This window comes from Eutrigla gurnardus (genome assembly GCF_963514095.1).
Source record: "Eutrigla gurnardus genome assembly, chromosome: 2".
Lineage (NCBI taxonomy): Eukaryota > Metazoa > Chordata > Actinopteri > Perciformes > Triglidae > Eutrigla > Eutrigla gurnardus.
The window spans coordinates 22,323,834-22,468,012 of NC_139916.1; the positions used below are offsets into that span (position 1 = coordinate 22,323,834).

At 41.6% G+C, this 144,179-nt stretch overlaps 1 protein-coding gene across 4 annotated transcripts; it reads left to right on the forward strand.

The window, feature by feature from the left end:
- Positions 1 to 51,933: 51,933 nt before the first annotated feature.
- chl1b (cell adhesion molecule L1-like b) lies at positions 51,934 to 119,575 on the forward strand. 4 transcript variants are annotated; one of them, XM_084037582.1, is made up of 27 exons: positions 51,934 to 52,031; positions 87,962 to 88,155; positions 89,526 to 89,543; positions 90,759 to 90,867; positions 91,043 to 91,233; positions 91,826 to 91,948; positions 92,746 to 92,916; positions 93,212 to 93,238; positions 93,361 to 93,472; positions 93,594 to 93,775; positions 95,203 to 95,334; positions 96,556 to 96,696; positions 97,635 to 97,746; positions 98,015 to 98,181; positions 98,262 to 98,427; positions 98,544 to 98,668; positions 99,032 to 99,133; positions 99,451 to 99,648; positions 99,870 to 99,940; positions 100,741 to 100,963; positions 102,653 to 102,768; positions 102,958 to 103,162; positions 103,296 to 103,418; positions 107,022 to 107,201; positions 113,917 to 114,048; positions 114,974 to 115,046; positions 117,801 to 119,575. In XM_084037582.1, the coding sequence occupies exons 2-27, from the start codon at positions 88,056 to 88,058 to the stop codon at positions 117,991 to 117,993; spliced, it is 3,492 nt and encodes a 1,163-aa protein (XP_083893708.1). In that variant the 5' UTR covers positions 51,934 to 52,031; positions 87,962 to 88,055; the 3' UTR covers positions 117,994 to 119,575. The 4 variants fall into 4 exon arrangements, with proteins under 4 accessions (XP_083893708.1, XP_083893711.1, XP_083893709.1 ...); XM_084037584.1 differs by lacking the exon at positions 51,934 to 52,031 and adding an exon at positions 115,170 to 115,249 and having other exon boundaries at positions 88,041 to 88,155; positions 117,801 to 117,935; XM_084037585.1 differs by lacking the exon at positions 93,212 to 93,238.
- The last annotated feature ends 24,604 nt before the right edge of the window (positions 119,576 to 144,179 follow it).

Consider the following 144,179-nt stretch of genomic DNA (forward strand, 5'->3'; position numbering starts at 1 on the left):
CCCATCCGGGCTGCTGTGCTATAGGCCTTATAAAGAAGGTCGTCCGTAACGCGAAATTGCGGGCGAGGGCACCTGGCATCTGGCCTCAGGGCCTCGTCGGGGGAGACTATGAGGGAAGCAATTGTCGGCTCAACAGCCGGCATGTGGTCAAGGCCAAATTTGGCCGCATCCTGCATTGCAGCCAGAGTCCAGCCGTCTGCTGTAAGGTGGGAGAGAGCCTTAGAGTCTCTCCAGCATGCATGCAACTCCCTCAGATATTCCTCAGAGGGAGGGACGGTGAAGGTGGCAGGGGCCGAAGTGCGCCTGAAGAAAGCACTAGCCGCTTCAGCTTCGGCTCTGCTTGCTGAAGATCCAGCTGCAGGCGTGCCAGGGCTGCACGAATGATGGATCCCATGGAATCATCTGCCGTCCCCTCCACGGAGCTCTGAGCGGAGGAACGAGAGCCAGGCCCAGAGACCTGGGAGGACCTCTCATTAAAGAGAGTGGCAGAAGCTGCCACGGAAACAATGTCCTCCTCCGGAAACAGCTCAGGCATGGATGTTCGCTCGGGTGAAACAGCGGTTTCTGTACGAGCAACAGGGCGGAGGGACAGGAGGAGAGATTTCATCTGGGCCAGCTCTGTTGCAAGCAGATCCACTTTTGAGGACAGCTTGTCAGACTTGGACAACACCATAAACCAATCGACCTTACCGGCTGGTGGAGATAGTGATGAGTGATGATCGGAGGATCCGTCCGTCCCGGCCGAGGCCGAACGGCCTGTACTCACCGATCCTCCTCTAAGGACAGCTTGTCGCAGCCTCTGGAGGGCGAAGAATACGCAATTCCGATCTAGGACCACGAGGCTACAAGCGACGAGCCGAATAGTCTATAATATAGGGCTTTAGCTAAAGCTAATGATACCGCAGTAACAAGCAGTAACCTGCAAAGCGAGAAGATGAAAAGGAAGCGATCTCGCGGATGACACCGGAACTTATACCTGAGCCGGGGGTCATCCGAGGTCACAGGTGACTTTGTTGATATTATTACTCGACCTGCGCATGCGCGAGACAGAAGATATCCAGTGTTAAGCACTGCCTCTGGCGGTCAATAAGGATGAAATAGAACTCTATTACTCCTTTCAACATTCACAAAGGCAACACTCCTTAAATTCCTACCTTCTACAATAAGAGTTGAAAGACACAAGGCGTAACTGTTTACCAGAGGCAGATGAACTCAAAAGAAACTCAATATATATACAACAATTTACAATGCTGGGTCAACAAGATCCTGGTGGTTGGTCCTCTGCCTGTACAGTAAAGCACTTTAATTGTAGTGAAGTCTGGCAGTGTGAAATGTGCCTGACCTGGCAAACAGATCCCCACGCATTAGTTCCTGTTGTGAAAAATGATCATTACTCCTGCTAGTTCAACCCTGTCTCCTAGAAATTACCTTTATATACTGTACAATGATGCAGTGCTCCTCAGAGATCAATGCACTGCAAATTAAGAACGCATTTTAGCACACTTTCTAAAACCACTGACGAATAGCCGACTTTAACAGCTTCATGAGCCAAAAACCATGGCAACGATAAGTCCCAGCTGTGTGCATCACTTTTTACTGTCCCGTGGAAACAGGTTTTTTTTGTTTGCTGCTAAATGCAGCACTATGTGGTGGTGTTTTCTCTATACTAAATGCTGCGCATGTGTTGTAACATTTTTGAATATGTTTCTTAATTTGCTGTGTTGAGCTATTCTCATATACAGACGCTGAAGGGTGCCATGTGCATTGGTATCAGATGCCAGGGCTTATGACGCCCTGGTTGAGTTCTTAGGGCATGGCATTAACCAGATGAGAAAGGAAGCATTGACGCTCCTTTCCTTAGCATTGAGATAATTTGACCAGCTCTTAGATGGTCATTTAGCCACTTAGATAGTACTGGGTCATTTCCCTCAGTTAGGTAAAAAGAGACAATCCACCCAAAGCCATGATTTGCTCCGTTTCTGTTGCCTACTTGCATTTCAGTTTACTACTAGAACATGTTTACATGCTTTAATGCTCAAAGGCGTCCTGTGACAGACTAGTGACCTGTCCAGGATACACGCTGCCTTCACTCAATGTCAGCTGGATCAGCTCCATTCTTGGACTTAAGGCTTTGCAACCATTTGTGTTGCATCAGGGTCTTTTTAAAGATCCTAATCATCCAGAGGGACTTTGTTGTGTTCATTGGACATTTTGAGACAGAAGATAGAAGAACATCTATCTTTGGTATTCAGTAGTATTCTCTCGAGTTGGCTCATATGCTTGTCTGTAACCTTGCAGGCTCGTGGCCTAAGGCTTCTAAACTGGGAACAGGACTCACCTAGACAGCGGTTCTCCTCGAACATGACTGACACCTCGGAGATTTACGCACAGCACTGCTCTTTTCGTCATTGCACGGCTCATCATTGCTATTAGACGAATCAACACCTGCATGGCATGATATCTACAGAAAGTGGTGGCTTTGAAATCGCGTGGCTTCAGTTCAGGCATGAAAGTTATATATTCAGCAGAAACATAAAAAAAGAAAAAGACTAATTAGCCCGATTCAGGGGATGGACACAAATGACAATGAATTATGTTGTATTGAGAAGGCTTTGTACATGTCAGTGATATAGATACTGATTTTAAAAGTGCTCCAAAATCATTTTTATGCAGTGACGTTTTATTTAATTGTCAACTACTCTCACCATTTTAAATATTTGTTGTGCAAGTAGGCAGCACATTTTCTTCTTTAAATGTATTTTCTTTTAAAGAAAAAACTAAACCAATCCTAGGGAAACGCTTTTTGTCCCTCTATGCTTTCAAAAGCATTAGGGGCAGCGACCAAACATTCTCAAGAAAAATTGCCCAAAGGGAATCAACAACACTTTAAACAGGAAAAAGCTGAAAAGTAGCCATGTTCACTCGATTTATAAATAACCTTTTCACCATAACAGAAGGCTGATGGAGAATTACACCTGAAAGCAAACTCTCATAGTTCCCTTTTCACCAATGTCATACAATGAAGCCATTCAAGGAGTAATAACCTACTACTAAACAGAATGTATTGGGGAGGCTATTTCCTTGAGGAGGAAAATAAATGTTTGATACATTTAATTCAATTCTTAATTCTGAGTGATGGTTTAGCTGAAGTAAATAATGAGAGGTGGGAATTGGAGCTCTCTATTGCAATTAGTCATTTCAATGCTAAATATAATTTGGCTTCGTTGAAATGCCATGGCTGTGATTTCGCAGTGTCTGTCTCTAAAGGTTAATCTAAGGTTCTTCACCTCTCTCTTCTTTTTCCTCTCCTGCGCTCCATCTTCTCCCAGATTTTCACAATTTCAAGTAACACATTCTCATCCCTGAGAAATGCCACCATATTGCGGAGAATGATGGTACTCTATCTGCACAGGTATTGCAAGTGTATCTTTAAGGCAGCCTACACAGGAAAACACTGTCTTGCTTGAGTACAACATGCATGCAAAAATTCCCATATGGCACAGAGGGGAGGACATGACAGAGGCAGAGAGCTGACAGGTAATGATGAATGCCAGAGGGACTCTCAGTGTAGGATTGCAAATGTTCATTGTGCAAAAAAGAAAGTAAGCTGATTTTAAGTCCTGGATTTAAAAAAAAGAGGGTTTTGATCCATTTCAAGGTTCTATAGCAACAACAAGAGCTGACAGATACAATCCCTTCTTTCCACAGAAACACCGGGATCTGTGAAAGTTCACTATGAATAAAGTATTTGTAGAAGCAAATCTGAAAAAAGTTCCTTTTCCAACGAGCTCACAATGAGAGCCATAGAGTTTCTAGCAGCGTCCTGCTATTGTCGCGCCGTCAGAGCTGCTCTCAGGATTACATGGTTTTGCAGACTCAAATGGTTGCTCTGAGAAACAATTATCTGATTGCGAATTGAGGCGAACAGATAAAAGGGTGTTTAACCTCAACAGAGGCCTGTTGCAAGGCACTACCACCACCACAGTGGCAATGCACAATGCAAACCAGTGATATTGTTGCAGAGGAGAACTGATAGAGTGTCTGAAATTGACTGGTAATTTGTTATAAACAGCTAAAGACTGGATGCTGGCTCCAAAACACCCCCTAAAACTTTGTCTAGAGAGGTCTTTAAGAAAGCCTCTAAATCCTCTCTCAAAGTACACAGCCAATGATTTGTCCTCTATATGAAGAGAACATCTTTTCACCTCTTAATGTCCCCTTTGTTGGTGACTTTGAAGTTATTGTTCGATCACAGAACATTAAAGTGGCTCTCAGCGGCTGTATTCTTAAAGGATCTTATCTTCCCACTAAAAGTACTCCTGAACCACTCTAAAAGTCCCAAGCTAAGAATTTCCTCTTGAGGCCATTCACAAAGCTGCTGAAAGCAACTTTTAGTAAGGAAAGCAAGACAAATCAGCGGACATAAAAGGCAGGTTTGACCCTGTTGCTATAGAAGACATCGTGTTTATGAGTAAACCTCAGTGATAAGATGATAAGAGAAACAAATAAAAGAACACAAGCATTTAGATATCCTATAAACTGTATCACGGATACGAGGGCCAGTGAAGGAAAAAAAAAGAAAAACGGTTGACAATATTATGTTTGCTGTTACTGTGACAACAAGTGAAAGGTACCGCTAGCATTTACCTTAACTGCTTAGTTAATAAACACCCATAACATGACAATTTGGCCCATATAAAATTAACCAGCAATAACCATCAACAGCCATCACCATAAGGACCTTAGCAAGGTGATGTCACACATTTTGATGTATTAATTAGAAAAATAAATATGACATTCATGGGAAGTAAGCTAGCATAAATGCTGGTTGTTTCGTTGTTTTGATTTTTGACTCTTTTCTCTGAAAATTGCCAACTCTCGGCTCTGTTTTTTTTTCTACAGTGGCCCTTATACGCCGTCGTACACAGATTTTTTAATTTAATAACATTAGAGAAAAAGTTAACTACTGAGTTGATAATTTGGCATCAAACATCATCAGCATCAGTATTTTCTTCAGCTGACAAAACATATCATTCGACTTTGATGTGATCATTTGGCATATAATACCAGTTTCACTGGATAATGCAGCGATGAAATCACCTTTATTTATTTATATATTGCAGTTGGTGAAATGTGCAGTTAATGTTAATAAAGTAATTGGCATCTGAAAAGAGCATATTTGTTTTGATGAATAAGTCTGACAGACGGGGCTGAGATCATCAGCTCTGCATATAGTATTTTTTCTGTCGTTCAAGTCGCATTATGTTGTGCAAACCGTCATCCCCACTGTTAACAGAATGGACCAAATGCCACCATCGAAACATGTTTTTAGTTGCCTTTGCCTCGATAAGGTGCATGGCATGCAGTAGCCGAATGATTGTCATGGATCTTCTATTTGTGAATAACGTTTCAGGGGAAACATGTTTGTTGTGGATTACCTTTTTTTTTGATGAATCACTAAGTTTGAAGTTTGTGTTTCACCCTTCCATCATTCCCAGTCTATCCAGGAGATTGCGGTTTGTATTAACCAAGTACTTTTGAAGTGTTTTCTTTTTTTTTTTGCCTTAACCTAACGGAGGAGTTTTGTAGTTTAATATAGAAACTAGAAAATATCTGTCCTTCTAAACTTAATTGAGAATGCAGTTTAGTTGAATGGAAACAACTGCCTTGAAGTTTTATAGAACCCAAGATCTTCTTTTGAATCTAAAATGCTTTGTGAAATACTCTTAGACCAAAATTAGGACTGACACTTTCTCTATACTCCACCAACGCCAGTCAGGACCTTCTGTTAGAGTGGATGTTTTGGGAATTGAACCTCACTTTACATTTTCACAAGGAGAAGAATCTCTGTTAACATGAGGCCAGTGTAGACAAGAATTTCATATTGATTGTGTTTTGGTCTTCATTTCTATACTGTTTGTAGTCTTCGATTAGTCACCAAGTCCTCACGTATTCACCAATGTGTTTGAGCAGGCTTTGGCTGCATTCAGGTAAATAGTCCGTGTGGAGAGACAACACATTGGCTGATATGCAATCTGGGAACCATTTGGGTATCACCTGACGACGATTCAGTTTTTTATTAATCCCTACAAATACATATCTGCATATGAATGAAATCTGGTCATAACTCCAACTCCTTTGTTGCATCTCAAATTGGTAATCGGCAGTTAAGTATGACTGGCTGAAGAGAAATTCTTGGCCCAGAAATCCATATAGCATTATTGCTTGCAGCAGATTTAATAATAATAAATTCATATGAACATGTTGATTAATAAATTGAGTTTCTAAAAAATAATGTTATATACGTATTATTTATAAAAAACATATTTTTAAATTTTTTAAATTATATTTGATAACATTTCTGAACTGATTTTAGAAAAACAGTGGAGAAAAATGGATGTAAATGAGTTCTTGTCATGGTCTACAGTGACTTATTGTTGTAAAAGTATACACAAAAATAATTTTAAAGTTATAATGTTAATCATCCATGAAATATAACTACACTAGACTACTAAACAGACAAATGCATTATTAATGATGGTTGCTGTATGAATGAAAGAACTGCATGAGACCAGGTAGACTCAGTGATTCAAGTGTATCAGTTATATTTGTTATTTTGACGTTTATCGATCGAATTTGGTTCAAAAATGTTCAGCAGATGAGAGTTAAAGACACACCAGTAAATAAAATCAAGCAATTTCACATAATCTAATTTAAGATATCCGACTTAATTCTAAAGTGTATTGATTAATGTTTCTTAGTTTCTCAATTAGTCTAGCGTCTATTTGGGCTTAACTAATTATTTATCAATTATTGTATTAACAGTTTGTCTACCCTCAGACCATCTTCTTTGTGGAGGTTCTAATCCCCCCCTCCCTCTCTCTCTCTCTCTCTCTCCCTCTCTCCTCTCTCTCTCTCTCTCTCTCTCTCTCTCTCTCTCTCTCTCTCTCTCTCTGTCTGTCTTCCTCACTCTGTGTCAACAGGATCATATCACCCCCCTTTGTCTTTTCAATTTAAAGTCTTTATTTAGTCTCTTTCTCTTGATGGTTGCTTGAACAAGTTTTCAGCAAGTTGCTGCATCAGGTCGGAGCTTCAGACACCTCAGGCGGCACATGCCTCCATAGTGAACGGGTCAGGAACACAAGACCTGAACAAAAAGCAGGACCGGCAGAGCAGTGAGGGAAGATCTGGCATGCAGGATTTGAAGTTCTCTGTCCTCCAGCATGTTGACATGTTCCAGCCTTAGTCTGCAGATGGAAAGAGCTACAACAGGAAAACAATTGCAACAGATTTGATTATTATGAACTTATCTCAACATATATTTTTTTATAACATGAATGTTAATGTAGCGTCAACCTCAAGCTTGACAGTTAACCTATAAAAGTACTCTAAATGTACTATAGAGTAAGTTACCCAAGGTGAATTTTGTATGATAACAAAACAAATATTTTTAGAACAAAACAGTCAAACAATAAATCACAGTCAAGAGTCAATTTGTAAATCATTTAGAAAGAAAGTGAAAATGACACTTGAGTAGTATATAAAAAGTATATAAAAATATATATCCAAAATTTAAAGATAGCGTCCGTGTGCATTCAGATTTCTATGTAAGATCTGTTAAGAGGAGACGTCTAAGAATGCCATTGTCAGGACCTTACCAAGTTATTAATATTTAAGGATAGGCTTTATATATACATGATTAATTATTTATTAGGATGAGTATACAATGTGCTATATCTCAAATTCATGGGAGTGAGGTTAACAGAAGGGCTAAAACCATGTCAAAGCACTCTTCACAATCTATACACACAGACACACCCACACACACACACACACACACTGTTTTGTAAAAGTGAAGAGTGCTCTTTTAGTCTTTTTTCTTCACAAATGAAATTAACTGTGTCTCCGTGTCTTGTCTGCTACTCAGGCATCTAGATGGGGTCATGAAACCTTGGGTGTCCTACATCATAAATCGGTTCAACTGTCAAGATTGACCCTCAGTCGTGGTTTCTCTTCTCCGTGAGTCTATCCAGTCAAGTCGTAAATTGAGAGTCCAACCATTTAGTGACCTGGGGGACATGAAACCAGTTTCTTTAAGAAGTTTATCAGTAACAAATATAAGGTTATAAATCATTTATCATCACTACTATCATGTTCCAATGTACTTCATCTTACTGTGGTTATCCTTATTGTCATCCATTACATCCGTTATATGTTATCTGGATATACTGCATCAATGGAAAATCAGACCAATAATCGATGGGTTCTGAGATTACAAGGTTCTACCCTGTCTATGAAAACTCTGTGAAAGTTTTATAAAGTCTGTGTCAATCGGTGTGTGGAGATTTAAGGATGCAAGTGTTTACTAGTCAGGGAGTGTCTCATAGACGAAGTTCTCTACATTATGGGAAATGTCATTGTCTTTGTTTTTGTTTTTTTGTGTTCCTCTTGTTTTCTAGTTTTTGTCTCTTGTGTTTGGTGGTGTTGTTTCCTGTTATGTTACATCCTGTTAGTCCCGTTTCTGGCATCTTGATCCCCCCTTGTGTTGATTACCTATCTGCCCTCATGTGTCTCACCTGTGCAATTGTCTATCCGCTTCCTGCTGTGATTAGTCTCGTCAGCCTTCCCTTGTCTGTTCAGCTGCGTATTCCCCAATTAGTTCCTTGTGTAAATAGCCTGTTTCTCTTTTTCCCTGTCAGTTCGTTTTACTGTTCTTCAGCTGGCTATGTTACTTGTGTTCCAGCCTGGTTTTCCTGCTCTAATATTCCTGTGTTTTTATGGATTTTTGCCTGCTTTGATTTTTGGACTCTTCCCTTGTATTCCCTGCTTTTTGGACTGTTTTAAGTAGGTTTTGTTTACATCATTGAACCTTTGTTCTAATTGCCTTTTCTTTTTCTGTTTGTTTTTTTTGGACAGAATCTGCGTTTGGGTCCGATATCTGTTTTTCCCAAAACCTGGCAAAATGTAGTTCAGAGGGGTATTCCACCAAACTCGCTAATTAAGGCGGCGTTTACCTAGTTAAGCCTGGTTAGAACTAACGCCAACTTCCACTTGCTGCTAAACCCATTCCATTAACGCATTTCAGCCGCACCTTGTTGAGGCTAATTCAAGCCAGGTTAACAATGTCGTGTGTTATGCCGTTCACGGGATATGAAGCCAGACCAGAACCGTGAATGTCGAATCATCGAGAAAATGGCAGAAAAGACCAGAGCAAAAATTATTGATGGAACTGTACGAGGAGTACAAACCCATCATAACCGAAAAAGGGAATACTGTAGTGATAAATAAAAATCGCGAGGCTGCTTGGGCAAGAATTGCCGAGCGATTAAAAACGGAAGTACCGTTAAGAATAACATGTTCTAATATAATAATGACAAATGTTTCACAAATGTGAGGATAGTGTAGAGGTAGGGTGCCGGCTGTCCACGCAGCAGGCGACGGTTCAACTCCCGACTATGGAAGTTTGAGAAATTTCTTTCTTTAGCCGGAAATCACTCTCTCTCTTTCTCTATTTTTTTAGATAGGCCTAGTAGATGCATCTACATTGACCAACTCATTTACCTCAACAATTCAATGAACACATTCAATGAATCTATTAATGAACTCACCTGAAAGGAATTTATGTGGCTGAAAATTGCATGCAGCAATGCCTGTCATTGGGATCTATAACATGCTATTAATAATAGCATCTTTATGCCTATCACGTTTTTGCAAGTTATATTTGGGTTCTGTGGAAATTGTATGACATATTTATCATAGTTAAAGTAAAATGTTGGTCTAATTCTCTGATCTAAAGACAATTATACAAGCAAAAACAAAGAAAAAAAAAAACACATAAGACATCTTTGCCGGGATGTGAACCCATGTTGCCCGGATCTGGGGGCAGGTGCATCACCACTCACCCAACTGAGGGATGAGGGTGTTCAGGAAATAAACGATTTTTTCATATTTTTTTTAATTGCAAGCATGTATTTTTAGACACTTGCTGAAAATATAGTCTGTTTGTACTTAATATATGTAATTCTGGTAATTTTTGGTCTTTCACGTGACGAAATCACGAGGACTAGGCTTGGCGGAACCTTCTGCTTGTACAGTTGTTTCCGACAGACGGCCTTCTCTGAAACCCCCGCTAAAGTAAGCCTGATGGTTAGCCTGCCCCGGAGCAGGCTAGTTTGGTCGGATAAATTCCCATGGTTACTTAGCGGAGAGTGCCTCAAGTCACATTGATGGAATGCAACTCTCGCTAAAGGTAGCGAGGCTTATCGAAATTAGCCTGGCTTTGCGCTTAGCGAGTTTGATGGAATACCCCTCAGGTGTGTTGGAGCCAATTGGGTGTGTTTTGGTTTGTCTTTTGAAAGCTTAATAAAGATACTTTGGGTATTGGTGTATATGACATCAAAAGGGGGCGGTAACTTGATGGTGATGGGTCACGTCACGCAATTCATTGATAAATAGGAAATATGTGTGTAGTGGCAGCGTGTTTGTTGGAGTTATTTTTGCACGATTACTAACACATCAACAAGAAGCGGAAGACCAAAGAAGCAAGTTAAGCAAACAAACAAAGGACTGCGCATCAAGAACATTATCTTACGGTTCAACACACCAGCGTGACGATCAGCATAGGGCTAATTAGTCAATACGAGTGGTTTTGCATCTGTTAGAAGGGACTTAAGGCGGGCTCACACCGGACCGAAAATCGGCGTCTTTGAGAGAGTCGGCGTCCGTGACATGAGTCTCCTTGGTGTGGTCGCTCGAATCGGCCCACGTCGGCGTTCATTTCAGCCGATTCAAATGTGTAATCCGCCATTCGAGTCGGTCATTCTTTTACCATTCTGATTGGTGGAGGCTAGCAGCTTGACTAGCGAATCAGTGAAGCCCGGAAGTGACGATGGTAAACATACCAGATAACCAGTGGAATTGAAGAAGGTGGTCTAGAGAGGACCGGCTACTTCCGGTTTTCGTGTTTTTTGGCCCACAATCCAGATTAGCACCGCCTGTTGTTTTGGAGACATTACATCTCACGCAAGCGCGGAACGTATGGCGTCGGCTGTAATTCCGTAGGTGTGAACCGCCCATGTCGTTGTTCGAGTCGGCCATATTAAGTAGCCCGACTTCATTTACCGACGCGAGTCGGGCAGTTCTTCCGGTGTGTACACACCTTAAAAGTCACAATGTCTCAGCCTCAGTCCAACTTCATTGAAATGTAAATGTCCTGCGAACAACGATTTTCATTGAGCTCCTTATTATGACCTATTGGATATAATAAGAACTTGGGTGGTGAGTTCAAATGAGAAATGTTCTGTATTTGTTATTACTGTTTGTTTTAGGTGGTCCTCAGTTGGGAAAAGTGATCCATGCACCAATCAGAATTTAGCAACAGTTGAATCCAACGTTGATGATAGTCAGTTGTTTAGGGTTGTTTGCTTAAATTGTCAGCTGGTGTCAATCAAACCCCATCCACATTGCTGTGGAAAAGCAGTTTACTGAGTTTGGAGTGTTTAACTCTGAACAAGTCATTTCTAGGATGTTTTGTTTTCCAAACTTTAATTAAGTATTGTTTATTAAGTCATCCATATTTAATGTTACAGAAAAATACTGAAGTTTTGAAAACTTGTTTTTAGGGGCTGGAGTGTTTGTGTATTTGGAAGTTTTTATGCCTAAACAGCTTTGCATTTTTGATTCCAACAACAAGACAAGATTGCAGCAAAAATAAACTCAACTCCAAAATCAAAGAGTCCCCACTGTCCTTTAGGTTTGTATAGTGTATACAACAGAAACTCAAACAAGAAAAACATTTTCTGTAGGCCCTATATTTTAAAGTATTATGACAGTAAAAAATGCATCTAGCAAACCTGTTATTAGACACCTTATTAACCAGGCATGTAGTTCTGTTTTAAAATAGATTTAACATTTTGGCATTTGTCTTTACACGTGTTGTTGCAGCCCTTTAGCATTAAGATGAAGATCATGCTGCAAAGGAAACGTGGCTACAGGTTCCCATCGGATTAGTACTTTGACAGAGTATTGATACAAATGTCCAAAATTGAGTTCTCAATGTTCCAATGAACTGAGCCTAGATGTGAAAGTAGTCCCCCACAGCCTTCTATCCAAAAAAACATATAAAGTCTCACTCAATACCTACAGTATCTGACAAAATAACCCTATATCAAAACTTCGACACTCAAACAATTGCTGCTTTCCTTTTTGTGTTCAGATCTAGTAAAACATGTTTTTTATGGCTTTTGTCACATCCAACCACTGCAAGAGTTTAATGGGACTTGTGATTGGCCAGCACTGCCGCAGCACAACCCAGTTATTTACAGTGAGTTGACTGGGGCGAGGTCAAAGCCAATGGATGGCTGCAGGGATGACACATTTGGAGGCCAACCCCAGAATTAAGCATCACATTGGGATTTTTGTAGAACCTGAGGCACACACAAGTTTATAATACGTTTTGTTCAGTATGATAATCTTCACAAATGCCCAATTGGATTCATGCTTCAAAAATATAACACAAAAAAAAGAGTAAAAAAACGACATATAAACGAACAAGGCCACGCTTGTATGGGTGGTACACACACAAGGAGGCAGTGAAGGCAGACTAGTCAGTTAGATGACGTGTTCTTATCTCATTTAGACACAACTGCCCGTAACACGTAAAAGCTTCAGAATTCCTTTATAGAACAAAACATTAAGATCGCCTAAGCTTTTGTAAGACTTTATTTCAGGCACCTAACCCAAAACTAATTAAAAATACCCGTTGACTTGGAGACAAGGGAAACGGAAGTGGAAAAACGCTAACTTGTTTCCAGGTTTTAGGAATCAATCCTGCAGTACTCTTATGTTGGAGGCTGAAGTGACAATCCGCTCAACTTTCCTCTTTTTGTGAATATCTGAGCCTGCATACCAGACTGTGAAAGATGGTGTTAGATTGCTCTCTATGATGACTCTATAGGAGTGGACCAACATTATACTGACATTGTCATTATACTTGGCATATTTTCTTTAATCATAAACCAGCCCTGCTCATAACAATAAGACATAACATATTCTTATGTATTTTATTTGTACTACTGTAATGCTAACCTCAGCAACTGGTAAGACACATGCTGCAAATAGATCTATAAATAAATAACCAAGACAACATACATAGCTCCCGGCAAATACTAAAATCCAGCACAAGGGACAACGCAGGGAGTATGCATGTGTGTAATGTGCCATCTGGGACAAAACTGTGTAGGAGGTGCTGTGATCTTGTCTTGAGTCATCTCTTTTTTGGAGACATAATTCACCATTTGTCTGCTACCTGATATTCTTCAATCATTCCAATAACCATTTGAATTGAGTGTCTCATTTGGAGCCATGCGCATGTTTGGTTAAAAACAACGGATTACTAGGGAAAAAAAGACAAATCAATTGTAACAGTCCAGGGCCTCCAAAAGGTGTATGGCTTGAAAACAGTTGATATCCCGGCATGAGAGAGAACAAATAGCAATTACCAGGCTCACTGATTTGTGACAGACTTTAACAAGATTTAGGGCGAAAAAAGGACGGATCCAGCACTATTGTGATTTTCTTGTCTCTTCACAGGCCAAATAACTGTCAATAAAAGGTTATAGTATAGTTATACACACACAAAAGAGTGGATTTTGCAGTGAACTTTATTTTACCCTGCTGCTGTCAGTCTTAGTCATGTTGATATGTGGAAGCAACCAAACACTATAACCTTATCCTATTATTAATTAATGACTCTCCTGTAATTAATTAAGGTTTACATTTTTATTCATTGGACCCCCCTACCATTTTATAGTGCCATTAATCATGGAAGTCAGTGTACCAATCACCCTGCTGGCAGTGTTAATTGTTGAACAGTAATGAAGCTACAGTGGTCTTATGAGAATAGCAGTGAGCTGTGATTGATTAACAGTTAAAGGATCATTGATTTACTGGTCTCTGGGTGCTGAATAAGCATCGTCGACTCTGTCAGATGGCACTAGGATGTCCCAGGTTCAGCTCTGAGCGCATCAGCATGAAGAGAACTGCCCTAGAATTTTGACACCTCCTAGAAGTTCGAGTTAGATGCATATTACTAACATCTTGCAATGGAGCCTAGGGCTGTTTTTGCCGACAATAAAAAATCAATAAGAATTAATTTTACATGGGGATTCATGCTGTGAGAAATCCCTATTTTTGCATGGGGTGAAAGTGCTCACAACTCAAATTGAAATGTGATCAATTGCACCATCCATAGTAAACCAAACCATCACACAACACAGTATGTTAAATGAAGTGTAAGTTCAAATCAGCAGGACAATCTATATGCTTCGTTCACAGGCAGCGTCCTCTCTCTCACTTTTCCCGCTGATAAAGGGCAGCTATGGGCCAACGATCTTTATCAGCCAATTATGAAATCTTTTCTCTCCACTGCTGTCAGCTGATCTCTACATCAGAAGTCCTCTCCTCATCACATCCAGATCCTCAAAATTCTTTTCATCTCATCACCAGCGACAACACCTGTCTACACTCCATAGAGGGGATTCTTATTCTGCTTACGACTTCATCGCCTCCTTAAAAAAATTCTGATTCTGCAATGTCTAATACTGCAAAGACTTCACATTTCTCAACCTGTGCGCATAAAAGATTCAATTATTCTTTCACTCAAAAAGATGAAGCCTATCCTTATTGAAGTAATGTAAGAGATTATGGCAAAAAACATCTGTCATTCTTACCTGACTGGAAAAAAACCCCAAATATTTAAATAAAAATAATTTCAAAGTCTAACAACTCACATGTCTATAATATCCTGGCATGGTTGAAACAGCTATAATAAAATCAAGTGGATATCAACATTGAATTGAAGGATTGCAGGAATGTGAAAGGGATTCCCTTGTAGTGGAGAATTAGCCCTTGGCTCAGCAGCTCCCCTCAGCATTTCAGCGTCTTTCAATCTGTTGTTTTGGGTTTATGGCCTGCAACTTTAATGTTTCGCTTCACTCTCACCACTCTCGTCGGTTCCGTTTCCAGTCGGTGGAAAAGTGATAAAACCCATAGTACATTACCCGTTCAGCACCAAATGGCAAAGAAACTCAGCAACTAGCTATTTGAGACAGTGGTGCATTTTGCAGCTAGAAAGAGAGCAAAACCAGAGCTAAAAGAGAGCGACAAGTGGATAAACATTCAAGAACCCTAACTCCGAATGAATGCCAATGTTCCTCCATTCCGCTTGGATTTGCAACTAAGGTGAGGCAAGGAAAGGCAGGAAAGGTAAGTACATTAAAGTACCTCATTGACTTCATTAGCTGAAAGATTCTGTTAATGATAAAAATCAACAGGACGTTGACCTGCATTAGCACTGATGGTTGGTAATTATTTATAAATAATTTTCCATGGAAACATTCAATATGAGCGTAATTCCTCTGTAGACTGAGCTGCAGAAAATCTTAAAAGGAGTACTACATTTTGATAATATAAACTGATCTAATCATAATATTGGTTGTGATCGGCATTGTTGGCTAAAGAACAAGGCTTTTTAACCTTGCTGGTCGCGGCACAGTGCCTCAATCATTGAGCAAACGTGGTGGTGGGCGTTGTTGGATTGGGATTCTGAAACTCCATCGGAAGGAAAAGTTTGATCTCATGCTGGAAGTGCAATTTTGAAAGCAGAAGTCTGACAGAGTAATCATTTAGTCACTTGGTCATTTAGTCACTCATTGATCTGAAGGCCTGCGGAGTCAACTACTTTGAAAATCAATATTGCATATCCTGGTCAGTTTGTGCAGTGAAGCAGCATATAATTGTTTTAAAAGAAAGCCTCGACCTCCAACACAAGTTTAATTTCATTACGGAGAATTAACAAGACACCAAAACAGCTGCTTTCTGGCAGGATGTTGTGTTGGGAACTACTGTATTTCATGACACTGTGCATCTTCACAGTCATGGTAAGTGGGCCACAGTGTGCCAAGACATGGATAAAGCAAAGCTAATTAACAAAATAAAAAGTCCAGATGTACCACAGTGTGGCTCAGGGGTTTTTCACTGTTGCCTCCCAGCATGCAGGGCCTGCGTGGGCTCAACTCCCCGCCCAGTGGCCCTCTCTGGGTTTGTTACTTTTGTTTCCCCTGGATTCTCCTGTTTCCACACAAGGCATGAGAGCCTTGGGGAGAGCACCGTAGAACCCTGAAGAGGAATATGAAAATGGTTGGTAATAGCTGTCACAGTCTGCAATATACTGCATGCTGTACCTATGCAAGTCTGATTCTTAGATAAAACAGTAGCCATACAGTGCAGCACTCCACTGGCTCTTCTCTAAACGCGTGGATCGACCTGCTGTGGAAGTTATTGACAAGAAAATATGATACAGTAACACAACTCATTATGCATCATGCTGGAAGCATCAAGTGACACGTCAATAGCTGCATCTGATGCGTTTATACAAGCAGTCACACACACACACACACACGCACACACACACACACACACACACACACACGCACACACTCGCATTTCAGAAATTTTAAGGATGTGGACTCAAAGTCGATTTTAGAGTTCATATGGAAATGTGTTTGGAAGTTTGTGTTTCTTGACTTCTAGTCTCTCTGGGTTACCGTTCTTTTGACAGAAGGAGCCCCTCACATTCAGCCCTATGGCACACTGTCAGTTGAACACGCCGCCGTATCAATCAATATCATATTTCACTTTGAGACAAAGCATTTTGTTGTACACTGCCATGCATTGCTTCTGTGGAGCCCTTTGTATAATACATCAACCTTTCACTGGCAGCAGAAACCGAGAGCGAAACCAACAAAATAAATACTTTACCTGTTGTGTGACAGTATGCAGTGAATCAAATTCTCCCATGTGCTCAAAGGATAATAATTCAGGGGAGAATTATTAGTGAGCGGCCACGAGGTGGGGGAAGTGGAAGTGTGCCTGGGACTGCTGGGTAATGAGATTTCTCATGTGGCATTGCAGTCAGTGGCCAAGTGAGTTGATGGGGCGCTCGCTAAATCTTCGAATGCAACAACTTGGTCTTGCCTGCAACATTAAACTCTCTGCGTGTGCACACCTAATTGATGACCATAATAGACCTTCCTCACAGCAGACTGTTCGGTTCCATAAATGTCCCATTAGTCCACAGTGAGCCAGCATGGGCGACATAAGGACCATGCAACTGACCATTCGCTAACCCTCGCCCATTTTAGTTCCTGTTGCCTGTCATGCTTTCCGTTTTCGCAAGCCACATATGCAGTTTACAGTGACAACTGGGGGCAGTTTACCACTTGAAGTTCTTGGTCATTTCTTTTAAACATTGGCGTTCAGTTCTGGCAACTGTGCCTTTACTGTCATGGTCCAAGGTAAACGCTCCTACTGACAGCTACAGCCTTCTGAAGGTTACCAAATGCCTTTATAATATTGTTGTATGTTCAACGATAGACTCTGTGACCTTGTTTAAGACAGGGGGGCTTAGCCTCCAGGAGAAGCATACAAAATCTTTGCGCTTGCATCTTTTTAGTACTGTATTAGAACTACACAACCGGTGAAGAAGTCAGGCTAGTAACAAGTTAAAAGCAACAGATATTGTTTTCTTCATTTCTCTTCTGTTGAACAAGAGTGACTGTAATGTTAACTTTTAGACACATTAAAGCTGCATGCTGAGAATAGGCCCTGATTATGTAAATGTGTCTTAAAGTGATACCATATCTAATTCCTCTCTCCATTAGATAAGGTGCAGGTCTAAAGAATGTCATTTAATTACAACAATTACTGTCCTGTAGGTTCAATCAGAGTGTGATTCTGCTCAGTAATGTTTCTGTCATAAAGTATACAGTAGAGTAAACCAAGACTGATTTTAAAGATCACATAAATATTAACTTTAACCAAATAACTGTGTATTATAGGTATGTATTCTGTATTTATTCCAGCACATTGAGGATACAGTGCCCTTAAAAAAAAGTAGTAAGTAACTGAAATAGGTTTTACAGAAATACTCATCTTACCTATCTAAAGTATGTTCTTTCTACAGAATATGATGCTATAATCCTAAAACTCCATGTATAACCTGCATCAGTATGAAATTAATCTGAAAATAAAGACAGATTTGTTTTTATTAAATAAAAAATAAATTGGGGGGGTCGGACCCCAGGGCATAAACAAACCTCACGTCCATCTCTTTCCTGTTTTTTAGTAGTGATGCCTGACACATTTCTGTATTTGGTTGTGTATTCTAGGTCCACAGCATGTTCTGTCATGCTGCATTATGTGTTGGGAAATTTGTGAAGAGGTTTCCTTAATTAAAATTAATTCCTTAATAAAAATTAATTGCGTTTTGCACACACACATTCGCATGTTTCCTCTCGTTACAGTGTGCAGAGCTAACAAGGCCACCATTCTAATTGTTTTGGCCTTCTACCTTGTCCAATCCCACCTGGAATCACACCAGGAAAGTGGGACCATTTACACATTTTTCCTTATTAGGACATGGTTTTCGAGCCCCCCTGTAAGCAAAGCTCTGCCAAATTTGAACCTGCTAGGTGTTTTTTTTTTTTACTTATTCTGCCTGTGTGGGAATCCAAGACCTTTCATATTTAATGAAGCAGCATGACTACTGTACTATCATTCAATAGAACTGATATCTTAATATTAAAGGCTGACTCCCACATAACGTACTGGTCAGATGGTTCTTTGGCATATTATTGTCTTGAAAATGTAAATATATCATCTCCTCTTTTCTCTCTTTTTCCGTGTATGACAATCCCCAGTCGTGGGTGGTCTTTAATTGAGTTGAGATCCGGGCGCTCTGATCTGTGTGGTGTGATGACCCGCTGCTGACGTTCACATCGCACCTTGTATCACGCTGCTTGATGATGAATCATCCAGAATCAGTGTCGGTGCACAGGGAGACTACCTGGAATTTGCATCTATAACTGAATATCTGTGCTCAAAGAGAAGAGACACACATAGAACAGATATTTCGGGTAAGCAGCAAACAGGAAACATTGCTTGAGGAGCTGTAGGAATGTAGATGTCCTGCCACACAATTACTCAACAATCACACCTTCTCGACAATCCCAGCAGCCTTTCAAAAGCTTAGCAAACGTGAAGTTTGCACACTAATTTTTTCCCCTCCCACAAGCGCTGCAGGGAAGGTGGGAGAAAACATATTCACACCCAGATGCCCAGGTGGTTTGATGCAGATTGAAATTCCATCGGGGTCAGGGATAGTTTGTGACACAAAAACACCTTTAATCACCTTTTAATGGTGTTCCCGGGTGAATAATGTGGCATGGTTGGAATGTTACTCCTGCTACAATGTTTTTATAATACAACCTTCACTGTTACTATATTATACATCATCTCAGGTTTATGAAATTCCCCTTCTCAATAATCAAGGACAGACTCTCAGGTGCTATTTCATTCAATAGGTTGATAGAATTATTGCTTGTTTGTTACAGAAGCCCTCAAAGGCAAAATAGAAAACAACAACTTATGTTTAGTTATTCAAATCTTCGGATGAGTAGGTGTTAGGACAAATGTTTAATCTGATCCACGACTGGAGGATGGAGCTTTCTCTTTACGCTGCTTTCAAGGCTTCTGTACAAAGTGTAAATACCTGACAGTCTGGACATCTGCAGTGCAGCGGCCCTTCAAATCCGACCTACGAGCGTATTGCTGCTCGCCAGCTCCTCAAGACCCGCTCATCCAAACAACTTCACACTTGACACTGCGCTTCCTTTGATCCTCAGCGATACACATTGAACATGAATGGATGAATGGCTGCAGAGAACATTTTCAATTAATACGATCTCTGGTCTCTCCTCAGCAATACATCGGGGAGTGTCGGATCGGATGTTGATCAGGCAGACAGACAGGCAGACAGACAGACAGACAGACAGACAGACAGACAGACAGAGGATAAAGATAAGATAAGGCTGGTAGTATTTGTTTTTTATTGATGTCAATGAATCCCATGAAGAGAACAAATAGTGTTAGTGTTAGTTCATTGATCACTGGTTTTCATGTTCAGAAACCCATTTACTTACCCAAGTAAGTAAGTGGGTTTCTAAGCAATCAATTGCTTTTGTTTTTTTATTAATACATATTTGATTCTCCAGCGAGTATTTGCAGAAGCAGGACAGGGTGTTGGAAATGTCTCAACGGAAAATGACCTTAGTTCACGGTAATGAAGGAACACATAATCCAAAGCTGCTCTCTCTATCTGTATTTGTATTTATGTAAATTTGCATATTTATGTCTATGTGAAGCTGCCAATTACATATCCAAAATAAAATGTATTAACTATGTACAAATAATATAAATTGGATTTGAGAAAATTACAATAGTAATATAAAAAGCTCCACTTAGGAAACGGGGAGAAAGTGCTTTGTCCAATAACACCATCTGCCCACAAAAACTCACGATTCACTGAAGTCACACGCTCTATCTCATGTTTAATTCTACAAAATTGTGTGAACACATCAAGTTGTGATTTCACAAGAGTAGTGTGCCTTGTTGACCAGGAGCACTAACTTCCAGCACCGTGTAACAAACCTGATCTATCCACAAGGGACACTGACACCCGCCCAGCCACCCACCAGATGCTTTGGTGGGAGGAGAAAAAGTTTGCTTTGCGACAACTGTCTTTTTCCAATTTTCTTTCCCATTAAGACTTTAATTCCACATTTAACAAATCAGTGTGTTTACTGCTGAAACAATGAAGAACTCACTCTCTTGGTTTTGAAATAAATGTGAGATATCATACATAATGCAGCATTAACTGGATCTCTACAGCTGTTCGACATCACCCTGGACACTGAGACTGCCACCTAATTAATATGAAATCTGCCTTCCATTATGAATGAGGGCCAGGTGTGCCTCATTAAATCCGAGCCCTCGATCTCCAAAACACACACACACACGCACAAACACACACACACAGAGATACACAGTGTGTCAGGTATGGTGTGAAGTGCGTGCTGCCCTTGAATAGCAGTACTGATAGAAGGACTCTGTGGAATTCATAACATCGGGCCTGTCGCTGCGCTCACCATTAAAACGAAGGATTCATTTTGTGGACATTAATTATTGCTGTTCGCTAACTGCACTCTTTAAGGGGGCCAGTCTGATCCCGGTGTGACTGCAGCGAGATATTTGAGGAAACGCTGTCAAATAAATCAGGATGTACGCGCTGACACGTTACACTAAAAGTAATTACATCACATTTGATGCCAAGAAAGTAAAAAAAAAAAAAAGGAAGAAGCGCAGCATTCTGTATCTGCAGTCTTCTCCTGCAGCTTCATTTGTGGCAGGCGTGAGGTCTGTCACACGGAGTGCACCGGGACATATTGTGCATTGTCTGTCTCTCCATCTGGAAGAGCAAGTTTTGATTTCACTGGTGGGACCTGCGGAGACAGAAGCCAGATGATTCGGGATGATTCAAAGCCCAGCTGGTTGATTCCTCCAGAGTGGCTGACTGAGCCGTGGGAACGCCGCTCGAGCTCACATAGTCCTCCATCTGCCGTCCTGGAGGAACCACTTCAGAGAGCTGGCCGAGCCCCAGTGCACGGCCCAGCAGCCCTGCCCGACCCGTCCCGACCGCCCCGGGGGCCTCATCTGAAGTTGTCAGGCCGACCCCTCCGTGGCATGCCGCCAGCCGCGCTGCCGGGATCACGGCTGAAAATAGCTCAACCAATTCATCACGGTATCTTGCCAGCAGCGTTTGTGCTGCTCAGGCACTTCTCTTAATTTTGGGATCTGTTTCAGAGTGACCCAGAGAGAGCGCTGACAACTTCAGTAATACCATTATTCGATGCCATAGCCGTAGACCTCCATTAGGATGCTTAAAAGCCTCCGCAGCAGTAGATACTGGTGGTCTAAACTAACAGACATATCACTATGGAGCCATTAGTGTCTCGGGCCGGGAGGGCGACACCTGAGCAGGGTCACATCTTCGGTTCAAGGTCAGGACCACTGCAACCAGCCAGACTTTTCAGACATCTCCGTCTCCATCAGCTTGAACCCAGTTTGTGAGCTGCAGCTGTTGCTCCTCCTGCTCCACTTAGCCAGAGAGGCAGACTGCCAGGCCTCTCCTGCACCATCAGGAACTCATCAGGATTTTTTGGTACCCTGATTAAGCCCTACCCAGACTTCCCTTCCCCCCACTTTCAGTGCTCAAGGTAATCAAGCATCTCACATGGAAGGTACCAGACGGAAAATCTCAAAGAGGAAAGAAAAGAAAAAGATCAGTTTTTAAAAAGCATTGTTGGTTCCTGATGGTGCAGCTGACTATACTACACTGCCTCACTGTCATTATGGCATTTCATTATTTGGTTTTTATCTTTGGGTCCTTGGTGGCTTTATTTAAAAACTCTATTTAATACTTGACAAACCTGCACAAAGGGGCTACAAAACCTAATTTATCCAGCGTTACAATATTTTCAGACCATGCATTGTCATTCATTCAGTCATTGACACAATAAATGTACATCATTTTGTGGAGGATGATTGGAACTCAAAAGTAGCTCATGCAGGACCAAAGAAAATGCATTAAAAGCACTGCAAGTCTGTATATGTTGTGTTTACGTTATATATTCTCACAGACAGTTTTTTAAGACAGGAAGTGTGCTTCCCTCCTCCTCTTCTGCCTGTGAGTGGACAAGTTCCTGCCCCAGCGCTTCACTCATCTTGATAAGCTGTCTGCCTTGAAGCAGCAGCCGACCCACCGAGGTAACCTGTGTCTGGAAATAAGACGAACAGTTACAGGATATAGAACAGCTCTTCTGTTCATAGGTTGGTATTGTGTTATTATCCTTATGCTGAGGCATTAAAAGCTGCAGCAGATGATATACATACAAAATTAGCTTTAAAAGGGAACATTTTTTTTTTTTAAAGTGCCATTTATAAATCTATGGTGGTTCGAGTTTGAATATTGCAGATATCGACTGTGGAGATGACCTGCCTTCTCCAGAATATAATGGAACTATATGGCACTCGGCTTGAGGAGCTTGTGCCAAAAACAAAAAGTTAATGTCGGAACTATTTTATATCAACCAAATTACAACTGCCAACCATATCACTACTCATGCAGTTTGGCATCCATCCATTCACTAACTTGTCTGTCTGTGAGCCAGTACGTTAGCTCACCAAATTGGTGGTTCTTGAGATCATTTCTTTATGTTTTTAAATATCCAATAAACATGCAATTTGGACCTGTGTCTACCCCTTCTGGCAGTGAGAGCAATTACAAAAACCCTGTCAACATGGGTGAGTTTTGGTACACCGACCGGCTGGGCTCACACAGCTCCAAAAAACATTGGCTTGTAAACTGATCACATATTTGGAATCTAAACTATTACATTTGTGCCTTAAAAAATATAACATTTTCTAAAAGCTTTTTAAAAAAAGGCAAACATAGAATGATAAAGCTGTATTACAAAATGACACATGTTGAAGTGCCCTAGTTCAGGCAAATAATAAGGTCAATAGATCCATGCTTCTGTCTTCAATGTGATAAACTTGTAGTTTGGCACAAAGTATGAGTTTTCAAATCTTTTTTCCATCTTGTCCCATTATATTCAAGACCAGGTGGCATTTCTAAGGCTAATATCTCCAACACCCGGCAACTCACACCACAACAATCAAGATTGATAAATAGCTCTACAGGTAAACGGAAAATATATGCCCCTTCAATGTCATCATTTTGAAATACTGTCGATCCCGAAATTAGATTTGAATGAGACTGAAGCATCGATTGAAGTCAACTGATTTAAAGTTAGCCTAAAATAAATATGACATAGATCAAGGTGTGGGAGTGAAGAGATAACATTAGATTAATCATTTCTGACAGTTCCAGTTTATGGCCTTGCTGAGCCTGATTTTTGCAGCAACAAAAACAATAATTTTTAAAAAATGTAGTAGGTTCATTATATTGGTCATTTCTGTTTCTTTTGAATATTTTCTTTTAGTTTGTCAAAAATAACATACAGTTATTGCATACCTGTACATGGCTGAACCATGCGGCTGTATTAAGGACATATTTATAGACACATATATATGGATCACACAGTTAAGCCGCCTTACTTGATCTAGCACTTGAGTGTGGTAATGATGCATCGAGTGTAAAGGGTGGCCTAAAGTTTCGGCTGATTTGTAAGCAACAGAGTGGATATTCAGCTCTGAATAGATATTTTGTCATCACAATGTGTCAACTGGTGAAAAGAAGCAGCCATGGGAACACCAAGGAGCCCCCGGTCTGTCTGCAGCCTTTTCCAGGTAACCCAAGATTTAGAAATATTGGAGAAAAAAAGGGAACAAAGAATTGTATTTCGGAGGGAAATATTTGAAAGCAAATATAAATATTTAAACAATTCTTTTGTTAAGCCAGTGAAAAAGCAGTTCAATAATGGAAGATTATTGTTGGTACCAGCACACAAAAGAGGAAAAGAGAACAAAAAACAAAACAAACAAACCTGGAAAGCAGCAACAGCAAACAATGTTGAGGAAAGTTTTAAGGTGGGAAACTTTGAAGTGGAATAAAGGAGTTGGAAGTGATTCAGAAGTAGTCAGCCCAGTTTCTCTGCTCCGCGTTTAAGCGTTTCGGGAGGATACAATGTCGAATGCCAATAATCAGTGCCAAGGAAACAATGTGCCATTTATATAACATGGTGAAAAGAACGGATGTCAGATGTCAAATGCAACACTTGAGTGTGCTATTTTAAACCTTGGATATTTTAATAATGATATGATAATAATAATTTGACACATGAAATATAAAATTCATTTTATTTAATTTTACTTAAATGAACGAGAGCATACGGCACAAATGATCTTATTGCTGCTTTGGTGAATACATAACCCTGTAAGATATGGCATTTTAGTAAAAAAAAGATTAAGAAAATGAATTAAGATTATCAACAGAAGGCGAAGAAGTATCAATTTACATCCCCAATATTGTCAACAATGTATATAATGTTTGACTGCCCATATACTGTATGGTATAATACATCAGGATACAAATAGAAGGGTTCCCAATTATGAATTGAAAAGTATTGTTTGGGTTTATTATTCCCGCACTGGACATTATGCATGAGATTCAACACTTGGACTGGAAAGTGGTTTCTATTACAGTACAGGCAGTTGCACATTGGATACCATAAGTGCTTATGAAACGTACACTGTAATGTTATTTTTTATAGCTTGCACTTACATACACAGGCTATATGCTGTTGAATTTATTACATCAAGCACGACACGCCTTGTGTTGAAAACAGGCTCTGTGCATTTGCACCGAGGCTTTGTTTTCCCTCCCATCCAGTGGCAAATGAAGCGTCCTCGCAAAATTATACAGAGCACAGCATTGTTTGGTCCTCCACCAGACGTTCAGGTGTGTATATGATAGATTCCAGGCTGCAAGGGAAAGGTCATCTTGCCTTTATTAAGATGTCATCCAGACTTTATCAGGATGGAGAGCACTAAAGGCTGGCACACTGAAAATATTGAGTCGGATGGTGGAGGGGGGCCAGCAATATGCAAGTGAAAAATTTCAGAATAAACGCACCGTCCATTTGGTGTTTGGAATGAATACGACGGCGTAATGAAGATTTGATTGTATCCGCCGTGCAATGTGATAAGTTTGTTTCAGCCATTAATTTTCTGCGACTGAGCCGTTGCATCAGCGTATCTCTCTCTCGTCTCACTCAGTCAACCTTCGCTGTCTTGAGATGTGAAGTTGCTCTGCTGAAATGGCTCCGCTGAAAAGGATGACAGCTGTTATTATTCTCTGTAAATCTGAGAGAGAACAAAGAGAAACAGGTGCCAGATAATTTGTCATATTTGTGCCATGAAGTCGAGATAAAAAATAAAAAAAAGTAAAGAAAAAGGAAGGTAGAGACAACAGTCTCCAAAAACCATATAACCTCACATGAAATGCACACACTCCACTGCCTTAAATCTCCATGAAAGCTGAATTATATTGTAGAGCTGAATGAATTCAAATCAGTGCAGAGCTTCAAGCCCTTTTTTGCCCGACGACAAGTGATTATTGCTGCACTGTGGCTATCGCTCCCTTGTTAGCGAGCAATGGCTCAAGCCCTTGAGGTGACCGCAAATCCATAACAGCTTCTGCCTAAAATGGCACACTGTAATGAAATGCTTATAACCCAGATAGCATACACAGCATGTGCCTTTTCTTCTGTGTCTTGTGTTTGTTGCTCATGTGGGTGGTGTAAGTCTTATTCCTTGACATTTCCTCAAAATAGTGTTAGAAGACTTAACCTCTATAATGAAGAAGATATTGGTGTGTAAATATGTTTTTTCCCATCATAACATGATTCCAAACTTTCATATTGTAATGGCATTATATTTCATTATCGCGATAAACTGGAGGTTGTAGACATAAACCTTTCAGTGGCTCCATTTTCAACACGGATAGTTTTACATACTGTGATTTTCATTTTTGTGGATCTGCACCACAGCAGCCGTGGACAGGGGCATTCTGTTTTCCGGTTATCCGTCCTGACTTGAAAAAGATGTCTCGCTACCGTGGTAGACAATTGAAAAAAGGTTGATTTTAAAAATGCAGAATACAAAAATACATTTATTTTAATATATATATATGTCAAGATTCTTATAATGTTTTAAAAATATATATATGTGTCTCATATGTGATGCAATAAAATATAGACTTATACTAGTTATACAGTTTATAGTTTTGAGCATATTTTCATATTTCTCACAATAATATTTTGGCCAGGATAATCATGGCATGAAATTTTTATATCCTTCCATATCTACTGTGATGTTACGTCTGTATCATTCTTGTGAACATGATTTCTCAAGAATTCCTTCAAATTTGGCACACATTTAAACAGTGCACTCAAAGTTGAACTGGTCAGGATTTGGAGGTCAAATGTCACTGTGACCTCACAAAACATGCTTTGGGCCATATCACAAATGCCTATGCTAATTATTTTTACACGCATTTCGAAGAGGATAAAATGCTGACAATTTGGACACAAACTTAAACTGTAATATTGAGTTGGTTAGCGAAGGCATACAACCGCAACCCAGTAACTGGTAAATGGTCCTCATTTATTTCTAATCTGTATTCTAATCTAATCTAATTCTAATTGTAATTCTAATCTAATTCTAATCTGTATGTTCATGAATTGGAGTTTAAAAGCCTCCAATAAATTGGCCTCTATTTAAAAAAACAAAAACATTTTTTTTTCTTTTTTAAGTATCAAAGACAGACAGTCCTCCTGCTGGGAGCTGAGGTCGCAGTCGGCCCACTGGAATCTGTTCAAGTATTTTCAATAGGAAAATAAAGAACCTTTTCAACCATTTCTGTATTGTACCATACAGTGGAGGGGGGTTGCTTCTGCAATGATCCTGTGGGTCAGGGCGGTGTTATCAGATGTAAAGGCTGTATGAGAGTAGTGCAGAGCGGTGGTGAATAGCTAGCCAGTGGGGATCAACAGCGAGACTCACTTGCAGGAACATGCAAGCATGGTTGGACCGGCTACATAAACACAGCACAGAGAAGCTCAGAGTACAACACAGAGGAAGAGTGACTTCGTCCTCTGCTTTAAACATTACCCCACTATATCTTTACATAGGGGTTGCACGGTGGTGTAGTGGGTAGCACTGCCTCACAGCGAGAGGGTCCCGGGTTCGATTCTCGGGTGGGGTCCGGGTTCCTTCTGTGTGGAGTTTGCATGTTCTCTCCGTGTAAGCGTGGGTTCTCTCCGGGTTCTCCGGCTTCCTCCCACAGTCCAAAGACATGCAGGATGGGGATAGGTTCATTGGTGACTCTAAATTGCCCGTAGGTGTGAATGTGAGCGTGAATGGTTGTCTGTCTCTATATGTCAGCCCTGTGATAGACTGGCGTCCTGTCCAGGGTGTACCCTGCCTTCACCCAATGACAGCTGGGATCGGCTCCAGCCCCCCCGCGACCCTGAATACAGGATAAGCGGTAGACGATGGATGGATCTTTACATTGCGCTTAGTTCTTTGCTGCTATGTTAACGCATTGAATTTGAATTGTAGCACCTACATGTAAGTGCTTTCATTTGTAAAGTATGCATGTTAGTACTCCAATTAGTTTATCCAAAAGTGCATTAATTCTCTATAACCCAGTGTAAAATGTACTGGTGGGTGAGAGAGAAAGGTTTTATAAAACTAATTCATTGTGTAATTTACATGACATATTCAAGTTATTACTCAAATCATGAACTCAAAAAGTTAAGCAGCTGTGGCTGCCGCGGCGCGAGAACAGTGGGGACGCATGATAGATAATGACTCCTCTAACCTTTACATGATTAAAGTGTGCATTACCCATTAGAGCGTGTTAACCCTCATAAACCACATTATCTGCAAATGTCCGTTATATTAATGCCATTTGGTGATGAGGTGTACGCTGAGCAGTGTGTGTGCTATAAATGGAAATACAGTGTTGTGCTTTGTAAGCTCAGTTAGGGAGCGCAGAGCCACCATGAGGTTTGTGTTCAGCTCTTAAAGAGATGTGATCTGACCTCATGGCTCCGGATTGATCCGCGGTAAAAGGATTTTTTTTTTTATAGTGATCTCAAATTTGACTGAGTCAGGCCCCGGCGCGGTCTGTATCATATTTTCAAAATGACATTGCTGGACTTCTCTACATTAATACATATTCCGTGGCCGTTTCATTTCATTATTTAGACATCATATTGACTGGCTGATATTTAAAGCTTGTGAGTGACCCTGTCATCGGTATATGATGGAAGGACTCAGTCACACATTTCAGAAGAATATCGGGTTTGTCTTCAATCTTTTTCCCTTCACGATGCACTAATAATGTCGTCAATCTGTTTGTCTGCAGATGTCACCTGCTCTTCGGCGTTCATCTGATGCTCGGGTCACAAGAGACGGGGTTGAATTTGAATGGGCGGTGCCTTGGAATTTATTGAAATATTCTTTTAAACCTACCAGATTTATTATTAAATATTTATGCTGTAATATGAAGCCAGGCATTGTACCACCAAAAGGTATGTATGCGGGACGCTTTACTGAATCACACTCAGGCAGGCCTTGGGAGTATCTCATAACCATGCCGGGGGAATCTAGCTGGCTACAATAAATCAAATGTGTTGGCCAGTAATTATTGCCTCGGCTCTCTCTCTCTGTCTCTCTCTCTCTCTCTCTCTCTCTCTGACTCGGGAACTTCCTCTCGTTGGGTTTTGGAGTGCGAGCCCTCGTGCGTTCGGAGAGACGAGTGAGCAGAACGCTGAATGTCAGTTTAATTGGTGTGTTTGCGGCCCCCGTTGCACGCTCCTCACCAGCTGTAAATTAGTTCCAGGGTGCAACTCAAGGACAAAGGGCTTTGACACACTGATATGTGCACACAACCGCGATCAGTTGCTGTGCATGCCGCGTCAGAGGATCGTTGATGTGTGGGGGAGGAGACTGCTCTCTCGTGGTAATGTTAATTATCCTGAGGCGTTTGCATTTCACTGTGGCCTCTGCTGTACAGAAGGTACACTCACAGAGCCTCTCCATGCTTTACAAATAATAGATAGTAATTATGCTAGAAATGCATCAATAGTAAATCATGAGTCTTACACCGAGGGCATCGTATTTCTCCCGAGCAACATCCCTGGTTCAGTGTAGCATGTGCGGTACAGTCTCATACCTCAGTCTCTTTGTTCACTGTAGTGCAGTGCGATGATGTAGGTGCTTCACAATTTTGACAGCCACGACTGGAAAACCTGGGCTCCAACATCTTTGTGTATAGCACCAGGTCTCCGGAACCCCCTCCTCCACCTATGCCTATTCTCTTTGTGTTTCCTGGACTGGCGAAACACAGCGAGGTGGAAGAGGAGCGCCTCCAAACCAACACATCCACTGGAATAAAAATGATTCCTGTCCAACTGTGCTGCACTGAATCTGATATCACCCATCAGAATCCTCTCATTATTTTTTTTCATTCCAAATACTCACGTGTGTCCTCTCACTGTGACCAGTACAGCAGGAGTTCAAGTGTTGATTGCATTCAAGGGAAACGTGAGATGTGTGTGAGAACAGAATATGTGACTGACATGGTGATGGTAAATGAGCAGCTTGTTGGGGGGAATCCACACTGAGGTCAGTTTGCCAATATATTGGGCCAGTGTTGTCCTTTTATTAAATACCAGATGGAATATTATCGCTCGGACATATTGGCGGCTCCTCACTAACCACACTCAGTAAAGCCTGCAGTGCAATTTCATTTTCTTTGCATATTTTTACTGTTGAATACATTTGTTCATGTTTTCTGCATATGTATTCTTCATTTAAAAGTGAGTATGCATGTCCGCCACGGCTTCAACTATGGATTTCTTTGAAGAAGTGCTTCATGAGGTTCATAGTCATTGTGTTACCTTGTTACCTAGCAGATGGCGGCCGGCAGCTAAGCAACATACTGCTGTGGACAGAGATGGCAGCAAAATAAAAAATTACTTATAATATATTTCCACCACTTTAGCCTGACATTAAACAGCCCTTTCCGACGGGAACCAAAGTCCTTATGGATAAAAACGTTTTTTCTCCTAAATGTGATTCATATTTATACAGTATCTCCAATATCTACTTTGTTATATTAATGTAGTTTATATTCTATGTACGACGCCGTATTAGGGCCACTGTAGAAAAAAAGAGGTGGGCTATATACCGTGAAAAAAAGTCACAAATTTACTACTTTATTACGCTTCTTACAACCGGCATTTATGCTCGTCTAAAATCCCATGAACGTTGCATTTATTTTTCTGATAAATACATCACAATGTGTGACAACACTTTGCTAAGGTCCTTAGGGTGATGGCTGTTGGAGTAAAGCTTCTAGCAGTAGCTTTCACTTGTTGTCATAGCAACCTCAATCATCCGCCGGATCCAAGCAACTTGTTTATGTCGTCTATATGTACACGTGAATATATGCCAAAAGGAAACTCTTTATTGTAGCAAATAACTAGCAAATTTGCTAGTTGTAAAGTAGCAAATTTTCAACATTTTTTTTCCTACAGTGGCCCTAATACGCCGTTGTACTAATATGCCATACGTCGTCGTACTTATAGGCTGTTGTATCTATGAGATGAAAAACACAAAAATCATTATTTTGTGCAAGTGTGTTGTATTTTTTGGATATTATATACTTTTTCATGCTATGATACCAACAGGAGTTCAATGCGTTTACACACCTTTCCATCATTGCTATGATGTCGTATACACAGCAGCCAAGAGGCTGTGGATATACTGGAACTGCTGTGCTGCCTCTGCATGTCGCCCCGCTCTGATAATTGCACATTGCTTTGCAATCACTTTGGGCCGAGATCCCATCGGCGAGTGACACAGGTTGTTTTTCAAGCTGCTTCTTGGGATGGAGCAGAGTTGTAAATAGCGTAATGTTTCTCTCTCAAGGGAGCGATGAAGCATTGTTGTATTCACTCTCCAAATCTGGGAGCATCACAACACTATTTTTCCTCTTGGAAAAAGAAAAAACGCCCGGCTCTCTTCGTTTTACAGTACTTTTATGCTGCAACAGGTTATTCACCAGTGATGTGTCTCCTCTCAGGTAAAGCTGCATTAATTTGTTTTGCTGCAGTTAAACAGAGGATATGAGGTAGAAGCGGCTGACTCGAACCCATTTTATTGAAGTCTGCGATAAATAAGTACCCAAGTGCCGCTTTCACCGCCCCGTCTGCTCCTCTGGATATGCCTCCGCTCCCATCGCAGCCGTTTAGGGAGGGTAGAAATGTTATTGCTCTGTCAGTTTTATCTCACATTACCTGAGCTGCAGGATGTCCAGCAGTGCAGCGTCTCAACCCAGTTCTGGAAATAGGAGAACAAAAATTTGCAGGGATAGACAAAATTGCTAACATGGCTTCTTTGCAAAAACAAAAAGAAAAAAGAAAAAGGAAAAAAAAAGGAACATTTTAAAACTAACATCAGAAATTAAAGACACCGCTATAGAGCAAGTTCTCGATGGCTGGCTACGCGCTCCAGTCTGCAGGCTCTGGGAGGATAATTAATGTCAAAATAGTGCAGTGGTAAAAACAGATTTTAGCTCTGCTCTCGGCCTGACATGGCTACAAACGCACCAGCAGGCGTCATAGCCCTTCCAGTGTGTCAGTGGAGACACATTCCAGCACACTGCACTGCAAAGAGCGCCTCTGACTGGCACTCTAATGAGGTTGGGGACTGTCAACAGCCTTCCCAAGTGTTTCTCCAGCCAGCCGGGGTTGCTTGCTCCCAACCCGCTGCCCTGCTCCCTCCGGGCCTGCCACACACTTTACACTGGCTGCACCGATTAATCAAATAAGGCCTTCTGCTGCTCACTTTTGCAATTTTTTTTTCTCTTAAAAGATTGCAGCCCTTGAGAAGTGGTCTTGACGGTGGTAATAATTGGGAACTCTGCAGGCCTTGTTAGCAAGGCTAAAGTAGGGTGGTGAATGTGCTCCGATGCTATAATTGAATATTTTGCAGCAGCGGTGTTTGTGCACGTGCAGATTATGGACACATGTTGTTATTGCATCAAGTCACTCTTTTTTTTTACAAGGCCAACTGAACCGTCTTCATTACAGCAGCCTCCCAGTTGTGTGTGTGTGTGTGTGTGTGTGTGTGTGTGTGTGCGTGCTTAATACTCGGAGCCAGACTACTGTATGTGTATAAAATTCCAATACACATGTTCCAGGATGAAGACAAAACCTTTTTAAAAGTGCTATTATATCTACCATACCAAGGATATCCACCATGTATAAGCATAATGTCTTATAGCACTAATTGTGTAACACCTAATTCAATATTTCAAGCAATTTGAAGTATGAGGTTACAGGAAGCGTATTTTAGCTGCCAGTCACAGCTGACTGGACAGCGTTTCACAAATAACCTTCCAGCCAAAGAAGCTGTTTGTGATTAGTCCAAATGAACAGATGCTCTCGCTCTCACATGGCCTGGGTGCACAAGCAAGTTAAATCAATCTCATCAAGCCAGAATACAGTTACTACATGTCTAGTTTTACCACAACTACAATTCAGCCCAAGAAAAACTCTGTTTGCGTCTTTCTTCTTCTTTTTTTTTTTGCACCTAGTGTCTTTCCAGGCAAGTGTCCCCTGGGACCATAACATACTATTTTTTGTTTCCTGCAGCAGAAACAGTCGTTTATGTGTAAAAGCACCGACATCTAAAACTGCACCAACAGAAAATCCAAGGACGAAGACATCCCCGTGCTTACAATAGATCTCTGTAGGGGCAAAGCAAAACACAGCAGCATTAACATAGCATTTATAATGATACAGGATGTCACACATATGGGGGTCTCATAGGGTTGAATGGATCTATTAAATAACATTAAATGCCTAAACAAAAGTTTGGCACAGAAAAATGTGTTAAAATGGACATTTATTTAGCTTTGAGTGTTAAATAAAGTAATTCAACGTTTTCCATTGTGACATGAAAATCCACGGCACATTAAACCCAAATCACATGTCAGAAAGCAAAGTGAAGATCTGTATCACATTTAAGTGTTACCCAGCAGAGAGCAGCATCAACCTGCCAACACTAAACACAACACGCTGTCATTCATTTTCATGAAGAGGTGAAAGGTAGCAGGGTTTTTTTCCTACACATTGTCATCTCATCTCAAACGCTGAGCCTGGTTGATACAATTATTATTTATTTGTAAATGTGCTCAAGAATACACCAAAATAATTTATTTACACATGAAAAAATATCAATTACCAGATGTGTTTGATAATCACCAGGCTACTCACGACACATCGCCAGGGAGAGATTAACGGGTTTGACCACTGTTTTGTGTGTGTGCTGTGTTTCACTCAGAGGCAGTGACACAAAATTAATATTTTTTTTTAAACAAAAAAGTGATGTGGGAGACAACCCTGCACTGGTAAAAGCTCCAAAGGGTGAGAAAATATGACTCTGAATACATTAAATCTGGAAACACAATAGAAGGCAGTGATGTGTGAGGGTAAACAGAATATTTATTTTGGTCTTTACAGCCGACAGTGACATAACACATATTTACAGCCCAATTTATTTTTCACCTGTTTTTGTCGTGTGTTGTTTTTCTCATTATTTGAGAATGCAGCCCTTAAAAAGTTTTTAACAATGAGGTCCTTGAGTTACAAAAGACTGAGAACCTCTGGTCTACCATCCATGCCAAAACGAAAGAAGAAACTGTCCAATCAAGCTAATGGCAGCTGTGACCTACAGCGTTTCACATTAACTACAAGCTGAAATGAAAAATTCTCTTTTAATCTTTTTTTTTTAGATTACATCCACAGTCACATTGTGCACCTATTTAACATCGATGTCGAAAAAAAAAATTTGTTTTGTATTTTTATGTTAAAATCCAACATTTGATTTCTTCCTGGAAAAAAATATTTACGTGTGCTTTCATCAGCAAGTAGCTACCAACAAATGTCAATTATATCATCATATCATAACCATCCCTTAATCTATCTGCACAGACCTACAGAGTTGTGTGCTAATCGTTTGAACGATCAAATCAAATTCCTCTCAATGTTATGTCCCACCTGCCTGCCCTGTTTCACTGGGAAACATGTCAGGATTCGAAAGCTAGATAAAGATAGATAACAGTTTGTTCCACCTATGGCTCAGTCCCCAAGGTGACGGATGACTTTTTTAAATTTGTTTTCATGTTGGCATTTTATATCATCCGTATATTTGAAGTGAATTTTGAGTATTTTCATTGCATGCTACATGTTATTACTTTACTACTTACTTTGTAGCTCACACAAAACCTCTCATTATCATAGTTCAAACATGTAATAATAACTATAATAATAAAAATGACACAATGATATGCAAATTACTGAACTACTATAAAAACACAGTGTCAAAACTTCCCAAACATGCGGTGGATGTTTCAAAAACACAGTGTGAGGTTGAGGACGGCGCGGTGAGTCTGTTCAAAGCTTGGAAAGAGAGAGGGCAGCACAAGGACAACACAAGGATAGTGGCGGCTAGTGTGTTTCATAACTGTTAAAGTAACAAAAAAAGTCACGACTACAAACAGAGAAAAAGAGCAACAGATCAGCCAAAGCTGCCAACGGCATGCATTAGAAACAATGCAGCTGCCTTTTTAGTCAGAATGGACGCCTATAAGGTCATATGGGCTCACTGGATAGTACTGGATTGTGACATCACTCATTATGCGGACTACGATGATGATGCCTTGAATTTGGCGTTTTGGCCATCACCATCTTGGACTTTTTGCAACCAGTGAACAGAAGCGACCATATTTGGACTGCGGAGGAGCGACGGGTGGATCTGATGAACACAGGCGACGAAGCAGCAACCTGACTGCATCACAAGGTAGCCGCGCACTAAAGCATACCTTTACTGGAAATGGGACCAGAATTAACTAAATGGACATTGTGCAGTATTGAAAAAGACTTGAAGCCAGCGATTGAGACCATAAACTCATGTTTCCTGAGATAATAAATCATAGACTTCCATGCAATCGGACTTTGGCAGGAGGCTGTACTGGTGTGAAGTTGCTGTGGGTGGGAGGGGGGGGGGGGGGGGGGGGGGGGGGGGGGGGGATCTCCTCTGTTGGAAGCAGCGCCGCAGCGTTGAGAAGGAGCAGATTTCCATATGTCACGCGCTCAGCTTCAGACAGTTTCTGCAGCACCTCAGGGGAACAATGTTAAATGCAACATATTTTTTTTCTCTCTCTCTTTTAAAAGGAATCCAAACAGTGACTACTGTATGCTTTTTATGCTCCATTTCTCCCCCCGGACTGAACCGTGTGCCAGAAGTTTATATATAACAGGATGAATTACTAAGTAATCACTGACCAGCCCTACTTTGCATATGGCTGTGCAGGGAAAAATAGACTTCTTTATGTTATTGCTACCATAAAGCAGGATGATACTGCTGCAAGAGTTCATTAATAACAACCCCAGCCCATAACTCTTTAAGAATTATGATGTGTTTTATACATACTGGAGCACATTGAAACAACTGTATTTTTTACTGGGGCAATTAAGGACGAGAACCTTGCTCAAGGGCACAGATAGGAGTGGCTCTCCGGATTCATCTCCCCGGTGTTAAATCACTTGGCTATTGACCCTGTGCAATACACCCTGCTGACACAGAAGAAAAGGGACTTTAATTATATATTCAAGAGAAAATGGTGGTTTGGGGGGGGGGGGGGGGGATAATAGGATGTCCCAGTGGCAAGGAAAGCTCAAAGTCAAGAGGAGCCTGAAAAGAATATTGAATTAAAAAACATCACTTTTTTTATAGTGACAGAACCCTCAACCCCACTGTGGGCAAGTGTTAATAAATTATGATGCTTGATCATTTTCAGACATTTCACCAGACACTGTGATAACATTCTGCAACGTGACTTCTGGATGCTATAAAGAACTATTTAAAAAAAAAACCCTTTCAACTCTGAGTACATATTAAATCAAATGCCAAGAGGGGTTTCATCTGTAGGAAATATTACAGCCAGAGGAGGGCGACTGAGACTACATAAGTGAAAGGCAAATAGGTTTGGCTTGAAAATTGTAATACTTGATTAGACCAAGAGAGGGAAGCAGAGCACAGGTTTTTTTTTTACCAGCAAGCCTGTGTTTGAAGGAAGGGCCTCCACAAATCAATTTGTGTCATTCACTGCCCACCGAGGAGAAATCTGACATTATCGTTCTTCAACAATTCACCGATAAATTCCCATTATCTTCCAAGGATTCGAGAAAGTAGAGTTGCTGAACATTAATCCCTGAGGACATCGCTGATCTTGCTACTGATACAAGGTCGGACTAAGACACAAATTATTAACACGGGGCAAATACAAATCTCCTTGTTAAAAGACAGTTTCTCGTATCAACTATTCAACACACAGGAGCACATATCAAAGTGGAAAAAGGCAGCCCAAATATTTAACAAGAGGAAGGAAAAGGACCTGAAGCCCACAGCTGTGGAGCCCCAAAGTGTTCAATATGAAATGAAAGAAAAACACATTAGAAATAAATAATAACATGGATCAATTCTGTAAAATTCTGAATACATTAACAATATATGCCTCATGAACTTTTAAATGTTGAGTTTTATTTGATATAGACATTTTTACCTGTGGTGCTTCATGGCAGTGATCTCACCGTCTCCTTGGTTTCGCCAGCTTCCTCCTTTCAAATATAACAACCATGCCAAAGTCACTCTGAATCAGCCATGTTGCTGCTGCGGTAAGAACACAGAGATAACAGACCTCTCCCTTTATTTATCTGTGCAGGGCTGCACATGTGCACATAATGTAGTTAGGACGGGCCCCGGTACACACTAGTTATGAAGCCAAAACACAGAGGGCTGGCCAAGAAGCTAAAAGGAATCAAATTCAGGGAGCTTCCCTTTTCCTCCTGTTCCTTTTCCTCTCGTCTTTTCTCACTGCTGCTTTTATGTTTGAAAAGCATCACTGCTCACTTGGCTTGCTGATGTGCTCAGCTTGTCAATCGTGGACAGGTTTTGCACCTGAACTAGCCAGCCTGGGTCTATATGGTATCGTCTTGTCACAGGATCAAAGACAGACCTGACATTAAACAACAACATGCATATACATCAGCAATCATTATTATCTGTATGACAAAAATGCCGGAGATATTATTCAGTTCAGTGGGTTTTTTTTTTAAGTAATTTATTGATAGTTTTAAAAGCTTAGGTAAATGAAGCATATCATTATTGTATTGATTGCCACTGAGTGTTATTAATAACAAAACCAATTACATGATGGAGATAGGTTTGCTTTTTCAATTAGTCCTTGAATAGAGGTGTATTAATGAGTCATAGACTTAATGAAATAAATGGATGTTGTCACTGATGTCAGCCATTGGTTGGTGCTCTGCCATTTTGAAGTCTCAAGTTCAATATTTTGACCGTCAATATCTGAAAAACAGTGAAAAGTTAATGTTTGAATGACATGGCAGCCACACCCTAAAGCATACCCTTTTGTATAATCAACAATCTTTTTGCAAACTGGGGAGTTGCCCCCTGTTGGCCATTAGAAAGAACACACGTTTAGGGCTCTGACTCCCTTGGAAGGCCTATTCTTCAGCTGGCATGCCGTTGCATTGTTGGAGAACCTCTTCTGTCATTGGCCCCGAGACGGGCTCCAGTGTAACCGGGCTCCTGCTCCGTCTATATGTTCATGCCCTTTTCAGCATCATATTCACATACTGAAGATCAAATCAGAACTTTGACTGATTAAAACTTGTCGGTTGCCTAAACCATTAGTAAATTAATTAAACAAGTATGCTCCGGATCAATTATCATAAAACTAATGTGTTGTTTTTCTTTGAAAAACACTCCCACCAACATGGGAATTTTAACATTCTCACTGCTAAGTTTTTTATATCAATATTCATTATGTGTACTGAAGTGAGAAATAAGTAGACACAAACACATTGGAAAGGGGGGGATTCGACTTTGGGGGTGGGGTGGGGCTGGGAAGGGACTTCATCAGATCTTCACCTGAACACAAAGAAATGAAGAGAAACTCAATTACTGGGAAATGGAAGTCTCCTGTCGTGTGAGAGTGACAATGTGGGGGGGGGGGGCTATGACACTGAGATGATACCATCAAAGTCCTCCTTTATTTTGCTTGAAGACGGAGAGATACTGCACCACAGTGCTGCCAGAGGCCATGCTGATGTCATCTGCCTGTCACACACAATGACGGGAAGCGTCGCTGCTGTCGGGAGCCGTGCTTAAAATGTACCAATGGACTCTCGCCAGTGAATTCATCTGCAATGAAACTGGTCAAGACGGTGCTCATGGAAGGAGAAGGCCTTAGCATTTCCCCCCCGCACACGTGTGACCCGATATGTATTGTGGTACATCCGGCGCTCGTGATGAAGCTCTGTGCCGCCTTTTGGTGAATCCATATTGCATTTCATTAGTGCTGCTGTTTTGGAATTCAACATCAGAAGCCGCTCTTCAGTTCATCTGGGGGTTGGTTCTGTGCGGGGTGGGTGTTCGCTGCTCATGCTCCACCCTTGATCCTCAGAGACACAATGGAGCTGCGAGACAGAAAAGCAAAGCAACTTCTTCGGAGTGTTTTATAGGAGGCTCATGCAAATCACGGCAGGCTCATCGTGTGTGTGTGTGTGTGTGTGTGTGTGTGTGTGTGTGTGCGTCTGCTTTGAGGACATTGTTGCACAGACAGATTTATCAGCGGGACCTTTTTGTGTCCTGTCCCCAGCAAAAAGGGAGCGAAGACAAACATGTGGTCCATCCAGACCTCATTTGAGATCCACAATAGCTGCATTAGAGCATCTAAAAGGAGCTCCGAGTGGTCAACCTTCACACTGGTGACGGTCCGGGTTCACAGATGCAGAAATGGTTAACCGGCCGCTGCTCGCTGAAGCAAAGCGACATCCGTGAATGCTTATAAGAGTTATTCTCCCTGATAAGATCTCCACCGTTCACCGCTGCCAGACAGCATTTAATGAGATGCAGCCAGATTGCTAATTGACTTCCTGAATTCCACGTAGCCTTAATTTCCATGGCAACTAAACCAGCCATCTCCTTTCATACACGGCGGATGGGGAGAAAACTTTTTTGTAAGCCTCCATTCACTCATTCTCTTCCCCTGAATAATACACTGATGATTACATGTCAACCCTGCACTCATTCCATACTACCAACGGCTAATGTTACGAGAGGAATAATGAGGTTTAATCAATGCAACACATGATTACACAGATTCTATCTGTTTCGGGGAATGAGTATTAATGACTCAGAGATGTACAAGGCAGGGCCGTGAAAGCAAGAGACTGTGAGGTAAGGCCATAAAAAGAGAGATCGCAGTGGAGGGAGGGAGGCGGGAAGGGGGTGGGGGGGTTGCAGGGTCTGGTTCCCCGCTGACACCAACATGGCCCTCTCTGTTCTCTGTCAAAGTGACAACAACCAGTCCTGAATCACTGCTCAGCCTCCTGACGGTGCCTCTGTGAATCCCCCCCCCCCCCCCCCCCCATAGATCAGATCACGTCTCCACATCAGACGGGTAACAAGATCCAGGATGTTTCATCCAGCTCTTGCGACACAAGGAATATACCCTAAATTGGACGTGAACGCTCTGCAAAACGTTTGGGTCCTCGAAACAAAATCTTGATTTGTTTCCTGTTTGCCACACTTGGCTTCCTCTGCTCATGTTTGTTTTCACATTAGCATAAATGCGAAGTATTCAGCCCAGGGGTCAGGACCACATGTAAGGTTAAACTATACAAGCAGCTGGGATGAAAGATTTCAAAGATGTATATATTTTTTTAAAGGCAATGTTGCCAACTTAATATTTCACCTCCACATGGCTGACTGCTACGCTGAAACAGGAAACTTAAAGATATCCTGACTTTTAGTTCTTGGAAGTCAAGTTCCAAAAATGATTCCTCTTGTCTCTTGTCAGAGAGAGAGAGAGAGAGAGAGAGAGAGAGAGAGAGAGAGAGAGAGAGAGAGAGAGAGAGTGCCCCTCAGTTTACATCACTGTAATATACAGTCAATGTAGATGGAGCTCCCGCGATGCTCTACAAATGGAACACACAACATAATTCTAAAAATTAATTAACCTGCTGGGGTTGAAAGGTGAAGCAACACTGATGCAATGCGTCTAAAATGATTGTCTTCAGCCACTCCCTGAAAATGTCACCTGTCACACTTAATAACATCATGACTACTCAGTGATCATCAGGTTCAATATGTTATGCAAATGTCTTCAATCTCTTTGTGATTACAGTCTTTTTGTTCATTATCTTAGCACATAATAAGTAACTGTGTGAATTTTGCACTCTGACTAATGCTCCAGCTATTAAAGGAAAACTGTGAAGAAGAAAACGTTGCAGGATTATTTCTATCGATTTCCATTGTTCGTTTATAATTAGCCTCAGGTCTTAAGTCTTGATTAGATGGGGTTGTGGATCCAAAGTTATTGATTTGTTGGTCGACTCCTTTGCACCCGCTTTGCTGGTTATTACTAATCTCCCCCCTGTGGGTGGCGTTTGCCCCCTCTTCCAAAGATGTAGCCGTCCCTTTTGGATGGCTCCCGAAGACATTTAATTGAAAGAGACAGAATAACGCTCCTGTTATCCCGCGGGCCCAATTCTATTACCTTCTGATGGACCTCCCCTGAGGGCGGCGTGCAACCGCAAACCAAGTTTAACACTGGTGCGTCGTTTACACTTCCAAATCTCATCCCCCCCGAATGCTCGTACAGCCTGCAGGGCCGGTCAGGAGACATGCTTTCCTATTGTAATATGGCAGCTGTATGACATCTTCCTTATCAGTAACCTGATGATGATGTTTTTCCTCAACACCCGTTCAAACAATCAGGAATTAATATACAAACATCGCAGTGTGTAAATTTGAGCTCTGGCTTGCGTTCCTGCAGATCTGATACAACTGGATGTCGACCTATCTGCTCGAGTGCGAGCAGAAAGGCAATTATTTGCATGATCACACAGGCATTGTGTTGCATCCGACCACAGAGAAATTTAATTATCTAATGGTAAATTCTTTCACAAGAGAAGCGAGTCGGCTCCTTTTCTCGTGCAGCGCCTCATTTCTTTAAGCACATAACGGGACGTTGCGTTTTCGAGTCTTGTTGATGGACACTGAAATCTTAGCTCGCAGGTTGAAATTGTGTTAAAAAGGTGCGGTCAGCGATTCTAATCCGAGACCGAACCACACAATAGTCTCCCAGCCAATCAGCAACCAGGGGCGTACATGCTTGTGCTCCGAACCCGGGGGAAAGGCCGTGGATCTATAAAGAGAAAGGCAACAAGAGGGAGAGGGTGATGGTGAATCTGGAGCAGTGTGTGTGTTTGGGGTGTTGCCTAATGATAACAATCCATCTTTATCAAGTAGTCTGGCGGTTATATTACTGTAGGAAGAGAAGGGGAAGCTTATTCCCCATTTCCTCCTTTATTAAAAGATTGACGGCCGTTCAGCACTAGTCTCCCATCTTAGCTCAGATTTGATAGCGGCAATATTTGGATTGCTATGGAAACAGCTTTCACACTGTGAGCCCCCCCCCCCCCCCCCCCCCCCCCCCCCCCTCCTGCCTTCCATCGAGACACGCCGGTATCTCCCAGCCTTTATTGGGTGAGAGGATGCTCCGTGTCACTCTCATAAAGAGTAAATGATTCCACAAAGGCATATGATGAAGCAGAGCAATACGTTGTCTCATGGGGGGGTGGAGCGCCTACGCACAGAGCAATCTGCCACAGAAAAAAACGCCCTCTCCAAACCTGCTGCTGATATTAATTACAAATCGGAAGCCTCCAGCGCTTCCTGTGCGATGCTGGGAGGGGCTACGAGACGGGCTCGACAGGAGCCACGGGGAAGCGACAGATGTTGCTCACACATTCTTTTACCAAAGAGTGGGAGAGGCTCCGGCTTTATTCTGGTCTCTTTTCTGCAGGTGGGTTGGTAAGAGCCGAGCCGCTAGAAGACTGAACGGAAAGCCTTCGTGCAATAAATCACAGCTGCCCTCGATCATCGTACAGCATGTGCTCAGCCAAAGAATCTTTTGTGCCGACTCCCATTATGTATTCCTGCAATGTAGCTTCAGCATACCGTAAATAAAAAAAATGGCTCTGAACCTTATCGGTTGTACTCGCTCTTGAAGGAGGATCTTTATGGGCAATAGCACTATTTGACTCAGCGGGCTAGTGCCTACAAGGTTAAAAATTATGCATTCATAAATTACATTTCCAAGAGCATATGCCAAACCAATACAATCTGTATTCAGAGACATCTGCTATGCAGGGACTCATTATTGGATTTTAGGGTTCAGTGCCTCCTTATGACAACAATAATGTTTTGTACTACGAAACAGAGTTTAAATACAGTTCAATATTTGGGGAAATGCACTTTTCTTTCCTGAAAGCGAGAGGAGCTATATTTAGCCTAGCTTAGCATAAAGTAGGCATACAGGGGGGACAGCTACCCAAAGTTAGTTCCTAGAATCAGACTCTAAAGCAGATTTCGGAACAGGTTTTTGATTTTTTGATTAATTCAAACGTATGTTAAAACAAGTTGTGTAATCATCCCATCTGTGATCTGCTAGGAATTTGTACCCACATGTTCTCACTTCTCTTTAAAACACAAACTGGGACATGGGCTTGTCCTGGTATGAGGGTTGGGGGTCACACTGGTTTTGTTTCTGTATTTCTTTCTTTATTGTCTTCAGTTTGTAAAAGAAAACTCCATTTATATAGGATTAAAAAAGAACACAAACAAGAGTATTATATATAAACAAGCATGATATGTAAATTACGGAGCTTTAGCGAGGTTGTATCCAAATGGAATTCACCATTAATCTGATTATTTACACCTGTAATTTAATGTTAAAATGGAATTCTGTGGTATAAAGCATAGTGTCATGACAGATTATCAAATTACAGGCGGCTATACAGAATTGTAAGTCATACTTTACTGACTGCAGTATACTTTCATTTAGTGCAGCATGTAGTATATGTAGTAGGCCTATTTGTGGACCAGCAGCTGGAGGGAACAACTTGTGGCTCTGAGCACACACACATTGGAAAACACTCTTTCAAAAGGAGGAATCCACTCTGACGACTTATTGTTTGCATTTGTTCTGTGTTCTTGTTTGTAGTCGGTCCAACAGAGCAACTCATCTAATGTCGTATCTCTTTGCCTCGATAACATTCATGAATGTTGTATTTACTTTATGGCGGGTTCTTTTGTAAAAACAGATCTGTTTTGTTTTTTTCCCTAAATCATGTTGTTTCTGCTCTCAAGAGACTATCAATCCAACTGGTGATGATTTATTCATTTTATGAATGGCTTTTGAACGACTCTTCATATGTGTTTTCTGTTTAACTTTGCCTGTGTTTATCTTTTCATCATTTTAGAAACACTAAAAGATGTCTTCTGTAGAACGTGGTCAGCATCTATGTTATCAGAGGCCACTATTAATATTAAGAAGGACACAATGTTCTTCAGAAGGCTCCTCAGGAAGACTGCTTTTTGACTGACAAGACAGCGGTGTGGAAACAAATAAAACTAAAAGGAAATAAAGTTTAAAGTTGAGCTGAAATGAAAAAAATGCCTTTCAACCAGTCTTGATCACATCCCTGATAATAGTGGGCACCTATTTAACAACATATGCTGAAAAAAATTTACAAAAAATCTATTTCATATTTTTTTTACTTAAATCTAATATTTGTTTTCTTCCTGGAAAACGAATATTGAGTATGAGTACCAACCAATTTCAACCAATGATATCATGACACCCATCCATCAATCTGCAACTTCGGCTCTGCACAGAACTAGAGATGGTCATGAGTTAATCTGTTAAACAAATCAAATTCCTCCCAGGATTAGTCCCGCCTGCCTTTCCTGTTTCACTCGGAAATGTCTCACCATATGGAAGACAGATTTCTTAGTATTGCTATAAAATGTGAGGAAAAAACAATCTAACTGATTCATTTAAAAGTGCCTGTGTGGCTGCCTGTATTACAAATAATAATAATAATAATAATAATAATAATAATAATAATAATAATAATAATAATAATAATAATAATAATAATAATAATAATAATAATAAAGCCACCAACTGTGCTACAAGAGGCTGGGGTGGAGCAGCTGGAGGAGACGATGATTCATCAGCAGACCACCACAGCTACACTAGGTTCAATCCCCTTCCCTCCAATACAAAAACAAACAAATGTGTTAACTGTTTCTGTTAGTGTGACGTTACACTGCAAATGCAGTTCGTCATATTGAATCAGCGCAGTCAGACTTACTTCAAATAAATCTCAGCAAAAGGATAAAAGTATATCATATTCCAAATGGGAATGAATGGGCATGTTAAATCTTTTGAATTGTGCTTTAGATAAATAAAGCACTGTGCAGCCTTGTTATGGGCTTTTGGCAACACAATCCATCTTCATTTTTGGTGAAAGCCTATGGGCTGACTGGTATAGAGCGTCAAACAGCACACAGACTGCATATTTACTTCCAGCTCATTTATTCTCATTATGCAGCCCTGCAGACGTCAATGAGGAGGATTTCTGCCCCACAGTGATATTCCACCATACAGAGGGGGGGGGGTAGTTGGGGGATGGGGGGGCACAGCAGGAAAAACAAGACGGAAGCGGGGCGATGGGGGGTGCATTCATTCATGCTCTGCCCATGAACTTTGACACCTTTGACAACGTAGGGACTGTTTTCAGACCCTATACGTTGACGGCACCAGCTCATTCTTTCCCCCTCACTCAGTTTCACATTCGCTGTCACGTAATGAGGCCCTGCCCTGTCTAGCTGGGGGGGTGCCAGGGCTTCATATCTTGGGTTTACTTCCCCGCAGTAATTATGGTTTATATGGCCAACAACATGTCACCTGAGAAATGCATACTGAATATACTCCAGGGAGGAAATATTGGAGATAAAACCTGAATTACAGGAAGAATTACAAAAGTATTTGGCATCATAACAATACATTTAATTTAATTTATTTTATTATGAACAGATAGTGTCAAAGACAAAATCCTCCTGATCAGGACTGAAGTAACATTTTGTCCGTTGGCAACTTTGATAAACAATTTTCATTCAGTCACTTCCAGCTCCGGCGTTTCATTTGTGCTCGCCATATTGTGAAAAGATTCACACGCCAATCAGCCTGTTGTGCTAACTTTGGCAAATGTTGGAAGCAGGAAATATGAACGGCGGACTCCGCCGCTAACATTGAAAACAACTACACAGATAATTTATATACATTATTTATTCTATATATTGGATGGTTTTTCTGAAAAATGTTGCTGATTCAAGAATATCTTAAGGATTATAACTTTGTAAAACAAAAAAACCCTTCTTGACTTCTTTTTATTTAGAGGCCAAGCATTCCAAGCGCTCAGTTGACTTGTTCAATAAAGCTTGTGTAGGTTTGGTTTGTGGCCAGACCACAGTTGTCATCCAATTCTGATTCAAATTGAAGAATCCTGATTGACGCAAGAAGCAGCGTAACATTACCTTTTTTCCAACCAAGACCTCACCACTTTAAACATGTGAGCAGACAAAGATTAAAGACAAAAATGTACAAATCTCTCATGTGAAATACCAAAAATAACTAAAGTGCTTGTTTATGACGCTATTATAAACAGACCCAAATGGGTTTTCAGTGCTTTTAAGAATATTTTGGAAGTGCACCATCTGTAAAATGTAAACATTGTGAATCAAATTCCATATAATTCCACCTTTTCACCTGGGCCTCTGCAGGGTCCACTGAGAACTGGGCATTTACCACTTACAGAGGAGGCAGTTCCTGCCTAAAAAAGGAAGCAGATGTTCCATTAAAATCTAATGTGATTGGATAAAAGCACTCATTATAACACTGAGCACCTCACAAAAAGGTATCTTGTTACATTTATTGCTCAGTCAAACCATTGTGTAATCCATTCAGTGGGATTCTGATACCCTAAATCTGGTTATTTGGATTCAAGTCAATCTGCTCACTTCCCCTCCATGTAACAGAGAGGTCTTAGTCTTCCCTTTGTGGTGCCAGTTGGATGAAGATGAAATGCGCTGAGACAGGAGGAAGATGACTTGTCTCACAACTCTGAATTATGAGACTTTGTGACTTTAGCCATGTTCTGACCCCTTTCTGTTCAGGTGATATTTGCATTTTTTTTTTTTTTTTTTTTTTTTCTATGTTCATCCATAAACCATAGCTAATACCGAGGAAACTCAAGTAATATTCTTTGAAAAAGCAAACACACTGAGAATTACAATTCAGAGAAAGTATAATTAACTAAATAGATGAAATTTGAAATATACATGAGTGAAGATTTTAAGAGAGATTTATCTTGCTGTTGGTAAGGAGGCTAGAGGACATTGGAAGGCACTCATTACCTCAGTATTTCTACAGTCCTGCCCTGTGTGGACTATAGCAAAAATAGTGTGATTATAACAAGTGTTCCTAGAATAACAGATTCCAGGTCCACAATTAAACTCATCAGACTGTCACCTGACGCTTGCATCCAGTCAATCTTAAGCAGCTCGAGGAGATACCTTGTGCACGACAATTAAAGAATATATAATTTAATTCAAAATATTTTGACTGGTGGTGAAAGGCCTTAAATTCCCACCTTGCCAAATCCTCTCCATTCTGTGGGTCTAAGGTTATTGGTTAAATTGATTTATAACTGACCTTTACTGCCCGCTCCCTGACGCGGAGAGTTCTTAATGATCTTGTGCTGTCAGAGGTGGTGAAAACACACATCCCTACAGATACTATTAGTCCACAATACACAGGCTGGCATTATGATGAAAGGAGTGAACAGTGTTGATATGGAGCAGCTTGACACAACAATGTGGATACCTGTTAATGAGATGCAATCCAATACAACAGCCAGGCAGTGAATCTGCAACCTTTGTCAAGCAGGAAATGTTAATATATGTAGAGACCTCAGAGTGATGTTGATGAAATTGTATTTTTATTTTTTTAAGGGAAAAAAACTGGAGAAACTGCATCAACTAGAACCATGAAAATGTGTATTTATTAAGTAGGTTTAATGGCAGAGTTGACCAAAATACTATACAATAAAACATTAAAAAACCATCCCATATGCAAATAAAGGGACAGTTTGAAATTATAAGAGTAAAAAGTGAAATGTAAAAGCTTCAGGACTCTCAAAGGCCTGAGAAAAGAGGAGACACACTAAATTGAAAAGGATAAACCCCAAAGCTTTGGAGTGGTGAGGGCATGATCGACTTCACCCCTTCGCCTTGATCAAGGGACAGCCAGCATCAGTTGGTCTGAGGATCTTAGAGATTTTCTGGCATGGGCATGATCTTTAGGCGCCAGGGGCCCTTAGTGATTAGCTGTACCCTGATGGAGTTAGAGGGACTAAATAATACTTCTTTAGAGGTGCCAGTATGAACTCAGCTGACACAATACCTGCTTTGTGTATGTTGCCCTGCGAACCCCAGATATATACATGTTGTCATATCTTGCAGGCGTTTTATTCTAGAGTTCCGGTTTATATTACGTTATCAATTAGTCATCATTGTTTTTTGTTGTTGTCATCACAAACTGGCTCAGGGCAAGTGACAACAGAGGGAAGCCAGTCATGGTTACACTTCAAATCAAGCATACCTTATTTAATTATCTCAAATGAACAACAGAGTGTGCAGAGGGAAGAGTCAGTAATGAAAGCCATGCATGTTTGTGTGTCAAGTGTGCTGAAGACGTGTCGAAGGAGCAGAAACAAACAACAAGCATGCAAGGTGGATGTCTGCTGTAGAGAGACGATGAGCGTGTGGACCAGCTTTTATAGCCTGGGGTCCGTTTCACAAAGCAGGTTTAGTGAAAACCTTGAGTTAGTTAACCCTGAGATGAGGGAAACTCTGGTTTTTCGGTTTCACAAAGCCAGTTCAGCATAACTCTGAGTCAGTTACCCGGGTAACATACTCCGTGAACCTAACCTGCTTGCTAGCAGGTTTGCTTCAACAAACCCTGAGTTTCTCCCTACATGTCTCCGCCTTTTTCCGGAATCTGAACCAACTCTGAAAAAAACGTGCCGTCCCTTCATCGTCAACCTAATCGATACGGAAATAAAAGTGATTCTAGCAGCTTTGGGTTGGGAGACAATTTTAATTACCTTTCCTTCCAGTCACATTAGATATTATCTAAACAATATTCTCCGACATTTTCAACATTTCATATCGCGGACATAATCCGCAACCAGATTCTTTGCGGAGGTAGTGTTTTTGCGAACGGGAGATTTATGAAATGTTTAAGTACATTTCTGTGTTGAAATACCTGCTTATATTTACTGTTTAATATGTGAAATATGATTAAAATCATATGCCTTAGTCAACGTATTTGCGCAATATTCTTATGCTTAATTTTCAACTGACACCACTTTCTTTCTGTGCCTGGGGGGATTACACCCAATGAAAATGATAATTTATTTGATGCACTACTTTGTGAACTACGGGAGTTGAACCCCTGTCGCCTGCACCATAGGCAGCTACTAACCGTTACACCACAGTGTTGCTCTGCAAAGCTGAAAAATAAACACTTATTACCTTTAGATCAATAGACTGTTTCATTCAGTTATACACATTAGATCGGGCAGTAATTGTCTGCCACGCCAACTATCGCTACTTTGCTGCAGTTACGTTGCTCCGCTTTCTCAGGATGAGCTCATTTTCTACATAAACATTCGGTAATATCTTATGACGCTCTCCCCGTTGCCATGGTGAATCGTAGTATCGGAGCTCCATTGATGATGGCTTTGTAGAGTCGGCAGGCACGCGCGTAACTCAGAGTTTACATACTCAGAGTTGACTGAACTAATTCAAAACCGCTGTTCTGAAACCGAAAACTCAGAGTTGCCCATCTCAGAGTTGGTCAACTCAGAGTTCAGGGTTAGGTTCAGAGTTTGTTGAACCTGCTTTGTGAAACGGGCCCCTGGAAGGCTCAGGTGAGCTTAATCAACCTCAGGAGTCTCCCTCAGCAGCTGATTATCTGCTGAGGTTGGCCAGCAGCCTCCAAGACAGTGGCAGGGGTGTCACACTGTTTTAATTAGCTCTTTTTGAATAATACATTTTAATACCAATGTATTGGAGCTCCAAGGGGACACTGATTGCAGCCTATGCAGTTTAAATAAATACAATAGAAGGGATAGATAACATGTTTTCAGTGGGGCCTATCTGCCTTTTTCTTCAATTAACATTGTTTATATAACTAATCAGTTTTGAGATCATTTTGCTATGATTCTTGTTTCTAACAGTAGATCCCAGTTGGTAGTCCTTGTAGGGAATTTTAAATGTGTTGTTAAGGTTAGATTGGTAAAATGCTTTGTTTTGGGACCCAGAGTGAAGACTAGCATATTATGAATAATGCAATTATGAAATAGTACATAACTGCTATATTCGTAACTTTCCTTAGAGAACCAGACTTCATGGTGCCCTTGAGCAAGGCAGTAACAGCGTCATGTCCTTTCTATTATTAAATTGCCAATGTAGCACCGTAGCCAGAAAACATTAATTTCCTTTATCACAGGAGTCCATCCTTTAATAATGATTGGAAATGCCCATACAATACATCAGTATTGAGATAATGCTTACGAACAGATGTCTTCATAAAAATAAAAAAAACTTGGAGCAGTTACCCTGATGCATCTGGCTCCTGGTGGAACGCTGTTAACAAAGTTAGCTTCCATAATGCAAGGTCAACTTGACAGCTAAGTGCATAAATTAATCAGTAGCTGTTGGCATTGGTAGTGTGCAGCATGTTAATGTGCAGCATGTAGTGTGGCAACGTGCAGCATGGTAGTGTGGTAACATGCAGCATTGTGGTGTGGTAACGTGCAGCATGGTAGTGTGGTAATGTGCAGCATGGTAGTGTGGCAACGTGCAGCATGGTAGTGTGGTAACATACAGCATGGTAGTGTGGTAACGTGCAGCATGGTAGTGTGGTAACGTGCAGCATGGTAGTGTGGTAACGTGCAGCATGTAGTGTGTTAACGTGCAGCATGGTAGCGTGGTAACGTGCAGCATGTAGCGTGGTAACGTGCAGCATGGTAGAGTGGAAAGGTGCAGCATGGTAGGGTTGTAACATGCAGCATGTAGCGTGGTAACGTGCAGCATGGTAGTGTGGTAACGTGCAGCATGTAGTGTGTTAACGTGCAGCATGGTAGCGTGGTAACGTGCAGCATGTAGGGTGGTAACGTGCAGCATGGTAGAGTGGAAAGGTGCAGCATGGAAGGGTTGTGACATACAGCATGTAGCGTGGTAACGTGCAGCATGGTAGCGTGGTAACGTGCAGCATGGTAGCGTAGTAACGTGCAGCATGGTAGTGTGTTAACGTGCAGCATGGTAGTGTGGTTATGATGGTGGCGAGTATGTGGTTGCGACCTGTCAATCAAAAGGTAGCCACGCCCTAAAGCATACCCTGCTTTATTGTCCAACTCTAAATTATATTTATATCATGCTGTATTAAAGAAGACTTACATTAGCGACTGAGCCCATAAACTCATGTTTACAATGTTTACTGAGATAAGAAATCAAGTGAGAAATTCTGTCATTTTCTCAGACTTCTAAAAGATCTGACCTGTTTTTAGACCTGAGGAGTTGGCCCCTGGTGGCCAGTAGAGAGAATGTTTCAGGTTTGGCTTCACTTTTCAGGTTGCAACAAGGCATGGGTGGATTTGGGTGGATGCTCCCCCACCCCCAACACACACACACGTACACACACACACACACACACACACACACACACACACACACACACACACACACACACACACACTGAAATATAAACGAAAAAAAAAAGTCTTTCAATATTGACTTACACCAAAACTAATAAATAAATGAATTCACAATTATATAAATACACAGATAACCCCAATAGGAATAGCCTTCTACACAATATTAGGTGCTACACCATAGCAGATAATGAACATCGAACATCCAGTTGACTGAGAAAAGCTGAAACACTTGATTGCCTCGCCTATTATCTGCAGGAGCCACACTGAATTTAAGTGTTATTTGGTCTCATCCATATTTGAGCAGCTTCGTGGTCCCCTCTCCTCCAGCCCGCCTCCTCCCACTAAAACCTGCTCATGCTGAAGCTCGCTGGGAATAATGTCGCTGTCACCGTTTGAGGGGGGCTGGGGCGCGCTTTAACCCGGTCACAGCGAGGGGAAGTTGCTCGCGGTTTTTCTGCGTTGCCATGGGGTTTTGTAAAACCTATTGACCGCGATAGGGTCCCTTCTTTTCTTTGAGTCTGTCATTGTGGAGCAGTAAGAAGAAACCGCTATTACTTTTCCTTACAGAGGCGTGGAGGAGGAGGAGGAGGAGGAGGGAGCGACAGCAGCATCCGAGGGAGGAGGGACGTTCTCCGCTTCAGACCAACCGCGAGGCAAAGCGGCGTTACGCGAACAGTTCAACCTGCCTCTCTGCCCTCCTGCAGCGGGGACACAATTCAACTTTCTGAACGGCTGCCGCACCTGAAGGTGAGTTTTCGCAGTTCCTTGTGTTTTCATATCGCGGGAAGAAATACGAGCTTTCACGTGTTGAGTGTTGTTAGTTGTGGGACTTTAGTTGTGGCTGTGAACGCGGAGCTCTGGTTGGAGGAGATTAACGGGCACCTGTGCGGACTGTTCTGGTAGGTGTGCTCCTCACGGCAGGTGGTGGTCGCGTTGGAATAAAAAGGACAAGAAAAGAGGAATTCGTGATGGGAAATGTAGTCACGACTGCTGTTTGTTAATGTGTTCAGAGTGGAATAATAACTGGACTAACAGGTCAGATGTGGGAGATGAGCCAGGACATGGCTAACCTAGCTTGGCTTGCAGAGGCAGGATTATCACACTTTATTATTTTTTTTTAAGGAAAACATTATCATGTTGCCTTCAGACCGTTTTTAATTTAAATTAAACTACTCAATGTTGTACTGGAGTTGATAAATAGGACTTGTCATTCTGGAAAAATAGTAAAAAAAATTCCCCATATTTATACCCTTGCCTGTGATGCCTGGTGTTAATCACTGACTCTGCCGTCCTTGTAACACTACGCTGCCCATTTACACAGTAATGATCTCAGCCTGCTTGTCACTAACTATCCTGCTGAACACTCAACCGCAGAACTGAATCACACCTTGTCATCCGATGTGGCGTTATCTCATCCTCTGTTGGCTACAAATGCATACATTTCATCTTGCACGTGACAGTGACAGGCATGGGGATACTTCTGTTTAGTAGGGGAAAAACGCATGAACAGATACATCAGTGTAGCCATGCTGGTTGAGCTACAGTCATATTATGTGAGCAGATTTTAATATAGAAACTGCAAATGCCATTTCAGCAGATTTATTATTTTGCTGTGAAAAGGTAAGTGATGTCACGTGGCACTGGAAACAGCACCGAAACCTAATGATTTTTTTTTTACTCTAGAGAATAAGCTGACAGGTCTGACAAAGCACTAACCGTGTATTTTCAAGAAGAAAAAAAAACAAACTACATCCAATCTCTTAAATCCTTCTCCACACTTAAGGACATTACATTACTCCTCATTACATGCATTACTGTTGCACAAGTGTAAAGCGTGCCGGACACAAGATCAGAATGAGCGATGAGGCGTCGGTAAGTGTGATTAAAATCACATTAAAGTGAGCTTCCAATCAGAAGATTGGTGTTTTGGTGCTTGGCTATAGCTTTGGTAATTGAAGGGGATGCGTATGGGACGGTTGTGCATCAGGCTTTTGTGCTTGACGTGTTGCATTTCTGTACCAGATATATCTCGCATGCTTAACATAGTGATTCCCTCAATATGAATATTTACAAGGTATGCAAATGTTTTCCACACACTGAGTGGAAGTGCTGCAAATCCAAACGCTAGTTTCCTCAGTGTTGTTGTGTAGTGTCTCATTATAGATTGTGCCTTTGAGGGAATCCCAGGAAACAGAGACATGTTTCATAGTTTACCCATAATGTAATATTTGTATTCCTTTTGATGCTTTTCTTTTATTGTTTGCAACAAAATCAGCTTGGCCTATATTGTCTGTAGCACAGTTTTGTGGTACTGTTTGAGAAATAAATAAATGCATAAAATGAAGATTGTGGTAAACGCGCCCCCACTGCTCCTCCAGATAGAGTTAACAGTGCTGCTACTCCTCATCCTGCTGCTTAAAGACCTTCTGAAGGTCAGACTGCCATTAGTGAATGCAATCATCTCAAGCTGCTCTTCAAGAAGAGGACATCCTATTTGCGTTTTCACCCCATGTGCCAACCCACATGCGTTGTCCAGTGTTCACAGCCAGAATTATCCCACGTCAGGTAAGTTGGCCGAATTTCATTTCTGTGCCAAAGACAAGAGCCTCTCATGGCACTTGTCATCACACGTGGTCCCCAGCCGCTCTGTATTCAGGGCAGTGGTGCTTTGTGTCCAGAAGTAGGTCGAATGCTTCTCACCAAACAATTTGAGCGAGAGCCAGTAATTGGACAAGCAAAGTGTCGACCATCTCCCTGCCGGTTCGTGTCAGCCAGCCCTCTCACCACTTAATATGCAGCTCCGACCTGACGCATTTCATGGACCTTTTTCAGCCTTTTAATCATTGAGATTACAAAATGCAGGAAACAGAACGTCCTTTGTAGCTGCGGGCCGACTCATTCGCTGCCATGCTCTGCCGCTTAACACGTGTCAGCTCATATGTCGAGAAATGCAGTTAGAACAACTGTTAATATTTAATATAGAGAGTCAGGCTTATTCATATAGCACAATATCCCAAATTTGCCTCAAGGTTCTTTACAATCGTACAATAGTACGGTTGAGGAAAACTCCCCCACAAAACTTTTTAAAGGAGAAAAAACATGTAAGAATCCTGGAGAAGAGCAACAGCAGGAGCATGCGATGTTGTGTGTACAGAATAGATCAACATAGTGGACAAGAAGAATATGGAACTGGAAGAATCACATGATCTCCTCTCCACTATGGACAAGAGGAGAGGCTGAATGTTCTGAAGGGAAGGAGATCCAGATGTAAACATCTGGAGTGAGACACAGACAACAAAGAGAGAGAAGGAGAGAGAGAATGGCCGATGGTCCAACACAGATGAGATGAGTGAAAAGCGGGAAAAAGGAGGAGAGACTGTGAAGGGGGGGGGGGGGGAGAGAATGAGATACAGACACACAGCTTGGACACTTATGTGCTTGTGGAACACAAACAAACAGGGGTTTAGAGATCCTGTGGTTTTAATAAAGTTTACAGTTGGTATGTGGCAACTGCCATGGTAACAGGCCTGAAGTAGTCAAAGAATAAGCAAGTAACTGAAAGTTAGGGTGAGATGATTTAAGTTTGCATCTAAAGGAGTCAATGGAGTCAGAATTTCTGTCAGCAGGGAGTATATTCCAAAGGAAGGTGTCACAATAGGGAAAAGCCACGCAGCCTGCTGTCTTCTTTACCAGCCACAACAGCAACACTGGTTTTGTGTTCACCATGTGAGGGTGTGTGGGAATCATCATGGCAAGAAACCAAAGCTGGAGACACCCACTGTAGCAGGAACTACCTCAGAAGCACTGCTGAGTTGTGTTCATGGACATATTTTGTCAGTGTGATAGTATCACAAGCTTGCATGATGGAGTCAGGATCTTTACAGGTGTATTGTTGAAATCAAAATGAAGTGAAACTGAAATGAAGAAACTCAGTCACAGTGACGGGTGACGAAAAAACACTTGAGCTCACACTTGGCTGTGTTGTTTTCATCTTCTGCAGAAGTTACACAAACAGACAGTACGTTCGGAGGCAGGGAGTGCAATTAACATGCAAGTTGTTTTTGACATGTTCACATAGGTGTGTGTTTGTCTTGCAACAGACATGTTTGTATGTGTGTTGTCCTGTGCACATGAGCGAGGACGGGTTGAGAGTCAAAATGAGAACGGGGGAGACACTCTCTGTACAGCTGGTCTTTAACAGCCTCAGCAGTACCATACAGGTGCAAGTTGACCCGGGGGAGACAGAAAACCTGAGCTTTCCCTATTTGATTTAATGGTTTCTGATACATTCAGTCTGCGAATGCATGCGTGCATTTAAAACCACTCTAAAATGTCTGTCCGTGTCTTATCTGCACACAGACCGTAGAATACGCATCTCTGTTGAGCATCAGCAATGTAATTTCAAACTAATTCAGTCTGTCAGATGGAATCTGTACTATCAGATGCCTATTAGAGATTAGAAAAAGCAGTCGAACAACAGTGAGCGGCTGTTTCAGAATAATTGTTGTCCCAGTTGTCAGCCACACCTTCTATGGTGACACAAGAAAAAGCAATTTTTTAGTTCATCTCGTGTGATCAGGGACACTGATAAATGGATATGAAGAATAAACCTAAGATGTGATCATGACAAACATTTCACCGATACAAGGCACCGTTGAGATGTTAAGAGTGCGTTTCCCGGACTGGTTGGCAGACGTGGCAGGAAGGTGTGGAGCCTAGTAAGTACCCAGGCCCTAATTGAGGTTCAGCTCAGGCTTCAGCACTACAAGCAATTACAGTGATGCCTCATGCTCGCTCCGCTGCAGGCAGAGTTGAGAGTGCTGCAGCAACGTCGTACCTGAGCCCTCCTCTTTCATGTTTGTGACCGATGACAGCCGGAAAGGCAAATTCCAGCCAGGATGTTCTGGAAATGTGTTTGGCTACATGAAATATTCATTTCCTTACATGCTCTCCGGCAGTGTGCATATTTATGTACCAGATTTTTTTTTTTATGATACCTGTGACTTAGTTCAGAAGAGCCATAACAGGAGTGTGAGGAATTATTTCCCTCCATGCAGAGCCTCTGATGGGGGATGGGGGAGGAGATGCAAAGATAAGAGGCGCTTATCATCAGAATCAAGCTTTATTTCTTATTTAACACCCCGCTGCATCATCGGGGCAACCAGGCTGAACATGATCAATGGCTTCTTACGCCGCACGGACAATTAATCTGTAAAGCTAATACTGAAGGACAAACCCGAAGTGAGGTCAGTGTTATCTCATATGTTCAGTGCGTCGTTTCCCAGCAGGAGGGGATGAAAGGTCAGATTGGCCCAGTGTCGTCCTTTTTGTGGTGCCGGGGCTGTCTCACCCAGACGTTTTGTAATTCGTTGCCAGCTACATGATTTACAAGCTGTTCACGTCTTTCATAACGTGTGGGTTTACACGTCATCATTCAAGAAAAAGAAAAAGAAAATTGTTGTGTGACAACATTTACACCCATTCTCCACTTGTTGTGTTATTATCCCTTCCTCCAAGCTGACGGATTTTCCGTCCTCGACGGGATTCAGTGCAAAAACAGTGCTATTTTTCTGCCTCATTGTAATTTTGTTTAATGTTTAATTAATCAAATCAGATTATGCTGACATGAAAACCATAACCATTAAAGAGAACCGATATGGTGTTTTACGAGAATTCTAGTCCCCCCGCGCATTACTGTCAGCTTCAAACTCATTTTCCAATCATGTTGTCCCCATTCGTGGACACTCAGCACAGATTTATTAAGCTGTTTTGAATCGCAGCGTAGATTTCCTCTAGATTCAATGTTCATGTAAAAAGAAAAGAAAAAAGAGAATGCGGTGAAAAGGGCAACACAACCATGAGATTCTCCATGGAACAACAAACATGACATCTATGCCCCAAAGAGGAGGAAGTTATTGCCCTTAAGTCACTGGGACACAGGGATGATTTCCATTTCAATTGCAGGCTCAATTTGGGATAACTCATGCATACAGAGGTAAGGCGAACAAAGAACGTAGGAGTAAAAGTGACAAATGTGGAGAAAGGAACGGAGGAGCGCGGTATCATTGGCTTTGTGTCCCATGAAGGGTATTGTGTGTGGCTGCTTGGATAAGGTAGCAAGGGGACCCCTGGGACATGGAAGTGAAGGGCACTGAAGATGAGGGAGGACACATGTGACAGACAGGGGACACAAAGGACGTACCGGGGAGGAAGTGATTCTGTGGTGCTTGTACGTTTTTTCCAGTTAATATATTGGAATTGTCCATCATGGCTTCCTGCACCCCAAATTGCTTGTTTTGTCCAAATTGCAGCCCTAACCTCAGAAACTCATTCAATTTACATTCATGTGAAACAGCAGCAGTTGGTTATTAAAATTCTTTCATTTCTGTGCAAGTTTCTGAGAAATAGAATGGCCATCTAGTTGCCTCTAAAAATTGCCTTTCTTTGTTATGATTGTCATGCAACTCTAATACTCATCAAATCAATAGTTTGATAAGATATGTCCTGATAAAATAAATTATTTTGCTATTTTGACACTATATTTTACAGAAAGGTCCTAAATGGCTTGACTATGCATTTGAAAAATGTGGCTTCTTTGGTCAAATAGAAGTGTACGAAACAGGCATTGCTGAACGTGGCTTTTAGTACATATAGGTGCATGTTAGCGTGTCACCGTCTAGCTCACATCCGCAGCGCTGCACTTACGGCTGATAACACTGTGCTTCACACAACTTTTTGCACAGGTGGCGTTGTTAGCACCGTTGGCTGCAAACCGCCTTTAAGCTTACAGTGCTTATGTGCTGATGCAGGTCAATTATGTTCACCACGTTCACCACCAGCTTTTAACACCAGGGAGCATAGACAACTTGTTCCGTAAATAGTAAACGTTGCGCTGAGGCTCAACTTAAGGTTGTTCTGTATATATTTTTTGAATGAAAAATGAAAATAGCAACTTCTGATCAACCAATATCAATTTCAGGCAATAACTGTTTAAGACATGAAAACTTCTGGTTTAAACCTTGCCAGTTCGACGTACGGATACAGATCATTTAGTCGGTTGAACAAATATAGATAATGGTACTTGATCGGTTACTTAACAGACAGTCCATTTGAGACTGAAGGGCATGCTATTAGTTCTGCTAAGTATTAGGACAGGTGAAACTGTGGTGGATATAGGCCAATCCATCCAACATCTGAGAACTATGAATGTTTTTCTTATAACACCTGTGCTTTCTCTTCTATGACATGCTGTCATGTCTGCTGTAAAGAAGGTCAGTTAAAGTCAGGCTTGGCTATTCACACAACACCCTAAATTGTCTTTGCATGTGTAGAAAAAATGTAAAAAATGTGAGGTGGTACCGTACAAATGTGTACTTGATCATTTTCGTGAGAAATGTAGCAGCCTGTGGGGAAGAAATTGAGCAATATGTGACAGTGTGACGGGGTCTGCAGTGAGGGCAGCGCTGCTCTACGTCCAGAGGCTTCTCCTGGGACCTCATTACAACCATGTTGGGCTCCGGTGGGTGCTATAAGTGGACTTCTGGGAGCCCCAAGCCGGCACCGCTCCACGTGTGTTGATTGGGTGCAAACATGCGAGCCTGGTGTCTGCTCTGCATAGTAAGAGCCTGTTTACTGGCCCAGTGAGGCTCAGAGTCAAGCACAGCACTATGCTCTAAATGGAAGATTAGAGCTTGATTAGAATCATGAAAGCAAGTGGATGTGCTGCTGAGTGGTCAATTTGCTAAGTGGGCTAACACATGATCAAGGAACATAATCCTTTTTTTTCTCTTTTTTGGGGGGTTTTCTGTTGCAGCTGCTGAATTGATGTCATTGTCCCAAATTGTCATTTCAGTTAAATGATAGCTGGGAAATGTGCCGACAAACAAATTACCTCATCTTTTTTTTGTTTGTCCTAAATGTAGATACAAGATTTTATAAACCTTTATACACAGTATGAAACTTAAATAGAGAGAGTCTGATCTGAGAGCATTGTTCTGTTTGTGGGCCATTAGGTACACCATTGGAGTAATTTGCAAAGACACAGCATTCCTTTTTATGTCTCGGAACTTAATTAATTTCCGTAACTACAATTTTCAATAGTTTTTACTGTCGTGATAGTCTTTGAAAGTCTGTGAAAGTCTGTGAAAGTCTGTGCAGCCTTCCTTTGGGGTCTTGTGCCAGAACTCAGCATGTCTATTTCTTGATTTACTCACCCACAGATCAAGCAAATGTTGAGTGAAATAATCTTGCCAAGCTGGTACGTATCCAAGTTAATTCATCAGCTTGGGGGAGGCCCACTCTTCAGTTTTACAAGTGTGACCTGCAGACCATCAGCTATGAACCACAGACTTTCTTGACCTCATTACTTTTACAGCTCCAGCCTTTTTTGGGTCGGTAAAAAACAAAATTTCCTCCAAAGCACAATTTTACGGCCGCATATCAGATTGCAAACCATCTCACCTTGTAGCATTTTTCTGCAGTTTACAGTGTTCTAATGATTATGGGGGGATGGTTTTTCCCGGCAGAATGAGACAACTCACAGGGTTCTCATTGTGGTTTAGGAAAGCTGTTATGATGTTGATGCTGAAAGAAAATAGCTTGGTGCTGAATTATTAAGCATTTTAGTCACAAATTGACTCATCAGAACACATAAGAGGAAAGTGGTTGGGGTAAATACTGTTTAATTATATAAGCTAATCAGTGCAATGTAGGCTTTCCTCAACACAACTACGGGAGTAAAGCTTATTCTGAGTGTAGTGCTCATTGTGAAATGCAATCCGCTATAATTGGAATTATTTGTATTTAGGAAATGGAATGCACACACTGCAACGTAGCAGCAAACTCGTCTTTCAGAGGATATATTGAATAGCTAGATTACTTATATGCCTTTGTTTGTTTGAAACTAATTTCTCTTTTGTAGTATAGTAGAAACCGGATAGCAATAGTAAAATGGTTTCACTGTTAGACTGACCCAAAGTTGTTCCAGTCTTTAAAGGTTCTTCTTTAAATAGCATCCATGTCTTGTTGCTTTCCAGAAATACAGCTGCAGGGTTTTGCATGGACCCAAGAGTGAGAACACACTGTAGCTGTGTGTTTAATATGAACTTTGTGTTTCTTCAAAGCAAAGACTGACAAATGCAGAACAATAAACTACCAGTAAACTTATGAAATGCACAAGCTAAGAAGAAAATCTCTTAAAGGGAGAAGTGCAGGACCATGAATGATGACATTGTTCTATCGCAGACACAATCCATGATTAACAGCCAAATGCTAATTTGCTATGTTGGCGAATAGCAGATTTGTAGGGGGGAATAAAAGTAATGCAAATTGGTTTCAGATTAATCCTGTTGATATAAAGAGGAACAAATACTTAAAAAAAATAGTGCCCTGCAGCTCAGTAATATGTTATTTTGGCTTGTACATTCATCAATGCAGAAACCTCTTATCTGGGGTTGTGTTAATCATCCTTGTAGTTGTAGGCAGACATTACACATTGTTTTATTCTTAAGAAAAACGGATTTTTCCTCAGCAGAGAAAATGAAATGCTCATCTGCTTCCTGTACAGACATGTGTAGTCTATTGTCAGTATCTGGGTTAAATCTGGTTTGGGTTCACTACATTCTGCAGTTGTTCAGAACCACATCGGTCTGAGCCTGAGGTTTTTTTTAGCTCTATCAAAATTCTTAAGTGTGTGTATGAAAAGACCCAACACCATTTCATTTGGAGAGCCTTGCCAATTTAAAATGGCTTAAAAGGCCTGAGGCAATGGCTTCGAGAAACAAACAGATCAATGGAGGTGATCCGAGAGAAATCCTACTCTGATATCCTCTGCTTCAGCCTGGAAGTGCCCCCATCAGTCATCATGTGACATGTAACACAGGTTTTTTTGTCTGGATGGATTCTCACTTCTCTGTGGCTTTCTGCTGACCTTTCTGGTTTCCTGTGGCGTGTCACAAGCCGGAGGCCGTGTGTCATCTTCCCTGCGAGAGAGTCAGGGCGGTCGTCTGCACGATTCCGCTTCAGCACCGCAACTCCTTGAGATATGTAGGCAGCTTGTTGTCTTAAACATTGACATTTGCATTTAAATTGACTTTGTGCTGCCGTGATTTATTTTCTTGAGAGAGTGACAGAGTTTTGTTACCGGCTTTGCCTCTAATACTCTTGCATCTGCCACAAGTACGATAACAGGAGCGGGGTTATTATTCAGTGAAATTGTAGTACAACTTTGTTTCAGAGTGTGCTACAGACACACACCGGCTGCAGACTATGTGCGTCTCACAAATTCTCTCCAAAGTGCAGATTAAATTCAAGTCAGTCATGCATGGTGACTTTTCTCATGAATTAATTGAAGTTAAGAGGAAAAACGTTTCTTCACATTTGAGAGAAAATACAGAATGGTCATTTTTACATTTCTAGAACCAAGGGAAAGACCACACTACAACAGCTCTGCCACTATACAGTATGTGGCTATTTGTCACTGTATTGCAGATAAAATTGTAGTGCAGACTAACCCTCGACTTATGTTAATATGAAAATGAATCTTGTGGAAAAAAGCAGCATTTCATTAACTGAAAATGAAATGTAACGTTGGGTCAAGCTGAAGGACGAATAATTCACTGTAATGTAATGTTGGCAGGGGTGTCACGATACCAAAAATTCAGTAGTCGGTACCAATACCAGTAAAATTACACGATTCTCGATGCCAATTTCGATACCATGGTAAAAAAAAATGTTTTTCTAAGATTCCATGTACTTGAAACATGAACTTCTTTATTAAAAATATCAAAATGTCATAACAAGACATACAAAATGTAGTGCAAGAGCATAGAACAACACAATCAAGTGCCAGTAATGGTCATAGTGCAACAACAAGTGTTCCCAGACACATTCCAGACTTCCAGGGATCAAGGTACTGTGCAAAAACAAAATCGTGAATGTAGCACTGCAGCCATTCAGCTAACAAGATGCACAATTCTTCACAGTATTTTTCACCTTTTCTTAGCTAGGTCAAGGTTTTACAGAGGAAAACTAAGATATATAAAAAAAAGATTAAGATTAATTTTCTGAGATTAGATAATTTTCTATGGATTTTCAAAGATCCCATGATGTATTTAAAATGTAAACATGAATTTCATGAAAATATTTGAAAATTACAAAAATGTCATAACAACACATACAAAACGTAGTGCAAGAGCATAGAATTCTTTAAACAAATCCGGATGACGGTCTTTCAGGTGCTTTGCTAAATTGGAAGTATTACCTCCCGTGGTCTGAAGACCAATAAGGTGCTGGGCAGTGCTGCATCCAGATAGGACACAGTGGCATTTACAGAACACGCAAAAATCAGTTTTTAAAAAATATATATTTTGACAGCTCTAATGCAGACTGGAACGTGTTCTCACACATTTTTGTATATGTGTCTATGTGCTAAAATAGGCCTCAATACAGTGCTGCAGCAATGAGTCCTAAAACACAGCAGTTAGTTTCGTTTGCTCTTCCAGTTCACTTGTGTTGAAGCCAATGGGGTTTTGGTTAGATGCCTGAAATAAGGTCTGTGGTTATTCAAGATTTTAACATTATGTTCTACAAAATAAAATATGTTAGTAGTAAAAAGCCCACTTGAGCAGTTCGCAGCTTTTGTCTAAAAAAACGGCAGCTGCTAACAAGTGGCTTACTAAACATCATGATGGTGCCTTTAGCTTAGTGGTGGTAACATAAAGTCATGCAGCTCATTTATAGCCTAATGTGTCTTCGTTTTTTACTTCTGCTGATTCATCTTCATAAAATAAATCATAAAAGTGGTGTAAATTTGTGCAGATTATCTTGCTGAACAAAACATGTAAGTGTCATAAATTTTGTTTGGTGCGGAGCTTAATCAAATTGGCTTTTTGTCGAAAATCCGTCATCCGCGCTGCACTCTATAGCTCCAGTGGCACTAAAAGAGGAATAACACCTGTTTAGCGTATGTTTTCACTTGAGAAATAAATGTATTAATCTGAAGCCCTTTCAAGTGATGTTGATGTCACTCCTGTGATTTATCCACCTCGCTAAAATAGGGGAACAAGAGACTGCCAGCTCTGCAGGGGGTCATGGTAATTTAGGGGGGCATGGTGCTTGTGGGATGACAGTTTGACACAGGGTGTTTGTAGAGATCACCTCAGAAAGCACAAATAATTGACACTATTAGCCTTCAGGCCTGTCAGTTATCTGACAGCTGATGAATTCACGTGCGCCTTCCCTCCGCTACAGATAACAAATTCATACCTCCTGCTTTTAAACCATTTTACACCTCAGTAATCCCTCTCTAACAACCACTTGGCCCAGCTGAGACACTGTTTGCACCCTGTGTCATGGATTTGTGATTATCCTTTTCAGAGTGTGAAGTGGGTGAAGCACTGGCCAGCATGCCGTCATGGAAATCTGTCCACGAGTCTGATGTCCCCTCAGGGTGCGCCTTCCTGTTGAACTGGTGCCGTAAAGGCCTCTCGGCTCTGCAGCATGGTGTAAGTCACCTGCTGTTGAAACATTTGGATCATACCCCTGAGCAGCAAAAGCAATCCCTGGTTCACCATTTGTAGCCGAACCAACGTTACAGATGGCTTCGCCTCTTCCTGTGGTTCAGTGGAAGAGGTTTGGAGGGTTTGAAGGTTACGAGCAGGTCTTCAGAGTCGAATGTCATTATGAACCCACAGAGGCCTGTCTAAGACTCTACCCCCTCCCTTTTTCTACACCACCTGCAGTGTGATGGGATTTTAGCCGGGGTCGAAAGTGTGCCAGAAGCACTGCTATTAACCCTGCACATTGTGCCTTTCTATGAAGGGCAGTCCTCTGGCAGACACCTCCCCTGCTCATAATAGAACAGACCACATTCCTTCCAGTGAGCACCGACATACTTTGCTGGCTCTCAAAGACGCTTCTTGAAGATCTTGTAACAGTGGCCACTCTTTTCTTCCCATTTACACCAGTCTCATTTTTCAACTCTGTTTAGACCAACGCTGCTCCCCTTTTTTGGTTGGTTTCAGCCATCTCAGTGATGAAGTAAACGACATGCTTCCTCTCATCCGCTACTCGACCAAGTGTCGAGTGTAAAGAACTACTCAAAAAGAGTGAAAAACAAGAGTGTTCTCCAGTGCGTGTGGGAGTGTGTCTTAACTTCACAAAGAGAGACTGATGTTCAGTTTGTATCTTGACAAAAGGCATGTTTGCGTAACAGTGAAGAGAGGAGGGTTTTTACAGCAATCACAACAGTGGTATTTTGATTTGCATCTGGGATTTAACACACTGTGTTAAAGATAACAAGACTCTTGAAGGAAAACATATGTACATTATTCAAATATGTTGCTCAAACACGTTAAAAGTTTATTAGTTATTTCACAATGATAATAAAATCTGTTATTGATGCACAACTCATAATGGCCATTGCCATAAGATACAGTGGAAACCACTTTTAGTGATCAAGGTTTCAGTGATCAACCACTTGGGAGGTTTGGGACATAATTATTCCTATTCGTAAGCTGTTTGAATCATTCATAGTCTGTAGCTCTTAACAGTCTTCGTTTTGAGTCTTTTCATACGAATGTGGAAAAACATTTTAAAACTACAATTACAAATTATTATTGTTTTTTACTTTACTCCCTTAATACTTTTCCTCGTCGTAACCTGTCTGCTTTCCGGAAGGCTACCTGAGGCTTGCACTGCGTGTAACATTGAAATATTGGTGGGAAAAAAGAAAAGCATTTTATTAAAATAAGAAAACCAAAATACATGTGCATGGGGGAAGCACCACCCGTGTTATGCCCCAAAAGTGAAACTCTGAACAAAGGACCCTGGCAAAGCACTGAGACAGAGCCTGCAAAAACAGGCAAAGCCTCACTGCAAAAGAGTCCTTGGGGAGGGAAGACGCAGAAAAATGGCAGTGGACCAGTGGAGCGAAGCTAACTGTTTCATTAATTTATAGCCATGCAATAAATATACAAATGTCAACTAGATGGAAATACGCATGGGCAATAAAGAAAAATAATCTGTTATAATAATCATCAGCTGATAATGACCAATTTGACCCAGACAGACGTGATCACCGTAAGCAGTTTCTTTCCCCTGCAATTACGATGGGCCTCAGTGCATGCCAGTTAGTAGTTATGAAGCACACACAAACGCACACACACACACACACACACACCATAAGGCGTATGTATATTTTACCAACAAAGTGTTGTATTTTACAGTCGACTGAGTACCTTAGGCGTACACTGCTGATGCTGGCTGGTGTTGGAGCTGTAATCTAAATTTTCTTCACAGTTTTCTAAAGCAGATGGTAGAACAGCAGCTTTGACTGACAAATTAGTCAAAAATACATACTGCATACTGGACACCGAGTATGTGGTGCAAGTGTTGGATATTCATCTGCTGTTCAGAGATGGTGAGGTGATTCATATTGAAGCTGGAGGCGCACAGTGTTGCTGGAACAGTGCGTATTGCCAGTGATGTCGCGTCGTTCTGTCCGTCTCTTTCCTCTGAATTGTGAAATGGGGACCAATTCTGACGGGGCCGACCATAAGCATTCCTCTTGGTTCCATTATGATGCTCAGCCTGAAAAAAGACCCCCACACTGGCTCTATCGGTGAAAATGGTATCAAAATGGGTTTTCCCTCCAACACACAGTGGCTGATTTATAAGTCTGCATGTCTCCAGTTTCCTGCTGCAGGAGGTGGGGCCATAAGAAAGTGATGGCAGGGCTCTGTTTCTCCGTCACTGTCAGTAAACGGTACCCGGTTAGAAGGCTGGGGTCCGCCGATGCAGTCTGCCACTTTGATTTTGTGAATTTTTCATTGCCTGTTGCCGGTAGTTTTATAACAAGGTATGTGAGGCGAGGACTTAAACAGTGTAAAACATTTACATGAAAAGGGTGGGGGGGGGGGGGGAGGGGGTGGTTTGATCAAAGCTGTCTAGTTTCAGTGCATTATGAAATGGATAGTGTGTGACCCAGTAAATGGAGCAAGGCTGCGATCTACAGTAGAGCACATTGGAAAATCCTTCCCCCGTCTGACCAGAGCCGGGGAGTTCCCGAGCCCAGAATGCCGAGCGCAGCAAGTCCACAGCCATCATCATTAGAGCTGTGCCACTGTGTACACTAATGGCCGTCCCTGTTCTGCTGCCTCGGCACATTCAGAGGGCTCATCTGAGACTTTAGGCTGTGTGAACACATGAATTAATGCAAGAGAGATGAATTCACGGTTCTTGTTTCTCCACTTGTGAAGAAGGACGTAGAAAACCTTTCTAGTGATGAAGCACCGCATGTGCATTAGTAGCGACGCCCTCTTTCAGCCACCCTCGATTGATGAAAGGAGGCTAATTGAGGAGTTTGTCCTCATTTATCTTCATTTAAAGGCTGGAAAAGATGGCGTTGTTTACTCGTTTCAATATTGAGAAGGGGGGGAGCTAGGGGGAACAGACAAACAGTGGTGGCAGTGTTAAACTGGGGGATGGGGCTGGTATTGATGTGCTGTGGATGTGCTGCTCCTAATTGTGTTTAAGTTATTTCAAATAGCCATATTAGCACTTTTTTAAATAGAAATTATTCCAGCCTCAAAAGATGGGTTAGCAAATGTCTGCATGCATGTTTTAGTAGAATAAAGATTCATCACCTATTCCTCAAGAAAGTGTTCAATGCAAGGTTTGAAAATCAATACAGGGTCACGACAAGGCACATTCATCAAAATTGTTTATTTCTTCAGTCATGGCAAAAGGCTTTAAATGGCCATCTTTTTCCAATTACATGGCAAGGCGGAAAAAGTCTAACCCCCTTTTCTGTTGTGATTGTAGTGGAAGTATAGATTTTCAGCCGTACATTTGAACTCTTCACTAAAGAGCCTGCAGTCACTGTACTTCGCCCTCTCCCCGGTTTTAGGCACAATCATTCCCGCCTCCAAATGTACACTTTACAAATCAATAAGCTTTCACAGTAATTTAACTCTGTGTGCCCCTGAGAGCTTGAGGTAAATTCACTGTATATTATAGATGGAATTAAATCAGAGTGGTTCCCTGTTGTCTGTGCCGCTGAACACCGGTTAATTAATGTCATGGCAGGAACTGTACGTTTTGTTATGGCCTCTTCTATTTATTTCATTTTGTAAGCCACTTATAGGGTTAACAAAATAGGAAAGCAGGGATGTAGTGCTGCTGGATTTAGCCCACATAGTACAGGCTTTATTTTGACTTGGAAATGCAATGGGATTTTGGCAAATAGTGTGTCATTGATGATTAGGCCAATGGCTACGCTCTGTTCTACCTGATGCAGATCAATACTCATATTGCAGGAGATCAATCCCCCATATGGAGCGTGGGCTTGGACCCTTAGTGTTGCTTTTTGGCTGGGGTCTGACTAAAACTGGACTTCTTTGCGGTGCTGATAACAAAGAGTCTAATGGCAGTAATTCAGCTGATATTTCATTAGTTTTGATGATCAAAGAGTAGTGATAAGGAGCAGGGTATCTCACAGCTAAAGAATTAACTTGCTCTTCATGTTCTCATGTTATATGCTGCTTTGCCAGCTCGAATGTATTTTAATACCAATCTGTCTTCGTTAAGCCAATATACACCAATAATATCCGCCAGCTGCCATATGAGCCGAGCTCAAATTTTTGGTTTTAATCTTATTACCTTTGATTCCTGACGAATAAGGATAATCTTATTAGCCTCATGAAAATGGGAGGGGAAAAACCCACATAATTGGCCACAGTCACTTTTCAAAAGGTACTTTAATTGTGGTTTAATTGCTCTAAATGTGCTCTGATAAACTTGTCTATTTGATAACGTTGCTACTTACGAATGCAGCCCCGAAGCAGTTGCCAAGATACAGATGTGTTTTTAGTCATGCTCTGAATTGTTATTCGATAAAACGCAAAAGCATGTCTATATCTCTTCTATATCTCACTTAAAAACCTGGCTTAATCCCCCTGCTGTCTAGTGACCAGACAGTTTAATCTTTTTTCAGGAAAAGAGAAACGTATGACAGAAAACATCTTCAAAACTCTGTGTTGCCATGGGTGTACGCTTGCACATTAGGACTACTGTTTCTAGTTCACTTGCATTTTGATCAATTGTGTTGTGCAGTAACCTCATTCTGGATTAGCAGCTGAATGCTCAGCAGATAACTGGTGATAGACAATCAAAGCCGTCTATTGTGTGTGCATGTTGCTCAGATGCAGCGTACCATCTATTGTTCATCATTAGGCAGAGCTGAGGAATATGCATTATGGATGATGTAGTCATACCAAATGTAGCACATAAACTGTTGAAGGCTTTGAGATGAAAGCTAGGATGGCAGACAGCGACTGCCTCGGCTGACCACAGATCCTGCTGCGACCACAGCTTGAGATTAAATCAGAGATCAATCAAAGCCTCCATTAATGAAGCAACAACAGACAAATTCTACTTGGTCTATCACCAGCACCAAACAAATCAACAAGGCAAAATACATGTAGCTCTTCTGTCTGTGGGGGAAAATATCTATAAATATAAAAATATTTTCTTTTGGGTATGTGTTTGATTTTCACCCCTGTCACAGCTAGAAAAGGTCATAAATGAAGCACAGTCTGCTCCATATTGACTTGTTCTGTTTGATCTATATCCCCTTTAGTCAGACAGTAACCTTCTAGCCAACGATATTAAGCATGCAGTGTTTGTATCGTTAGTCCATGTTTCAAACTTTGACAGGCAGCAGAAACACATTGAGGCTGAACATTTGTGAAGATTTTTAACTCACAGGAAAATAATGGAAGCTTTTATTATACATTTTTTGTCTATTTACAAATACTTTAAAAAAAGAATAAACTCAATATGTTTACTACTGTCAAATGTTCTCTCCACGCTGCTCGAACTTCAACATGTCCAAAATAGAGCAATTCCTAAACCTCCCTTTAATAGTGTCTTTCAGGGAGGCACAGGAAGAGGAACAAATGCCTCTATTCAGTAGCGTCCAAAATGCTAATGCCTTCGGCTCTTAACACGTTTATAAGGGTTCCCATGTCACGACATGGCATAGTCCACCCTAATGGGGGCTGTGGCTGTGGACTGCATGAAAAAGCCAGACACAGAACAGAACATGAGAAATATGACAACGAAGACTGCTGGTTTCCTGGGGAACAGGTCTCCTGAATCCACTATTTTCCATCTGGAAAGATGCACGCAATCATGTTATCTTACACTGAACATTTCTTCTTCTTCTTTTCACTGAAACCTCTGCTTGGATCCAAACATGGACCCTGGCATTTAAACTATCCCTCAAAGTTACTGGCATTTTGTGGTTGTGTTACTCTGACAGCCCGCACATCAGTGTAGTTATAGACTTTGTGGATTTGTGGTTTAAAGGGGACACAAAAGAGGTGTTAGAGTGACCGATGGCACTGTCATTAGAACGGTTGGCCGTTCCGGTGGGTAATATTGAATTCCAGTAACTATGTGCTCCCATATGTAAATGATGGCAACACAAGGTTCTGCATCGGAGAAAACTTTCTGCATGCAAATAAATGAAGGGCAGGCAGGGTTTAGTGATTGCTTGGGAAAGTAATTACTCCTTATCTGTATGAGTGCTGGAAGGCAGTGTGCAGAGCCACACTCCAGCCTCAAGGATTGATATTACGTCAACTGCTCAAAAGTTATTTCTTCAGTGACATTCTGGTCAACCTGGGGAACACGTTCAATTTTGTATTGACCACTCTGAATGATTGGACAACAAAGTACATCAAACTTTTCTCTCAACTCTTAATTCCATTTCCAATATGTCACGTCATGATCCACCGAATCCAGCTGTTTCAAACAGACGAGTGTTGACATGACAACCGTGGGATTGGCATTTTTGAAGTACTCTGACATGAAAACCCTCATTAGTCTTATTGATAAAAGGTACATGATGAACATGAGTGTGTTGGACAACAGAATGACAAGCTGACGCCAATGCTACTTTATGGGAGGACTATAGTTGTGACTTTAGTTCAAACACCTTAATTACACATAGCTTTCAACATTTGTGCTCAGCTGTGTCAACTTCTGTTTCTACTATCAGTTACATTCATTCAGTCACGACTGGCTGCCCGCTTTGTTTCTTGTGCCACTGGCCTCGTGTTACCATACATGGACATGCCTCTAGTTACAGTAAGGTCAATCTTAGAACTCAGCAGCTATCAGTCTGATGACGATTTACAATATTCAGTGGTTCTGGTTTAGCCAGCGAACATCTGGGCTAAGACTTGCACCCCTGTGAAACTGTCATTGTTTGCAACTTGAGACATGAGTATGAAGTTGAAGTCAAATAGATATGTGCATATGAATGCAGATCGATTAAAATAAGCAAAATTGTCATCGGTCGATAGCTGATGGGTTCCCAGATTGCACTCTTTTGCACGCAAGCCCACTCGTGATTGGTCAATACTAATCACAAACAGAAAACCTGCACGCTCTACGACCAAGACCTTGTGTTTTGCCTACAGGTTCTGCATTCACATGCAGATATCTATTGATATGGAAACAGTAAGGTATACACATTTAACATTTGGTAAAACCTTCACCAATTATTGAATTGTTACACTGGGAGAGACCATGAGTTAGAGATTAGGCATGGGCCATCCTGGCCAAAATATTTACAATTCTTATTAACACGATAATTAGCAAACATATGCTTAAAACTATAAATAAAATGGCAGCAAAACATACTGGAATCATTTCATGTCACATTTTTTATTGCATAACAGATAGAACACTTATTTTTTTTATTATACTGTTTTTCATCCATTTTACACAGCTGTTGAAACAACTGATCCTCCTTACTGAAGCAGTCCGATGTGAAGTAGTTAGCACACACATACAAGCTAACAAGAATCGTAGCTGGCACATTGTCATTAAAGCGATGGTTCGAAGTAAAATGCACCCTAGGTCATTTCCACCATGACATCCAGCCAAATACCCCCTCAGAAGCATTTTTAGCGATGGTCAACATTGGTCAAGATAGGGCTATCAGCCAAATGGCTTAGTACTAGCGCGAACGGTACATTATGTATATCTCGTAAATTACCCCAATAATAATGCATGGAATGTTACCAAACTTCTGCAGTGGTACACATAGGGTCTGTACTCACAAAACGAGGCATTTGAAAGTTTAAGTACACCAGGAGTTTATTTAAAAGAACAGTTGCCTGATAGCTTCTATCCTCTGCTGCTAACGCTACCGCTGCGTCGATGCTACTTCCGTGTTTACCAAGCTGTTTCCGTGACACGAGTTTCATGCGAGAGTATGAAAAAGTTTCGCTGAATTTTTATAAATGCTTGTATTATCAGGTCAACACATTTTTATAAATGCTTGTATCATCAGGTCAACACTTGTCAACACTTGTTGACCTGATAATACAAGCAAAAAATGCTTCTGAGGGGGTATTTGGCTGGATGTCATGGTGGAAATGACCTAGGGTGCATTTTACTCTGAACAATAGCTTTAAAAATGAAACGCAAGAGACGAGACCCAACCTCTGTTGGACACTTTAAGTGACTATTGTAATCACCAAATAAAAAATACAGTATTAATACATTTTTAAAAATAGCAACAGTAAGTCTGTTCTTTCTGATTCATTTTTAAATCAGGCTGTATTTTTCACTTCTTTTTCCAGTTCACACTGCAATATTCTAAATGCTGATCAATTAAATAAACAATGATCATCTTAGATGTTTTTTTTATTGTGATAAACGATAAAATACTATATTGTCCAATTCCTAGTTGAGATATTGGAATCTTTATTGGGAGACAAAACATTTGAATCAAAGTTTTAACATGGTTTTGTATATACATGTCATATCTATTTTTAACATTCAAAATAAATACCAATGAATGTCACAATTCTGGTATAGTGTGTGCTGTAACTACTGTGAGTCAATGGAGTGTGTTTCCCAGACTGCTGTTCAAAGCAATCTAGTACAACAGGGTGGTTAAATATTTAAGCATTTTGACATAAACCAATAGACGGCTATTGTGCCGGGACAAAAATCCTCTACTCAATCAATGCTGCATCCTTTTTGATGGCCCACCTTTGTTGTTATTGTTCCACTGTTCCTTCCTGGAGTGTACACTGCATGTTCACCATGACATCACTGACATTGCTTTTAATCTGTTGACATGAGCATCAAAAGACGTAATTACATTGAGTCGTACAGGCCACTTTTGCGCTGTTTGCTTTTGGATGGTCCGTCGTGGCGCTCACAATGCTGTGTGTTCAATCATCAGTTAACCCATTTACTCAGCCACCGCACGGAGATACTGGGAGGTCAGTTGTGCGCCCAGGCTCGCCATTGGTCAACCCGTCACTGGGATGTGGTCCAAACCACAAAGAAAATCTATAGCAAGCCACTCTTTGAAGTAGCATGTATCAGTACAATACACCTTTCTCTCCAAGGCTCTGGATACTAATAGCAAGCTGACACGAATGATCTTCATCTCCATTTCCTTGCCTCACCTTGTCCTGTAGCAGATTAGATTTTATGATTACGCAAATTAGATTCTGTCCCACTCAGATGCAGATGCTAGACCACAGCTACAGTACTTGAACATCTACTCAGAACGCCGGCTCTTTTTTGCTCTCGCCACTCTATGCCTCTTGAGACATGAATTAACTCCCTCTTTGCTCATTTGAAAGGTAGAACTTTTTACGGCTCTTACCTCTCAACCTCCCACACCTTAGGCCTCTATGCAGCATGTAATGTTGGAAATTGGAAATGCATGTTTTGCTCGGCGTTGCCAGGGCTTTATCCTGTAGCTCATTCTAAATTCTCAAAAAAACGGCTTGAACAGAATGAATGTTTGATGACCAGAAATTTGAGACCTGCAGTCAAGGTTCCTCATGATGACTCATAATCTGGACACAAATTGTATTGATTGGTGTACAGAGGGGTGCTATAATCATCTCCTCCAGAGCTCCACTCACTGTGCTGTTAGTTATTGAGCTATGGCATGCAGTGTAGATACATCTGGAAAAGGTGATTTTATGTGCAAACAGTATGTTAATGAAAGCATCTTTGATATTGAGGGGAAATAAACTTTCTAAAATGTTCTCCTCACGGTGTCCTCGACAATGTGTGTTGAATAGAAAATGAGCAGTGAGTTCTCCTCTATGTGACTTTTAGTACAACAAACAGCAGACGTCCACCCACACACAGAAAACAAAGCTATATTCTGTCTTCAGGCAGCGCTTTTGATGTGAGCCCGACAAAGGCAACTCCAAAAAGCCCCTTTCACTGGATTTTTCTAATGCCCCATGTGTCCTTTCAAGCAGTGAAAAGATAACTTTCTGGGTGTGCCTCGTGTTTCTGTCTGAAGCGGGCGTTTGTTTCATTTGTTTGAGTGTGCTTTCAAGTGGTCTTCGTAACATTGAGAGCTTTAAGCTCTTGATTTGGCTTCGTAATGCTTTGGTGTTGGGTGGATATTTCCTCATAGCCACATTATCCATGGGGTTATATGTCCTGTTTTTCATGATTTCATTTCACTGAACACAGAAACTGTGAAATAATGATGGAATCTCACCATTTGCCGCGTGCCGTTCAATAGTTTACCAAATGAGAATCCTGTATGTTTTGTCACCAGGTGCTGCTTTATACTCATTTAGAAATGTCTCAGGTACACTTTAATTTATTAACCTGTCAGTGGCATTCATGAGACACTGAATCATTTATATTAACTTTTTTTTTATAAGCCACTGCTACCCTGAGCTCCATGTAGCCCATGCCGTGCTTGATTTTCCTGGAACATACGTAGCACAAAAATATAACTAGACACCGATCCGCACAATCCATTAAGTGAAGCCAGGAGGGATATTTGCATGTTGGTACGGTTCCTGGTGCACTTTATAGACACATGCCTGTGGGCTACTACACCTGACGTGGGCTAATTGGCTATCAAGAGAGGCTCTGAGAACAATTTGGCAACCCGTTTCCCACCACTGCATTCATGCTTCCCATTGTCAAAATGGAGACAACGAAGAAATGCGTGGCACCGTTGCATGGCAGGTTATTTTAAATGGACACACATTTCAAAGCAAATATTGGAGAATCAAGGACTTCCCAGTGTTGCTAAGGCAAAGTAAAGTCTAGACAATTTTGGCAGCCCACACACACGTTCTTTTCCTGTGCTCAGTGAATGGCCGTGAGGATGAAGCTTGAAAAGTTGTGCAGCCAACCTATTGATGAGCATGTCTGTGTAAAAGCACACACACACATACAGAGGAGGTCTCGCCTTCAACACCCCTAACCCTCTGCCCACACACACACACACATTCATCTTTAATTTGTCTCAAATATTGGTCTGCCTCCTCATCTCTCGCTGTGCGCCCATGTGAGACGGATCCCACCGACATTTTCCACCGCAGGATTAACTGTGTAGCGCGACGGGGCTGCCGCGCCTCAGTACACCTAAAGGGCTGACCTCCGAGATGTGTGTGTGAAGAGGTGGCCAGCAGGACGCTCCTTAAAAGGCTATTAGATCCTTACAGCTTATTATGAGTGGGCGTGCAACTAAAGCATCTGCCCTGCTTTTCCCTTGTCATAGGACTATAGGCGGAAAAATCTCTTTTTCCGGAAATAATTAATCCTGCTTGTTGGCATAATAATATTAACAAAACATAGCTAGTGCCTCGAGTGTTTCCTGATGAAGCGTCTTCCCTGACAGGTGGGCTGCTGCTGATGGAGATCATCCTCTCATTAAGCTTCCTGCCTGCAGGACCATCCAATCACCATTACAAGTGAGCCACCCTCTCTGGAGAAGGGGATTTGATTCAGACTAATGTGTGCGTTTGTGCAGGTCTGTGCCTGTGTGAGTGTATGTTTTGCGCACCATGCTGTGAGTCCAGGGTGTACCTCAAAAGCCTGGCCAAGCCCGGTTACCATGCCGACACATTTCACTAAGAGACACTGCGTTTATCTTAACAAGTTCATTTTCAAGTCCATGTTTGCTTCTGTGTTCTCGGTCAGCTGTGTACACACTAAGCTGCTATAGAGCAGAGGCACTTTCCATTGCGAAAATTGAAATGGCTTATTGATTCTAGGGGGGGAACATGATTAAATTGAGGTCTAAGTGGACCCTCCATCTGAACTTGTTGACAGCAGAGAATAAGAATGGATATGAGCCTGCTTTATTACCAGGTTCTGGTCTATTTTCTCTTTGATGTGGTTAAATTAATCGCTTCCTCTTTTTTTCCTTTAGAAATAGGTTGTTACGTTTGTTAACTTCAAGTTTAATAAAAAAAACAAAAAAACAAGGTGACAATTTTTGGTTCAAGACATAGTCTAATTACTAATTACGGTTCATTAGTCTTGAAGATTACACATCTAGGGTTTGAGGAAATACGAGTGGTTCCAATTAAAATAAATATTATTTTGCACATTGTTGTAAAAGTGGTGTTTGTTTGTTTACTGTGTAGGTGTCTGCCAGAGAAGGAACAGACGTTGTTGTGCACATTGTGTTCAGTAGGTGTGCTAATCAGGAGTAGAGATCCCCTGATCACTGCCATGATCACTGAGCGCACCATCTGTGACGCTCTGACGGCCGGCCGTCTGGCTGATGGCGCTGGAGAACGGTGTCTGTCCTGTGCTCCCCTCGTCCTCACAGGGCTGCTGCCCGCTCTGCCTTCACACACTTACATGAGCGTTCAGCTTGTCTTGAAAAACCTGGAGCCACTCAACGCTTGCTCGCCAACACTTCTTAAGCATTACCACCAATGCAAACAATTCACATAAACCACCCACCCCCCAGGGCATGTTTTTTGGATTAATCGGTTTTAAGATATGTGTTGTTTGATCAGTTCCTCTGTAGTGTGCCGCACTGGATAAATCAGCTGTCGACACGGATCTGGAAATAATTGAGGAGACTGTTAAAGTGCCACGGATAATGGAGAATTGCACATGCATGTGGGCAATTTCATTGCTGGAATCTAGCCTGTTTTTCATTTGCAGCCACAGGTCATAATCGGTACCAGGCGCATATCTGGCAAACGCTGCACAGGTTCTGAGTTCAAATGGAGTCGCAACTTGTTTGTGACGGACTTCCCAAACTGTGTGTTAACACGCCCCTGCAGGAAACAGCCGCACAATGCAACAGCCCAGGACAACTTTTCATCACTGCCTAAGTGATCATTTTTGAAGATAGGTTGGGCAGCTGTTACCATGGCAACTTATCAAATCATACAAAGAAATGTATTGGTTTTCTTATTGATTCAGAGCTCAGAGAATGAAGCACATGGTATCAGCCGAAGGCAGGTTGGCCTGCTTCTGTCAGCCGTGTGCCAGGTTAGAGGCTTATCGACCGTTTTTTGACAGACTGAGTAACAGACGTCTTTTTGGTGAAGTGGGCCATGCGCCCAAAGTTCAGTTAAAGGCGCCACACTGTGTAGTAAACACATATGCCCAATCAGTCTCTGCGTTAAATCAGCAATTTGGTTGTCATTCAGGGATAAATGACTCCACCTTAAATCACTTTTGTAAATTCCTTTTTGATTTAGCATTCCTCTTCATTTGACAGGCTGGAGGATACTTTTAGGTATCATGTGAAACAGTTACATTTTTAGTAGGGCCATGAACTGAGGTGGTATATCTACTTACAGCGGAGGGAGCAGCATGGCATGTTTCTAATTGGCCGAGGGCAGAAGGTCAAGAGAGCGTTATTTTAATTCCACCGGCACAATATGGCTTCACACCTCCATCTTGAAGTGGTCTGATAACATTCAGCGATTTCTGCTCGAGGGAGATAAGAGATGCGTCATAAATTAAATATGTCGTAAAAAACATGCTCTGTGAGAGCGCAGCGGCTTATCTCATTTTTAATTGAATGTGTTGTATGTAGAAAATAACACATCAGGTGGGCACGGTGACAGCAGGAAAAAGAAGTCCGTCAAAATTTAGGAGAGTTTATTGAGTTGTGCGACCTGCTTTAACTTTCTCACAGACTTCCTTCGTGGCATTTTAACAATTGGTTCAAAGTGTGAATAAATGTTTGCCTTCTTGCCTCTGTAAGTCATGTCAGAATCAGTGAATCAACTGGGCTCGATGTGTGAATGAGCCAGGGGAGTGGAGAGAAAGGGGAAGAGGCTTTTCCCCGGGGCAGTGCCCAGGACAATGTCAGGTTTGTCTGGCCCGAGTGCATGAACACTAAGCTTTTCGGAACTGGCAGCCCGCCCCGGTACCTACCCATCTCCCCCGGCTTCCAGAGCTGTCCAGCCCCGGAGCACTAAGCATTTGTACAAAGTTCATAAGGCTTCCCTCTGTTTGTGTGGCCATAATGGCAGCTCCATCCTGTTGTAGCTCAAAGAGTGCTTATGGGCTCTGAGGGCTTTGCGCTGGCGCTACAGAGGCGTGTGAGTGTTCTCAGTTACTGACTGCTCTCGTTTTGAAAAGACCAGAGTGTCCCCCTCCACCCACCCCCCATCTGACAGCTCCAAACCTCAGCCACCAGTATCTGCCTTTTTAACTCTATTTGCTAAATGGAAACCTCAGCAAAATGAAAAGTCAGTCGACTCATTTACTCAAATGGCTACATCTGATCGTTAAATCAAGATGATTTATATTCAACATAACAGAAATAGGCAGGCAGTGTACTACTAATTAGTCGGTTTGAATAGCTAGAAGATTTAAATTGCCCATAACAAGCTGCTTGGTGGCTAAATATATGTGTGCAGTCCTATAAAAAAGGTACACAATCTCACCTCCACCATTTCCCCAACTGTCAGCATTTGTGAGGCCCGATTTGATAATAACCTTGTTATTTGCGGCGGCAGGGAAAGGAACAGCCTCGCTTTCGGTTGGTTTTCTACCGCGGTTACAACCCACATCAGCATAATTCAAGCATGACCCTCCTCCCCCTTTTCATTTTCTGCCTTTCTCCCTCTTAAAACCCAAGTCTCCGGCTAGGGTCCACACCATACATCATCCAGACTGGGGGCGCTTCCTCCCTTCCCCCTCATGTGTCGTGGGAGAGAGAGACTGCATTTGTGTGTGTGTGTGTGTGTGTGTGTGTGTGTGTGTGTGTGTGTGTGTGTGTGTTTGTGTGTGTGTGTGTGTGTGTGTGTGTGTGTGTGTGGTTAGGCTGGTGGAAGGCTCTTATCGACAGTCTCAGAACTCGGTGCACTGAGCTTCCCCCTGACATGTCACCCTGCCTGCACTCAAGTCCATCTGTATAGTTGAGTCTCTGTTCACCGGTGTGGAACAATCAACGTCCACTTGAATCCAGGCGCGTACTGAAAAAAAAATCATTGGTTTTTCAATCCGATATTTACAGCAGGTATAGAGTTGCTTCTAAGATAGCGGACAAATGCTGAGCGACACTCTCCAGCAGTATTAGCAATTAAGGAGATTTGTCACTGGCTGACAGAAGAAGATTGCAGCAAACAGATTTTCACTCAGCAGGTGATCTGTGCTCCCGCCACGTACACTCCCCATATTCTTCCTTCAGTTGATAACAAACACTTGGCAGTGCGACTTCAGGTGCAGCAAACGTCTTTCATGACACTGGAGAGGAGGGGGAAGATGGAACTTGCATTCCTCCACTCTCCATTGTACACAGCCGGTGAATAGCCTTTAGATAGGTCTTTGTGGGAATGATTGTCAGTAGCTTAATGAACGTCTTTGCCAAGCTCGAGGCTTTGGCAACATATGTGAATACAGTGCCTCTCTTCCTCTCGGTGTCCGGCTCGTATGACTCAACAAGGAGCACACTCGGCACTCTCCGTGTTGCTGCAAATCTGATTTGACCTAACTCACGTTTTTTTTTTTTTTCTTGCGGATGGTATTACCTCGGAAGGAATAGTAGCTCCTCTCAAGGGGACCAAAGCTGAGAATGAAAGTGAAATCTTGTAAGTATCCCGTAGTATCTAGGGATGTCATCTGTGAAGCGGTTGCAGTAGATTTGGGTTAAGCATGTTTTGGTCTTTCCATGTGCAAGAGACACACTGGGAGGCGGTCAATAGTTGTTGTTTTGTTGTTTTTTTTACAAAAGAAAAAGCAATGGTTAACGAGTCACATGGGTTGTTTTCTTGCTTTTTATGAATGCAATATAATTTAATGTGAAAACTGAGCCTCGTAGGAAACGGTAGAAAAACTTTTTTACTATGAGTAAAAATACCTAAATTTCCCCCTTGTTTCCTTCTATCAGACCACACCAACCAGGGTCAATTTCAGAGAGTTTTAAATGGCCAAGCCAGAGTCAAATCAGTTCTATGATTGATCAAAGCCGTATCCAACACTCCAAATAACTGTCACAGAAAAAATCAACAGTTTATAACTATGATGGTTTTTACTTCATTAGACGTTCTTGTTTCTTTGGATGAATCAGGGTTTAGTCACATTCTAAAATAGTCTGCAGTCACATGTTCAGGATTCATAACCACAACTTCAAGAAGCCTGCAACTGGGTTAAAACTAGATGAGGTGCATTGGACTAGACTAAGCATAATATGATTATGATAATGCTAATTATGTAAATAATGCAATAAACTTTAATTTTTTTTTGGAACAATCACTAAACAAATACAGATCCATGTTCACTTACTGTATAGTCTGCCTCTTGCCAAAACAAATTTACATCAAACTGGCTCTGAACCATAACAGCTCACTCCAGGTGCACTAACCCTAAGATTAGTTGTATTTATATTTTTTTTATGGATTGAATATCCATAGTATGATATGTAAAATGATCAATTCAAATTATAATATCACTTGAATTAAAGGTTAAAAATTACTACATTGAACTATGTTTATCAGTTTGATTTTATAGAGGAAAACAGTGGACGAATGCTTCCCCTTCCTGCCTCTCCTGTCTTGTCTGAGCCGTTGCTTGGTAACAACATGTGGGCCTTAAGATCAGACAGTGAGTGAAACACAGTCAGTTTAGTAGGTGCATCCTCCAAAATGAATGTTATCATATATATGTTTTTTTTTAAACGAGACGTGTTGATTCAACTTTGTGTTAATTTTGGAGACTGTAGAGAATGTCAGTTTCAATGGGGTGGACAAAATAATACAAACACCTGTCAGTATAACACACTGCAAATTCACAGCACTACAAACTGCAGCCTCCAGATCGATCATGCGGTTGTACTAGGTCTAAAACAAATGCTGAATAGTAGAACCCTCATGAAGGTAGGATTACTGCAGGTGGATTAGACCGCATTAGTTTTAGTTTTTATCTGGCACCTTTTGATAAGCAACTTCAGCTCATCAGAGCATTATTTTAGAAATGTTCCGATGTTTTCTGTCGTGATATCATTACCTGAATTTATACAAAGTGCCAATCTGATTTCTTTCATAGATGATTTTTTTAATTTCATCGAAATAGTTTTCTCTAGACCTGATGATGAGAATAGTTTAAGAGTAAGCCATCTCGCCTCTCTCTCATCTCCTTGCTCAGTACCATCGGGTACGATGTGTGGATCGGATAGAGAGTGACACGTTCCTGTGTTGCGAACAGACTTGCAGGCGCGGAACAGCGCTACATAGTCTCAAGTCATTAACACTTGAGGAACCACTAAATATTTATTGGATTGGATTAAAATAGCTGCAATTGGCAGATTTATAAGTGAAACACAATAGTCCACAACAGTAGTTTGGATGACTTATTATGGTGAGTTAATTGTTGTTGATTCTGTAGAGCCTCCAATGTAAATAGTAAAATACTTCCTTGTCATATTTTAAAGTCTTACATCTTGAGTATCTGGTCTTGAGCTCGTGCCACTGGGTCTTTCTCAACACAGCCTCAGCTCGACCCTATGAAGTGATGGAGAGGCACAGGAACCAGACCACACATCCGACAGCTGTGTCAAACAGCTTACCCAGAGTAACACTGTCCAGATGCTCGCCTCTCGCACGGAACATGAAATTCAAATACTGAATTACAGTCGGCAGAGAACAAGCACAAGCTAAAATTATGATTTTGACTGTATGTATATTAGACACTTGAAGGGATTATAAAATGGATGAAGCAGCGGAGGTATTTCTGTAAAAAAATGAGTTTTTTGTCGCTACTCGCTACTCTGTGTGCGCTGCAGGGACATCAGACATTCCTGGTTGTTTGGCAGAAATAAATTCCTTCAGGGTCTGATGGAGTTAAGGATTTGGGATTTCTAGGAGCCATCGATCATGTCTTGCTGTGGCACAGTTTTCGTCTGGGGAAATTGCCAGCATCAGTCAGACGGAGTGAGTGAATGGGGAGTGGAACACGCTGTGTAAGCTCGCACAAAAATAATATTCCAGTCCCAGCAGTCCGACTTGTGAATTCATCTCTCTGCCGGCTACTCAGCGAGGATCACGCGCTAATGTGATTATTGTCCTGGGCAGGGGGCGCTCCTGTGGGACTTCAAAGCCAGCACATCAGAGGGAAAATGAGAAAAAGCTGTAAGCTGTGATGCACACAGGTGCAGTGCACTTTCTGAAACCTTTTTTTTCTTTGTCCACTTAAACTTATTATCAGGTTCAAAGTGAGGACTCTAGACAGCATCTGGCTTGTAGTTTTAGCCTACATACAGTAGCATACGGATACGTTCTGTGTGATTTATTATCCTGTCCTGTTATGTGTTCTGGTGATTGGTTTGGATTCAGCATATAAATCATGGACCGTTTTCACTCCCGGCTTGCTCCAATATTAAAGGTGCTATTGACAACATGGATAACAACTAGCTACTAGATGTCACACTCACACTCCCCCCTTCCATTGCATTCACGTGTCAACACAGCCGTTGAAGCGCATACACCCTCAATGGGTTGCCAGTGTTTGTGTTAGCAAAAAGCTAGCTTCAACGATATCTTAGCAGTCAAGAAGAAAAGTAGCCACCTCGGTGTGGCTTTTCAGTCCTTGAAACTCCTTCAGCTGACTCCGACGATGAAACGCTGAATCTGAACGCTGAACGAGTGAATGCAACGTTCACTCTGGTCTTGCTCCTCCTTTTGTCACTTAGCACTTGGGACTGGTACCGAAATGCCGTCCGCTTACCGTCAAACATTTTTCAGTTTTTTTCACACCGTCAACCCCAAAAACTCTTGACCCCTGACTATGCAGAGATACCACATGATACCAACGTCCTAACTAGGTATTTTTGCAATGTAAGTCAACAGAAAACGTAATTTAGTGTGTTTTTGAAGGCAGAAACTGATAATCCGTCCCCGACACGTCCAAAACCGAAGCTAAAGGGGTACGCGGTGCATTAAAATTTTGAAGCATAGTGCCCTCTGACCAAGCGTCTTGACTGAGAATGTGTTGAAATTATGCAAAGGACTCGAATTATAAGTCAGAATCCGTAGCAAGCACAATGGTTAGTGTCTGTACGGAGATAAAACTGTAGGTTTTATTCAGTACAGTTTCCATTGCTGGCTTGCCTGATTACCCTGAGCACAGCTTCATATTTTACAGAGGCAAACAGCTTTCAGACACAAAAGAGCAGTTAATTAGGCGCCGGGGAGCCTTCATGCTTTTGTTCATGAAAAAAATAAAAAAGCTTTAAGAAGAATGCCCATTACTGACAAGACAGAAACCTCTAGTGGTTGGAAACGTCTTCAGTTGTTTGTTCTCTCTGATTTCAAGTGCACTACATCATACATTCACTTGTACATGATCGTGCTGCAGTCGTACTGTAAGTAGTTCTGTGGGGCTCTGCGGGGTCACTGCAGGTTATATGTGGTGTATCCCACTCTCCCCTGGAGAGGAGAGTTCACACAGGGTCGCCCTTTATTAGTTCATATCGAGCTCAGAAGGTCACAAAGCCCACGCTTCATCACTGCAGCTGCTTCATATCTTCCCCCAACCGAGCCTCATTCCTCCACACCTGAGAGTCTCCTCATTCCTCCATCCTCCTCCTGTCAGCCCTCCACCCGCCTCTAGTCTCCAGTCCCCTCATCTGGCCAAATCCACAGACCCATGAAATATTAATGCTGCGATAATTGAACTGCCATGCTATCTGAAGTGCAGGAAAATTGAGCAAAATCTCAATTAGACAAGCATATTATCTAATATTGCTTTCACTTCCTGATCTCATTTAGCAGCTTGTTTCCGTGTTTTTTTTTCTCCTGCTGCAGATATTTTAATAACAGATGAATTGCATGGTCAAGCCAGATTGTGCAAGTGATTGCCAAAGGTCAGAATACGATCCATTTAAAGTTCGGAAGAGCAAATGCGGGGGAACTAAATCAAGAATGAACACAGGGAAATTAATTTCTCAAAAAAAAAAATCTGAAATCAAAACGTTATGCCACTTACACAGCTTTGTTTTCACTCAGACCTGCACAGTCCGATATGCAAGCAAAATGAGCTATTGATTGGACAAAAAGAACAAAACGAAGACCCAAGAAGCGGCGCTCATTACACACATCAGAAGCAATGCGAGTCAATTGGCGCTTAGTGTTAATCAGCTCGGCCTTTTGTGTTAATTGTTCACGAGTGATCAAATGGGAATCAGTGTGGAGGAATTATCAGAACTGTGAGAGGGGAGTGCGGAGCTGCCATCCTTCCCGTCTCATGTCTTTAACGAAGAGAATATTTTAATCCAGCCTGACAAGAGGAGGATCTGCTTAATCCTATTACAGGCTTGCCCATGAAACTACAGTAGGCAGCCACACTTCTGTTGTCTTTGTGTGAGAAAGAAGCAGATGGTGCCAGCCTAAGAGCCTACTGTAGTGAACTTTGAATGGTCGCACTCGGACCCCGCACCGTTACTAAACAACACATCCACAAGTGTGGAGAATGCTGGAGAAAAACAGCCTGTTGCCGTGGTACCCTCTTCCTTGAAATCCCATGCATGTGATCCATACAGTGTGTGGTCTGTTTTATATGTTTGTGAGTGTGTTCATGGCTCAAAGTTAAGGTGTGATGCCACACCAGATGGCTGAACGGCATGAGTCAAGAAACAGACAGAGCTTGCCAATTGTAGCGTAGAAGTGTGCCAAAGTCAGTGGAGGCTGCACCGCGATCAGAGAAACAGGAGACAATAGTTTGAGGCAAGAAAGCTGAGAGAATCAAACAAGAGAATGTTGTCTTTTGTCTTAAAGCCCAGTTTGTATGATTGGTGGACGAGACAGTTCTAAAGGGAATTGGATGCAAAAGTCTGATGAAATCAGGTGATGTTTAAGGTGAGATGATCCTTTAATCGTCCCATGGCAAAGGGAAATTGACAGTATTACAGCAGCAAAGGGGCAAGTGCAACAACAAATATACCAAAAAAATAACAGTAAACAGTAATAAACAGTAAAAAAAAATCTAAATAGTCATAGACAGACGTGAGTGGTTGAGTTCAGTTTATTGCACATTTGAAATAGGATATGTAATTTTGATATTACATAGACTATTGGTATTGTAATTTATTGATTGTACAGTGGTGTATATACTGTTAACTAAGGTGGGAAATTCCACAGGCTACATGTATCACCTGAGGGGTCACCATCCAAGAAATGAAGAGTAAACTCCTGCAGTCACAAAACACCAGCAAATAGACCCATCCCAGCGCACATGTTTTTGTTATTTTATTGGCAAATTGAATGGTGCTGACAGATGTGGTCCATGTGGAATATAGTGACAAATACAAAACTGACCCATAATACAAGCTTGCTGGCTGTGATGAAAATAATCATTAAGCTATAGACTGGTATTAAGAACATTATTTTGATAAATGTTGTTGCTATGCCACCCAGCTTTAAGGTTAAGACTGTATCAAGTTGGAACAGGCATCAAAGGGAATGTTGGCCTCAATTTAATACAGGACCAATTATCATCATTAGTTACTTAGACACATCAACACAGGAAAATAGGTTATAGGTTGATAAATAAAGTTTCTCTTTAATGAAGATTGAAAAATTAGGCTACTGAGCGTTGTACCAAATTGGTCTCCATTTGAAAATGATCTGGTAATGTCGTTGACAACGAAGAAGGTTCAAGTTGGAAGAAGTTTGTCGGAGAGTGCTCTACTTCTGTCACTCAGAGAGAGCTTTAAAGTATGGAGGCAGATTCCACTTGGCCCACAAGTCTTCAGTTCCCTCTCTGTGCCCCCTCCACCACCGAGCTTCTGTCCCCTCTGAGCCTCGGCTAAGTAAGGTTAGGGTTCATATTGGCCTTCCCACAGTGAGCTGCTTTTAACCTCCTGCCAGCTTCATCAATCTCAGGCTGGTGTGATCGCCGCTGAAAGGGGCGGGGATTAAGAAACGGCCTGCTGTCTGTAAATCAGGGGAGCTTGAGGGGGGGGGGGGGGGGGGGGGGGGCTCGTGTGTGCAACATATAGGCCCAATAGGCACCATACCCCATGAATGTAGACATCACTCGCAGCAGTTAAACCCCAAGAGCAGAGCTCCCTCAACCAGATGGCCGAGCTGGTTCCCAATAAATGTTTAACGAGGGGAGAACAAATTAAATCAGAAGGCAAATGCTCAAGCACAGTTTGAACAATGTAAACCATCGAAGGTGGTGTTAGGTTGGGAGAGGGTTTTGGCCCGGCAAAATACGACAATGGGAAAACATTGTCTTGTGGGGATTGTAAGTCCCCCCCTTCCCTCTCCTCTTAACCAGGCCAGTCTTACCAAAAAGCCCAAGGCAATTAGCACAAAGCCCTTACCCTTTGATTTCAATCTGTGTTTAGCAACATAAATCACCATGTCTGAGATAGACCTAAACAAAGGAAAGGCGAAGGCTTTTTTTCCTCGATAACTCTCAGACACCAATCTTCAGTTAGAAATAAAGTCAATAGGGCCGAATTGGGATTGAGTGGGGTGGATGTATATAATGTAGAGCGCACTCAGAGTCTCGAGCCGTTTGGTGATGTTGTGGGTGGGTGGGGCAGGGGTCACACTGGTTCAGAAAGCCAGTATTGAGTCACAGACAGAGTTAATACCATTAACATGAGGCATAGTCGAAAAGTTCAGAGTGCACGTTCATATGAAAACAGATCTGCAGCCAACGAATGAAATCGACTCTTTGTTATATGGTTATTTAATTACATCCCTTGAACTGCACTATGACCTCAGTATTTCCTATTGAATTTCTTTAAAATTGAGATTAAATAAAGAATGCCTTTTTAACCCTTTTAAATCAAATCTCTGGTCAAACATTCATTTATCAATATATGTAAAATACCTAAAAAAAAGGTTTTGGTATATATATATATATATATATATATATATACATACACCAATTTCAACCAATAATATCATGAAATCCATCCATCAATAGAACATCATAATAGATGCTATATAACAAGCAAAGGTAACGCATTACAAGCTTGACCAAGAGTCTGAAATGGTATACACTTCCTGTCTCCTAATTTACTTTAATAATGAGTCGGTGTTCACGTTCACTTCCCCCATTGGAGTTGATAGACTCAGGAGTCTCCTAAAGGGGCGTGGTAGTGGCAAAACCTACGTGACAGTGACACTGACTCAGTCAGACGTCTCCTTTCTGAGCCCACCCAGCTTTTAGTGGTCCAATCAAACTGCTAAAGAAAGCTCTAATTTCCGTTTAACTTGGACTTCAAGGCAGCAAGTAAAGAAGCCACAGTTGGAATCCAGCACTATTGTGTTGTACAGCTGGTTGAGCACACACTAGTTATACCACACATGACAGTGTGCCCTCGATGCCCCATCAACAATCATACACTAATTGGAACTGCTGGACTTTATCAGTGTGGTGCTCCTTGCATGTTAAACCCGTCTTGTATTACATGAATATCGGCTAAACTCCCTGTAGAACAATCCTTATGGTTCAACATTTCTCTAAAGCTTTCACGTTTTTACATTATTCCCCTTGATTTTTGTTATGTTGTTTTCTAGCTGTTGAGCTAATTACTCCAGCATGACCCAATGAGCTGGAGCCCGGCCAACGCGAGGAAGACTAATGAACTGACACCCTGGAGTGCAGCGCACCGCCACAGATACTAAAATTCTCATACATCGCTCTTCTCCGTCCTCCTCCAGCTCTGCACTCTGGTCCGATCATGTGCTAATTATTGTCCAGACTCCGGTCTGTTAGCTGGAAAATGATCCGGCGCTCTGTACTCTGCAGCCTGTCAGTGTGTGCGTGCAGACGGCTTACTCTCACTGACTGTTAACGAAGTTTGCTATTTATGCCTCACACGCCTCAGGCAGCAATATTTGCTGCAATAATAGGCAAATGCGTATAGCTGCAATGTTAATCTCATTGAGCCTTTGTTACCAGCAACATGCAGGAACAGATGAAAACAGAACCCGTGATTAAATCGGCTGAATAGTATCTTAACTTTTATGGCAATTTTGATTTCAATCTTGGCTTCTACCACCGATGCCGAGCATCTGCCACGCATTAATAAATCCACAGGCTCCTTCATTTGTTTATTTATTTGTTTCCATTGTTGGGTGGAAAACACACTTTCTGCTACACACTTCCATAGACATCAAACCGCCAAACAAGCCGAGTCCCAAGGGGGAGGAGATGATGGGATGCTTTAATGTGAATATTTCTTTGTCAAAGCAAAATGTTGAACTCGTGCAGAACTGTTGATGCAAATGAAAATGAGCGGTGTGCCTGGTTGTGCCTGGCTGAGCAGAGAGCAGTCGGGCTCCCAGTCACGGGGGATTTGTTGTGTTTGGGGTTTGCCTTTCCGCCCGCTAGTGCGTGGGAGGATTCATGGGGCCTTCTCCGTCTGTGCTTCACAGGTACCGCGTCTTCAGCGCGCCAGAGAAATGAACTGAGGACTGAGTAGGAGAGAGCACTCGTTTCTTGAGGACACACGAGATTTAAAGGGAAGCTATGAGGTCGCAGAGGAGCCCTGGATCGGTGGCCGTGCTGGGCTTGATGTCCTGTATTTGTGCCTTTCATACGACTGCAGCCATCGACATCCCACTGGAGGGTGAGTCCTGACTTGTGCTATGCAGGAGGGTTCACATTCGTCTCAATGACTGCTTTTGTTAAAAAGGGACAGTTTTTAACCATATTTTGCAGTTTCCTTTTTAGAACCAGAATAAATATCCAAAGAAATTTTTGATTGCTATTGGCACCACAAACACAATTCAATTAATTTACATTATGTTTAAGTGAAGGCACAAATCCCAGAGAGAGATATCTCAAAATCTAAAATCATAATGATCTGGGTAGATGCCTTAAAAAGGAGAATGGTGAAATGCCTCAAACTTGCATTATTTCTAATGGCCATCAGGGGGTGACTCCTCAGGTTGCAAAAATAAGTCAGATTTTATAGATGTTTATGAGAAAATGACCTTAGTTTTTACTTGATACATTATCCCAGTAAACTTAATATGGTCTCAATTGATAGTTTAAAAAAAAAATAGATTCATAATCCATAGATTATGATGTTCCTTTCCTAAATTATGGTCCCATTTAGAGTAAAATAGAGGAAGTATATCAAATTATAAAACAGGGTACATACTTCAGGGCGTGACTACCTTGTGATTGACAGGTTGCTAAGATTAAATCTGATGCCTTTACACTTAACAGTATTAATTGAAATCACAACACCTGGCGTCAAATTAGTGCTGAAATGGCTTAAAAAATCTTGTACATTTATATGATGTCAATGATAAAATATGTTTTCTGCCAAAAAATTACTGTTTGATGTTTCACTTTAACAACTCATGAATGAACGGACCTTTCCTCATTAAACACACATTAAAAGTCACTTCAAGACAGTCATTCATGGAGCAAGACGAAGCGGCAGATTATGAAGGATTATGTAAAAGGAGTCTCACAATTGTTAATGTTATTCGAGGAGAACAAGTCCTTGGTTTATCTTGAAGTGCTTTTAACGGAAATAAAAAGGTGTTGAATAATTTGGAGGCAGATAAATCACTCTGTAAAGAGCTCTAACAATCATAATGCATTCTGTGAATGGAATATATTTCCAGCTTTTATCTTGTCTGAATCAGGTTTTTTTTGTTTCTTTTTGTGTTGGATCCGTGTGTATCCCAGTTTCCTTGGAAACGCATATCAAACCACCTCTCCCTCTAAATTATTCAGAAAAATCTCTTAAGGGCTTGATAAAGAACAGTTCAAACAGGTTTTCTGAACGAGGCAAAAATGTATTTTTTTATGTCAGAATAACGTTTTAATTCATTCTTCTGTTTTGCATTACTCGCGTGTGTGTGTGTGTGTTTCTGTTTAAAGGGTTTATATAAAGAATGCTTGTGACATGAGGAGATTATTCCCAAACTGCTGACTGTTTTTGTTTTGTTTATTTCCCCCCTGCTGCCGTGGATTTTGTAGTTTTAGGTCATATAAACAGTAAGTTCACTCCGCCACACCGTAGCTGGTATTAGTGACATCCTCTGCTCTCGTGTGATAATCTCCTTGGCTCGCTGTTGAGCACAGCAGCAGCTTTACTTCCAGCCATATGTGTTGGATGTGATTCTCATGCGTCATCAGTCATGACTCCATAATACTGCTTTTTTTTAGCTTGTAGGACTCATGGCATGTGTTCATTTGCCTTTCCACTCGGTCACACAGTGAGATTAATACTCATCGTGTTGTGTCTGTTCCATGCTTCGCACATGTCATAACCACCATGAGATCACATGAGACCAAAGGAGAGTTTTATGCCAATCTAACAAAAAGACTTGACATTTAAATGCAAATCACCAACTCTATAGACAAAATACTGTAACTTTGCTTATTTTGATGAACATTATTGCAGGTCTTTTATGATTATTAATGTTTTTGGATATAACTCTTTATGTAGAGTCAGACGTATTATCATAAAGACCATAGGTCCCAACCTTAGGGTTTTTCCTAGATTTCCTAGAGGCATTTTGGTTTCAGGCTACTCCAGATTAACAAAATAATAGCTGGTGGCATCCACCTTTTTGATTTGTAGTCCGCCAACAAACGGCGTGAAATGCTTTGAAACAGGATGTGACCTCTGCAATTGACCGCCTCCCTTCTCCCAACTGTTTTCTTTTCTTTTTCTTCATAACCAGGTCATTTACTCAAGCATGATAGACATGTTTGGTCAGAAAATTCATAGATTTCTGTCAAATAAATTAACATAGACTCATTGCCTTTATCATCCGCGTATTGATTGTGCTTATTGTTGCACGTAGTTACCCCCCAAAGGCCCATTCATAGCCATCAAAAACCCTGAACCTGGGGGTCAAGACCCCCCAAGATGTCCCAAGAAGAATCTGAGTGGGTCACATGATGAAACAAGGAATAAGGGTATGGGTAAAATGTTCTGTTAAACAAACTTCTGTAGTTACTCCAGCTTCTTGAAAGTAAAAGTTACTCATCAGTTTCACTAATATGTCCTCACAAAGGCTTTTAATCTCCAGTTGGGGGGCATGTGTAGACTTTGCTTCGTTTTAAGGGGCCACAAACCAAAAAGGTTAGGAGCCGCTGCTCGTCACATCACATTCCATACGATCCTCCTTAATAGAGCTCACCTTTAAAGTCGATGTTGTGTTTCTCACATTTTCCACATTTGCTTGTTTGTTTGTTGCCCAGTTGAGCAGCTGCCCACCATCACAACTCAGTCGCCCAGCTCTCTCATCGCCCTCCCTTTTGATGAGAGCTTCCCCATGACGTGTGAAGCCAAAGGGAATCCCGAGCCAGAGTGAGTACCAAGCCTTGCCTCGCTTCAGGAGGACGGAGAGCAAGTCACGCACCAATAACAAAGAGCAACGGCAACAGTTTGCGGCCAACATGCTGCATTTGGGTGCTCTGGTTTAGATCTTTCTGTGGTCCTCGCTGAAGGACATGACCTTTCAATACTGGCTTTCTTTATGCAGATTCAGATGGACAAAGAATGGCCAGGAATTCGACCCCTTTCTAGACCCTCGGCTGATGAAAGAGGAGAATTCTGGGACCTTTGTGATACCCAATAATGGGAACCTTACAGAGTACCAGGGAACCTATCGCTGTTACGCCTCAAACAAACTGGGGACCGCCATATCGAAGGAGATCGAGTTCATTGTGCCCCGTGAGTAACATACATCTGTGTGTGTGTGTGTGTGTGTGTGTGTGGTGCTCTTGTTACAGTGCTTTCAGAGTGATTCAGGGCCAGGAGTCCTGCGTAATGACTGCACCTCTCCATTGTGAGCTTTTCATTGTATTGGACGTGGCAGAAAGTCATTGAGGCTCCCGAGCTCTCCGCCCCTTGCAGCATCTCATCTATAGCCTTGCATTGGAAAAAGCATCGGGTGTGATCCAGCCTCTCCATCATTTGCTTTGCAACATTTTTCATTTTGTTCCCAAACGGAGTACATCAATTCTCAAAGAAAACCCACTCCACGGGGGACTAAACTTGGCCGGGCTTCAACCACTCAGCAGCGGTGACAAGCCTCACACAATACTAGTGGTGATTTCTGTTTTGTTTCTGCAGGCCAAGAACTGAAAAGTCCCAGAGCATTCCCCTCGACTGAATGATGTGAAGCCCAGAATGCCTCTTGCTAAATAGAGGAATGATATTACTGCCATCTTCTGGATCAGAAGAGAACTGCATGGTGTGTTTTATTCATTCATGTCTAGCTGCGTTTGCTCACTCTTTTTTTTTCTTTCTTTTTTTCTTTTAGACGTTCCCAAGTTTCCTAAAGAAACACTTGATCCTGTCGTGGTGGAAGAAGGCCAGTCTTTTGTTTTACAATGTAATCCACCTCAAGGGATACCTCCCCTCCAGATCTACTGGATGACTATCAGTAAGTGATACCTCATATTTATGATACATTTATAGTGTTGCATGTGCAGTTAAGTTCAAAATTTAAATATATTGTAACTATGCACCTGCCAGTCATTCATGACACGCTGCATTTAGGAATTTAGACGGCAAAATATGTCAAGTTCCAGAAAGAAATCTGGAACTCCTGAACTGATTATTTATCTATTTTTTTTAATTTGCACACACAGAGAACTGCATTAAATCCAAATAAGAATGAAGTAAGAAATGTGTCACGTTAAGCAGTCGTGTGCATATACATTACAACGGACCTCCATATAGCTAAAGGAAAAGTACAAACAATAACAAAAAAGGGGAAAAAGAAGAAAACTAATCTAATGACACCTTGAAGCAAACAAAAAGTGAGGAAAAACTGACCAATGAGTCGACAATAAATCCAATAAAAACAAAGAAATACATGAAAAACAATAAACCAATATATGGATGATTGTCCAAGGATGAAAAACTCTAGATATGTCTTGATTAAACTTCACTGATCTGATGGTCCAACAAACGTGATGTGCAGACAAACATTGTTCAAACTGCAGAAATTAAATTGGAGATGCTGATGTTCACATAGGTAGGCCTACTAAAAATGTCAAACAGAATTATATGGATTGTGTATTAAAGTTATTTTTTAAATCCTTCATATAGCATATCACCGTAAAAAAAAAGTGTTTTTAAAAATCTCATCAACGTACGCAGTTACATTTTATTATTACTTAATTGGGTAAGAAATGGAAGTTGGGTAAATGCGTATCTGCCTCTTTCTGTGCTCAGATCTGCAGCACATAGAACAGGATAAGAGGGTGTCTATGGGCTTGAACGGAGACCTCTACTTCTCTCACGCCGTGGAGAAGGACAGCGGGAGAGACTACTGCTGCTTCGCCGCCTTCCCGAAAATACGAACCATCGTTCAGAAGCCTGCCATGTCTGTCAACGTGAAGACAAGTAGGTGTCACTTCAGCTCCTCTGTCATCACACGAGAGCCGTTTCTCTCAAAGTAGCACGACGCAAACTTTGATTTGTTTTCAGAGCGCTGATCGTTTCCAACATTCATTGACGTCCGTGTTCAAGACTTCAAAAGCCATCCACACTTCAAATGTCACGCTGTCTTGTTTATGTGCATCTGCTTGGTTTTCATGTCGTGGTTTTGATCTGTGGTGATGATTGGCTTGATGTATCCACGTCGTCCTCGTGTTCATTGTCTTCATTTTTTTTTTCGTCTCATCCATCTCCATTTCAGATAAAAGTGACATGAATCCTGAAACTGGTAAGTTTTAAGTTTTTAGACACTTGGCTGTGAGTCATCTAGAAACAGCTGTGTGTGTGTGTATGTAAATGTATGTAATATTAAACTGTTATAGTGTGTAATTCTCTGCTGTACTTCCACAGCTAATGCAATCATAGAGAGGAGACCCTCTCTTCTGACGCCCTCTGGTGTCAGGTCAGAGACACAGCTGGTCAAAGGAGAGGATTTGAAATTGGAGTGTATTGCTGAGGGATTGTAAGTAATGTTGCCTTTTTAATACCATTTTAGTCATATTCATCCACCATTTTTGCTTTTTCACTTTGTCATTTTCTGTCATGTGAAATCAATATCTCACTCTTTCTCCCCTTTCCGTTAGTCCGACCCCTCAGGTCGAGTGGGTGAAGATGGGTCATCAGCTTCCCACTAAAGCCAGAGAGGAGAACCACGGGAAGCTGCTGATTGTGCCGCGAGTGGACCAGGAAGACGGCGGGAAGTACATGTGCAAGGCGAAGAATGCACACGGAGAAGCTGTCCATTACTTCACAGTGACAGTAGAAGGTAAGTACAGTGTGATGTCACACATCATCTTTGATTAGAGCTCCTAATTCTGCTCTGTATGCAACGATATTGACTAAGTTCAATGGTGGAAGATGTTCTCACTGTGCTGTTGTAGGTGCTCAATGTGGAGCTAATTTTAAGTATTTTCCTGTATTTGTTGGCCCAGTGGTTCTAAACCTAAGGATCAGGTCCCTCAAAGGGTCACACAATACATCTGAGGGGTCATGATAGAACGGGGCAGCAAAGAAGACAAGAAAAAAAGATTTTCCTTGTGCTTGCTTTTACCACTTTTGGCAGATCCTGGGGAAAAAAAGCGAAATAAAAACCTTACCCACTGGTCAAGTTGGGGGTGCTGTCTGTGTGGATAAACAACAGGGATCAAGACCTCAAAGAAAGCCTCTATTAAACAACTTAGAATGCTGTAGTCTGCCTTCCCTATCGCCTATGCGTTTATCTGCCCATCATCAACTATTCACCTCTCCTTCCACAGGAACAGCAGGATAATCTCACCAGCATTAACAACTTCATCCACAACCATGTCCCGTTTCTCGAGCCGTTGTCTGATGATTACTTTAACACCCGAGTTGATAACATCCCCTGGACACGGACAACGGCCCGAGACACAGCTGGAACTAAACTTTACATTCATTCACAGCCCGAATGGGGAACCAGGGGAGAGGACGCGCGGACCAGGCTCCCTGTCGGACACAATAAATGACACCCTAATCCCCCTTCAACCTCCTCCTCCTCCTTCCACCTCCCCTCTTCTCCAAACATGACCTCTTTCACCCTCCTGTCCAGTAGGGAACCTACCTGGGAACATCTGGACAAGAGGGTGATAAACCTCATCGGTTCTGACTTGGCCTCCTTTAATACCTTTGCTCCTCCCTTGTTGAGCGGGGACCCGCTCCTCCTGCAGGATCAGCGACCATTCGGAGCTTGAAGGATCCTAGAATCCTAATATAATTATTAAACCTGCAGATAAAGGCTCTAATATTGTTATTATTGATAAGCATCAATATGCTCTAGAAGCCAACAGGCTTTTAAATAATCCACTGTATTGTAAATTAATTAAGGAGACTCTCCAATTAAGATCAGACCCATAATCCAAAATGTATATCACAAAAACATGATTAACGCCAAACAAAGGGACTTCCTATTCAGCCCGGATGATCCCAGACAGACAATTTGATCTTTTAACCAAAAATAAAGATACGTACAATTTACGTCACCACCTCTGCTGCTGCACTTTTCACAATAGATATGGATAGTCTGTACACGGACAGAAACACAAGTACCCAGATAGACTCTTACATTGAATAACATTTATCGTGCAGCTGTTCCTGTGATTGTGTCGACTCCCTAGAAACGCCCAGTGTCTTTCTTAAAACGGCCCTCACCAGTTTGATAATATTGTGTCTTCCCAGAGCCTCCCGAGTGGCTGGTCGAGCCCGAGAGTCAGCTCAGTATGATCGGCTCAGACGTGCTCATCAAGTGTTCTGCCAGCGGGACGCCTCAGCCAACTATAACATGGAGGGTGAACGGTGAACCCCTGCAGGGTCAGTCCCACCTCACTGTTTAATACCTTTCTACTGGGGGCTAGTCCCGATGACTCAATGAACAAACAAGGCTAACTGGTGATGTTTGTAGCTTTCCTGTTTTAATGCAACCTGTTACATACAGTAAGTTATAACACGTAGGTGGGAAATATAGCCCTTGCTTATTGGGATGGCCGATTAATCACATTTCTTTTTTTCCAATTATGATCTGACTTCCAATGATTATGGAAAAAAAAAATCAAGTTAAAACATATTATTGTGCTGCATTCCAGTTTGCAACGATTCTCTTTTTGTCTTGTTAGAAATTAAAGTCATGCTGAAATGCTATTTTAAGAGTATGTAGCTTCCATACCGTGACGTATTTCCCAGTGAAACGGGACATAACGTTGGAAGGAATTTGATTTGATTGTTCAAAAGATGAGCTCAGGATCTTCTCTGGCTCATGGATGGTCGCCATGACAATAATGGTTTAAATTGGCTGGTACTAGCTGATGTAAGCATACATCATATTGTTTTCCAGGAAGAAAGAGGTATTGAATTTTGATATAAAAGTACAAAGAAATAGATTTTTGTATTATTTTCAGCATATCTTGTTCAATAAGTGCACAATATGACCGGGGATGTGATCTAAAGGGATTAAAAGGACATTTTTCTTTTCATCTTGACTAAGTGCACCCCTTTCCTTTGTCCCTGCCCAGTGTTCCCATTAATTAATCACAGTTTCATGATGACCCCTAAATACTTTTACACTTCTCAACGAGTGGGGTCCACGCGGCCTCCCCAGGGGATTCAGCTTGGGTATCAGGAACGGCTGTTCGGCACATTTCGTTCGGCACAAGTCGGCAGGGTGAAGGTGGCTCGCTGCACCCACTCTGGCTGCGGGGAGGGATGGGGGCCTCCTTCCAAGCGTGACTGTCCTCCGTGTGTCAGGGGTCTGCAGCGATGTCAGCACCCGACCCGTCTTGAAACACGGAGCCTAACTCATTTACCAAAGAGATAAATAGATATAACCTGCAAAAAAAAGTCACATAGATCTAGCTTCTTAATTTTGCTGTGTGCCAGAATGGAGCATTTAACTTTAAAATGTACAAAGTGTCCTTTCTAAATGCATGATGTTTCCACAGTCACAGTGTTTAATAATCACGATTGTGAATTTTGCCATTATGGAGCAGTTTTCAGCATGAATGATGGCGATTTAATACTGTCTTTGGTTTATTACAGGGGCGCCTGCAGCCAACAGGAAGACGTTAGATGACACCATAGTTTTACACAACGCCAAAGCGTCCGACAGTGCCGTCTATCAGTGCGAGGCCTCCAACAAACACGGGACGCTTCTGTCAAACGCAAACATCATGATTATGAGTAAGTGCTTAAAGTTCCACGAGCCCGTCCTCGTTTCCGTTTCACCATCAGGTACATGAAAAATGCTCTTCTAAGCAGCATTTGTTCCACGGTGTTTGTGAGTAAGTGTCAGACTTGTGAGTAAGTGTCAGACTTCGCAGTGAGTCATTGGGAGACCGCCACTGACTGATGTGTCGAGCCAGAGAGCCGGCGCTGATGTTGGCATATGCCCATAAAGGAGCGAGGAGCCCAGGGAAGGAGCGCTGTCTGCAAGCTGTAACTCCTTCATCCAGCCTCGCGGTTCTCCCTGTGGAGCAACAAGCCCAGCTCCCTGCCATTTATATGCTAACAAGTTATCCCTCAATTCCTTACTGACTTCAGGGCCATAACACAAACATGTGCTGCTTTACAAGTGTAGATAAAAAAATGTAAAAACCCCAAAATGTTGCTTTTTGTCGCGCCGTACGCACAAAACGTGGGGAGTTTGTTCTCAGTGACACAGGAGTTAATAAAGCTAGACAGTCGCTGAATGCTAAGTCCCAGCGGCTGCCTTTGCAAACAATTAGCAGAGACAGACCATTTTAATAAGAGCCTTTGGCTACAACTGATAAGGTCCACGTGCTCGGGTAGCTTATTATTCCATTGTTTCCGTCTTTGATTTCGTTTTTTGCATTTACACATTTCTGACAACCTGACAGCCGAGTCGCTTTCTGACACAAAAAGGAGCCGACAGTTAGCACAGGGAAGGTGCGAGTGTCCTTGCTTCATTTAACCCCTGATTATCTCTCCGGTTTTGTCTGGTTTTAAGACCGCTTAATTGCACCCCTCATCTCGCTCAGAGTCCTGGAAGTAGTGCAGGCCACCCAGAGGTCCCTGCATGGGGGGATGTCCACATATGCACGTCTGCTGTTCCACCAACCTCAGATTGATGATTCGATTCTGCTGCGTGGTCTTTACAGATCTGGCCCCCATGATTTTGACAAAAGAGGGGGAGGATTACTCTGCCGTGCAGGGGAAGGGTGTGATGATGGACTGCAAGGTCTTCAGCTCTCCTCCTTCTACCATCACTTGGTAAGTGTGCAGTTCCTGTCTCTCATACACCAGCAGAGAGCAGTAGATCTCAACCGGTGGTTGCATACAGAATTATACACATGCATATATCTGTATTTGGGGACTTGCTGTTTTTTAAGTAAACCTGTCACTCAACACCAATGTTTTATTCACCAACCTTTAGTGTAGTGCTTATCCAGAGCGACTGCTGCTGTGTTCGCATTTCATTTGGAATTAAAAGTACTTGGAGACTTAGATTTAACTTTCATTTCCTCTGAATGTTTTCCAGGAGCAAAGACGACTCCTCGCAGTCCGTGGAGGGGCCGAGGTTTACCGTTCACGACAACGGGTCGCTGGAGATCTATAGCGTGGAGAAGGACGACACGGGACAGTACACGTGTTTAGCCAGAAACACAGAGGGATCATCTGCCGTCGACGCCATGCTCTATGTCAAAGGTAAACAGTTGTGCCTGTAAAAGTGTTTGCAGTCGCTTGCAGTCCTTGAGATGTTACTAATACCATGGTGCCTATGGTAGATCCCACTAGAATAGTGGCGCCCCAAGAGGACCTGCAGCTCTTAATAGGTACCACGGCCCAGCTCTCATGCCTGGTAGAGTACGACAAGTCCTTCAGCAACGACTTTGAGCTCCTGTGGGAAAAAGATGACATGGCAATACCCCTCAACTACACTGAGAATTCAAGGTAGGATACTGACTTTTTTTTTTTTTACAACATTGCAGACTTAATCCCAGCTGGAAAGGCGTTTTACTTTTCAGTTTTTTTCAATCAATATTGTGTCTCCATCTTTCTGTCAACAGATACTTTGTGGAGGATGGTATTCTTACGATTATCAATGTAAGCCACAGGGACCAGGGTGTGTACACATGTGTGGCAAGAACGCCGGTGGACCGAGACTCGGCCTCTGCACTGCTCATGGTGTTAGGTGAGCTAACATACGCACAATACGTCTGCCCCGGGCCAAAGGATCAGAGACCCCTAGCGCTACATTTATGTATGAGGTGTTCATAAAGGGATCAATATGTCAAGAGGAGCCGAGGCTGAGCATGGACATGCAGACCATGGCTTTATTAGCGCAGCGCGCTGTCTGACAATTGCCCTTTAGAGATATACTCGACATGTTAAAGTTTAAAAGAAAATAGTGGCAGCGATGCGGCTCGTTCCACATCCTCTGACTCTCGGGATGATTTCATTGAATATTTGTTCCCATGGCCTGAATTTCTTCTTTTTTTCTGCAAAGATTGATGTGTGTGATTTTCCAAAGCCATGTTGTTGTGATGGTTTCCAGACGTCCCCGATGCACCCGAGTACTTGGTACTGTCTGAACACAAGACCAAAAGTGTGAAACTGAAATGGATCCCCGGGGACGACCACAACAGCTCCACCACAGGTAAAAGGAGGAGCATCTGTGTGTGCAGGTGTCAGTACATGCAGTCTAGTACATACCCAGTAAGACTTCCTCTGAAGCATATTAATGACATACACATCTTTCTGCATGTTAATAGATTTCTTTGATACCATCTTGTACAATATGAGTCTATTATTGATTCATCCAAGCATGAATTGTGATTAGCCTCCCCGAGGGATATACAAGCCCAGAGCAGGGTTTGAGGATTTTTCTGCACAGCTGGTGGTTAGATAAGCAATCCTTTGGCACGAACCATAGCGGCGAGGGACCACTCTGATTGTCTTTCTGCCTGTCAACAGAGTTTATTATCGAGTATGAGGAAAGCCAGTGGGAGCCGGGAAACTGGAAGGAGCTGCTCCGCGTCCCCGGGAACCACAACTCGGCCGTGCCCAAACTCCACGGCCACGTCGACTACCGCTTCCGTGTGTCCGGCGTCAACACTGTGGGGGGGGGACCACCCAGCGAACCCACAGAGCGATACAAGCCCCCTCCGTCAGGTCCGGGCTTTTGTCCTTTCATTGTTTGTCATACTTTTTGATAAGGTCCTCCAGACCACTTGAGCCGCCAACACTGCGGCTCTGTGAACTCCAAAAGGACTGCTACCTGCTACATAATTGATTCCACTCTTGTTGAAAACCCGGCCTCTTGTGTGCCCGTTTCACCGGAGATTTCTTCCACTAACAAAAGCTGCAAAATCTATATTCCTTCTTCTCCACAGCTCCTGACAAGAACCCTGAAAATATCAAAATCGAAGGTCATTTGCCACATGAAATGGATATCAACTGGGAGGTAAGAAATAGAGTTTGGTCTTTTATTATCCTCTTACTGCATGTTCTGTAATGTCAGATACCTTTATACATTGAATTATTCACATCTGTCACAGTTTTCTGAAGCCAAAGAACAGAGATGAAGTTTTATCTAAGTTTCATGGGCAATTACAAATAGGAAAGTAATTGAATAGAAATGGTCCGATTTTGATATTTCATTCTGTGGTTCAGATCTTTAGAAAAGCCCTTTTCTGGGACTGTGAATGCATTTCCATTGAAAGCTGCTCCTTTTCTTTGATTGGAAAGAGAAAAGAGGGCTGTGAAAATATTTTTTTCCTCTCTTGACACATATGGTAATATATTCAGCTTTATTGTAAAAAGATAAATCTCTCCTTCACTTATTATCTGGTTGCCCTGTCACGGTAATGTAGTCCCCGAATCCTGGATTCATGAGCTCTCCCACTGTTAATGATTTGCTTTTATGGATAATGCTATCTCGTATTTCTCCCGGTCTGACTTCTGTGAGGAGATAAATCTTTTCATCTATAATGTCTTAGCAAAGCCTATATCAAAGAAAAGCCATGCTACTAGACCAGGTCAGTTATTCCATTATTACATTGTGGGATAAAACACTGCCAGTGTTCCAAGCAGAGTTCACCGGCTAGCTTGTCATTTTAATCCTGCAGAGACAGTGACATTGTGTAGTGAAATACGAGAATGCAATGAGTCTTATGCAACTGTGTATATCTCTATGAGACCCTTCACACCATTGTTCCTACTTTTTGTTTTTTATCTTTGCTTTCATTTCCCCCCATTCTTCAGCCCTTGTTACCCATTGAGCACAATGGTCCCGGTCTGGAGTATAAGGTGAGTTACAAGAGACAGGACGTGGAGGAGGACTGGAAGGAACACATGGTGAAGAGACACTCGTTCGTGGTGAAGAACACTCCCACCTTTGTGCCCTACGAGATCAAGATCCAAGCCAGGAACCATCAGGGCTGGGGCCCCGAGCCCAAGATAGTGACCGGCTACTCAGGAGAGGACTGTGAGTGGTGACCTTTGTTGACCTCATCTGATTGTTATCGAAGCCCTCAAAGGCAGGCAAGGGAAAAAATGGTGGTGATATTATAAGTTTGATGTAGATTGTTTCCTCTCCTGTAAATATGACTGAAGAACAGGTGGAAATTATGTGGAAAAATGTTTGTTGTTGGAATATTCATTTCAGCCTCAAGATGTTTAAACGCTCCACTACCTCCCATGTTCTATAGGACTAACAGTGTTTGTATTTTCTTCCAAATGAGATTTCAATGACAACGACTTGATTGACACAAAAATACATCACCTGCCAAACCTTTTTTCCCCCACACATAAAAAAACAAACTTGTGAAGATTAAACTGGCAAAATGTTTTGCCTTGTTCCCCACCCCAAATGAAGAACAAGGAACAAACAGAAAACGTATCCTGGCAAAACCGTTTTTTTTTCTTACCTGTTTTTTAAGTCCTAAACACAGGAAAGAAAACCATTTTGATCAAATTTTTTTCCTCTCACTTGTCTCTCAGGGCTTTCATAGATTTATTTAAAGCTGCACATGTATTTTTATATATATTTTCATGCATTTTAATACAAAGTGACAAACCCGAAAGGAAAAACAATTGTGCAACTCTAGAGAGCATTTTGGCACCTTTTAACTCATCGTTTTGTTTTCCCAGATACAACTCCGCTCTCATCAACCTCATAGCTTCAGCTGTAGCAGGCCGCTAGTCGACTAGCATAAATAGATAGTTACTATGAACATATTGGAGTGTTTATTTCCCTCCGGAGCTGGTGGAGACTAAAAAGGAGCTAAAAGAAAACACAACTATAGAACTTTGGAAATATAAATAATTTTTCTCTTAAAATTAAAAGTTTAATGCATAAACAATTAAACATTAAGTAGTTTTCTAGACTGAACTGAATTTTCATGAAGAAAATAATGGACTGTTAAGTAAATGTGAGGGGGAAAAAAACCCTGAAAACTTTATGGAATTTATGGTCTGCCCAAAAAGTCACCTGTCACTTTTGGGAGAAAGATGTAGCTGAATGAGTGTTAAAAGTAACCAAAAGACTAGTGTGTCAGTGAATGCAGCATTAAAAAAAACATGTCCTCTAAATGTGTGACTCTGAATCCAATATTATATTTAACATTACCATTATATAATGATGATGTGATGGTGATGATGATGTGCTTGGAGGTGTTTTCTGGGTATTGAAGTTCATGAACTTTCCACTTACTTCTTGCTGCCATTCGGAGCTGCCAGAGTGCAGAACCAAATGATTTATTTATCAGCTTTCAAAGTCGAGGTCAAACTCTCGAGTCTAAAACATTTCAGTTTCACGGTCGCGTACTGTAGCAGTTAGTTGCTCACCAGAATAGCACTGTACAGAAGTTGACTGTGTTTCGTGTGTTCAGCTCTCTTCTGGACTTGCCCCCAGGAAGTAACCTCAGGTCATGATTCTTCTCCTCAAACGTGGTGTTATTAAATGTAGTATTGACCCCCTGTAGCTCAATGGTTGTATCATTTACTTTAGCTTGTGTGACGAGCTTGTAGACTCCTTTAGTCCTTGATCGTAAATGTAGTTGTATGGTAATGAAATCATTAGTTGCTCTCAACTTAAACTGGTTTGTCATCGTTGCTACATTTCCCCTCACTGCTGTGTCATTGACCGTTTTCTTAACGTGCTTTGCCTTCACAGTTCCCTCTGCTGCACCCGACAACGTGGGTGTGGAGGTGATGAACAGCTCGGTGGTCAAGGTTAGCTGGACGCGTGTACACAAGGACAAGTTACATGGACATCTGGGAGGCTACAGGGTAATGCCTCAAAAACAGACCTTTGCTTTTAAGCTTAAAAGGAATGGCCCTGACTTTGCTCTAAACGTTTGCTCCTCTCACCCCACTCTGTCTCCTTTACTCGGCCAGCTCACTGTTTTCCCGTGCAGACGTTCTGTTCCATTCATAATCGTGACGGAGTTTGATGTCATGCTCTCTTTCCTGCCGCAGATAAACTGGTGGCGTCTGCGCAGCCTGGCTGACTCCAAGAAAAGCCACGGAGACAAACACACGCTGACGTTCCCCGGGGACCGCGACCACGGCACGGTCCCAGGGCTGAGGCCCTTCTCTGAGTACAGCCTCATCGTCATGACCTTCAACGGGCGGGGCAACGGCCCCGGCAGCCACCCCCTCAACTTCAAAAGCCCAGAGGGAGGTGGGTTTGTGGAAAACCAGCATGGAGTGTATCGATTCACAACTACTGAAGGGAAAATTCTAATAATAGCCAAGGAAACTGGGTTGCAGAATTCGACTGCTTACTGTGTGTATTACCTTCTTTGCCCCCACAGTGCCGGAGAAAATTCCTGTTTTCAGGGTCACAGATGTACAGAAGCACAGTGTCTCTCTGCTCTGGGCCCCGCCATCGGAGCCTAATGGGATTCTCACCGGGTACCTCCTCGAGTATCAGCTCAGTACGTATCCCTGTGCCTCATGCTTAACTAACTCAGATGTGATGGTGATGGCCCCTAGGATGTATCGCTTTTTCCTCTTGTGTTTAGCAGCGTTTATATCCCTGTGCTCCTTTACAGCGTGTACCCTCTGAAGAAAAGAGATATTGAGTATATACCAAAACAATTTGGGAGCAGTGGCCGCATATCAGATGCTTTAATAGCCTCACTATGTCAAATGCATTGCCCCTACCTCCATTGTTGCATTGATACAGAGAAGTGTGTGCACTACAGGAGTGTGTTGGAGGAAGAAAGGAGGACCTTGGCGATTGTCTAACCCATGATCGTCAGCAAGGGAAGGGAAATCACTGCTCTCATAGGTTCATAGTGGGATCAATGTGTGTGTAGCACACATGTCAGGGTGATCTGTGCTGGCCTGCATGTCACGATCATGGCTCAGCTTCTGCTGACCAAGGCCACCGTGTCACAGTCTGTTAAGGTCCAGCTGTACTGACCCCATCCTGTCCACAGGGGGACATCTTAAGCACAGCTCACCGTCCCCTCATGGGGATACCGCGGCTGAACGCTTGCCACATGTGCTCACACAGACACATTTCGCCGTCCTTAAACTAAAGTCACAATGAAGCCAATGACTAACTTGCAACAAACGTCTCGGTGCCGCATTTCCCGGCTAATTGAGTTTGATTTGGCGGCGTCACAAGAGGGGCCGAGTGTCACCCAGTATTTCAGGAGAGGACGTTTTCATTGTACCACAGCAATAAAGCTGATGGGCTCTTTGAAGTGTGTCTTTTTGGGGGTTTTTTTAAGTCCCCTTGAGGGAAGTCATGTGCGAAATGTTGAGGATAATGTAGCCAGCTGTCGTCGTATCATCAGCGACACAACTAGAAGCTCAAGCTGCAGCACAGCTGTTTTTAGGGCTACGCCCATCTTCACCGCAGCCTATAATAGCTTCACGTCTCACAGGTTTTCACAGGAAGGCCTGTTGGAACATCGTTTAACACAGTGAGCATGCAGTGACGACCGGGCGTTTCAACAGTTAAACTCACCTGCTTTGAAGAGGGACCTTTTCCGCATGAAACCCTTTAATCATTGCATCAAGTTTATGGTTAAAATAAAGTTGGTTACAGTGGAGATATTAAGCTCACATCCAAGTTCATACATTTTTACGTGTTTTGCATTTCTACTAAATCATGTTTTCATGCTTTTTTGTTGAATAACACTATATTAGTGAATATACCTGTTTTCCCCCCTTTGTAATTTTTAAGTTGCTAGGAAACAGCTAGGGTTTGCTGCATGTACAGCTGATGTTACTCACATGTACAGCCGCTGGAAATAAACAGACACATTTAGAATAATTACATAGCATATTCAATTTGCTTGGGTGAAAAATAGCTGAATCTATTGAATCTATGAATTTATTCAACAAGTAATTTGTTGTATTTTAGCAGTTTGCTGAAAGCAGCAGGGAGACAAAACTGAGTACAATTTAAGAATCCGTTTTTTTATCACACTTGGACTTGGTACAGGTTTTTCCTCTCCTCTTTGATGTAAACATAATGGCTGTCCACTGAACTCATACAGGAAGTTTATATCAGCCTGAATGCATCTCAGTTTCCCATCAGCATTGAGTGGGTGGCATGGTCAAAGATCTGCTAACCCACTCTAAAGCCCAGGGCAGAGCAGGCCAATACACACTAAACAACGAGCAGTCTGCCTCTCAGGAAGCTGGTCTCACCACTTGACAGCGCAAATCCAAGTGTCACAGAGGTGAACTCACACAACATCCATTCTGTCATTTCATTTGTTAAGAGAAACAATTGCATTATTGTCTGCTGTGTGGCAGAGTAGATCCGTTGCTCTTTATTAGTCGTATGGAGGTTAACGCAGAGTCAACGGTGGGATCAAATGTATCGGGACAGCAAGAGCACGAGTCATTTAAAAGAGCAGACAAGTGTCAAATGCGATGCCATAAGTTAAATATAGATGAAATATTATATAGCACTGCATACATAAGTATGATAAGTATTTCACACGTGTGATTGGAAAAAGGAACGAGTAGCTACAGTTTACATTTAAACTGCAAATGTTTTCTAAGGAAAATGATGAAGCACTGAAGAATTTATGAGAGGTTTTATTTATTTAGTTTTTTTTATTTGTGCAGGTTGCACATTTTTGATTCCATATTCAAGTTGCTGCAGAGCAACTTATCAAGAGTGGACCACGTTTGCACAGCACTGATCTTCACGAGTGGGAGTTCAATTTAATTCGTTTGATTTTCCTTCCCATTTCAGCTAAACTCTACCTGTGGGGTCATTCTCAGATTTGGTCTGTTTCACACTTCACAAGGCCAACAATATTGGGCCCAGGAGGTGCTAGAGATTATTTGGAAATGTTGTTGTCTGAGGTTGTGGAAGAGCCAAAGGCTGCAGTCTTCAGCCTGCTCGCTCTATAAGATCAAACACACCGGCTGTCAGGCGTGAGTGCTTCCAGATACGTGAGAAGTTGTTCATCCACAAGAGTGGAAACGTGACGCTTGCTTCTTCTCTGCAACAGCCTGGATTGCATAATTTACCAAGAGTGGACCAAATTTTGTCCCTTGAAACAAAAAGGAAAATAAAAGTCCGGATGTCTGATAACAGCGGGTGGCGTTCGGGCAAAAGGAGACACAGGCGATACATTCTTGTCATTGTTTCTGTTGCACTTCTTTCACAGCAAAGGTCACCTGAACACCTGCTGTGTTTGTTTTTGTTACAAAGAGCATAAATGCCACCTCCCTACCTACTGTGCTTCTCTAGGTGGAGAAAAATGAGATCCCATCACAACATAGACAACACTAATAAATCGTTGGGAATGTGCAGGACACATTTGGTTTGTTAAAAGCAAATAATATTTTCAAGCTTAAAGCCAAAAAAAAGCAGATGTGCATTTGTGGCATTTGCTTTCTTTGGCATCGCTGAAATGTCTTGTGATTGACATTTGAAAAATGCTTCCAACTGACAGAGTTTTGTGCTTCAAAACAGAACACAAGCCAAAAGTTAAACATCTCAGTGTGTGGCAACGTCCAGGAATCACACGGTCACTGGGAAAATAAATATTCACCACCTTTTGGTCGCTAATGGGTTATTAGTAGAATATGTACCAAGTAATAATAGCACACTGTGGAGAAAGCTCTGTTAGTTCAGTGGAAGTAAAGGGCACGTGGACGGTAAAATAAGCAGACACTTGTTCACCTCATTTCATGTGAGAAAGTTCCCTTATTAAAATGCCAGGATGGAATCTGTGGCGTATTAAACCAAACAGTCACTTCTTTACTGCTTTCTCAATGTATTTACAATCTGGTTCCAGGGTTTGTGCTTTGAGCTAATTTCTTCACATTTTGCAGAAACATTGACCCTTCCTCAGTGTTGCAGACATTAGGTCATCAAAGGTTACTCTAACCTCTCAGAACACATATTTAGCCGTAACTCAAGATATCACATGCGAACAATGACAACTTCACATAAATATGTAACGGGATAAAATGATGAAGTAATGACATTTTTGGAGGTTTGTAACATGACTGGTTGGCAGAGGATGCAGTGATTTTATTCTTGTTTTTACGTCTAGTCAACGACACAGAGGAAGTGGGGCCACTGCAGACGATGGACGTCAGCGACCCCGACACCACCAAGTGGATCCTGCGCGACCTGGAGCCTGTGAGCAAATACAAGTTGTACCTGCGCTCCTGCACCGCGGTGGGGTGCGGGCCCGCCGTCAGCGAGGAGTGCACCACTGCCCTGGAAACAAGTGAGTAATGGGGGGGCAGCAGTTGACCGGGTGGTGCATGTGTGGATGAACTTGTGGGTGAGTCGGGGGAGACAACGAAAAAGCAGACGAGCTTTGAAGTGAAGAATTGGCCGGGCAGCATTCGGGCCGAGTGAAATAAGGTGACGAAGCCGTTTCACCGGCATTGAACTAGCGGGATATGATATATGCCTGGGCAGCCGAGCTTTTCATATCTCCATGTAAGTAATTTTTGTGGATAAACAATTTCATACGGGTGTAGTGGAGGTTTTCATTTGTCACTGTCATAGGAGAGCAAGTGCTTATTGATTGGACGGAGAGGGAGAGCTGTGAAACAATCAGCTAAGAAAGAAAATTGCTTGGAGCAGGAGGGGAAACTGAAGGTTTTGATACTGAATCATATAATCATGAAAGAGTCGCCGGGTAAGTCATCATAATGAGGCGGCTCACATCATGTAATCTTTTCTTTTCAATTACATATCAGTGTATGAGGAGTGCACTCCACACTTCAGCTGGCCTCCACTCAAATAAGCTTGTGTGAGATCGCGGACGGTGCTACGACCAACTGGACAGGAAATGAATCGGGGAAACTGGAGGGGCGAATGGTGCTGGCACAAATAATTGTGGGGCGCTTTTAATACGAATGCACCCCATCGCGTCATTGAAGTAGCGTTGTGCAAAAAAAACACAAAAAAAGCAGAAATGCAGGTGCTGAATACACAAGCGATTACTTAGTGTTTACTGGAAGAATCCTTACAATCACAGAAAGCAACTTAATTGGCTCTTAGGGGGTTCTTTATTTGCATTCTGAAAAGCCAGCAAAAGAAAAAAAAATGATTACAGGGGAGAGGATTAATTTATTTGTGTATTGTATTTTGTTGAGCTGCTACATGTGCTTTCACTATGTGTGTGTGTTTATGTCAGTGCTGTTTCTGTTGATTGTCTTTCTCTTCTCTCGCCACTAAAACGTGCATTGCTTTGAGCATTACCTTTGATCATACAGTGAAAGTAAACATCTGCTTTGCATTGCTTGTCCCTTCTGTCCTTTTCTTTCTTTTTTGTTCCTGCAGCTCCAGCTTTCGCTTCCACAGTTGACATCAGTATGTAGATCTGTGTTCATGTAGAAACTGTGGCATGTCATACCGTACACATACAACTTCAAACTGCCCTGAAACGTGGCTTTAACACCAATACATGATTTTGAGATTCTCTATTTGCTGTATGATGGTATGACATGTTTCACAGCCATTATTGTTGTTTCAGGTAGCAGGGTGCATGTTTTTAGATTTAGATATGTGGACAGGTGTGGATGCTACAGGCCTGAATAAAATCAGGTCCAATATATTTATAATTTTTTCCTGCACAGAATTAAAAGGCTCCAAACACTCAGCTCCTCTGTGGATAATTGACCTTGTCTGCTGTTTGCCCTTGCCATCAGCAGAGAGCACTCCAATGCCTCCTTTCATTAGAAAATTGTCAACTTCTTAGATAAAGTTTGTGGCATCCTCTCTAATAGCAATGGTAATGAGTAACCTAATTATAAATTCATATTAATCTGAGCTCATTAGCGACGGTAAACGAATATTGACTTTTATCCTGACAACAGCAGACTCGGTGCAACATGTTTAACTTAAGCAGAGGAAATAAATGATGCTTTAAGAGCCGAACCCAGAAAGAGCAACAGACATTCATCCTTCTTCCTATTAATGATGTGCAAAAGTAAAAATTAATTCACGTTTAAAAAGGCAAGATCAAGTCGAATTAAAATAAAACATGCACAACATCTCACCCTGTCTATAAACAAATGCATTTTATTTTTATTCAAGATTATGTCTGACAGTAGACGTGACTAGTTACTAATTGAACTAGTTTAGCTAAAAATCAGCATGTGTGCTAACAGTAGAACCTAGCTCCTCAAGCTCTATCCCAATTGATAACCACAAGGTCTGTCTTTTTTTTCCAGGCAAGTCAGCTTCCCCCTCACCTCCAAGCACTCCAAAGTCCCCAGTGACCAAACCCACTCGCTCCACCATAGGTAGAGCTGCAGCGCATTCTGACACAAGAGAACGGCATCAACCCACAGAGACGAACAAAACCAGTGAAATACATATAAAACAATGGAAACCAAATACATGTTTGTTATGTCAGAACTAGCAGTTGCTAGGTAACGTGATGATCCCTGGGCTCATTAATTTGCAGTTGGTAAATTGATAACACAAAAATACCTCCATAGGCTAATTAGCTATTTCATTTCAATAGATGGTAATTTTTGCACAGGATACAAAAAAAAAAAAAAAAGATTGACTGGTATGGAAGCCCTGAGTGGCAAGGAAGAAAAACAATTCCAGTCAGTCTTATCTAATGTATTTTCCTGTTCATGACTAGAGAATCAGGTGATATGGTGCTCAGAAAATCTTTTTATGTTTTATTTATTTTTTTCATCTGTAAAACAGGTAGGAATTATTTTTTCTCTCTGCTGGCCAGCAGGGGGCGGTTGCTCTGGCTGTAAAGTAAATCGAATTGCGTGGAGGTCTGTGAGAAAATGACTTCTCACGTGATGTATTATGTCAGTAAACATTGTAAAAACGAGTTTATGGTCACAATCACTAGTTTAAGATCTTCAATACATCATAATGTTCATTTCATAAATTATGGTCCCATTAAAAGTAAAATAGATGATAAAGCACTGTACGCTTTAGGCTACCTTGTGATGAATGACAGGTTGCTACCGCGGACTCGCTACTGTCGCTACCATGCTACCCATGCAGTTAGCTACTAAGATTAAAATTCTAGAAGCTAACTTTGCTAATAGCTTCACACCAGAAGTCAGATGGAGCCAAGTCCAGTAAGGTTGCTGCTCGGCCACTTGTGTTTGTCAGATCCACCCATTACTTTGGCAACGGCCAAAATTCCGAACTTGAGGCCTCCAAACCATGACGTCGTGATGACTAAATCCACTTCTTATATTCAATCTATGGTTAAAACAGATGTAACAGAAAGTATTGGCATTTTACCAACTATTGTTGTAATACATATTTTGGCCACAAGAGGCAGAAGTACACTATGTTCTAAATAGGACTCAAAGCATTTGTTTTATTCCAAGTGAGTTTTCATTTCTCCATGCCTTTTAAACACAAGGTTCATATTGTGTTTATGTATTGTGTGTTTATGCACTGAAAGCAGAGACCACACAGACAGCAATATTTTAGGGAAAGGTTACTATTGAGGCAACACTTTTGGTGTTTTACAGGAACGCCTCAACACCTAATCTTTAAATTATTGGTTTGAATGAAAGTTGAACTAGATAATAAACTCTGTTGGAGTTCTTGAGACTACAAATACACTCGCTGCTGTAAAGTGCTGACCAACAACGTGTCTCATTTTAAACGGCGAAAGAAAAAGTAGTAGCATTATTACTATTAAGATTATTTATTTAATAAAGTAACATCCTCTGGGGAAAATCATTAGCTTTTTATTTACTTTTAGCTCACAGGTAATGTGGCGGCAGAAAAAAAAATATCCTTAAAAAGTTAATAATAGGTTTCTGAGATTTAGATTAATAAACCAAGAGATAAATATACCTAAAGATTATCCTGGCAAAACATTGTTTTGTTTACTGTTCTAAAGTTATAACCAACAACAAAAAGAAAAGAAAATGGATCACCAGATGTTGTTTTTTTCTTTTCTGACTTGCCTCTCAGGGCTTCCGTAGCATTCTGATGAGAAAGCTGGTTTTAATTTCTCTGCTGCACCACGGGGAAACCTTAGATACCAGATCTATATCCCGACCCCACAGTGAAGCTGTAGAGTGCAGTCACTTGAAGGGGACAGATATGTCTAATTGTCAGTGATTGATTTGTTGGGTCTCACCCCTCCCCGTACACATCAGCGTATTGACCCGACAGTCACCTGACATTTCCATGTAATCTTCAACTGGGTAAACAGCAGCACCGCTCAGGGACAGAAGTTGTCCGGGGCAGAGTCTGAGCCGAGAGGAAACAGGAAGGATGAATGTCCTCCTGGGCCGGGGAGGTGTGAGCTCATACTGGGAGGGTGATATTTACGGGACGCTGAGATAAGTGGATAAGTGGAAGCTGTTGAAAGCTCCCATATCAGAATGAGTTTCTGGCCTCTCCTTCTAAAATAAAAGTCTGACTTTGAAGGTGCGCGTCTTCCAGGGCATCAGCTCCCTGCTGGGTGAGCAGCTGCTTTCTACAGCATTTAATAGCAAGCCGCGGAGCGCAGCGACAAAACACAGCAACCAGCCGTGGGATATTTTTAGTTTAGGGGCCCATGGCAGTGGAAGCCATTGCGAAGTTCCAATAGCTGGAATTACCATAGTTTGCAGACTAATCCATCAACATTAGTCAGAGTGTGTCATTCGCAGTGGTTGGGACGGGGAGTGGAGACACAGGTGTCTTTGCATGCAGAATTATCACCTGAGCAAATAATGCACCTGAGCTGGAAACACGGCAGAAGATTTGCATGTTTGCCATGGGGGAATGAAGCGGATTGTGCTTTGTTGACTGGCTCAGACAGCTGCTGTCAAAGCATACTTTCCCCATACTAATGACGCACATCATTCACTACATTATTAGATTGTTTGTCTTCCCAGTTGGGTATCAAAGACTATATCGCATGATACGACTGAGGCAGATAAAACTTAGAACTGAAGGAATTTGATCTTGCTTTCAGAGCAAATAACACATTATAATTATTAAAGCTCATTAATTATTGGATACCTCAAAGAAAAAGTAAAACCAAGGCTCTAGCTACCACTGAGGACTCAGAGCTCAGGAAGTCACTGTTGCTTATGGGAATTCAATTACATGCGGTCGGCTTCAAAGGCTGATTCAGATTTATATTTTTGACTAAACATTAGAGCTGAAACTATTATGCGCTTGGTCAGTCGCAAGGAAACAACTTTGATAAATGACTGAACAAATAATCCATGATCAAAGATACATCAAAAGGCAACGCTTCTCTGGTTTCAGCTCCTCATCTGATTATTTGTTGCGTTTATCAATTTTGTATCACAATGTTCTTGTTTTTTGGGCCGTGTCGACATTTGTTGCCATGACGATGGGGTCTGGGAACAGCTACTGGGCATTTTTCATTATTTTCAGACTTTTCAAAGACTATGAGTAATCAGTTAATTTAAAAAATAATCAGTAGATTAATAAAATGAAAATAATAAGCTGTCGCCATACTAAACATCATTTAATTTGACTGTTTAAGGCCAAAAATGTTAAACCCAACGGAATAATAAAGGTATATGGTACTTCCCCACCAGACGTTGGGAAATATAAATGAATAGTCCATTAAAATAAAAAATGTTTAGGTAATTTTCTAAGTATCTTTTCTGGCTATTAAATCCTTTTCAGCCACGGTCCCCGTACCAGATAGAGAATATATACTTTGAATTATTTGACAGAGCATATTTTTCACATAAGTATCAGTTATGTGAAAAAACTCAAACTCAATATATTAGAATATGAGACATGTATTACACATGCAGATTCCAGGAGTTATTGATTTATTAGTGTGTTATATAACTTATCATTTATTAGAGTTAGCTGTGTGATATGGCAATAACGTCAAATAAGAAACTATATAGAACATCTAAAAATAACCACATAGTCTCGATGGCAAATCTCCCTGAAGATCTTTTGTACATCTCCATTTATCTTCATCTCCTTGTCCATGTTTCTCTCATCCCGTTTGCCGTTAAGGGGTTCACCCGATGCCTCCTTCTGTCAGACATAATTGAGGCGTCCTCACAATACTGTTAGGAAACAAAAGAGCACGGCCGCTTCTTTCACAGAGGGTGAAGAGCAAACACCCTTTGCTAACCATTCTCTCTCTCACTTCTCCTCCAGTCCCGGCCTTGCTGAACTTTAGCTTCGCTGTGAGCCACAGCTTCGCAAATATCAGCTGGATACCTGGAGGGGAGCACACAGAGTTTTTTATTGCATATATGAACAACCGTAAGCTCATATTACTCCATTTGTTCCTCCTCCTGTTAGTTTCTGGACGTGGTTGCAGTGGTTCTTAGTGACCTTGTGTTGTGTCTCATATGGTCCTTTTGTGTTCTTTCATTCACTAGATTCACTAGTTGTGTGTTGTCATGACTACTAACCTCATCATGATCATTCACCCTCTGCACAGGTGAAGGTCTCTGGAAGATATCAGAGGCCTTAAACACCTCTCAGACTTTCCACGTCATTGACGGCCTTGACCCTGGGACCGAGTACACTGTGCGCCTTATTCCCAACGGCTGGGTTGATAATTCTAGTATATTTGAAGACATTATCACGACCAAGTTAACAGGTGAGGAGGGAAACCAAAACAACCACACAAAAAAAAGAGCAAAAGAAAGAAAAGCAGGCAAAACTAATTGACCTCTTGCGGTGAACCCAGCGCGTCCTTGAGCAGCGACTCGAGCCGCGCGGCGTGTGGTGCTTCGTGGTGTCACGAGGATTTAATTTAGACTCGCCGAGAGGAATTACGTTTGTACAGCGTCCCCCACTTGATTAATTAGACAAGCAGGATTAGCTGTTTAATATTAATATTGCACCGTTTTCCAATCAACGGGCGCGAACCCGCCACCTCCTGCCTCTTTGCATCAAGATGGGAGTCGTTCGATGTAAACATTCAATCAAGTGTCCTGATGAAAAGGCCAAGGCGTGTCAAAGTCACCGGGTGTTGTTCTCCGCAGGTCTGGCCAGCGTCCACGGAGGAATATCCACCCAGGGCTGGTTTATCGGCCTGATGTGTGCCATCGCTCTCCTCACACTCATTGTGTTGATTGCCTGCTTTGTCAACAGAAATAAAGGGGGGAAGTATTCCGGTAGGTGCTCGCTTACAAGTGCACATACACACATCACACACACCTTGCTTGAATAGTAATTGCTGCTTGGGACGTCATTATATTTCCATTTGACTGTTTTTGCGATGAATGAAATTATCAATCACACTGGAAACCATTATACAAGGCCGATCTTTTTTTCTTTTCTTTTTTCCAGCCACAAAATGATTTTTTAATGCAAATTCATACAAAAAATAGCCCCGTGTATTGATAGGAAAATGAGCCTTTCTACTGTATGTTCATTATTTGAATTTAGCATTATTTAGACACACAGATTTTTCTTTTTTTTTTTCCAGCAGCAATCTAAACAAAGTGCAGCCCACAGCGAGACAAAATGCAAATGCAGCACACAGGGTGGCTGAGCAGGGAATGATGACATACGCTCTGTGGTATCTCAATGTTATTCTTCCTATTGGGGACACCAGAGTCCTTATCGGCTTTTATTATTCACAGCTAATGGCCATCAGGTTGTCGTCTGGGCAGCAATCGCTTCACTCGTCAGCAGAAAAAAGAGCGAGAGGCAGCTCTGTCCTTTGTTTTCTCATTAAGTTCTCATTATCACCGTGGCTCCAACAGCCTTTTCTCTCATTCCCTTCTGGGTCTTTTCTTACCCGTTACATCACATATAGAATGATACTTCATATTGTGGGGAATTGTGTGACATTTATATAAAAAGAAAGAGATAATGCTTGATTTTGCGCCTCAAATAAGAATTATTATTACAGACATTAGATGTTCTTTTTATGTATTTGCTATATTTATTGAAATGCTGCATCATTTCTCAGGCTTGCGCTGATCTTTCATTCCGTGAATAAGTGCCTGGGATTCAGGGGACACGCCGATGATGTGCTTTGGCAGCCATCTCTTGAGGAAATTGCTCATATCTCCTTTTCATTTTTGTGAGCAGTGAAAGAAAAAGAGGACCTTCACCCGGACGTGGAGTCCCAGGGCATGAATGACGACACGTTTTGTGAATACAGGTAAGCGTAACCCTCGGAGCACTTATTTCACCACCTCGCTGCAATTCACGTGCAACAGTGTGTGAAATCCCCTTCTGCTGTCCTCTTCTCTCCACTATTTTCTCTCTCTCCTTCCGCTGAAAGACCTTCCAGCGTGCACGGGGTTCACGTGGAGCCTCACTCTTCTTCTGTCCGAGACATTTGACGGCCTGAGTAACTGGAAAGTATGTGATAAACAGCAGTAGCATCCCTGAGCTGTTTACACGCCCGTGTTTGTAGAGTGCTAGCGTTCCTTTCTAGGCGCATTGTGACCTTAGATACGGTGTCGTGTTGTCGTTGGTGATAGACGTCCGCATCATAAAGGGGAGCCGCGGCGCTGCTCAGACACTGCCATATTGTGTCCGGAAGGAGCTAAACGCAGGCTGCTCAGCAAAACAGCAGGAGGCTCAAACCAATCAGTGTAATTGAAAGCAGCTCATCTCCGGGGCAGCGATATCTGGGTCCCTGTGTAATTCTGCAGACAGTGGGATGTGCGCAGCACAACAAATGCTGATGCGGTGAAGTCAAAAGTGGCTCAGTGTGACAGGATTTATACTCCCGTCATGGTGACTACAGGAGCTGGTTGCACAAGCGATTCATAAATCCAGCACGTCGCTTTGTGTGTGAAGTCCCTCCGAAGTTATATGAGCTGACTTTCAAACTAGTGATTTACTACGACGGGTGGCAAACGGCACACTCGAGTCAAAGGAACGGCTCATCATTTTGGAAAATACACTTATATGCTATCTGGCGAGAGTGATGAGAAGATGTTTATCACTCTTGTGTGTGTACACTAATGGGCTAGAAGAGAACGTTATCGTTATCTATAACATACGATCATGTATGGAAGCAAAATCCTGTTCCCGAAAGTCAGAACATAAATAGGTCATTTATGGAAACAAAAACAAATTATCTAGTGAACATATCTAAAAAAAAAACTACTTTAAAGGAAGGTCTGGTGCTTTGTGTCTAATGCATTACAAGCACCGATACTGATAGAGATTTAAAAACAATTTGCATAAAGTGAAGGCGAGTGTTTTTGCATTTTCCTGACATCCATTTGTCACGGTCCTGGTGTATAGACCTTTAGACTGAAAAAACAATGTGAGAGTAAGAGATAAAACTACAGACAGTAAAGGATTTAAAGGAGCTTGGAAGTGTTTTGGCCTCTCCCCTAAGGTTTGACAAACGCATATAGTTATGTAGAACTGTTAGGGCTATTCCTTAATCCTTGATATTTAATATAGCTCTAACATTTATGAATTGAATTATTTTTTCCCTCATCTCTCATACTGCATAACCTCTTGGTCTCAGGTATCAGCCATCAGCCTGCACCATTAAACCACTGACATCGCTTTACAACTAAGCTATCAAAGTTCTGGACAAGAAGAATTTCCTCATTGTAAAATCTTTAAGAAGTATAATTGTCTCAGTTTTTTATTTATTTCCACCTCCTACTCTAACCTTACATTACACACACTTTCATTGCTTCACTAATACTGCCACTTAACTTAAATTGTAAAACCTCCGTATTTACACTTGGCTATGGATTTTAAAAAGCTAGACATGTGTTACTATAACGACAGTAAGTAAATGCACTCTTTCCAGAGTCAGAAAGATGTGTGTCTGTGTCCAGCTTTATGCTAAGCTACTGTTCTGGCTGCTGATGGTAGCTTCATATTTACCGTACAGATCATCAGTGTATTTTATACTATTTATAATATAAGTATGGCTTTGTTTTATTTATTTACTGCGTGGAAACTTGTGTGTTTAGTAGTATCATTTATTCGGATAGTTATGTTCTTCAGTAAGAAGGTTTGTGAGCTAATAGTACACAGGCCGCTGTGGCTCGTAGCCAACTGCAAACCAATGCACGCTCAAGACCAACTCCCCGAACGACCAGGAAAGACAACAAACTGTTTCTACCGACACCATGGAAATCATAGTTAGTCTTTTTGTCCTTAGCTCTCTAAATTAGCTCACTTTAGGCAATCTTAATCATTTATTTATAATTGTTTTTGGGAAAGTGTGTGTGTGTGTGTGTGTGTGTGTGTGTGTGTGTGTGTGTGTGTGTGTGTGTGTGTGTGTGTGTGTGGGTTATGGCATTAATAGCATTTTGGTCTATAATTAAAATGTCATGACTTATTTTAGTCTTTTACCATGAAATCTTAGCAAGTTTACGTTAGTTTTGTCAGGTCGGCATGTAACTACTACACTCTGCAATTAAATATCTCGGGAAGTACTGATTTGTCTTGTGCGACCGGTTTGATCTCCACCTGGCGAACACTTGAACCATGCTAGGTTTGACCTTATGACCAGCTGGTGCAAGCAGCTCCAAGGTGACATGAAGTCAACGGCATTTATGTCACCAGGAAAGTTACCTATTTATAAACCTCATCCTATAAAAGCATGTTTACCCGTTTGGCAATGAAGACATGTCACAGGACCAAAGCATGTGCAGCATCAGTCAGCAGCAAAGTCTCCTCAACATCTCACTTCTCCTCCAGTCATCATTTTCCCAAAAGCACTGATGCACATACAAAGTAATGATCGACATCGTCTCGACATGTGGGTCTCTGTGATTATTTCCCATTGATCAGCCAGTGGTAAGCGCCCGCGTCAGTCGCAGAGGCGGCCATAGCTCGAGCCCCGCGACCCCCTCCATCCTCCCCAATAAGCCGTAGAGTGAAGCCACGGGTGAAATGATTGTAAATCCGCTGTGCCTCTCTCTCGTAGTGACGACGAGAAGCCACTTAAGGGCAGCCAACGCTCGCTGAGCAGAGAGATCAAAGCCGGGGACAGCCTGGTGGACTACGGCGACGAGGACGTCCAGTTCAACGAGGACGGCTCCTTCATCGGCGAGTACGGGGGGCGGAAGGAGAAGAGGGCGTCCGCCGAGATCAAAGCCAGCATTCAGACCCCGGCGTGAGGAGCAGAACCGCCGTCCATCCTCTCCCAGACAACGTTTTCATTAAACCTGCAGGGAGGAACAAATGAAAGAGTGAACAGACATTATCCACACCGAGCACACGTTTTGTGTCAAATGTAATGCGTCATCGCCAACTGCACACTGCCACCCTCATTTTATAAAGCTCTGTTTTTGTCAAGTTGCAACAGAATGACCATTACTAAATACTGTGTATATATAGTGTATATTGTATGTGCGGAATGTCTTTTTTTTATAATTATTATTGCGTAAAAAAAAAAAGATAAGTAGTGGGTTTGGATTTTCTTTTCTTTTTTTATCTCCCTTACTTCAGCTGCAGTATTTGTACAAATGTTACATTTCACTCTCTAGGTCGTATCATTTTATGACGCTTTGCCTCCGATGTCATCTTGTAGCGGACCACAGACACGTGGGAGCATCAAGTTAATATTTTTCAAGTGGAGCAAATATTACTGACCTTTTTATATTTGAAAATTATTCATTAAATATGATGGAAGATGTGTATAAAGGTTGCTTATTAACTTATTTTATCCAGTGGTTTTATACCTGACAAAATAACACTGATATTTACATATCATAAACAGTGATTCTTGAGTCATGAATCTCCTGGTGACGTTAGAAGAAAATAAAATGTAGCTATTATGTGTCTTGTTTAGCATTTAGATCCATTGGACAATATAAATGACTTTTCTTCACTTCAATGACTTTCTATAGCAGAGCCATGCTATACCAGATATGGAATTTTAAAAACATGTAATCCATTATACATTATTATTTATCTGATTATTAGAAATTGTTGTGTAATAGTCACTTTTTTAAATCAGAATTTTGTATTGAAAATACAATACAGTTGAATCCACTTTATTGACATGATATTGGTGGTTGCCAGTAGCTGGTATTTCAAATGAAGTTGCTCTGAAAACACAATTCAGTCATAGAAGTCGCCACGCAGTGTTTAGAGAAACACTGACATTTTGGCAAATATGCATACTCCCATGATGGTGGAGGACTTGTGCTTGGACATGTAAGAAGGGGAAAAAATGGAAGATTGTCTCAAGCTCCAAAAGTGCTCAATCCTACACTTCCCATAATTCATCTTCAAAGTGATTTTAAATTCCATGCCCCCCATTTGTAACGTAGTCATTTTCAGTCTCAAAGTCCAAGCAGACATCACTGTGACATCACTTATTTTTTTCCTCACACCTTAAGAGCCACAGAACATTTTACATCTGTCCTCCGAGCAGCGCTCCCTGATACATAAACAGATGCTCACGTGTGAATAAGTGGGGTGTCTTTAAAATAGGATTGAATCAGATTCCTGAAATCTGGTTGCATACAATATACTAGTCAAAGTTACATCAGTCTTAACAAGCCTTACTCTGTTACTTTCAATATACTGCCGTTCAAAATACAATCGTTATGTTGCTCTGCATTAACATTAGCACCATGATCAGAGGAAAAAAAAAAGAAAATTGCAATGTTTTTGTAAAAATTCAGCCATTGCATGTTAAGAATGTTAATTGGTGTTTAGTTGATGTCATTAAATTGCTTTACTTTCTTACAACCTGGTAATGGTCTGACTGCCTGTCTGGTCACTGATGAAACATTATTCACGTGTTTGTTTCTGCCCCGACAGGACTCGACAAATCGCCTCCAGTCGGCAGGAAAAAAAAAGGTGCAATGTCCTCATTCCCTCTGAATAAAATAGATGTTTGACAAACTGTTCCCGTTTCTAGTGCGATCTTAACAAATGTCACGCCAGGGTCAAGTCTCCGTCTGAGTTGAGCTTCCCGTTTGATTGCTTTGGTTGCAGGAGAGAATCATGGGAGAGCGAAGGAGTGGGCTCAGACAGGCACTGGATCACGGAGCGAGAGCCGTAATCATGTCTGATGGTCGGTTGTAGGGAGTGGAGAGTCTCGCTGTGAGGGTTCTCACCGCCAGGGTCACATCTGTCTCGCGTACGCCGCTTGCCTTCGCCGCAGCAGTCGGAGGCTTCGGCTTTCACACACACGTACGACCTTCAGGTGTTGATAACGGACCCTCTGGCTGCCATTTTGAAGGTCCTCAGCTCTTTGGCAACAATGCAAACAGCTGGAGGTGTCTGTGCACATGCCATCAGCGTCGGCGGAAGCTGCTTACAGGGCTTAACTCTGCAACATACCAACAACTGCTCTCCGGGGCCATGTTGCATTACATCACAGCTAGGGGGGAGCAGTTTAGACAAAGCCTCTCAGAGAAGACTTTGAAAAAGACTAAATGGTACAAGGAATCGTCTACAGTAACACTCACATGTACATTAGAGATAATTCACTCCGTCCATGCTGGCTGTAACATGCTTACATGAGGTGTGTGTGTGTGTGTGTGTGTGTGTGTGGGGGGGGGGGGGGGGGGGGGTCCACTGTGCAATGTGAAGCTTCAGCTCTCTGAGTCGACTAAATGAAGTCTAAGGAAAAGAAATCCTGCTGTATGGGCAGATGAGTATTGTTTTTTCTTTTATTAAAAGAACAATTAACAACAACAACAACAATTATCACTGTGTGTTACAGTCTTGGTGTCCTGACCATTTTTGGACCGTTTTTGACTTCATAAACCCGAGGGGTTAAAGGAAAACACCACCGCATTTCAATACTGAATTATGTTCTGCTCTGATCTTAGACGAGGTGATACATATCTCCCTCTCCTCTGTTCGTGCACTCAATGGCTCTTGCGCGCACTCCGCGCAGCGCTAATTTGCTAGCATGTAGCTTGTCCCAGTATATTCCTTAGGATCCAAAGGGGGGTGAAGTTAGAAGCGACCAAGCACTTCCACGTTGTCCCTATTTAAATACGGTTACGTGAGTAGTTACACGACCCAAGTTTGGTTACACAAAATGAAACATGCCAATTTTTCTAAGCGGATAACAAGGATAACTATATAGTATGGTGGAATAACAACTGGAAGCACTTCGACGTCGGCGCAGTAATATCATCACTCAAAACATGACGGGACTATATACCTTCTGCTTGTTTTCACAACCCTGTACGATGCACGTTATAACCATGATGTTTGATTGTTCACAAACTATCTTACTACAACCTGATGCTTCCTCAACTGTGCACAAACTACTACAGGTAGTGCAGGCGACGGCGTGCAGGTCACGTATCTTCTATTGACGGAAGTAAGAGGGGGAGGGGAGTGATGATATTACTGCGCCGACGTTGAAGTGCTTCCAGTTGTTATTCCGCCATACTATATAGTTATCCTTGTTATTGTGTAACCAAACTTGGATCGTGTAACTACTCACGTAACCGTATTTAAATAGGGACAACGTGGAAGTGCTTGGACGCTTCTAACTTCACCCCCCTTTGGATCCTAAGGAATATACTGGGACAAGCTACATGCTAGCAAATTAGCGCTGCGCGGAGTGCGCGCAAGAGCCATTGAGTGCACGCACAGAGGAGAGGGAGGTATGTATCACCTCGTCTAAGATCAGAGCAGAACATAGTTCAGTATGGAAATGCGGTGGTGTTTTCCTTTAATAAATCTGCTCCATAAAGCATTGCAGGAATGACACAGCAGTTAGCTCCACACTGGTTCACTTGAGCAAAAGCATATGGGAATTTTTTCTGATTTGGGATTTTTGAAATCAACATTTTTGATGTTCAGCACGATATTCTTCACAAATGAACACCACTCTGAGGATATTTGGAGCACGATTGCAGTCGCCAGAAGTAGAAAGCTAACATTAAGCCATAAACAAACTACGCCACGGTCACATGAGCACAAGTTAACACAACGAGGCTGTAAATGCAGACTAGTGTTGAGTGTGATGGCCTTTAGTTGTCTCATTTAGCCACCTGTTAGCAAACACCTTTTTTAAGATGTACATTTACTGACATATTTAATTTTGTTGAACAAAAACATTAAAACCCTTCAGCTTGTGAAATTCATAGACCTTATTTCAGGAATTTCAAAACTTTGAGGGAAGCAGAAGTGCAATACTGCTCACTTATTACCTGCTTGTAAGACAGCACGAGCAAATAATCTCTTTGTACTGGCTTTGTCGTCATCGTGTCTCTCTGTGGTCATGTTGACTAGCTCCCTGGTTGGTACAAGTCGCTGAGTAGACCATCTTGCTCTTATTACTACGTCATCAGCTCTGAGTCTGTGATACTGATGCCCCGGGCTTTCAACTAATGCCAATGAAAACCCAACCGCATCATTAGTTGCTGAGGGGCATTTTTCAAGAGCAGGCTGCATTGAGGTAATGTTGAAACTAGAGCTCAGGTCCACTTGGATATCAGACATCTGGCTTATAGGTGAACCTCCATCTGTAAAATGATCTTTAAATATATTTAGCATTCAACCCAGAGGCCTCCTGTTAAAATAGGGGACAGCTAGATGTTGCTAGAAAGCAGTGGTTCTTGACATAGCATAGTGAATTATGTTATGTGATGCTCAGTCTACGCCATGTTTTCACATTGGCAAAAACACTGACATTTTTTTTAAGCTTCCAGAGTGTTCCTTGCTGCTTCTCTCTTAATTATTTAGACATGTAGGTCCATGCAAACATGGAAGCAGCAGCTCTAAATATGTGATGTAAAGCTGCTCTGAGCTGAGCGACAGAGTGGAGAAGGCCTCCACCAATCTCACTTTGCTTCAGCATTAGGAGGAGTTAATAATCTGTGCATAGGGAAAAAAGAAAATGACACAGCCCCATCCATGCATGCAGTAATGGCTCTTTGATGCTCATAACTAACCTATGTGTGTGTGAGTGCACATGTGCCATCAGGTTTTTCCTTTTGAATTAACACACTGCTAGCAACTTATTACACAATGAAATATTGATTATGGAGAACGGTGCCACTGTAACCCAACACGAAACTGGTGAGAAGGCGGCGGCTGGTGTAATGGAGAGTGGTGAGTGGGCAGGCGGACAGACGAACGGAGCAGAGGTAAGAATTAATACAGAGGTAGAAGCAACAAGCAAAGCAAAGTCAAGAAAGCACAACGGAGGCAGAGAAGTGGACGGAACAATCCAGGGAGGAGTGACAGCAGGAACCGGGGTACAAATGCTGCGATTGATTGAAGGGAGGGAGGAAACAAAGAACAGGCAAAAACTGACAGCTGTCATAACAAACATGACATATTTAATTAAAAGAAGAAAAAAAACATTCTGCAAAATAGCTAGGCCTATTACCTTTCATGGTGTGACATGTATGATAGTGGCAGTTGCATTCAATTTATGTTCATACAGAACAAACATGTCTGGCAAGTACCACAATAAACATTGATTACAATGTACACATGAGGAGAATAAATGACTAAGAAAGTGCCTTTTGAAAGGATTTTAGCAATTAAAAAAGGAAAAGCGTATATATCTGGCGCAGAAGGGATACCACCTAGAATAACTGTTCTCTGCATGCAAGCTATCCTACATTATTGCTGTACTACTGCATGTGGAACACAATCAAACATTTATATGGTGTTATGTTGTGTTAGGCTATCTGACATTGTCTTGCAGTGTCTGGCTACACACTATTGTGCAGCCGCGAGACGATAACCTTGATCCAGTGAGTATTATTCATTAAAAAGCATAGGCTTGGCACCTGTCAACACCAGGTCAACACTAAGTTCTATTGAATGTGGCAGGGTGAAGGCACTTCTGCAGCGGACGATGAGGAGACTGTGCAGGTGGACTCCAGGAGGCTGGAGGCAGCATGTCAAGCTTGTGGAAATACTTGTTTAGTCGACAATGGATAAGCAGTCAGTGATGTGCTGCTCGTAGAAAATATTGTATTTGGAACAGAACGCGGATGTTGTACGGCCTGAGAGACAAGTCTGGCAACGCAGTGAGTATGACCTGAAGGACGTCCCCGGCATGCACAATTCCTGCTTTACAGAATCCGCACACTGTCAGATGTCTGTACAACACACCCACACACACAAAAACTGAATTGGCAAAGGTGAAAATCAAATATCACAATAAAACTGCAGAACTTTGACTTGGACATGGAGATAAATAGAGATACTGAGGGGGAAACGAAAAAGCGATTATTTCGATGCATACTGTGGCTGTTTTTTTTTTCTCTCCCAAGCTCCCAGCAGACAACTGTCAAAAGGCCAAAACATTGTAAAATGTAAAAATACCTCAAATGGCAACTGGAAATAATTAAATTCGTATTGCCCTCTGATCAGTCTGCCATCAATGGCGGTAACAATGATGTCACAGGCCACGTCTGTGGTGACCCTCTGGTGGTGCACTGGGAATGGCTGTATGTGTGCCGTATGTGGCTGAGGATCTGCAAAGGGAGGAAGTATAAATGGCTGACAGGCATTACCCTCGTCTCCCAGCAACACTGCAGGAAATTCACCCGGACACAAAATGGAGTTGGTACAACTGCATAAATAACATGAAAAGTTGACACCATCATGATGTGCAAGGTGCTCATCAACACAATTCTGGTGGCCTTACTTGTGACAGTCACTGGTAAATAACACAGGCACAAATGATCAGGAGTCATGGACCAAACCAGGAAACGTCTACTGAAGATACAGTCAGCATCACGGATGCTCTCAAACAATGAGATGCGATGGGCAAAATCAAAATGTATTATTTTTTTATCAGTCAACATTGTGTTTTTGGTGTCAATCGCTAGTTTCAAGTCTTCTTCAACACAAGATGTTCATTTAGTAAATTAGGGTTCCATTTAGAGTCAAAGCGATGATAAAGCAACATCCAGCCCACCACAGACTGTCTATGGGATGGTCAGGGCATGGATCCATGGTGTGTGGTGCTGAATGGGAGCCAGCAGACTGCAAAGGTAGTGTTTGCCATCCCCAGAAAATCTGCAGTGCTCATGCAGGTAGTAGGTGGTAAAAAGCCCATAGATCCGAGCTGTCCTGAAACACTCTTTCTGATTTTATGGAGTGCTCTTCTTTCTAGCTGTAGCATATTATTGCAGGCTAATTCAAATAAAGCAGAATACATTCATGGAACAATTAGATAAAAAATATTGTTTTCCTTTTTTTCGGATTGAATGCTGACTGAACAGATAAATCACCAGGATTAATGTAGTCTGGTCTGGAGTGGGCTAGCTGCACAGAATACATCTCTAAGGTAACCACCACTTTCACGTATGAAACTGAGTCACGGCTAAATTCAGCTAACTGATAACTGTCGGCTTACTGTGCTACCTTGGTTTTGTGTATGATTATATGAATGCCACTATCCAAGCAACACACACATTGTGGTCATGAGGGCCACGTGATTCAGTTTGACGATGATGTATTCGGGTGAAGTCTGACGTGACAATTCCTGGAACAGGATAGAGGTGAAAGCATTAGCCTATAATGCGAAAGCCATAACGTACATATATTTAACCAGCCTTTCATGCACCACACCTTACATATCATTCCATGACCTCCGTCCATTACGATGGCAATGTCAAAGGCTTAAAAATGCTCTATTGTGTGTCCGTGCCGCTAATGGAATTCACAGCGGGGTAATAGAAGCGTGTGTCTCTACGGGTATCGCCATTTGTTCGGTGATGAATAGAGGAGAGGGTGGGTCAATGACTTAAAGCACAAGGTGGACTTTTAAGAGCTCCAATGACATGCTTCTTTTCCAGGCAAAGCGCTCCAGCAGCGTTTCATCAAAATCAGAGTTATAAATAATACAAGACTCAAATGAATGTCAGAATTGCCTCGGAGGTCTTGCACTGAAAAGAAATCGCTGCATTAAGTAAAGAGGAATAATGGACTCCATCCCCTGCCATATAAATTTCTTCCCATGTTGCCAAAAAAACGCCGCAAGGCCAACATCACAAAAGCAAAGGAAACAGTAGATCCAATTATCATTTCACAGTGTAGGCGTGATAAAAAAACGCCTTCATGCTGTTGCCTCATACCAGATGACTTTCTATTCCTTGATGAAGCAAGACACATTGCAATCAGTTCCTTCAATAGATAAGACGTGTTAAGCCACTTACACTTTTCTGATGTAGACTACAATAGGCCAGTAAGTGCAAATCAAACCAGCGGATGTCTGATTCATACAGTCAGGTAATGACAAAATCCTCCATTAAAGCGGCAGCGAGGACTCAGCGCTCTAAAAGCACAGAGTCCAAGGATTTCCAGTGCCAGCGTGGTGCTGTGACTCTTTCAGTGCTCAGGCATCTGGGACATCTGAGGGACTGATCTTAACATATTGCGCTCGTGCTGCAAATGAATTGGTCCCCCTGGTCCCCAGAGCTGTCAGCAACTCACTTTGTATGAGAGCTTCATTCATCAACACATTTTCCCTGTGAGCAGCAACTTTTGAAAAAAAAAAGGAGGAAAGAAATGAAAAAAACTTTTTTTTTATAAAAGACTTTTTCTGGCATGCAGAGCATCTATATGGAATTGGGGAACATTTGTGCAACTAAATCATGAAGTGCTTCCTGTCAAGTTGCTATATTTCTCACATGAGGTGTAATACCAATGTTCTCACCTCGAGAGAAATATGCATGTTTTGTGCCAGTTTGAACATTTTGCAGCGAGGGAGTCTAAGTTTGAGAAGAAAGATGCATATCGGCTTTATTTATTTCTCCTTAAAAAAAAAACTCAAATGCTCCAGCTGTATATGGTTACTAAGTAGTGATGATGGATTCATGTCTTTATCACAAAGCACTTGAATTCAACGTTATAAATTTACATATCTACTGCCCCCTAAAGGTTGCAACTCAGCCATTGCAATTCAAATTTGCAGATCTTGAGACAGCCGATGTACAATATATCGAGCCAGCTTTCATACCACCTGAAGAGAGGAGAGTAGCGGTTACGCTTTCAATTTGTGGATGCTAATTGCTAGCATTCATAGAGATAGCACTAATGCTAATCGCTAGCTTATACACATATCCTAGCTTTACATTTCAACTCAAATTATCACAAAAGGTTTACACGAGTTGCAATGTATTTTGTCACTATAAACAGAGCTTCACAGAGAGAGGGGAAGTTTAGCTCAGCAGGTAGAGCGGGTTGGTTGGCAACCGCAAGATTGCCGGTTCGATCCCTGGCTCCTCCTATCTGAGTACCTCACCCTAATTGCTCCTGACGAGCTGGCTGTCGCCTTGAGTGGTTGACTGTCGGTGTGTGAATGGGTCAGTCATTACTGTAGAGCTCTTTGGATAAAAAGTGCTATATAAATGAGGAGCCGCACCCACTAACATTGGTCCCCTTTTTTTGTGGAATACTTGATGCAGCCCAGTCTCACCCAGACCCTAACTCCAGCGGCCCACAGGTAAGTTGAGTTTGAGGCCCCTGGGCTAGAGAATTAAAAAACGGTACAGTCTGGCTACGTTCAAGTAGTCCAGCAGTTCACGTGGTGCTTTTTATGTTCTGTAAGTGGAGCATCATGTTGGAATTATCGAGCTTATTAAACTGAACTTTTCATCAACACACTGGTCAGTGTGGAAAAGCACATTACCATCACCAGGTAGTCAAGTTCACAGAAAAGAGAAGGTTTGTGATTTTTTTTATTTTACTGTACATAGTTAAAGAAAAGTCTATAGATGTGATTTGGCAGAAGGCAGTTCCCTGTGTAATTTAGTCATTATGAATCACGCTGAAGGGCACACACTGGATAAAGCCAAGTGAATATTTAATTTTCATAAGTTGAATAAGCCATTCAAAAGAACCAAACTGCATTGTTCTTGTTCTTCTCAGAAAACACAATTTTCCTCATACTGTCTCTGTCTTGTGATAAAATATGGCTCACCTTTGCAAAGGTGGTTCTCAAGGTGTGAGTGGAGATACCCAGATGGGGGCCGATATTTTCTAATGTGATATAGGAAGTCGAGCGAAATCTGATCATCTTAAATCACAAGACAAAACAAAAAAATTCAGGGTTGGCTTATTTAAGTTTGTGCTTTGGTCAGCACTCCACATACTCAAATGTACTGTGTGCAAAAGCACTGAAAAAATAACAAAAAGAAAAGTATGTTTTTCAAGATAGGTCCCCTTTAAACAATGTTGACTGGCTCGCCAACCCGAGAGGTTGGCGAGCCAGTCAGTTACAGATTTTTTTTTTATGTTTTAAATACTGTCAATATTTATTTCATATGTTAAACAAAAGTACTCAACAGTTGCCAGTTTTCATTTTCAATCAAAATGTTACCTGTACCATAATTTTACTTCCATTTTCCCTCTCAATCTCCAAAAATATAAAAAAAATAATTGACATATTTTTCACATAGAGTATTAATTTAAACCTTAAATATTTCCCAAAGCATAAGCAAACAGTTTTGTTGACTAAACCCAACCAAGTTTTTTTTAAGATTAAAGTCTACAAAGGCTGAAAATGTCTATGAAACAAACAAGGGGTGAAATCCACTAGTAGAGGAATAGATTATTTTCAAAACAAATCATCTCATTTGAAGGATTTCTTGAAAGGCTCCTGTATAACAAGGCAAATTGCTCCACAAGAAAAAATACACTTGATTATAGAAAATGGTTTACATTTTTCATGAATGGATAGATATGGAGACTTTCGAACTGCAGGGTAAGTCTCAAACAAAGCATTGTAAGTATAGGTAGAGAGTACATGCCATTGGTCAAACAACAAATCTCAGCCTGCTGCATAGCTTTGGTCGAGATCAAACCATAGAAATAAATAAATAAAAAGATTATACACAGACTGTATTTTCTCCAACTCTCTAGAGCGCAGCTAAACAGACACTTAAACATACACTTCTTCAGACGAGGGGCAGTTTGAATGTCGAAGCACACAGACATTATATTTCACGATTCTCGAGCGCCGACTTCCTTGTGACCCTACTTGAGAAGCAGTTGTGAAGGTAATGATGATTACCCAGCAATGTCAACTGTCTGGGCCCAGACCCACTTGATGATGCACAATCCCAACTCTCAGTCAACACATCGCCTTCTTCCTGGGGAGGTGATAATTTACTGGAGAGGTGTGGGGAAGCCTGGAGTGCAAGAATATTCTTTTTAGGGTTTGTGGAGGGGATGTGAGCAGGGCGAGCATGCTGACGTATCTAGCACAGACAGATGCTGAATGTGGGCTGCCACCAATTTGGGAATGTAGGCTATGGGGGAACACATGGTGGGGCAAAGGTAGCAGGGGACCCGAGGGAGCATGGCAGATGGGCCTGTATTAGACATCTCAGAAAGCTCTGCCTCTCCCTGGACAAAGCCCAACGCTGTCAGGTCAGAGAGTGAAGCATCGGCCTCTGCAGATCCAGGTGGCTCCGTGTTTGACCTCACTTCTCCGTTCCTCCAGCAACGTGCTCACGCCTCCTTCTGCACCGCTTTGGAGGAACAAAAAGAAGAGACACCTGCTCTCCAATAGAGGAGGAGGAGTTTATTTTTCTTACTTGGGAATTCAACTTTTTATTTGTGAAAAATAATTCAAATCTGTATTAAGTGACATTATCAGGCTGTTCTTGTTCAAACATTTGCCAATTTACACAAACAGCAGATTTGAATGGTGTAATGCAAGTCTGATGTTCCCTCTCGTTTCGTCTCTATCAACTCCTTGGGGAAAGATCTGGGCCTCTAGCTGCTAAATGGTCCACTATGGTATGTTCACCATCTAGACGCTAGACATGTTTTTTAGCAAAGAGCAAAGTAGCTGCCTGCTGCAGCTGGAAACGAGGTTGATGAGAGTCATTTTGAAGCTGCAAAACAATGCTAAAAAAATAAATAAATAGAAGAAACACTGTAAAGAGCTGCAGAGGTAGGAGGTGATTCTCTGTGGATTACAAGCGACAACCTTCACATTTCCCTCCCACGGTTCATATCAGAATATCGATTGATGCAGGTTTAAAGTGATACTTTGACATTTCATTTGAACACAGACTGTTTGCTATCCCATCTCTCATAGTCTGCTTCAATACTCTCTGGTAGTTTCTCTACAAAACAAACCAACAACAAAAAACACTACTAAAACAGGAGGTGCCTCATTTAAATACAATCTGGATTCTTTCTGTTGATGATGGTGGCAAATGTGTCAATATTGGCAATATTCCAATCAAAAAGAACCCCAAAGCCATACGCTAGCAGTATAAGTTAGCATGCTGACAAATAATACATACATATATTACAGTGGCTATAGGTCTAATTGATATTTTTATAATAACAAACTCAAAAGACAATGTAAAAACAATGGGACAATTGCAACATATCCTCATAGACTAGTTTGTATCATGAAGTTTTTTTAATTTTTTGGGTGTTGTCCTACAAATATCCAGCAACACGAGTGACCAGTGCACCTGCCCGACACCCTGCAGGGCAGAAACGTAACCTACTTACGTTTAAGAAAAGCTTGGTGTTTTAAGTTCAGTATGTTATGTAAAATAATTACACTTATAGGTTACTTTCATAGCTGCCTTTAGATAAGTAACTTACTTAACAAAGTAATGGAAAATAAATCTTCTGGTTTAACACAGGACACGAACATGGGTCTCCTGGGTTAAAGTCGGTGTTTGTTTGTCGCGTGCATCCATCCCGACCTCCTCCCTACATGGGCCGTGTTGCACTTTATACTACGTCACCTGACTTCCTTAGTGGCAGCCCTGCACTTGCCCTGCTCATGATTGGTGAGATTATATGTGAGAATTAAATGAAAAACAGCATGGGCAATGTGAAAGAGGTCACTCGTACTGATGAGCCAAGGGATTATCTCCAGCTCCTTTCAGCTTTAGAGCAAGTTGCAGCTCACAATTTTACCCACCGTCCACTACCCGCTCAGCACCAATCCATCATCAGAGAGACATGGTTGGTGGCATAGATGATGATATGTCAGGTCTGTGTTCCCAACTTGTTTCAGCTGCCCCAAAATCATCCAATAAAATAATTGCAGGTGTAATTATCAGCATGGTCTCTATACTTGAGGAGATTAGCCCCAGAAATGTGGTGGATCCACATGAAATCATAAAAAACACTGTCATAGCATGTATTACATGTAATAGCTGCATTAGTGGATAATTAGAAAAGTCAAAAGTTCAAACGATGATTAAATCCCATAAAGTTCCTCCACAGTAAATACTCCACCATCTCTGGGTAATGTGAACTGATACACAAGGAAAGAAAAAAAGTAATCCAGGAATTGCCCACGGCTTGTATTCAATAACAATGCAATTTCAGAGCTGCTTGTATTATTTATTGAAGTGCTGTTGAGGGCACTGAACAAATTTCCTTTAATGCTTCTTGCAAATCCTGGTTCACTGTTGTTGGTTTGACAATTATTACCCCGGATACAACGTCCTCTGCTAAGGACAAATAGACTTCTTAATGTAAGTGTATGGCAATACATATGTTAATATATTGTATCTGTTGTCATAAGATTTTCAGGGCATTAGCGGTTTAATATACAGGCCATCTGGTGAAATGTAATGCAGATCGGCAGATTAGAATGTGTGGGGTTTCGATGCATGCGCTACCAGCTCTCCTTCAAATAAAGTTTTATTGCAGTGCAGCAAGGAATTCTGGGAAAAAATGGATGGTTTCATGAGTGAGCTGGGCAAGAAGAGGACTCCTTGTTGAAATGCAGAATGATGCATTTAAATGTACACACAAAGCAGGGTGAAATACTGATGTTCAAGAGCTAATTAAAAACAGTGTCTGGCTTTTTGAAATCAATCTTATCTGTTCTCAGCTGCCACAGTTTCCCTGTCAGCCTTCATAAAACGCAGCCAATTTTGTCCTCATCGGCTGAATGCAGCTTACGGAATGGTCCTTTTAATTTTAGTAATGCATGTTATCCTGCAAACATTTCTGTAGTGTAATCAATCAGAAAAGGCCTGTATCCGATGCTGCTTGGTAAGGGGCAAGCAGTTTCCTCTGGGCCCGATCTTAGCTCAGGGTAAGACTAATGACCTCCCCTCTGGCTCCCAGCAGCTGCAGTGCTGACGAGTAGGATCCTCCGCTCTGATCCAATCAGGAGAGGGCTTGTGTTATCCTGCTGCGAGTTTTGACCACGCCGCCATCCACCTGCACGAGCCGCCTCACCAGGGTGCTGCTTGGCCCGCAGAGGCAAGAAGCGGTCTTTCAAAGAGTCGGTCCAGATTTTTCACACCAGTTACTTGTGGGATAAGCTCCTAGCTGAGCCGCTAACATGGCACTTTGAAATACCCTCCTACTTTGAGAGGATCAGCCTCGATGCACCACAGTCATAGCAATTTAGTCTCTGTTGCTTCTGACCTTCAGGAGAGAAAAAAAAGTGTAAATAAAATAGGGAGCAAAGAAATAAACAAGCTTTTACTTTTGCTGACACATTCTGTGAAATGGTGATAGTAAATCTGCAGAGAACAGAGGGAGGACTCAGGCCACAATTTCAATTCAGGGAGAAATTTTGGTTGTCAAAACTCACTTTTTGTCTTTTACACTCTTCATTTCATAGATGTCAAGTAAAATATCCTCGGGCAGAGGTACCCTTTCCACCTGCCTTTAACATGCCGCTCTGGCTTTATAGTTCATCTCTTGCATACACATTAAAGCCAATTTCTCTCCCTCACCACATATCTGATATGCACAGCATCTCTTCCACTGTTCCACCAGAGCCGACAGCTCGTCCATCATTACAAATGCATGTTTTGCATGTAAGCACTGTTCAAACTCACACAGCTTTTATTTAAAATTCCAGACAAGATGTCAAGGTTTTATACAGATACCAAATACACTGTATTGCCAAAGGTATTCATTCACCCATCCAAATAATTGAAATCAGGTGTTTCAATCACTTCCATGGCCACAGATGTATAAAAGCAAGTACCTAGGCATGCAGACTGTTTCTACAAACATCCGTGAAAGAATGGGGCACTCTCAGGAGCTCAGTGAATTCCAGCGTGGTACTGTGATAGGATGCCACCTGTGCAACAAGTCCAGTCATGAAATTTCCTCACTCCTTAATATTCTACAGTCAACTGTCAGTGAAGTGGAGTGAAGAATCACACTTCTCCATCTGGCAATCTGATGGACAAATCTGGGTTTGGCGGTTGCCAGGAGAACGGTACTTGTCTCACTGCATTGTGCCACATGTAAAGTTTGGTGGAGGGGGACTATGGTGTGGGGTTGTTTTTCAGGAGCTAGACTTGGCCCTTTACTTCCAGTGAAAGGAACTCTGAATGCTTCAGCAGACCAAGAGATGTTGGACAATTCCAGGCTCCCAACTTTGTGGAACAGTTTGGGGACGGCCCCTTCCTGTTCCAACATGACTGTGCACCAGTGCACAAAGCAAGGTCCATAAAGACATGGATGAGAGAGTTTGGTGTGGATGAACTTGACTGGCCTAGACAGAGTCCTGACCTCAACCCGATAGAACACCTTTGCAATCAATTAGAGCTGAGACTGAGAGCCAGGCCTTCCCGTCCAACATCAGTGTGTGACCTCACAAATACGCTTCTGGAAGAATAGTCAAAAAGTCCCATAAACACACTCCTAAACCTTGTGGAAAGCCTTCAGAGAAGAGATGAAGCTGTTTATAGCTGCAAAGGGTGGACCAAAGTCATATTAAACCCTATGGATTAAGAATGGGATGTTACGTAAGTTCATATCTGAGTCAAGGCAGGTGAGCGAATACTTTTGGCAATATAGTGTATTTCCTGCTGAACACTGTGAAACACAATCGCATGACTCAATGTTAAGTGTAATTTAGTCTCACACGAATGTTCAGGATTGTCAAAATGACAATTAAAAGCTTTTTGATCAACACATAATATTTTATGTTCAATCAACAAATGTATCATTTGAGTTAATTATACTAAAATATATAAACCCAGTATAACTCAATTTGTTCAGGGCCACTAAACACAGATTGTGCACTTGCATGTATTTTAATTGTTAAATGAACAATTGTTGATTGTAAAAATTCAATGTATTCATGTTCATATGACAAGTAGGCACTTTCTTGTTCCATAAGTGACAAAAGTGTTTTACATAACGCATAACTAGAGTTGCACGTTTTTGCTGTGCTAATATAAACCTGCGACTCTTTTCTGTGTTTTCACTGTGCGATCATTTTCTAGCACACTATTTAGTAAAAAGAGTCAAAAGTAACATTCAATTTAGTAATAGAAAACAACTTCCACATCTTTGTGTAACTTAACATTTTTCTGGAGAAACAAAACCTAAATTTGTGTTTTGTCAATATATCAATACAGCTAAAATATTTAATTTTAAAATGGCATATCTTTAATTTAATGTAATGGAAAGAAATGATACAACAGATTTTTACTCTAACAAATACTCAGTTAATTTATATTTAAAAATAATGTAAAATTACATATATGAAGTACAAACAGACTATATTTTCATCAAGCGTCTAAAAATACATGCTTGCAATTAAAAAAATATGAATAAATCGTTTATTTTGTTTAAGACCGACTGGCCATATCATTGTCTAAAGCTCCCAGTTGGGTGAGTGGTGACGCACCTGCCCTGTATAATTGTCTTTAGATCAGAGAATTAGACCAACATTTTACCTTAACTATGATAAATATGTCATACAATTTCCCCAGAACCCAAATATAACTTGCAAAAACATGATAGGCATAAAGATGTTATTATTAATAGCATGTTATAGATCCCAATGACAAAGGCATTGCTGCATGCAATTGTCAGCCACATAAATTCCTTTCAGGTGAGTTCATTAATAGGTTCATTGAATGTGTTCATTGAATTGTTGAGATAAATGAGTTGGTCAATGCATTTACTAGGCCTATCTAAAAAGAGAGAGAGAGAGTGAGAGAGAGAGAGAGAGAGAGAGAGAGAGAGAGAGAGAGAGAGAGAGAGAGAGAGAGAGAGAGAGTGAGTGAGAGAGTGTTCCGGCCAAAGAAAGAAGTTTCACAAACTTCCATAGTCGGGAATTGAACCATGGCCGGCCGCGTGCAAAGCAGGCGCGTTACCTCTACACTATCCTCACGTTGGAAAAATTGTTGTCAGTGTTATATTAGAACATGTTACTCTTAACGGTACTTCCGTATTTAATAGCTCGGCAATTCTTGCCCAAGCAGCCTCGCGATTTTTATTTATCATTACAGTATTCCCTTTTTTGCTTATGATGGGTTTGTACTCCTCGTACAGTTCCATCAATAATTTTTGCTCTGGTCTTTTCTGCTATTTTCTCAATGATGCAAAGAAAGGAGCTCCGATGCTTCCTTTCAGATTTCTTTAAGCATAGGATACAACAGATCTTCCTTTACAAACGGAAAGGAGATCATGCCGACCCACAATTTAAAGTGCAGCACACCTTAGCCGTTCATGAAAACGAACGATATGCGTATTTTCATATTTAACAGTTACTTTCATGCAGACATATAGTGATGGAATTGTGTTGCTAAATGTGTGTGGACAGTGATAATAATTTAATGGTATTTTATTTATTTCAATCATGTTACAAATGTTTGACAAAAACGAAACTAAAACCACAAATGAAATGTTAATACAGCAAACGGTCAAACAGGAAGCAGGAGCTGCTCGAAGCCAGTCAGTGAACGAGCCGTTTATAGAACCAACAACATGTGGAGAAGTGGACGACACGCTTTTTGTAGTCCTTTATTGTAGTTTACTTGGCTGCAGTTGAATAGTCAAAAAATTTGGTCCCAACTCCTATTTTTAAAACCTTTTCCTTGACCTCGGGGGAAACTTCACAGGGTTAAGGAAAGGTGATAGGAGAATTCAAAAGGATTTAGGAAAAGACGACCGCCGTGCTCACAATAAACATATTGGTACCCAATTTCAAAGGCAAATGTCAAAAATGTCTCATTTATCTCGGCATTAGGACAATGTGTGTGTATGGTTAGATTGAAGACTTTGTCCAGCTAACAACTTGGGGTCCATTATGTTAATTAAGTGGTGGTCCAGGACAGCTCTGAAAGCTGTTAGTGTGTAGCTTGACAATGGTTTGTGCCCAACTTAAATTTATTGAGCAACTTAGAATTTCTTAATAGTATTTCAGTCCCGTCAGGATTTTGAGTTTGCACAATGTAAAGAATTATTCCCACATTTGCAACGTTAAAACGTGGCAACGTTGGCTGCAGCAATTGTAACAAATTATAACATCCTTGAGGACTGGTATTTCATTCAACTAACACAAGGAGAACATGGTAACAATTTTTATTTGTGCTTCAACAACTCAGCAAACAGACAGGAAGCGCTCATTTTGCTCGTGAAGCACAGCATCCTTGGCTTCCTCCTTCTCTGCCTGCTCCTTCACGAAGGCCGACATCCTCCACCCCTCTTTGCCCTTTTCGTGGGAGGCTGGGAAGTGGCAGCACTGGTGGATGGCTGGTACTCTTCCTCACTCATTTCGGATGGCTGAGAGTGACCCAGTGGTCGAGGTGAGGCTTTCCCCCCCCCAAGCCTTTCCCCAAGCACCTCATGCATTGCATCAACCATGGCCAAGTTGCTACTTTTGCCTCACCCTGGTTAGTGCCTGTGCCGTTGGGAGATTCTTCAACTCCTATTACCATGGATGACAAAACCGTTATTGCCTTTTTTTTTTTTTTTTTTTTTTTTAAAGCAGTTGGCGCAGAATACAGTGACCAATACTGAAAACCAGTGAAATATTAGGGCGAATGGTATTTGCAGTCACACTGTTTAAAAAAGGTAGACAATAGACGGATTACATTCCCATTTGAAGGCTGGGTAGCCTGTCTAAGTATGTTTTAATCATTCAACCCGATACCCACAAACCCAACACATAAGTGGCAAGCCACACAATTTGATTTACCTTTTATTTAGTCTTTAAGTTATCACATTTTTGGGGGGCCTGGATGGGAGTGATCTGGCCCTCCTTGCCCATTTCTTTCACCACCTGTCTTTAGGACAGAATTATTTTACTTGCCATAACCACAACAGAAAAAACAAGCAAATGTTTAGACACATATTAGGCTACTTACTCCCAGCCATATTTGGCTGCATTTCTCCTGTTGTTCAACAGAATATCCAATTTGATTTGTGCCTTAATTAAGGCACGAGTATCAGTCTGTCTCTGACTGAAGTAAAATTAATTAATGCTATGCCTACATGATGGAAATATTGTTAAAGGCTGGGAATAGGCTACAACAGCAGTATGCAATCAAGTGATATCGGCTATTAACACCCTTCAGCAGGTGTCGTCCCACCAGTTCGATCAGAATGCTGCAGAATGGACTTTCTGAAGAATATAACGGGGAACTTTACAATCTTAGATCTCACAAAACTCCCCTGCTGAGCCACATATTACCGATAACACCTATTGTCAAATGTCAAAACGACATTGCAAGCATACTAAAAAGGTATGGCATCCGATGGAAAATTATTAATAAGCAGCGGTTACTTACATGATGGTCCCTTGTTGCCCACGGTCCGTGTTTGTGAATGGTGCGTTGCTTTAAATACAGTTGCCGTGATGTATTGTGGACCTGTATAATCTCTTTTCCTTTCATAAAGGAAGGTCCGTATCCTATGCTAAAGGAGCTCTAAAAGGAAGCATTGGAGCTCCTTTACTTTGCATTTAGAGAATTCGAACGGCTCTTATCATGGCGGTTACTACATGGAGTCACTTCTTCAGTTAGGAACCTTCCTAAGGAAAAAAGACCACAGCCCTCGACTCCCCCACCCTTCTGTGTTGATGTGACCTGCCCTAATGTGTTTCACCTGTGACTCGTCAGCTCCCTGCCTCCTTGTGTATAGAATCTGTGTTTTTCCCCTGTCTGATTGTCGGTTCATTGTTTTGTTACACTGGTTCCTGATGGTGTGTTACTTGTGCTCCTGCAGCCACCCTGGGCCCTTTTTGTTTTTTTTGTTCCTGCCTTCTACATATGAAGTGTTTCGTCTTCTGCTGGATTTTCCCAGTTTCTTTTGAATACTGTTTTTTCGCCCTTGTGGCCTCACTCAGTTTGGACTTTGTTTTGAGAGTTAAAATATTTTTATTTACCTTTTCGTCTCCACCTGAGTTTGGTTCCAACCATTTTCACCCCGCTATCAACATATTTTCTAGTATGCATAATTTAGTAAAAGAAAATACACACACGAGTGTGGTGTGATACACACACGAGTGTGGTGTGATTCACAAGGGGCAGAAATTTGGGCATGTAATTATGGCACCTGATAACCTTGGATATTCTCGGCATTACTAACAGAAGGATATCACAGATGAAACCTCATGGCATGCTGGAACCATCCGTAAGACATATAAAAAAAAATGATGGAGGCAGTTTAAAATTTGACTGTGCATCTGAGCCCTAACAGCAGATAATGGGCCTCATTCACGAACCGTTCTTAAGAACAAATTTGTTCTTAAGTCCTACTTTCGAAGTTTTTGCGAAGATTGTGCCATTCATCAATGTTTTCTTATCCAGGATTTGTTCTTAGGTACGAACAAATCCTACGAACACTCAGGAGTACTCTTACGTACAAATGTGCTGACATGTTCGCATGGTTGTGTTGTCTTCTTTTGTCCAGTTCATTAAAATATGATATTACAGTGATCTGTCACATTTATTTATTAATTAATTTATTCATTTTATTTTTGGGTAATTTACAGAACATTTTTATTATTTTAAAATAAATGAAATGTAAATTAACATGAATCAAGTCGATTGGAAACCATGCCATTAATTAGTGATCCCATCCTATTTATACAGTATGTGTCATTTCTCCATTCAAGGCCTGCGGAAACAATTAATTTCTCGTTTGTAAATAAAGTTGCATTAAAACAACTTGAATCCAACAGTCTGATTCACTTCAAAAAGCACATCTTTATTTTTTAAGTTCTCGTTAATTTCTTTTAGTGTTCCTGAGATAGTTACAAGTGTTGATGCAATCTTCTCGAGTGTGTCTGCGATCCTTTTTTGATTGTCCAGCACCATGTCCAAGATCAGGCGTGGGGAGGCACGGGACCGAGTACGCGTGTAGGTACTGCTGCAGGAGGGTTCTGATTCCGTTTCTTGGCTCTGCGGGACTTCATCTGTGAATAAATAACAAATTAAGGCATTGTTGCGACCCACAGTAATACTAAGACGTATTCTGATCTTACACACATTATGGTAAACTCCTGCCTTTCGGACACACGTTTTAAATAAAAGGTATTATTTCAGAAAATAAATAACCTTCCGATTCTTCTGGAGTAGCCGCAGCACAGGGAGGGGATGAAACCGTTGCCTCGGGGCCCAGGTCTGTATCCAGACACTCAGTCGATGGTACTCCTAAAAAGTACGGGGGGGGGGGGGGGGAATTAAACAATTCAGACCAAACGTAACGTGATGTTTACAATTCAGAATATCCAAACGGAACGTGATGTTTACAATTCAGAATATCCAAACGGAACGTGATGTTTACATGATCCATATAAAATTTGGAATATTGTTATATGCGGAATAATAGTGAAATATCAGTGTGCACGTGATTGTCATCAGCAATGCTGAAGCTGCTTGGCTATGTTGAAAGTGTTTCTCCTGCCTCTTGGCTGTTGCTGGGGCTAGCATCTGGAAACTGTTGGTCTTTGTTGGAGATAACCGAAACAGCGTTTGTTTTCTTTTGCCCCCCGTGGCTGTCCCCATCAGTGGAGCTGCTGGGGCCTATACTACAAAGCTAGTAGTATATACATATCCAGGGTACCTTTCAGTTATTCAGCTTAAGTAACCCTAACAAAGGCAATCAGAGACACAAGGTGGTTATCAACTCGTTAAACTCCGGGTAAACCAAAACCAGTAATTTTCTTCTTAACATGTTAAATGGGTCATAACATGCACGTCTCCTTAACACATGTAAAAAGCCATTCAACCATAAACTATGTAATTGTGGAGCTAGGCTTCTGAAACGTTTCTGCGTCTTGGATTTAATGGCAGGGTCTGAAATCACTTTGGCGTTACGTAATGCGGTTGTAGTTAGCCGTCCCCTGCTGTTTAAATACTTTTGCGCAGTAGCTTCAGTAGTTTTTCGCTCGGATAGTTTCACATACCGTAAATCCTCTAATACTGGCCTGTATTCTATTACCGGCCGGTCTCTAACATTGTCAGCCGCACAATGACTTCGCGTTGCAGAGATTTTGGCTGACGCTATATTAGAGGATTTACGGTATGTAAGAAGCCCTGCAATGGAGAGACGGTGCGCCGCCGCGTCCTGCAAGCTCTCGAAAATCTTTTAAACAGAGCGTTGCGTAAAATAAAGACAGATTCAGCAACTGCATAGCTTATTTCTCGCATAAGATGTTTTCAGAAACACATTTCGGTGAACTATTTTCGTAAAAATAAGAGAAAGTTTCCAAACGAGCCCCATGTTGGTCGGTTTGAAATCCAGGAGCAGACAGGACAGCTGTGAAAGCGATCGTCCAATCAGGTGCAGCCATGAAGTGTGCGCGTGATTGTATGAAGAAGAGCGCCTGTCAACCATCCTCCTAGTGGCAGCCCACCAAGCGTGCAATACTGGCAAGCAGTAAACGTTGTTTACCCCCTGTAGTCCCCCCCTGCGCATGGGCAGGGTTCCAGCGCCTCTAACTGACACGCCCCCAGCATTTGAGAGAAGACAGAAGTGCTTGTTTTTTCATGACTTTGAGACCTAATTTCATATATTTGGCAACTGTTTTAAACTCTCAAAGTTGGCAGGGTGAATAACAACACACTGTTCTGTGGTATGCCAAACTCAGAACACATATTTATTCTTACTTTACCCGGACTTTAAGTCAACCCAGGGTTTCCCTGTCGAGCTATGAGCGAATGCACATGAAATAGGCGGCGTTTGCAGCATTTGATCAATCGCAAACATGGATCAGTCTACGGTAGCGGAGCGGCATATTTCACATTCAAGAGCGAACCATAATCGTAAGGAAAAATAAATACGAAGAAGTTAATATAAAAAGCAACCAAATACAGGAAGGACAGCTGATAAAAACTCACCGACTGTGTGAATGCGTAAGTCGTATTAATAGTCCTATAATATAACTGCCCCATCATAAGGAAACTACTACATCTGATTGATTAAATAAGTGCATTAACTGCGCTGATAGCTCAGTAGTGGATTTACCGCCCCATGTACCGAGGCTCCCTGCAGCCGTCCGAGTTCCTATCCGCCCTGCAGCTCTCTTTTAAAGCATGTCGTCCCTCTCTCTTGCAATAAAAAGCCGAAAAATAACTTTAAACAAATGAATGTGTTGCTGAGATGTATTCTTATAACGTGGTGTATGACCATATCAGCCTAATTCTTTCAGCTGCAATCCCGGCGGTGTAAAACGGACTTGGGTGCAAATAAAATAAATATAAAAACATAATTCAAAGTGGTAAGTAGGCTGTACGCTGACACAGAAAAGTCTTTCCCTCCGATGAGAATCTGTATCTCTCATATAAAACATCGTCAGGGACAGACAAAAGGGTTTTTACGAGATCCTCTCATGATCCACCGAGCTTCGTTTTTTTTATCCGCCCACCAAGAGAGCTGATTGGTCAGTAGGCAGTGTTTTTCTCCACGTTGATCTCTTATCAGGAACATAACCTGCTCCGGACCAGGTTAGCTCTGCAGTGTAAGTTACCGTGGCAATCTACCTGGTAGTGAACCAGCGTCGTAGGACCGAAAACCTAAAGTTAAATCTTAAGTTACCTCGCTAAGCCCAAATCCTGCTTCGTAGTACAGGCCCCGGGTCTCTCATCATGGGGGGTGTAATGGTTGACCCCAGTCTGCCTACAACCGTAAATGCAGAAATAAAGTTGTTACTCCAGTGTTTCTTTGGACACAGTGTCATTCCCAAGAAAAGGAGATCAGTGTCATGGGTGTCAGGTGTGCGTGTGTGTGTGTGTGTGTGCCCCCCCCCCCCCCCCCCCCCCATCTCACAACAAACAAGCCTCATCCGCCTAAATTACTTTCTCATTTTCTTTCTTTGGAAATATGCATCCTAATCCAGGGCCTGCTACTGACACAGACCGCAAACTCCAGCTTACATCTTAAAGAGATTTGGTATGGATATAATATAGGCAAATCAACCTTTGCAGAGATTAGGGCTTTATAGGGGACTTGGCTGAGGAAACCTACTCCAGATAGGCATATTCATATGGATGGTTATAACATGCACTAATCACAAAAGTTCAGTTATGCAAGTCTGTTTCCTACAGACTACAATATGAACTTGCGTTGAAAGTTGAATTTACTCAGAGGGTTATGAAAATTGTAATAATTGTTACAGACCTCCTTCTGCACCTAAAGATTGTAAACATAGTCTGTACTGTCTGAATGTTAGTCTACCGTGAATTACCACAAGCTGTTTTTTTTTTAATTTAAATGAGGGACCTAGTTCTAATCCTTTTAAATACTCTGCAAACTGCACAGTTGATGCAAATCATAGTTATCTACAAGGCACAACCCTAAACATCGTGAAAAGGCTCCTTGACCGTTTAAACAATGCTCACTCAAATATAAAGCCTCCACTGTAGAGGGAGGGGAGAGGAGTGAGAAACAAATCAAAAGCTAAAACCATGTAATAAGCAAGAAAGATTTTACATTTTATTTTTGGGAGCAAGCATGCTTTATTTATATCACTGGGAAAAAGTGTCTGATCCCAGAGCCTGATATGACCTACAAAATGGTGTCCCACAGGATCCATATTAGGTCCCCTTTAATTTACAATTTATATTAACCTGTGTTTCAATGTTAATATTAAATTAAATGTATTTGTGGAGGACATCATTATATGTATAGTTCTGCCTTATTCTTAGAGTGCAATTAAGATTGAATGCAAACTGCTTCATCTTTGGTTCTGGGGAATCACTGTGAATACAGCGATATTACATATTAATAAAACCAAAAGAAAGGAGCCGGATGCTGATGATAAGGTTCAGTAGAACGTTACAGTTAATATGGTGTAACAAGGTGATATTTTGCCATTAGATCGGCATACTGCCAATTCATCTGCATGCACTTGAATAAACACAATGGATTTCCTTTTCTTGGCATGGAGATCAATTGCATTACTTTTTTCTTGTGTGGCCAGATGTATTGACCATGTGTGTTGGTTTGCAAATTGACTTGAAGCATTGCTGTGTCATCCTCAAAAGCAGATCACTCAGAATGTTTGCACAAGCTCAGCAATAGCGACAAAAAAAGAAAAAAAAGAGGCCATTATCCACCAGCAGTGCCATCACAACGATTCCTTTCAGGAATGATGACCTCGTTGACATTGATCTTCTCTACATGAAGAGATGGAAGACTCTAACAGGTGACGCTTATCTGATGTTGGAGCAGATTATCTGATTTCATTGTCTAACTGACCGGAATCCTGCTGCTACTGTTTTGCATCTGCAGAGCTCACATATCTTAACTTGATCTCAGTCTATAAATCAATTTGAGGTCGGGTGTTTATTTTTGTGTCTTGAGGATGTTCAAGCAAATGTAAAAAAAACAAAACAAATAAATAAAATAGTCTAAACTAGACTACAGGGGAGCTACAGCATCAGAACAATAAGCATTTACTTGTATCCTTTCTTGGCCCAATAATATTAAATGACAAGTATACATAACTAAACAAACACAATCATTTTTGTGAAAATAAAAAAATAAAAAATAAAAACCACACTTTCCTCCAAGAAAGATGAAGTTCCATCTCATTGATGAGGTAATGATGTATGCTATGGGTCAGGCAGGGAGAGGCGATAATGATGATAGTCATTTAACATATTTACTGGCGTGCACTGGATTACCATCTGCAATTTTATGGTTGATTTAGAATCACTTTATCCTCTCCTTTTATAGCAAGATTTCACAATCAAAATGTGTATCAGCCAGCCTTTTATCATCTCATGATTGCTGAGCCAGCAAAGAGGAGTTTATTGCCATGGTGGGAGTATTTCATTACGTCCCAATGCTAATGCTTTTTATCCAAGTCTATTTTTGAAGGGAGGCCTTCATGTTCTGTTGGCTTCTTGACCAGTGTTCATCATGACTGAGCCTTTGCCTATACACGGCCCTCTTTACAAGACTCAACCCCATCACCTCTTTTATTATTTTTCACATTCGGTCTCAAGTGAATGTGCACATGTGACAGTAACAGTCACTAATACATGTGATTGGACCATCTTCTGCATATTCTGTTAGGGATGTATCATAGTGTTTTGGCCTTGATCCTGATCCAAGTCCTTCAATAAGGGTAACAACAAATACCAATATATATATATAAATAAAGCCCCACCTATTTGAAGAGGTGAGTGGGCCAGAACCGGCAACG

What these genes read in the sequence shown, in the direction of transcription:
- chl1b (XM_084037582.1), top strand. Translation starts at nt 88,056, where the DNA reads ATGAGGTCGCAGAGGAGCCCTGGATCGGTGGCCGTGCTGGGCTTGATG. An exon ending in CACCACTGCCCTGGAAACAA is followed by an intron (nt 107,202 to 113,916) that starts GTGAGTAATGGG and finishes TGTTCTCCGCAG; the next exon opens with GTCTGGCCAGCGTCCACGGA. An exon ending in TAAAGGGGGGAAGTATTCCG is followed by an intron (nt 114,049 to 114,973) that starts GTAGGTGCTCGC and finishes TTTTGTGAGCAG; the next exon opens with TGAAAGAAAAAGAGGACCTT.